The sequence below is a fragment of the Tamandua tetradactyla genome, chromosome 6, assembly GCF_023851605.1.
Source record: "Tamandua tetradactyla isolate mTamTet1 chromosome 6, mTamTet1.pri, whole genome shotgun sequence".
Lineage (NCBI taxonomy): Eukaryota > Metazoa > Chordata > Mammalia > Pilosa > Myrmecophagidae > Tamandua > Tamandua tetradactyla.
This window is the reverse complement of record NC_135332.1, coordinates 97,344,484-97,462,402: the sequence shown is the minus strand read 5'-3', so window position 1 is coordinate 97,462,402 and position 117,919 is coordinate 97,344,484. Positions and strand designations below refer to the sequence as shown.

The window sequence follows — 117,919 nt, the reverse complement described above, 5'->3', positions numbered from 1 at the left end:
GTTAGTTGTTCATGCCTTTCTAGGAAGTTGTTCATTTCATCTAAATTGTCTAGTTTAGTAGCATATAGTTGCTCATAGTATCCTCTCATTATCTCCTTTATTTCTGTGGGGTCGGAGGTTATGTCTGTCTTTAATTTCTGATTTTATTTATTTGCATCATCATCTCTCTCTCACATACACAGTCTTTTTTTTTCTGTCAGCCTAGCTAAGGGTCCATCAATTTTGTTGATTTTCTCTAAGAACCAACTTCTGGTTTTGTTGATTTTCTCTATTGTTTTCATATTCTCATTTATTTCTGCTCTAATCTTCATTATTTCTTTCCTTTTGTTTGCTTTGGGGCTTGTTTCCTATTTTTTCTCTAGTTCTTCTGGGTTAACTGTTAATTCGATTCTTGCTTTTTCTTCTTTTTTAATACAAGTATTTAAGGCAAAAAATTTCCCTCTCAGCACCACCTTTGCTGCATCCCATAATTTTTTTAATTGAATGATGTAACATATATATACATAGCAGAGAAAGGAAAAGCAATAGTTTTCAAAGCACTCTTCAACAAAATAGCTACAGGACAGATCCCAGAGTTTGCCATGGGCTACCATACCATCTTCTCAGATTTTTCATTCTAGCTGTTCTGTAATATAGGAGGCTGGAAAGAATAAATATGTATGTATTTTATCTTCGCAATCAATGTTTTTTTTTTCTTTTTGTGAAAAATAACATATATATATATAAGCAATAAATCTCAAAGCCCAGCACAACAATTAGGTGTAGAACAGATTTCAGAGTTTGGTATGGGTTACAACTCCACAATTTTACGTTTTTACTCCTAGCTGCTGTAAGATACTGGAGACTAAAACATCAATTTAATGATTCAGCAATCATTTCTCTTGTTAAACCCTACCTTCTCTGTATAACTCTACCATCACCTCTGATCTTTCTGTCCTAATCTTTAGGGGTATTTGGGCTATGGCCATTCTAACATTTTCATGTTGGAAGGGGCTGTTAATAATATGGGTTAGGGAGATGGAATTCTGGAGAGGCTGGGCCCTCTAGGTTTTAGGACTTAACTGGTCCAGGGACCCATCTGGAGGTTTTAGATTTCTGGAAAGTTGCCCTAGTGCATGGAACCTTTGTAGAATCTTATATATTGCCCTAGATGTTCTTTAGGATTGGCTGGAATAGTTTTGGTTGGGGCCTGGCAAGTTATGATAGGTAGCAATGTCTAACTGAAACTTGCGTAAGAGTGACCTCCAGAGTAGCCAGCCTCTTGAAACTATTTGAACTCTCTCTGCCACTGATACTTTATTAGTTACACTTCTCCCCCTTTTGGTCATGTTGGAATTGTTGACCCCACAGTGCCAGGGCCAGAGGAGTGAGGCCACATCTGAGCTACAAAAGTGGTCCTCCAGAAGTAACTCTTAGGCATACCTATAGGTAGGCTCAGCTTCTCTGCTATCTACATAAACTTCACAAGAGTAAGCCTCAAAATCAAGTCTTGGCCTATTGATTTGGATGTCCCTAATATCTGACACAGTATCTAGAGATTCCTTGATGGTAAAGTTTAATAGTTCCATATTTTTTCTCCCATCCCTCAAGGGACTTTGCCAATACTGTTTTTTTTTTTTGGGGGGGGGGGGGGTGCATGGTCCGGGAATTGAACCCAGGTCTCCTGCATGGAAGGTGAGCATTCTACCACTGAACCACCCGTGTACCCTGTCAGTACTTTTTTTTTTTTTAATTAAACATAACCACATACAAACATTGTCACCATATGATCATTCCATTCTTCTATACAATCAATAACTCACAATATCATTACATAATTGTATATTCATCATGATGAACATTAGAACATTTGCTTCAATCCAGAAAAAGAAAATAAAAGACAACAGAAAAAAATTCATACATACTGTTCTCCCCACCCCTCCCCTCCAACGATTACCAGCATTTCAATCCAGCAAATTTATTTTGGTATCTGTTCTCCCTACCATTTACTTATTTGTAATCTGCACGTTTTACTTGTCTGTTGATAAGGTAGATAAAAGGAGCATCAGACACAAGGTTCTCACAATCACACAGTCACATTGTGGAAGCTATATCCTTATACAATCATCTTCAAGAAACATGGCTACTGGAACACAGCTCTACATTTTCAGGCAGTTCCCTGTCAGCCTCTCCATTACACCTTAACTAAAAAGGTGATATCTATTTAATGCATAAGAATAACCTCCAGGATAACCTCTCAACTCTGTTTGGAATCTCTGAGCCATTGACAGTTTATTTTGCCTCATTTCACTCTTACGCCTTTTGGTCGAGAAGATTTTCTCAATCCCTTGATCCTGAGTTCCAGCTTATTCTAGGATTTCTGTCCCACGTTGCCAGGAAGATCGACACCCCTGGGAGTCATGTCCCACAAAGGAAGGGGGAGGGCAGTGCGTTTGCTTGTCATGTTGGCTGAGAGAGGCCACATCAGAGGAACAGAAGAGGTTCTCTTGGGGGTGACTCTTAGGCCTAAATTTAAGTAGGTTTAGCGTAGCCTTTGTGGGGTTAAGTTTCATCTGAACAAATCCCAAGATTGGGGCCTCAGCCTATTGCTTTGGTTGTCCCCACTGCTTGTGAGAATATGAAGAATTCTCCACTTGGAGAAGTTGAATTTTCCCCCTTTCTCACCATTCCCCCAATGGGACTTCGCAAATACTTTTTTATTCACTGTTCAAATCACTCTGGGCTTTATAGGGGCATCACTCTGGACAAACCTACCTACAAAATCTCATGCCCTACTCAAGGTTCCATGTACTATGGTGTTCAATTAAGCTGTCCACATAAGTTATATTAGGAAATTCATTAGTCAAAATATAAATTTTGCACCAAATATTGTTTTGCTTAAGTCTCACACATAACTTAAAGTTTTAAAATATTAATTATCATCTATTTTCAACACCCTGGAGTATTGACATTCCTTTGTTCTTCCTCATGCAAAAACATTTTTAAATTTGTGCAATTGGTCATTATCATTATACATTCTAGGCATTCCTAGATTATACCATCTCAGTCTTTATCATCTATCTTTCCTCCTGATTTTGTTTGTGCCCCCCAGGCCTCCTTCTATCATTCTCACATTCAGCTTCATTCAGTGTTCTAACATTATTGTATTACAGTTAGGTAGTATTGTGCTATCCATTTCTGAATTTTTATAATCAGTCCTATTGCACAATCTGTATCCCTTCAGCTCCAATTACTCAATATCTGCCCTTTTTCTATCTCCTGATGGTCTCTGTTGCCAACTGAAATTCTCCAAGTTCATTCACTAATGTCAGTTCATATCAGTGAGACATACAGTATTTGTCCTTTTGTTTCCAGCTAATCTCACTCAGCATAATGTCCTTAAGGTCCATGCATGTTGTTACATACTTTATATCTTTATTCAGTCTTACAACTGCATAATATTCCATCGTAGCACAGCTTGTTTAACCACTCGTCTGTTGGACATTTTGGCTGTTTCCATCTCTTCGCAATTGTAAATAATGCTGCTATAAACATCTGTGTGCAAATGTCCATTTGTGTCCTTGCCCTCTTGTCCTCCGAGTAGATACCTAGCAATGGTTTTGCTGCGTCATATGGCAATTCTATACTTAGCTTCCTGAGGAACTGCCAAACTGCCTTCCACAGTGGTTGTACCATTTGACATTCCCACCAGCACTGGATAAGTGTACCTCTTTCTCCACATCCTCTCTAGCACTTGTCGATTTCTGTTTTATTGATAATGGCCATTCTGGTGGATGTGAGATCTCATTGTGGTTTTGATTTGCATTTCCCTAATAGCCAGGGAAGTTGAACATTTTTTCATGTGCTTTTTGCCATTTGTATTTCCTCTTCTGAGAAGTGTCTGTTCAAGTCTTTTGCCCATAATTGGGTTGTCTGCCTTTTTGTTGTTGAGTTGAACAATCTCTTTATATATTCTGGATACTAGACCTTTATCTGATAGATCATTTCCAAATATTGTTGCCCATTGTGTGGGCTGCCTTTTTACTTTCTTGATGATGTTCTTCAATGCACAAAAGTGTTTAATTTTGAGGAGTTCCCATTTCTTTCTTTCTTCAATGCTCATGCTTTAGGTGTAAAGTCTAGGATACCGCCTCCTATTATAAGATTTATAAGATATTTCCCTAAATTTTCTTCTAAAAGTTTTATTGTCTTAGATCTAATGTTTAGGTCTTTTATCCATTTTGAGTTAATTTTTGTATAGGGTGTGAGATATGGATCCTCTTTCGTTCTTTTGCATTGGATATCCAGTTCTGTAGGCACCATTTATTGAAGAGACTGTTCTGTCCCAGGTGAGTTGGCTTAACTACCTTATCAAAGATCAATAGTCCTTAGATGAGAGGGTCTATATTTGAACACTCCATTCTATTCCACTGGTCAGTATGTCTATATTTATGCCAGTACTGTGCTGTTTTGATCATAATACATAAGGTGTAGCTTCATAATACACCTTAAAGTCAGGTAGCATGAGACCTCTGACTTCATTTTTTTTTTCCTCAGGATACTTTTTTAGCTATTCAGGGCACCCTCCCCTTCCAGATAAATTTGGTTATTGGTTTTTCTATTTCTGAAAAGTAAGTTTTTTGGATTTTAATTGGTATTGCATTGAATCTGTAAGTCAATTTAGGTAGGATTGGTATCTTAACTATATTTGGTCTTCTGATCCATGAACATGGTATGCCCTTCCATTTATTTAGGTCTTGTGTGATTTCTTTTGACAATTTCCTGTAGTTTTCTTTGTATAGGTCTTTTTTTTTTTATCTTTAGTTAAATTTATTCCTAAATATTTTTATTCTTTTGGTTGCAATTGTAAATGTAATTTTTTTCTTGATTTCCCCCTCAGACTGTTCATTACTAGTGTATAGAAACACTACAGATTTTTGAGTGTTGATCTTGTAACCTGCTGCTTTGCTGTACTCATTTATTAGCTCTAGTAGTTTTGCTGTGGATTTTTCGGGATTTTGACATGTAGTATCATATCATCTGCAAACAGTGAGAGTTTTACTTCTTCCTTTTCAATTTTGATGCCTTGTATTTCTTTTTCTTGTCTAATTGCTCTGGCTAGAACTTCCAACACAATGTTGAATAACAGTGGTGATAGTGGACGTCCTTGTCTTGTTCCTGAACTTAGGGGAAAGTTTTAAGTTTTTCCCCATTGAGGATGATGTTAGCTGTGGTTTTTTCATATATTCCTGTTATCATATTGAGGAAGTTTTCTTGTATTCCTATCCTTTGAACTATTTTCAACAGGAAAGGATGTTGAATGCCTTTTCTGCATCAATCGACATGCTCTTGTGGTTTTTCTACTTTAATTTGTGGATATGGTGTATTCCATTAATTGATTTTCTTATGTTGAACCATCCTTGCATACCTAGCATGAATCCAACTTGGTCATGGTATATAATTCTTTCAATGTGTGGCTGGTTTCGACTTGCAAGAATTTTGTTGAGGATTTTTGCATCTGTGTTCATTAGAGAGATTGGTTTGTAGTTTTCTTTTCTTGTAATATCTTTGTCTGGCTTGGTATAAGGGTGATATTGATTTCATAGAATGAGTTAGGTAGCTTTCCCTCCTCTTCAATTTTTTTGAAGAGTTTGAGCAGGGTTGGTACTAATTCTTTCTTGAATGTTTGGTAGAATTCACATGTGAAGCCATCTGGTCCTGGGCTTTTCTTTTTGGGGAGCTTCTTAATGACTGATTCAGCTTCTTCTGATTGATTTGTTTAGGTCATCTATTTCTTCTCAAGTCAGTGTTGGTTGTTCATGCCTTTCTAGGAAGTTGTCCGTTTCATCTACATTGTTGAGTTTATTAGCATAAAGTTGTTCATAGTATCCTCCCATTCCTTTAATTTTCTGCAGGGTCAGTGATTATGTATCTCTTCCATTTCTGATTTTATTTATCTGCATCCTTTCTCTTCTTCTTGTCAACCTTGCTAAGGGTCCATCAGTTGTATTGATTTTCTCATAGAACAAACTTTTGGTTTTGTTGATTTTCTTGATTGTTTTCAATTTCATTTATTTCTGCTCTAATCTTCATTATTTCTTTCCTTTTGCTTGCTTTGGGGTTAGCTCTTCCAAGTGGACAGTTAATTCCTTGATTTTTGCTCTTTCTTCTTTTTTGATATAGGCATTTAGGACAATAAATTTCCCTCTTAGCACTGCCTTTGCTGCATCGCATAGATTTAGATGTGTTGTCATTTTCATTTACCTCGAGATATTTACTGATTTCTCTTGTAATTTCTTCCTTGACCCACTGGTTGTTTAAGAATGTATTGTTGAGCCTCCATATATTTGTGAATTTTCTGGCACTCTGCCTATTATTAATTTCCAACTTCATCCCTTTATGATCTGAGAAAGTGTTTTGAATGATTTCAATCTTTTTAAATGTATTGAGACTTGCTTTGCGACCCAGCATATGGTCTGTCTTTGAGAATGATCCATGATCACTTGAGAAAAAGATGTATCCTGCTGTTGTGGGGTGTTATGTTCTATAAATGTCTGTTAAGTCTAGCTCATGTATTGTATTATTCAAATTCTCTGTTTCTTTATTGATCCTCTGTCTAGATGTTCTGTCCATTGATGAGAGTTGGGAATTGAAGTCTCCAACTGTTATGGTAGATGTGTCTATTTGTCTTTCAGTGTTTGCCTCTTGTAGTTTGGAGCATTCTGGCTCAGTGCTTAAATATTTATGATTGTTATGTCTTCTTGTTGAATTGTTCTTTTTATGAATAGTATCCTTCTTTGTCTCTTTTAACTGTTTTACATTTGATGCCTAATTTGGTGGATATTAGTGTATAGGTACTCCTGCTCTTTTCTGATTGTTATTTTCATGAAATATCTTTTCCCAACCTTTCACTTTCAACCTGTGTTTATCCTTGGGTCTAAGATGTGTTTCCTGAAGATAGCATGTAAATGGGTCTTGCTTTTTAATCCATTCTTCCAGTCTATGTCTTTTGATTGGGGAGTTTAATCCAATAACATTTAGTTTTATTACTGTACAGTAAGTACTTTCTTCTACCATTTTGCCTTTTGGATTTTATATGTCATATCTAATTTTTCCTCATTTTGCCTTTACTGATAGTCTTCATTTCTGCACTCTTCTCCACACCTGTCTCTCCTGTCTTTTCCTATCTGTTGCTAGTGCTCCCTTTAGTATTTCTTGCAGAGCTGGTCTCTTGATCAATTCTCTCAGTGATTTTTTATCTGAAAATGTTTTAATTTCCCCCTCATTTTTGAAGGACAGTTTTGCTGGATACAGAATTCTTGGTTGGCAGTTTTTCTCTTTTAGTAACTTAAATATATCATCCCACTGACTTCTTGCCTCCATGGTTTATGCTGAGAATTCTACGCATAGTCTTATTGGACTTCCCTTGTATGTGATGGCTTGCTTTTCTCTTGTTGCTTTCAAGATTCTCTCTTTTGGGTATGTGATGGATTGCTTTTCTCTTGTTGCTTTCAAGATTCTCTCTTTTGGGCAGGCTGCCGTGGCTCAGCAGGCAGAGGTCTCACCTGCCATGCTGGAGGTCTGAAGTTCGATTCCTGGTGCCTCCTGCCCACATGCAAATAAAAAAGAAAAAAAAATTTTAAAAAAGATTCTCTCTTTCTCTTTGACATCTGACATTCTGATTAGTAAGTGTACATCTATTTGGATCTGTTCTGTTTGGGGTACGCTGCACTTCTTGGATCTGTAATTTTAAGTCTTTCGTAAGAGTTGGAAAATTTTCAGTGATAATTTCCTCCATTAGTTTTTCCTCCTACTTTTCCCTTCTCTTCTCCTTCTGGGACACCCACAACACTTAATATTCATGTGCTTCATGTTGTCATTCAGTTCCCTGAGTGTGTGCACATATTTTTCCATTCTTTTCCCTATATTTTCTTTTACTTGTCAGATTTCAGATGTCCTGTCCTCCAGTTCACTAATCCTATCTTCTGCCTCTTGAAATCTAACATTGTACATTTCCATTGTTTTTTTTTCTCTTCTGCTGTGCCTTTCATTCCCATAAGTTCTGTGATTTGTTTTTTCAGACGTTCAACTTCTTTTTGTTCATTTCTTGCCTTCTTCATATCCTCCCTCAATTCATTGATTTGATTTTTGATGAGGTTTTCCATGTCTGCTCAAACATTCTGAATTAATTGTTTCAACTCCTGTATCTCATTTGAATTGTTTGTTTGTTTCTTTGACTGGGCCATATCTTCAGTTTTCCTAGCATTATTTGTTATTTTTGTTGGTGTCTAGCATTTATATACCTTAATTAGTTTATTCTGGAGATTGTTTTCACTTTTTTTTTCCCTAGGATTTTCTTCCTGGATGGACTTTGTTGTCTGTCTGTTCTTTGACATTCAGTTCTTCTTATTCTAGTCCTCTAGCTTAGGTTTTGTTCAATAGATAAGAATTTTTCAATTCTTGTTTTTTGTTTCTTGCCCTGCCTTTACAGTGCCTTCACCCCCACCACCGCCTCCCTTAGGAGGGTCTACTTAGGTATTATAGCCCCAGCCAGATTTCCCAGACCAGACTGGCCTCATCAGGAGGAAAGAGTCACCTGTGTCAGTTTTCCCTGAGGGTGAGACCCAACAGATTGAAAGGCTTTCCTACGAAGCCTCTGGACTCTGTGTTTTTTCTATCCTGCCTGTGTTAGTTAGATTCAGTTGTCAACTTGGCCAGGTGAGCATACCTAATCTTGTTGCCGCGGACATAAGCCAACGTACGTGAACCTCATCTGTTGCCAATTACATCTGCAGTCGGCTAGGAGGCGTGTCTGCTGCAATGAGTGACATTTGACTTAATTGGCTGGTGCTTAAATGAGAGAGCACAACGTAGCACAGCCTAAGCAGCTCGGCATTCCTCATCTCAGCACTTGCAGCTCAGCCCAGGCCTCTGGAGATGCAGAAAGAAGTCACCCCGGGGAAAGTTGTTGGAACCCAGGGGCCTGGAGAGAAGATCAGCAGAGACCATCCTGTGCCTTCCACGTAAGAAAGAACCTCAGTGGAAAGTTAGCTGCCTTTCCTCTGAAGAACCAACAAAATAAATCCCCTTTTATTAAAAGCCAATCCATCTCTGGTGTGTTGCATTCTGGCAGCTAGCAAACTAGAACACTGCCCAATGTGTCATGCCTGTCTGCTTCCAGGTCCCACCAGCATAAGGTGATGCAGTAACTTTAACTTCAGCAGACTCTGCCTGCTGAGGGCGTGGTTGAGACAGAGGAGAAGTTGCAGGCTGTCTTTAATCACTTCACTTTTCCAGACTCTGGGGTCAAAATTCCTTTAGGGAGAGATTCCACCTGACCTGGGCCCCAGTGCTCTCCTGGGGAAGGCAGAGCTGCCAGACAAACAAACAAACTCGATTCTGCCTATGCCTGGGACAGTTGCTGCTGCTGGTAAAGTCTCTTTCCTTTCCCCTCTGGGAAGCAGCCTGTGGGGGAGAGGTGCCAGCCACTGTGGCTTGGGGAGCTCACAGTTCTGGATGGGCTCACAGCCGGTCCAGCTTGTCCAGACTGGGGTACACTGTGTGTTCAGTCACTGACATGGCCCCAGCAGTTGTTCTGTATTGTTCCTGGCTATTTACTATCTGCTCTGGAGGACAAACTAAATCCCACACCTTGCTAAGCCACCATCTTGGCTCTGCCAATACTTTTTTTATTATCTGCTTAATATATTCTAGGATGTATCCAGGCATTACATTAAGCTATACAAAATTAAAGGCCCTCATTCTTATTCTGGGCTCACTGTCTTTCAGTTGTTCAAATGAGCTATCCAGACAGCTTGAGTTAGATTATGTGCTACAGAAAATTTAGGTTCCGGACAAAATAAACCTTTTTCCCTTTGGTCTCAAAAAAGTAGGTGTGGTTCTAAAATATAGTCAATGTCTTCCTTACCCTTGTGTTCTGAACTATCATAATCCTGACCTGATTGGCTTTGTTCTTATCTCTAAATATCAGGTTATAGATACATAAAACATCTGGGTGGTGGCAGTGGCTCAGTGGCAGAATTCTTACCTGCCGTGTTGGAGACTCGGGTTTAATTCCCAGCACCTGCCCATACCAAAGGAAAAAAAAAAAGGTATATAAAAAATCCTCTCAAAGTCCAAAAATAATAATTATTACAGACTAAATGTGTCTACTATGAGGGTTTACAATCTAGGCCCCTATTTTCTTAAAAGCCTTTTCTAAAGGAGACCATACACTAATTGTTCTTTCATTTCTAGCTTATTTTGCTGCACAAAATGTCCCACAAGTTCATTCATGTCATTGCATGCCTCATGACTTCGTACCTTTTGTGGCAGTACAATATTCAATCATATGTATATACCATCATTTGCCAATCTTCTTCTCAGTCGGTACATCCTTCAGCCACCTGCATTCATTAGGCATCATATATAATGCCCAAAGTCCACAGTCCATCAACACTCTCAATTTTAGATAATTTCATTGTTCCCATGAGAAAGATAACCAGTAAACACACCCTCACCAAATATGAATTCTAAACCTCCCCTTAACTCCTGTTCCTCCCCTCATTATTTACCCCTGTTGTTGTGGTAATGCTGATTTTTCCTGTTAAACATAGTCCATAGCATGCAATAGCAGTTTTCCCCCAGTACCCAGGACTTAAACACTCTTTGTACATGAATCATACCTTTGAAGTAGTTCTTGCAAGAACTTATTTATGTTTCTAGTGTTAATCAGTGCGATACAAGATCTATACAATCTCTTTCTATCATGTTCACTTGCAATATGGTAATATTACTTATAACCCACTAAAGAACTGCTTTCACTTTTATTTATTGTGGGGTAGCTGATGGCTGGTTAGCTGATGGCTGGGGGTAAGTGGCCGTACTGAGTCAGTCACATAGACACAGAGCACACAGCACACGACTCAGAAGACAATCCTCAGGAGTGAGTGGAAGGCGTTCTCTTTGAGGAATTGCACAGGCTTATATAGGCTGGGAACATGCAGGAACACGTGTTGGATGGGGATTGGTCACCGTTGTTGCTAGGGCGGAGGGCAGATTTCTGGGATTGGTCACCGTTGTTGCTAGGGCGGAGGGCAGATTTCAGGTCAGTCATTTTGTGTTGCCTTGCATCAACCACGGCAGCCATGTGAGTGATATTTTATGGCTTCTCCAACAATTTATTCCCTTACATTTGAGTTCAGCCTCATTAGCTAACTGTTCATACATCTCTAGTTTCTATGTATCACTAAGTCCCCTGTAATATGTATTATAAACCTCTGATTTTACCTTTACCCTGGCTGTAAAAGTGGAGTTATACAGTATCTACTTTTTTGTGTCTGGCTTATTTCATTCAACATTATGTCCCCAAGGTCATCCATCTTGTCATGTGGTTCAGGATGTCATCTTGTCTTACTGCTGCATAATATTCCATCATATGTATATACACATTTTCTTAATCCACTCATCTGTTGATGGACATTTGGATTGTTTCCATCTTTTGGTGATTGTGAATAATGCTGCTGTGAACATTGGTATGCAAATGTGTGCTTGTGTCACTGCTTTCAACTCTTCTAGGTATATATCAAGTAGTGCTATTGCTGGGCCATAGGGCAACTTGATATTTAGTTTTCTAAGGAACCACCATGGTGTCTTCCATAGCGCCGTAACATTATACATTCCCACCAGCAGTGCAAAAGTGTCCCAATTTCCCCACATCCTCTCCAACATTTGTAGCTTCCTGTTTGTTCTTCACACCCCTTGTACCCCCCTATTGTTGATATTTAACAGTGTCATGTGTATTAGTAAGCTGCCAGAATGTGATATACCAGAACTGGAATGGCTTTTAAAAGGGGGAAATTAATAAGTGTACTGGTTTGAAAGGATGTATGTCCCCTAGAAAAGCCATGTTTTAATCTAAATCCCATTTCATAAAGGCAAAATAATCTCTATTCAATACTGTATGTTTGAAACTGTAATCAGACCATCTCCCTGGAGATGTGATTAAATCAAGAATCGTTGTTAAGCTGGATTAGGTGATGACATGTCTCCACCCATTTGGGTGGGTCTTGATAAGTTTCTGGAGCCCTATAAAAGAGGAAACATTTTGGAGAATAAAAGATTCAGAGAGGAGAGCAGTACAGTGTAGACACAAGAAGCAGAGTCCACCAGCTAGCGATCTTTGGAGATAAAGAAGAAAAATGCCTCCCAAGGAGCTTCATGAAACAGGAAGCCAGGAGAAGAAGCTAGCAGATGAGGCCATGTTCACCATGTACCCTTTCAGATGAGAGGGAAACTCTGACCGTGTTCACCATGAGCCTTTCCAGATGAGAGAGAAGCCCTGACTGTGTTCACCATGTGCCTTCTCACTTGAGAGAGACACCTGAATTTCATAGGTCTTCTTGAACCAAGGTGTCTTTCCCTGGATGCCTTAGATTGGACATTTCTATAGACTTGTTGTAATTGGGACACTTTCTCAGCCTTGGAACTGTAAACTAGCATCTGATTAAATTCCCTTTTTTTAAAAGCCATTCTGTTTCTGGTATATTGCATTCTGGCAGCTAGCAAACTAGAACAATAAGTTACGAGTTTACAGTTCTAAGGAAGTGAAAGTGTCCAAATTAAGACACAACAGGTTACCTTCACTCAAGAAAGGTCAGTGGGTCAGGAATACCTCTGTAAACTGGGTAGTCAAGTGGCTGGCATCTGCTGGTCCCTAACTCCTGGGCTCCATTACCTCTGTTCCTGTGGGGGTTCCTCACTTTACTTCTCCAGGACTGGTTTTTATCTCTTGGCTTCCTTTGGCTCTCTCCAGGTTCTGTCTTGATTAACATCTCATGGCAATGTCTGCTGGACTCCAAGCATTTCCTAACATCCATGTCTCTGTTCTCTGAAGTAAGTATTTTCCAAGTGTCTACATCTGCTCTCTCTGTTATCTCTGAGGCTTCTGTCATCTCTGACCCTCTCCAAATTGTTTCTTCTTTTAAAGGAGTCCAGTAAACTAATCAAGACCTGCCTGGAGTGGGTGGAGTCACATCTAATCTAAGGTCACACCCACAATTGGGCCTGTCACATTTCTGTGGAGATAACTAATCAAAAGCTTCCAACCTACAGTATTGAATCAAGATAAAAAAAAAAGGCTGCCTCTACAAGATTGAATTAGGATAAAAACATGGCTTTTCTGGGGTTCATTATACTTTCAAACCAGCAAAGCATGGTACCCTTGTTATAAAATTGATGAAAAGATATTAAAACATTACTGTTAAGTACAGTCCATAGTTTGCATTTGGTGTATTTTTTCCCATGTACACTTTTACTAACACCTTGTAATATTGATGTACATTTGTTATAGTTCATGAAAGAACATTCTTATATTTGTACTATTAGCCAGTTGTACACATCAGGGTTCACTGTGTTATACAGTCCCATGTTTCCTTCCAGTTTCCCTTCCAGCAGCATATAAGACCCTAAATGTCCCCTTTCAACACATTCACATGCACAATATAGCACTGTATATTCTCACAATAATGTGCTACCATCAACTCTCTCCATTTCCAAACATCTACAATCAAACTAATTAGAAATTCTGTACAAATTAAGCATGAGTTCTTCATTCTCTACCCTCATTCTATCCCCTGGTAATTTATATTTTAGATTCTAACTAAGAATTTGTTTATTATAATTAGTTCATATTAGTGAGATCATACTATATTTGTCCTTTTGTGTCTGGCTTATTTCACTCAATATCATCAAGGTTCATCTATGTTGTTGCGTGCTTCAGGACTTCCTTTTTACAGCTGAATAATGTTCCATTGTGTGTATATACCACATTTTGTTTCCCATTCATCATTTGATGGACACTTGGGCTGCTTCTATCTTTTGGTTATTGTGAGTAATGTGCTGTGAACATCAATGTGGTCCTGCTTCCAGATCTGGTATATACCTGGTAGGGGGATTGCCAGATCATATGGCAATTCTAGTCTCAGCTTCCTGAGGAATACCCAAACTATCTTTATTAGTTAGGGTTCTCTAGAGAAACAGAATCAACAGGGAACACCCACAAATAAAATTTATAAAAGTGTCTCACATGACCATGGGAACACTGAGTTCAAAATCTGCAGGACAGGTTGTGAAGCCGAGGTTTCTGGTGGAGGGTCTGGATGAACTCCAAAGGAGAAGCTCACCAGCTGAAGCAAGAAGTGAGCCTGTCTCTTCTGAATCCTCCTTAAAAGGCTTCCAGTGATCAGATTAAGCATTACTCATTGCAGAAGACACTCCCCTTTGGCTGATTACAAATGGAATCAGCTGTGGATGCAGCTGACGTGATCATGATTTAATTCTATGAAATGTCCTCATCGCAACAGACAGGCCAGCACTTGCCCAACCAGACAAACAGGTACCACCACTTGGCCAAGTTGACATATGAATCTGACCATGACACTATCTTCTACAGTGGCTGCACCATTTTACATTCCCACCAGTAATGAATACATGTTCTTACTTCGCCACGTCCTTTCCAACACTTGTAGTTTTCTGTTTTGTTTTATTATTATTTTTTAATAGTGGCCATTGTACTGGGTGTGAAATGATATCTCATTGTCGTTTTGATTTTCATTTCCTTAATAGCTGGTGATGTTGAGCACCTTTTCATGTAGGGTTTGTTTCAGCCATTTGTATTTCCACTTTGGAAAAATATCCATTTACGTCTTTTGTCCAGTTTTTAGTTGGGTTGTTTGAAGACTCCTTTTTTTAAAATTTTTCTCTTTTTATTCAATTACTTTGGTATATAAAAGTAGCCAAAAATAGGGAAGAATATGGCTAAGCACAGCAATTGCAAAAAGATTTTGGTTCAAGGTCCAACTCTAATCAATGGCAAACAGCTGACTAGGGCAAAAATTGAGAGGTATGGAGGTAGATTTTATGTTCTGAAAAATGAGTATAATGATTTATTAGTACTTTCTGTCATGATTATACCTCATATTTGGACTCTCTCACTTAATTATATGTATTTAATTTAAGTATTTTTGAAGACCTCATTTTGTGTTTGAGTTGGTGTCTGCATTCAGGGAGTACATTCTTATTTGAAACTCCATGTTAAAAACTGCAAAGGACATTTCTATAAATGATGCTATAGAATTAATTGTTTTTTCTTTTTTGTGAAAAATAACAATACAAAAAAGTAATACATTTCAAAGTATTACAAAGTAATACATTTCAAAGTTCTACAATTAGTTGTAGAACAAATTTTAGAGCTTGGTATGGGTTACAAGTCCACAATTTTAAGTGTTTACTTACAGCTGCTCTAAAATACTGAAGACTAAAAGAAATATCAGTGTTTTAGCAATCATACTCATTTGTTAAACCCTACCTTCTCTATAACTCCACAATCACCTTTGATCCTTCTCCTACTCTTTAAGGGTATTTGGGCTCTGCCCATTCTAACTTTTTCATATTGGAAGGGATGTTGATAATATGGGATAGAGGGATGGAACTAGTTGATGTTCTGGAAAGACTGGCCACTCTGCATTTCAGGACTTAACTGGCCCAGGGACCCATCTGGAGGTTATAGCTAGCTTTCTGGGAAGTTATACCCTAGTGCATAGAACCTTTGTAGGATCTTATATAATGCTCTAGGGGTTTTAAAATTGACTGGAAGGGTTGTGGTTAGGGTTTGGCAAGCTATGATAGGTAGCATTGTCTAATTGAAGCTTGTGTAAGAGTGACCTCCTGAGAAGCCTCTTGACTCTATTTGAACTCTCTCAGCCACTGATACTGAAGGCTCCTTTTAAATAAGTATTTATTTTGTTATCTTATATTTTATGAGAAGAACAGTGACTTGCTGAGCCTTTACAAGTAGTGGGAGCAGAGAGGACTGGTTGAGGCTATCCTTATCATTACCTCCTGTTCTAGTTTGCTAGCTGCCAGAATGCAACACACCAGAGATGGATTGGCTTTTAATAAAAGGGGGTTTATTTTGTTGGTTCTTCAGAGGAAAGGCAGCTAACTTTCTACTGAGGTTCTTTCTTACGTGGAAGGCACAAGATGGTCTCTGCTGATCTTCTCTCCAGGCCCCTGGGTTCCAGCAACTTTCCCCAGGGTGACTTCTTTCTGCATCTTCAGAGGCCTGGGCTGAACTGCTAGTGCTGAGATGAGGAATGCCGAGTTGCTTAGCTGTGCTACGTTGTGCTCTCTCATTTAAGCACCAGCCAATTAAGTCAAATGTCACTCATTGCAGTAGACACGCCTCCTAGCTGACTGCAGATGTAATTAGCAGCAGATGAAGTTCACGTACCATTAGCTTATGTCCGCAGCAACAAGACTAGGTATGCTCACCTGGCCAACTTGACAACTAAATCTAACTAACACACCTCCCAAAATTGGTTTTATTACTTTCATCTTTTAGGGCATCATTATGAACTGAGAAATTATCTTACCATTTTCTCTGATTTTTTTTATTTTATACTTCTGTTTTGTCTACATGCTTATGCAGGATTATACCATCTTCCTGCCCTAGGAAATTAGTATAGCATAGTGGATAAGGCTTTGGCTTCTGCTCAGATTCAAGTGTAACTATATCTTATTAGCTTTGAAGCCATGAGCAGGACACTTCTCTCTGTGCCTCATCAGTACATAGGAATACCATCCTACTCTATAGGAGTATGGGTAAGGACTAAATAATAGCTTCAAAGTGCTTAGAACAGTACCCAACTCAGCCAGTGGGTAGGATTTTATTTGGAATAATCATTTACTAACATCCGTGGGAAGACATTATGCATATTTACAACTTGCTTTTTTCATGTAACGTTTATCTTAGAATTCTTTCTAATGCAATGCATATAGATGTCACTCATTCATTTTAGCCATAGATTAATTCCATTTGTATATATTTCTTCCTTTTAAAACCATTGTGCTGTGGATAATGGTTTGTTCATCTTTTTGATTAAACAATGGTGTAATGAAAACCTTATACATATATGTGTGCACATTTGATGTTTTGGTAGGATAGATTCTTAGAGGCGTAATTGCTCCATTAGTGGATATATATATACATTCAACATGATAGATAATAGCAAGATTGTTTTCTGAAAGCCATACTGATTTTCCCACCCATTAACTACACATAAATGTCCATTTCCCTACACCTTTGCAAATGATAGGCTTTATCAATCTTGATTTTTGCAAATCTAGGGGGAAATAATAACCACTATCATCTTTGTTTAGTTTGTATTGATATTATTGTCTTCTTGTATTTGTGATGCTCATCTTTTTTTTGTTTAATAGTCAATTAATTTCTTATGCTATGTTTCTATTCTGTTTTTTTTTAATTAAAAAATTTTTTTGGTCTTTAGGGTCCTTTGCCTTTCTTACTGATTTATAGGAGGTCCAGTTACATTCTACATAGTAATCTTTATAAAGGCTGTTATACAGCCTGAAATTGTATAATTTTCTTTTCATAGTGTCTTTAATGGTACAGAATTTCTTTAAAATTTTTTTTTTTTTTACATGGGCAGGCACTGGGAATCGAACCCAGGTCCTCAGGCATGGCAGGCAAGCATTCTTACCTGCTGAGCCACCGTGGCCCACCCTCTTTAAAATTTTTTATGTGCTCACATCAGTATTTTCTTTCATTGAAATACTGATAATAATTTAGGAAGATCTTTTCTACTTGAAATTATAAAAATATTTCCTCTTTTTTCTTCCAATATTTTAACTTAAGTTCTTTTAAAAAATGCAAGAAAAAAGCATAGATCTTTATATCATTCAGAATTAATGTTTAAATTATAAACAAAACAAAAAACAGTTGTGCTGGTTTGAAAGGACTATGTGTCCAATAAAAAGCAGGTATTAATCCAGATTATTTTGTGGAGGCAGCCATTTATTTTAATCCCTACTCAGCACTATAGGTTGGAAACTTGATTAGATTATCTCCACAGAGATGTGACACCCAATCGTGGATATTAACATTTTAATTAGTGTGAGTTGTGACTCCACCCATTCCAGGTGTTCTTCATTAGTTTACTGGAATCCTTTACAAGAGGAAACATTTTGGAAAAAACTTTAGTTATGAGAACCACGAGAGCCCATGCACCCAGAGAACTTTGGGGATGAAGAAGGAAAGTATCTCTAGGGAAATTTCATGAGACAAGAATCCTGTAGAGATAGGTAGCAGATTTTGCCATGTTTGCCATGTGCCTTTCCAATTGAGAGAGAAACCCTCAACGTCATCAGCCTTCTTGAACCAAGGTATCTTTCCCTGGATGCCTTTGATGGAACATTTCTACATCCTTGTTTTAATTTGTACATTTTCATGACTTTAGAACTATAAACTTGTAACTTAAGAAATTCCTCTTTATAAAAGCCATTCCATTTCTGATGTATTGCATTCCGGCATCTAGCAAACTAGAACAGATTTTGGCAACAGGAATGGGGTGCTGCTGTGGTTTGCAAATACCAAACATGTTGGAACAGCTTTTTAAATGAATAAGGGGAAGTTTTGGAAGAGTTGTGAGGAGTTTGATAGAGAAGGGCTAGAATGCTTTGAAGAGACTGTTAGTAGAAATGTGGACTCTAAAGATATCTCTGACGTGGCTCTAGACAGATATGAGGTATGTGTTATTGCAACCTGGAAGGAAGGTTATCCTTGCTTTAAAATGGAAGATAATCTGGCAAAATTGACTACTAGTTTTGGCTGTAAGGCAGATTTTAAAAGTCATGAATTTGGATATTTAGCAGAAGAGATTTCCAAATTAAATGTGGAAAGTGCAGCCTGGTTTCTCCTTGCAGCTTATGGTGAAATGTGGCAGCAAAGAGGTAGGCTGAGAACTGAACTCTTTGGTACAAAGACACCAGAAACTGATGTTCTAGTAAATTCTGGGATTCCAGGAAGGAAGACCCCATAGAATAGTGCCCTACATGAGGATTTAGCCAAGTGTAGAACCAGTCAGTCATTTCAAAAAAAGACAGGAATGAAGATGGATTTATCCAAGAAGGATTTGTGGAGATGCCTTTCCTCTGATGGGCATGATCCCTGCTTACTACCTAGAAAGCCAATACCAGTGCTGTGGAGCCTGTATAAACAGAACTGCTGCCGGTCTAGACTGAGGGGCTCAGAAGAGGGAAAAGGTGAAGGTAAAATGTCTTCAGAGGCAGAACTGTGGAGGCAACAGTCTGAAGTTAAGAAGCCTCGGTCCAAGAGAGCAGACCCACCCAAACATGTGGACAGGGTGTTTGCTCTGAAGGCAGAGGATGGGCCTTCCACCTTTTGCAGTGGAAGAGTTGTGCTGCTTCAGGCCTTAGAGAAGGTGGAGCACATTCCCTGGGAATTGGAGAGAGCCTGGCTGCCACCACATGGAAGGACTGAACATGTGCCCTGGAGATAACAGAGAGCCCATGTATGGCCCCGATGCTTGGAGAGGGTGAAACAAGAAAAAGGTGGTCTCCTCAATGTCCACCAAAGTTACATTCAGAGAGAAGCAGGCCACAGTGCTTTGGAAAGGTTAGGACTGTTACTTTCTAAAGCCCCTAATATAAATAACTCTCAGATTTTGAAATGTAATGGAGTTTTCCCAGCAGGTTTTGCGAATGCTTGGGTCCAGTGACCCCTGTGTTTTTTCAAATTTCTCCCTAAGGAAATGGAAATATGTATTCTATGACTGTCCCTTCTTTGTATGTTGGCAGCAAAAAACTTGTTCTGAGTTTTACAGGTTCAGAGCCAGAGGAGAATTTAGTGTTAGGACAGACCATACCTGTAGCTGACTTGGATGAGATTTGACTGTTTCTGATTAGTCTTGCATTTGTATTGTTACTGAAATGGTTTTAGGCTTTGTGACATTGTGAGAGAATGAGTATATTTTGTATATGGGAAAAACATGTCCTTTTTAGGGTCCAGAAGGTGGAATGTGATGGTTTGAAAGGATTATGTGCCCTAGAAAAGCCATGTTTTAGCCCTGACCCATCTTGTAGAGGCAGCCATTTCTTTTAATTCCTATTCAGCGCTGTAGGTTGGAGACTTAATTAGGTTATCTCCACGGAGATGTGACACCCAATTGTGGGTATTAACCTTTACTTAGAGGGAGATGTGACTCCACCCATTTCAGGTGGGCCTTGATTAGTTTACTAGAATCCTTTAAAAGAGGAAACATTTTGGAAAAAAGTTTTAGAGTCATGAGAACCACAAGAGCACACGTTGCCAGCGACATTTGGAGATGAAGAAAGAAAGTGCCCCTGGGGGAGCTTCAAAACAAGAAGCCTGGAGAAAAAGCTAGCAGATGTTGCCATGTTTGCCATGTGCCTTTCCAGTTTAGAGAGAAACACTGAACATCATTGGCCTTTTTGAACCAGGGTATCTTTCTATGGATTCTTCAGTTTGGACATTTCTATATCCTTGCTTTCATTTGGACATTTTTCACAACTTTAGAACTATAAACTTGCAACTTAATAAATTTCCCTTTTTAAAAGCTGTTCTGTTTCTGGTATATTGTGTTCCAGCAGCTAGTAAACTAGAACACCAGCTTATCAAGTTTTATGTAAAAAAAAAAAAAAAAACCAACCAACCACCTTGGAATTGCATTGAATTTCTAAGATACTTCTGGGGTATCTTCAGAATTTAAATGTGTTTCATTCATATGCAAAGATAGCAAGGAGGATTTACCCACCAGATTTGTCCATGTCTTAAGGAGTACTGCAGATGCATAAGTGACAATGGTACCTTTTTTTATATTAACACACAGTGAAACAATTTTGGAATGGAGTTTTCACTTTATAGACCTGGGCAGTTGAACAGTTCAGTTCTGTAAACATTTATTATATACTGCTCTAAGCTGGATAATGTATATAAAATGGTGGGTAAGCTGTATTTTCAATGCCCCTGGAGCTTACAGTTTAATGGAAAAGACAGATATGTAAATAGTTGATTTAAAATAACTTAGAGGATAAATGTTTGTACCCAGTATTCCAGGAACATGAAAGAAAGGCACCCAATACGCATGACTTAGGAGGTCAACTAAGGTATCTTGTAGGACTAAAGGACTGGTGGGTGCTAGCTAGGTGAATGGTGGTATTGTGGAGAGGGAATAAGGGGCAGCCGAAAGGGTGGACCAAGTTTACATGAGTAGCCACAGAAATATGAACTAGCATTTGTGCCTTTTCTACAGATATATATTGCTAGAGTAAAATATGTAAGTGGGCATGGCTAGTGAGTCAGCAACTACACTGCAGAGGCCCTGATATGCTATGCTGAGAAGCTTGGTGTGTATCCTTCTGGAAATAAAAAGCTACTGAAAGATCTTTTTATTTTTAATTTTAATTTTTTAAAAAGATTTTTTTTAATTTATTTTTTATTATCAAGCCAAAACAATATACAAACATGAACATTCTTAACATACAAACATTCCATGTATGGTGTACAATCAATGGCTCGCAATATCATCACATAGTATATTCATCACTTGAAAGATCTTTTTTTTTATTAATTAACAGAAAAAAAGAAATTAACCCAACATTTAGAAATCATACCATTCTACAAATGCAATCAGTAATTCTTAACATCATCATATAGATGCATGATCATCGTTTCTTAGTACATTTGCATCGGTTTAGAAGAACTAGCAACACAACCGAAAAAGATATAGAATGTTAATATAGAGAAAAAAATAAAAGTAATAATAGTAAAAACAAAACAAAACAAAACAAAACAAAACAAGAACCTATAGCTCGGATGCAGCTTCATTCAGTGTTTTAACATGATTACTTTACAATTAGGTATTATTGTGCTGTCCATTTTTGAGTTTTTGTATCTAGTCCTGTTGCACAGTCTGTATCCCATCAGCTCCAATTACCCTTTATCTTACCCTGTTTCTAACTCCTGCTGAACTCTGTTACCAGTGACATATTCCAAGTTTATTCTCGAATGTCGATTCACATCATTGGGACCATACAGTATTTGTCTTTTAGTTTTTGGCTAGACTCACTCAGCATAATGTTCTCTAGGTCCATCCATGTTATTACATGCTTCATAAGTTTATCCTGTCTTAAAGCTGCATAATATTCCATCGCATGTATATACCACAGTTTTTTTAGCCACCGGTCTGTTGATGGACATTTTGGCTGTTTCCAACTCTTTGCAATTGTAAATAATGCTGCTATAAACATTGGTGTGCAAATGTCCATTTGAGTTTTTGCCCTTAATTCCTTTGAGTAGATTCCCAGCAATGGTATTGCTGGGTCGTATGGCAATTCTATATCCAGCTTTTTGAGGAAATGCCAAACTGCCTTCCACAGTGGTTGCACCATTTGACATTCCCACCAACAGTGGATAAGTGTGCCTCTTTCACCGCATCCTCTCCAGCACTTGTCATTTTCTGTTTTGTTGATAATGGCCATTCTGGTGGGTGTGAGATGATATCTCATTGTGGTTTTGATTTGCATTTCTCTAATGGCCAGGGACATTGAGCATCTCTTCATGTGCCTTTTGGCCATTTGTATTTCCTCCTCTGAGAGGTGTCTATTGAAGTCTTTTTCCCATTTTGTAATTGGGTTGGCTGTCTTTTTGTTGTTGAGTTGAACAATCTCTTTATAAATTCTGGATACTAGACCTTTATCTGATATGTCATTTCGAAATATTGTCTCCCATTGTGTAGGCTGTCTTTCTACTTTCTTGATGAAGTTCTTTGATGCACAAAAGTGTTTAATTTTGAGGAGTTCCCATTTATTTATTTCCTTCTTCAGTGCTCTTGCTTTAGGTTTAAGGTCCATAAAACCACCTCCAATTGTAAGATTCATAAGATATCTCCCTACATTTTCCTCTAACTGTTTTATGGTCTTAGACCTAATGTTTAGATCTTTGATCCATTTTGAGTTAACTTTTGTGTAGGGTGTGAGATATGGGTCTTCTTTCATTCTTTTGCATATGGATATCCAGTTCTCTAGGCACCATTTATTGAAGAGACTGTTCTGTCCCAGGTGAGTTGGCTTGACTGCCGTATCAAAGATCAAATCTCCATAGATGAGAGGGTCTATATCTGAGCACTCTATTCGATTCCATTGGTCGATATATCTATCTTTATGCCAATACCATGCTGTTTTGACCACTGTGGCTTCATAATATGCCTTAAAGTCCGGCAGCGCGAGACCTCCAGCTTCGTTTTTTTTCATCAAGATGTTTTTTGCAATTCAGGGCACCCTGCCCTTCCAGATAAATTTGCTTATTGGTTTTTCTATTTCTGAAAAATAAGTTGTGGGATTTTGATTGGTATTGCATTGAATCTGTAAATCAATTTAGGTAGGATTGACATCTTAACTATATTTAGTCTTCCAATCCATGAACACGGTATGCCCTTCCATCTATTTAGGTCTTCTGTGATTTCTTTTAGCAGTTTTTTGTAGTTTTCTTTATATAGGTTTTTTGTCTCTTTAGTTAAATTTATTCCTAGGTATTTTATTCTTTTAGTTGCAATTGTAAATGGGATTCGTTTCTTGATTTCCCCCTCTGCTTGTTCATTGCTAGTGTATAGAAATGCTACAGATTTTTGAATGTTGATCTTGTAACCTGCTACTTTGCTGTACTCATTTATTAGCTCTAGTAGTTTTGTTGTGGATTTTTCCGGGTTTTCGACGTATAGTATCATATCATCTGCAAACCGTGATAGTTTTACTTCTTCCTTTCCTATTTTGATGCCTTGTATTTCTTTTTCTTGTCTAATTGCTCTGGCTAGAACCTCCAACACAATGTTGAATAATAGTGGTGATAGTGGACATCCTTGTCTTGTTCCTGATCTTAGGGGGAAAGTTTTCAATTTTTCCCCATTGAGGATGATATTAGCTGTGGGTTTTTCATATATTCCCTCTATCATTTTAAGGAAGTTCCCTTGTATTCCTATCTTTTGAAGTGTTTTCAACAGGAAAGGATGTTGAATCTTGTCAAATGCCTTCTCTACATCAATTGAGATGATCATGTGATTTTTCTGCTTTGATTTGTTGATATGGTGTATTACATTAATTGATTTTCTTATGTTGAACCATCCTTGCATACCTGGGATGAATCCTACTTGGTCATGATGAATAATTCTTTTAATGTGTTGTTGGATACGATTTGCTAGAATTTTAATGAGGATTTTTGCATCTATATTCATTAGAGAGATTGGTCTGTAGTTTTCTTTTTTTGTAATATCTTTGTCTGGTTTTGGTATGAGGGTGATGTTGGCTTTGTAAAATGAATTAGGTAGTTTTCCCTCCACTTCGATTTTTTTGAAGAGTTTGAGGAGAGTTGGTACTAATTCTTTCTGGAATGTTTGATAGAATTCAGATGTGAAGCCGTCTGGTCCTGGACTTTTCTTTTTAGGAAGCTTTTGAATGACTGATTCGATTTCTTTACTTGTGATTGGTTTGTTGAGGTCATCTATTTCTTCTTGAGTCAAAGTTGGTTGTTCATGTCTTTCCAGGAACCCGTCCATTTCCTCTAAATTGTTGTATTTATTAGCGTAATGTTGTTCATAGTATCCTGTTATTACCTCCTTTATTTCTGTGAGGTCAGTAGTTATGTCTCCTCTTCCATTTCTGATCTTATTTATTTGCATCCTCTCTCTTCTTCTTTTTGTCAATCTTGCTAAGGGCCCATCAATCTTATTGATTTTCTCATAGAACCAACTTCTGGCCTTATTGATTTTCTCTATTGTTTTCATGTTTTCAATTTCATTTATTTCTGCTCTAATCTTTGTTATTTCTTTCCTTTTGCTTGCTTTGGAGTTAGTTTGCTGTTCTTTCTCCAGTTCTTCCAAATGGATAGTTAATTCCTGAATTTTTGCCTTTTCTTCTTTTCTGATGTAGGCATTTAGGGCAATAAATTTCCCTCTTAGCATTGCCTTTGCTGTGTCCCATAAGTTTTGATATGTTGTGTTTTCATTTTCATTCGCCTTGAGGTATTTGCTAATTTCTCTAGCAATTTCTTCTTTGACCCACTCGTTGTTTAGGAGTGTGTTGTTTAGCCTCCATGTATTTGTGAATTTTCTGGCACTCTGCCTATTATTGATTTCCAACTTCATTCCTTTATGATCCGAGAAAGTGTTGTGTATGATTTCAATCTTTTTAAATTTGTTAAGACTTGCTTTGTGACCCAGCATATGGTCTATCTTTGAGAATGATCCATGAGCACTTGAGAAAAAGGTGTATCCTGCTGTTGTGGGATGTAATGTCCTATAAATGTCTGTTAAGTCTAGCTCATTTATAGTAATATTCAGATTCTCTATTTCTTTACTGATCCTCTGTCTAGATGTTCTGTCCATTGATGAGAGTGGTGAATTGAAGTCTCCAACTATTATGGTATATGAGTCTATTTCCCTTTTCAGTGTTTGCAGTGTATTCCTCATGTATTTTGGGGCATTTTGTTTCGGTGCGTAAATATTTATGATTGTTATGTCTTCTTGTTTAATTGTTCCTTTTATTAGTATATAGTGTCCTTCTTTGTCTCTTTTAACTGTTTTACATTTGAAGTCTAATTTGTTGGATATTAGTATAGCCACTCCTGCTCTTTTCTGGTTGTTATTTGCATGAAATATCTTTTCCCAACCTTTCACTTTCAACCTATGTTTATCTTTGGGTCTAAGATGTGTTTCCTGTAGACAGCATATAGAAGGATCCTGTTTTTTAATCCATTCTGCCAATCTATGTCTTTTGATTGGGAAATTCAGTTCATTGACATTTAGTGTTATTACTGTTTGGATAATATTTTCCTCTAACATTTTGCCTTTTGTATTATATATATCATATCTGACTTTCCTTCTTTCTACACTCTTCTCCATACCTCTCTCTTCTGTCTTTTTGTATCTGACTCTAGTGCTCCCTTTAGTACTTCTTGCAGAGCTGGTCTCTTGGTCACAAATTCTCTCAGTGACTTTTTGTCTGAGAATGTTTTAATTTCTCCCTCATTTTTGAAGGATAATTTTGCTGGATATAGGAGTCTTGGTTGGCAGTTTTTCTCTTTTAGTAATTTAAATATATCATCCCACTGTCTTCTAGCTTCCATGGTTTCTGCTGAGAAATCTACACATATTGGGTTTCCCTTGTATGTGATGGATTGTTTTTCTCTTGCTTCTTTCAAGATCCTCTCTTTCTCTTTGACCTCTGACATTCTAACTAGTAAGTGTCTTGGAGAACGCCTATTTGGGTCTAATCTCTTTGAGATGCGCTGCACTTCTTGGATCTGTAATTTTAGGTCTTTCATAAGAGTTGGGAAATTTTCAGTGATAATTTCTTCCATTAGTTTTTCTCCTCCTTTCCCTTCTCTTCTCCTTCTGGGACACCGACAACACGTATATTTGTTGGCTTCATATTGTCCTTGAGTTCCCTGATACCCTGTTCAAATTTTTCCATTCTTTTCCTGATAGTTTCTGTTTCTTTTTGGAATTCAGATGTTCCATCCTCCAAATTGCTAATTCTATCTTCTGTCTCTTTAAATCTATCATTGTAGGTATCCATTGTTTTTTCCATCTTTTCTAGTTTATCCTTCACTTCCATAAGTTCTGTGATTTGTTTTTTCAGTTTTTCTATTTCTTCTTTTTGTTCAGCCCATGTTTTCTTCATGTCCTCCCTCAATTTATTGATTTCATTTTTGAAGAGGTTTTCCATTTCTGTTCGTATATTCAGCATTAGTTGTCTCAGCTCTTGTATCTCATTTGAACTATTGGTTTGTTCCTTTGACTGAGCCATATTCTCAGTCTTCTGAGCGTGGACCATTATCTTCTGTTGCTGGCGTCTGGGCATTTAGTCAGATTTCCCTGGGTGTCGGACCCAACAAGGTTGTAAGATTTTTCTGTGAAATCTCTGGGTTCTGTTTTACTTATCCTGCCCAGTAGGTGGCACACATGGCACACGTTTGTCTCACGTCTTTGGAAGGGATCCCCCCGGTCACCGATCTCCGCAGCCTGGGGATTTCTGATTCAATTCTCTCAGTTGGTTCGGGGGGCCGCGTGTGGTGGGGGTGTCAGCCGCTGTGGCTTGAGGGGACCCCGTGGCTCCTTTTTTAATTCCCCTATTGGTGTTTGGTTGGACCCAGTCCCTGCCACTGTCGGAAATTCCCTCCTCTCCCTGGAGGGGTGTCAGTAGCCGGCCGCAGCGGGCCTGGGGAGTTCGCCACTGGACCAGGAAGTTGCCCGCGGGGGAGGGGCGTCGGTCACCGGCCGCCGCAGCCTGGGGAATTCGCCACCAGACAAGGAAGCCGCCCATGGGGGAGGGCCACCGCGGCTTGGGTAGCCCTCTGATCCGAGACTCGTAGCTGGTCAGGAAGCCGTCCGCAAAAGAGGGGCGCCGGCCGCCTCGGCTTTGGAAACTTGCCTCTCCGAGACTCTCAGCCGGCCCGGGAAGGAGGGAGGGAGGAGCTCCGGCCGCCACAGCTGCCGCTGCTCGGGAAATCGCGCGCCGCTCGGGGATCTCACCGCAGCCGAGTCTCGCAGTCAGACTAGCCAGTCCAGACTGGGGTACGCTGTGTGTCCATTCCCTGCCATGGTCCCGGGAACTGTTCTGCACTGTTTCTGTTCACCTAGTAGTTGCTCTGGAGGAGGAACTAAGACGCATGTACCTTACTAAGCCGCCATCTTGGCCCCACACTTGAAAGATCTTAAGAAGTGGATTGATAGTGACAAAAGTACACTTGTACCCAAGAAAGATGACCTGGCATTTTGAGAGATGGGTTTGAATGGGCTGCGACTGGACAGGAAGACTAGTTAGGAAGCCCTTTGGGCAGTGATTCAGGTAGAGATGATAAGGGTGAGAAGAAGGAGGACAGACAAGAAATGTTGGGAGATAAAATCAGTAAGACTTGGTGATTATGTTTTGGAGGGGAATGAAGAGTCAAAAGAAACATCCAGTTAAAGTTTAGGTGGCTGTCTGGGCCAGGTTTGGAGGATGGGGAAGTAGAGGGGTGAAAAGGCAAAGGGGAGACATGGGTCTCCACCATCACTGGGAAACACAAGTGGAGAGGGCCAGCTGGCAGGTGATTCTGAAGTTCAGGAGAGAGTCTAGGCTAGATACTGATTTGGTAGCCATGAGCATATTGAGAGTTACTTAAATGATGAGAAGGAGGTAGGAGAATCAAGGGAGAACATATAAATTAGTAAGAAAAGTAAGCACACATCTAAATCTTCAGGACCCTCACATTAATTGGCAGGTAGCAACGGCCATAACTAACTTAGTAAATGCTGACCATATTTACCTAGGTTACTTATAATCCTTACAATGCTAGGGATTATCCTTATTTTTATAGATGAGAAAACTGAGGCCCAGAAAGGCTAAGAACAAAGTATCACACAGTAAGTGGAGGAGTCCGAAAGGCTCCACTGCTGTTCTCCACTGCCTGGGAAGGAAACGGAAAAAATGATGAAAGAATATGGAACACTAGGAGAGCACCTTTGTTGACAAGGACTTTGCACTTCAAGAAAGGAATAAGCCATGATGTCATGAAGCTCAGCAGTCCACTAACATAAGGTAGGTAGAGGACACCTTTAGAGAAGTTTTGGTGAGCTGGAGTGGTTGGAGGAGTAACCTGGAAGACGAGAAAATAGAGATAGCAAATGTGGACTACTGTCAAGTCTGGAATGAGAAAGAGAAGAGGGGATGGAATGCAATGTAGATTTTTTAAAAATTTATTTTATTTATTAAACATACCAACATACAAACACAAACATTCTTACCATATGATCATTCCATTCTACATATATATTTAGTAATTCACAATGTCATCATATAGTTGTATATTCATCATCTTGATCATTTCTTAGAGCATTCACATCAATTCAGAAAAAGATATAAAAAGAAAACAAAAAAAATTCATACATACCATACCCATTACCCCTCCCTATCATTGATCACTAGCATTTTAATCTACTAAATTTATTTTAACATTTGTTCCCTATATTATTTACTTATTCTTAATCCATATGTTTTATTCATCTGTCCATACCATAGATAAAAGAAGTATCAGACACAGGTTTTCACAATCACACAGTCACATTGTGAAAGCTATATCATTATACAATCATCTTCAAGAACATGGCTACTGAAACACAGCTGTACATTTTCGGGCAGTTCCCTGCAGCCTCTCCATTACACCTTAACTAAAAAGGTGATATCTATTTAATGCATAAGAATAACCTGCAGGATAACCTCTCAACTCTGTTTGGAATCTCTCAGCCATTGGCACTTTATTTTGTCTCATTTCTTTCTTCCCCCTTTTGGTCAAGAAGGTTTTCTTAATCCCTTGGTGCTAAGTCCCAGCTCATTCTAGGATTTCTGTCCCACATTGCCAAAAACCACTATTTTTATTAAGAAATCTTCGTACACATACAGTCCATACATGGTAGACAATCCATGGCTCACAATATCATCACATAGTTGTGTATTCATCGCCATGATCATTTTTGAAACATTTGCATCACTCCAGAAAAAGAAATAAAAAGGAAAGAGAAAAAACCTCATACATCCCATACCCATTATCTGTCCCTCTCATTGACCAGTAGTATTTCAATCTACCCGTTTTTTTTTACCCTTTATCCACCCCCTATTATTTATTTATTTTTGTCCTTATTTTTTTACTTATCTGTCCATACCCTGGATAAAAGGAGAATCAGACACAAGGTTTTCACAATTAGATGGTCACATTGTAAAACCTATATCTTTATACAGTCTTCTTCAAGAATCAAGGCTACTGGAACACAACAGGTTCAGGTATTTCCTTCCAGCCACTCCTATACACCATAAACTAAAAAGGGATATCTATATAATGCATAAGAATAACTTTCAGGATAACCTCTTGACTCTGAAATCTCTTAGCCACTGACACTTTATTTTGTCTTTCTCTCTTCCCCTTTTTGGACAAGAAATCTTTCTCAATTCCATGGTGCCAGGTCCTGGCTCATCCTGGTAGTTCTGTCCCATGTTGCCAGGGAGGTTTACACTCCTGGGAGTCATGTCCCATGTTGGGGGGCAGGCAGTGAGTTCACCTGCCAAGTTAGCCTAGAGAGAGAGGTCACATCTAAGTAACAAAAGAGGTTCTCTGGGGGTCATTCGTAGGCACAGTGATAAGTAGACTTAGCTTCTCATTCGCAGGAATAAATTTCATAGGAGTGTACCCCAAGATCAAGGGCTCAGCCTATTGAATTTCTTGCCCCGACTGCTTCTGAGAATTTCAGGAATTCCCCAAATGGGAGAGTTTAATATTTCCTCTTCTCTCCCCAGTCCCCCCAGGGGACTCTGCAAATCCATTTTTAACTCTTTGCCAAAATTACTCTGGGATATATTGGGGCATCACACTATGCAGGGTTTTTTAAAAAACACTTTTAAAATTGTGTAACATATGTACCAAGCAAAGAGAAAAAATCAATAGTTTTCAAAACACTTTTCAACAAGTCGTTACAGGACAGATCCCAGAGCTTTTCATGGGCCACCATATCATCTTCTCAAATTTTTCCTTCTAGCTGCTCCAGAATATAGGAGGCTAGAAGGAATAAATATATTTTTTATCATCACCATCAACTTTTTTTTTCTTTTGTGAAAAATAACATATATAACAAAAAGCAACAAATTTCAAAGCACAGTACCACAATTCATTGTAGAACATATTTCAGAGTTTTGAATGGGTTACAATTCCACAATTTTAGGTTTTTATTTCTAGCTGCTCTGAGATACTGGAGATTAAAATAAATATCAATATAATGATTCAGCAATAATATTCATTTGTTAAACACTACCTTCTCTGTATAACTCCGCCATCATCTTTGATCTTTCTATCCCATTCCTTAGGGGTATTTGGGCTATGGCCATTCTAACTTTTTCATGTTGGAAGGGGCTGTCAATAATATGGGGCAAGGAGATGGAACTAGCTGATACTCTGGAGAGGCTGGGCCCTCCAGGTTTCAGGTCTTATCTAGTCCTGGGACCCATCTGGAGGTTGCAATTTCTGGAAAGTTACCCTAATGCACGGAAACTTTGTAGGATCTTTATTGCCCTAGGTGTTCTTTAGGATTGGCTGGAATGGTTTTGGTTGGGGTTTGTCAGCCATTGATACTTTATTAGTTACGTTATTAGTTACACATCTTTTCCCCCTTTTGGTCAGGATGGAATTGTTGATCCCACAGTGCCAGGGCCGGACTCACCCCTGGGAGACATCTCCCAGGCTGTCAGGAAGACTTTCACCCCTGGATGCCATGTCCCATGTAAGAGGGAGGGCAATGATTTCACTTGCATAGTTGGGCTATTCTGGGTATATACAAGTAGTGCTATTGTTGGGTCATAGGACAACTTGATATTTAGTTTCCTAAGGAACCACCAAACTGTCTTCCACAGCAGCTGTACCATTATACATTCCCATCATCAGTGCATAAATGTCCCAATTTCTCCACATTCTCTCCAGCATTTATAGTTTCCTGTTTGTTTAATAGCAGCCATTCTTATAGGCATGCGGTGGTATCTCATTGTAGTCTTGACCTGCATTTCCCATATAGCTAATGAAAATGAGCATCCCTCCATGTGCTTTTGAACCATCTGTATTCCCTTCTCAGAAAAATGCCTATTCATATTGTTAGCCTCTTTTATAATTGGGTTGTTCATTCTTTTGTTGTTGAGTTGTATGATTTCTTAATGTATACAGGATATCAAACCTTTGTCCAATGTGTGATTTCCAAATATTTTCTCCCATCAAGTTGGTTGTCTTTTCATCTTTTTGAAAAAGTCTTTTGAGGTGAAAAAGCATTTGATTTTGAGGAGTTCCCATTTATCTATTTTTTTCTTTTGTTGTTTGTGCTTTGGGTATAAAATTTAGGAAGCTACCTCCTATTACTAGGTCTTGAAGATGTTTCCCTACATTTTGTCCTAGAAGCTTTATGGTGCTAGTTCTTATATTTGGGTGTTTGATTCATTTTGAGTTAATTTTTGTGTAGGGTGTAAGGTAAGGGTCCTCTTTCATTCTTTTGGCTATTGATATCAAGTTCTCCCATGTCCACTTATTAAAAAGGCTATTTGTCCCAGTTCAGTGGATTTGGGGGCCTTGCCAAAAATTAGTTGACCATAGATTTGGTTGTCTATTTCTAGTGCTCTCAATTCAATTCCATTAGTCAATACTTCTATCTTTATGTCAGTACCATGCTGTTTTGACCACTGTGGCTTTATAATAAGGTTTAAAGTCATGAAGTGTTAATCCCCCACTTCATTCTTCTTTTTTAAGGATGTATTTAGCTATTTGGGGTCTCTTTCCTTTCCAAGAAATTTGGTAACTAGCTTTTCCAAGTCTTCAAAGTGGATTGTTGGTATTTTGATTGGTGTGTGCACAAGTCCTTTACGTCCCTAGTTAAGTTCATTCTGAAGTACTTGATTCTTTTAGTTGCTATTAAATGGAATTTTTTCCTTAACTGACCCCTCAGTTAGGTCATTGTTTGTGTATAGAAACATTATTGATTTTTTTACATTAATTTTTTATCCCATCACCTTGCTGAATTTGTTTATCAGTTCAAGTAACTTTATTGTAGATTTCTCAGCATTTTCCAAGTATAGTATCATGTCACCGGCAAATAATGAAAGTTTTACTTCTTCCTTTCCAATTTGGATACCTTTTATTTCTTCATCCTGCTTGATTACTGTAGCTAGAACTTTTAGTACAATGTTGAATAATAGTGGTGACTATTATTCCTGATCTTAGGGGGAAAACTTTCAGTCTCTCTTCATTGAGTATGATGCTGGCTGATAGGTTTTTCATATATGCTCTTTATCACATTGAGGAAGTTACCTTTGATTTCTATCTTTTGAAGTGTTTTTGTTAGAAAAGGATGGCGAATTTTGTAAAATGCTTTTTCAGTATTGATCGAGGTGATCGTGTGATTTTTCCCTTTTGATTTGTTAATGTGCTGTTTTACATGAATTGATTTTCTTGTGTTGAACCATCCTTGCATTCCTGTATAAATCCCACTTGGTCATGGTGTATAATTCATTTAATATGTTGTTGGATTTGATTTGCTAGTATTTTGTTGAGAATTTTTGCATCTATGTTCATTAGGGAGATTGGCCTGTAGTTTTCCTTTTTTATAGCATCTTTGCCTGATTTTTGGTATTAAAATGATATTAGCTTCATAAAATGAATTAGGTAGTATGCCTTTTTCTTCAATTTTTTGGAAAAGTTTAAGCGGGATTGGTGTTCATTCTTTTTGGAATGTTTGATACAATTCTGTAAAGGCATCTGGGCCTGGGCTTTTCTTTGTAGGAAGATTTCTGATGACTGATTGAATCTCTTTACTGGTGATTGATTTGTTGAGATCTTCTATTTATTCCCGAGTCAGTAGTGTAGCTTTTTTGTGTGTTTCCAGGAATTTTTCCATTTCATCTAAGTTGTTGGTGTTGGCATATAGTTGTTCATAATATCCTCTTATGATTTCTTTTATTTCTTCAGTGTCTGGTAATGCACCCCTTCTCATTTCTGATTTTATTTATATGCATCCTATGTCTTTTTTTTTTTTTTGTCAGTCTTGCTAGTTGCCAAACAATTTTATTGATTTTCTCAAAAAAACAACTTTTGGGGTTTTATTGATTCTTTCTATTGTTTTTGTTCGCCCATTCATTTAACTTGGCTTTAATCTTTGTTATTTCACTTCTTTTATTTGCTTTGGGGTTAGTTTGCTGTTCTTTCTCAAATTCCTCCAGGTGAGCAGTTAAGTCCTCGATTTTTGCTCTTTCTTATTTGTTAATATAGGCACTTAGGGCAATAAATTTCCCTCTCAGCACAGCCTTTCCGCATTCCATTAGCTCTGATATGTTGTATTCTTATTTACATTCATCTCCAGATAGCTACCGCTTTCTCTAGCACTTTCTTCTTTGACCCACTGGTTGTTTAAGAGTGTACTATTTAATCTCCATATGTTTGTGAAAGATCTCCTTCTTTGATGGTTATTGCTATCCAGCTTCATTCCATTGTGGTCAGAGAAAGTGCTTTGAATAATTTCAATGTTTCTAAATTTATAAATATCCATTTTGTGCCCCAGCATATGATCTATCCTGGAGAATGTTACATGAGGACTAGAGAAGAATATATATCCTGATGTTTTGGGTTGTAATGACCTATATATGTCTGTTAGGTCTAATTCATTTATCAAGCTGTTTCACTTCTTTTTCCTTGTTGATCTTCTGTCTGATGCTTCTATCTATGGAGGAGAGTGGTGTGTTGAAGTCTCCTACTATTATTGTTGAAACATCTGTTGCTCCCTTCAGTTTTGCCAATGTCTGTCTCATGTACTTTGGAGCTCCTTGATTGGGAGCATAAACATTTATGATTGTTAGCTCTTCTTGGGAAAGTATCCTGTTTATTAATGTATAGTGTTCTTCTTTGTCTCTTATCATGTCTTTACATTTAAAGTCTATTTTTTTCTGATGTTAGTACAGCTACTCCTGCTTTCTTTTGGTTACAATTTGTGCGGAACTTCTTTTTCCATCCTTTCACTTTCAATCTATTTGTATCCTGTGTCTAAGATGAGTCTCTTGTAAGCAGCATATAGCTGGATTATATTTCTTAATCCATTCTGCCAATCTGTATCTTTTAATTGGTATGTTTAGACCATTAACATTCAAAGTTATTACTGAAAAGGCATTTCTTGAATCCACAATCTTATCTGTTGGATTTTATTTGTGAGATCTATATATTCTTTTCCCTCCTTCTCTTTTTATCCTTTAAGTTACTTTACTGGTACTCTTTAATTTTGTGCCCTCCTCCAGACCTCCCTCATCTGTCTTTATTTTAACTGGCCAAACTCCCTTTAGTATTACTTGTAGGGCTTGTCTTTTGTTGATAAATTCTTTGAGAGTTTGTTCATCTGTGAAAATTTTAATCTCTCCCTCAGTTTTGAAGGACAGTGTGACTGGGCACAGAATTCTTGCCTGGATTCCTTTCTTTTTCAGGATCTTAAATATGTCCTACCACTGCCTTCTCACCTCCATTGTGCCAGTTGAGTAGTCTGAACTCAATCTTATGTGGCTATCCTTGTATGTAGTAGATTGTTTTTCTCTTGCTGCTTTTAGGATTTTCTGCTTCTTTTCCACATTTGGAATGTGGAAGTATGTGTCTTGGGGAAGGCCTATTTGGATTTATTATACTTGGAGATCATTGAGTGATTCTTATATTTGTGCACTTTGTTTTGTCCATCATTTCCCTGAGATCTAATTCAAATCTTTCCATCTTTTTTTCCATTTGCTGTTTTGAGTGTTCAAAATCATTTGTCTTGTTCTCTAGTTTGCTTATTCTTTCTTCTTCCTCTTCAGTTCTGCTGTTGTGTATCTCTAGTATGTTTTTTATTTGGTCTATAGCATCTTTAATCTCTGTGATATCTGCTACTTTTCTATTTATTCTTTCAGATTCCTCTATGCCCCTCTACTGTCTTCTTGATCTCCTTTATGTCATTAGTCAACCCATTTATTTTATTTAGTAGAGTTATATGAACATCTTTGATTAGTTATTCCAACATCTGTGTCTCCTCTGGTGTTTTAGTTTGGTCATTAGGCTGGGCTGTATCTGTGCATCATGATATGCTTAGTGATCTTATGCTGTCTTCATGGGATGTAAATATCTTGATTGGTTTACTTTGGAAGTTGATTTCCTTCAGGAGTCTAAAGCTTTGTATTTGCAGGATGTATGTGTAGCAGGATGTTGGTTGTGAGGTGGGACACAACAGTACAGTGATGCATTGCAGCAGAGGTGCAGGAATAGGTTGGGGATTCTACGCTGGTGCCTGTGAGCATGTGCTCCCAGGGCAGGGAAGTGCACGGTTCCTGGGATGGGGCCCTGGTGTGCACTGTTTTAGGGCTCATGGCCCCTTCTGCACATTAGCAGAGGTCAGGGTAACAGCTCAGCATTGCTCCTGCATGGGCTGGGGGCGGATGTGGCCTGGCTGCACTGGTCAGTGCTTGCCCACAGCTGGGGATGTGACTGGGGGCCATGTGCATGTGCAGCTCTGGGAGGGCTGTAAACTGAAATACTCAGGGGGGACAGAATGGGGATGCATGACTGTATGGGCTTGGAATTGGTGTTGCCTGGGTATGGAGGCAAGTACCACATCCTCTATGAGCTGCTGACTGCCTGCAGGGAGCAGGGACTGGGAACTAGGGCTCAGGAGGGGTAAGGTGAGACTGTGCTTGTGCATGAAGAGGTGTTTTGGTATTACTGTGTGTACCTTGGGTGGGATTGTGGTGTGGTGAGGGGTTGGCAGGGCAGAGGTGTTTGGAGCATGGGGAGTGGGCGTGGGTAAAGGGGTTCAGATGTGTGGGGTGTGGAGTGAGTTGGGGTCTCTGGGCTGTGCTGGTGAGGGGAGTGCGTTCAAGAAAGGTGGCTTGGCTTACTTCCTAGTCCCGTCTCCCCTTTGGTGCACTCCTGAGGGCTCTGAGCTTCTATGCAGGTTGTTTTTTAATTGGAGAAGCTTTCCCATCAAAGTGAAGTTGATAACGTATTCGGAAGTGGAGAAAGTCGATGGAGAAAATTTCCAGGTAGAAACCATTTAATTTAAAGCTGTCTTTGAAATGCTCCATCTGCTGCCTTATCACCATGCAGTCCTGGCTTTCTTCTTAACAGTATTGAGCAGTTGCATTCTAAATCTCTTTTGGTAGCTCTTGTTTCTCTGTCTGTCCTTGTAAGGATTTATCCTCACCTCTCTTGCTATTTCTCTCTCCAGGCATCTGATTCATCTACAGGCTGAAAAATCCCAGATCAATATCTCCAGCCTAGAATCTTGACCTCCCAGATCCACACACCTTGCTGATTTCTAGACATCTCATATATCCCATAGTTACCTCCTACTTGGCTTGCCCATAACTTAACAAATTTTTGATTGCTTCAATTACTGATACATTCCTCCATCAAACACTCTCCTTAGGTTTTAGCTTTGGCGTCACGCCTACAGAGCCTTTCCATAACCTGGCCCTAGCACCTTACACAAGGTATTGTCATTGTTGCAGGCAGGTCTACCCTCCCTCCTCGAATAGTAACTTCTAGGTCTGTATTTTCATCACAGTTATATGTATCCTCTTTGTTTAAGACAGTGTCTTCAGCATGAATGCTCCATATACTTTAATGAAATAATGAGATTTGAGGACAAGGACATGTAAGGGATTGGCACTTTTAAAAGAAGGAAGAAGCACACAATTCTCTGGCTGACCTTAAGGAAGCAAGAAAAGATGCTATTCTGCACTCATTTGGTTAGGTGAGAAGCTGAGAGGCTAGAGACAATTTTCATAGAACAGCAGGAGGTGAGGTGGTTTGCTTAGAGGGAGGGGGAAGAGCTTCAGAGACTGGAAAGATTCAGTAGGGCTACCCAAGGGGCCAGACAGTGAGATGATGCGAGAATGGAGAAGCATGGTGTATTAATGAATTTGCAAATTAATTTATAGTCCACTACTCAAATCATTCCAGATTTTGGTTCTTTCAGGCTATTTCTTTTGGGATGTTGTTCATCTTTTCATTTTGAATGTCTTTAATTCTCATTTCATTTTGAGGTCTTTCCCATTCACTTCAGTATTTTCTTCACTACAAATCAGTATTTTCACCTGTGAGTTATGGAGTCACTCCATTTGCAGATGATTAAAGTAGTGGGATCTAAAGGCAGAATCCTAGTCTTGCACTTAAAAGACAACTTGCATGTACTCCTACTTCCTTAACTTTCTATATCACAAATACTTGTGTATGAAAAAAAAGATTGAAATAAAATTCTCATGCTTTATTTTTTAAAAGAGTGAAAATGCCCATATTCTTTTCAATAACAAAAAAATGGAAATTCACTGATATGAAAACATTATTATAAAGGTGACCAAATTGTGAACATAAAAAGTCATTCTTTAGGTTGGCAAATTCAGATAAAATAATGGTAACTCTTTTCAACAAAAATTTCCTTGGCACTGCTCTCATCAATCATTTGAGACCAACCCATTCAGTGCAGTTTTACATTAATCATGTATAGACCATACACATATATGTATATATATACATATTTATTCTAAGATGAAGTGGACTACCTTTTCTAGGGGTAGTGTCACATCTTAACATAATGTGAACTTGGGAGTGGTAATGGCACTAATAAGTGACATATTCAAAACTGAGCTTCATGGAAGGAAGGAGTAGTAGAGAAACACTTAAAATATTCTTTCCTTTGGGGGAGAGTCGCTGAATTCATGCAAAACAAAAGTGGTCTCGTTTGGTCCAGTGTATATACATGCTCCAGGCAGGACGGAGTCATCTAGTGTTTCCTTTGCTGTGAGAACATGCTACTGTTATTGTAAGTGTAAATATACTATCTTTCTAAAACAACCATATTCCATTTTTTTTCTCAAAAACATCACTAATGAGGGCTGTGCTTAGGGGTGAATAGATGGCCCTCTGCAGAGGGATGCCTGTTACCACAATAGCCCAAGTATCGTTCCAGGACAAGAAATTCTGACCTCTAATTTCCTTGCACTAGATGTTGTCCACGAGGTCTTGTAGTACTTTATTAATGATAAATATATTTGAAAAATCCTACGCTTCGATGGGTTTCTCAGATAAAGACCGAAGCAAATCCTTGTAGAGAGCAGAGTTCATAAATCGAGGGTATGAGTCTCTGTGCATTAAGGTGTAAATCTGAAGTTGCGCGTCATCGAAAATGTGTTGGGAAGGTTCCAACATGTTTCTATTGATGACTTCTCGTACCCGGGAATCTAAGCTCACCTGTGGATAGAAACACACAGTACCAGAATTAGAGACTTCACTTTACAAATTCATTCCAAACTCTCTTGTTTCTTTAAAAATCCCACAACAAAAAAGTTCATCCAAAAAGCCCAAACTGCTGAAAAAGAAGCGCTAGGCATAATGAGCAAAGATTCTCAACCTTGGCATCAGAAGCCCCTGGAGGGTTTGTAAGAAACCGATCCCCCACCACTCCCATTCCTGACTCAGCAGGTCTGGGGAGGTGTCAAGTAATTTGTATTGCTAACAAGTTCTAGGTTATGCTGAAGCAATGTGTGAGGGTTAAAAATCATGGCCCCTGTAGTCAGATACCTGGGCTTAAATCCCAGTGCTGAAACTAACTAGTGGGAAACTAACTAGCACAAAGTAACTAAGGTGGACTCTGTGCTCTCCTGAACATGGGGATGAGGATGGCCATACCTCCTGTTTTTTGTTGGTGAGGATTTAATGAGAACTTATTTAAAGTGCTTGGAATCCATTAAACCCTGAGTAGATGTCAACTTTTATTACTCTGCTCTTCTACTCACTCTCCACCAGATGGTCTCACAAAACAGAGCAAGTTCCCAGGCTCAGACTTTCCCCCTAGGATACCAGAGAGATCCTAGCATGGCCTCAAACCTCTCGATGCTCCGGTGCCTGCTCCTTTTCTAAACCCTTCTCCTGCCTCTGGAGGAACCGGAAGCCAGCACTTTGGTTACACCCGCCCACACTCACACTTTCACTGTGTATACAGTTTTGGATCTTCATCCCAGGCCTCTCGGGTCCTTCCCCGCTCCACCCTGATGTCTTTGTCCTGTGGTGTTTGGGTGATTTACTTCCCAGCACCCTTGGTCTATAAACAGCCTTCCTCACACACTTTTTCCTGGTTCCTGCCCCACCTCCTGCTGATGACTGCTTCTCTATTCTATCCCTTACCCTGGTGTCACAGCCCCCACAAGAACACTTACAACACGGGGGCGGGGTGTCCAGGTCTGTCTCTCCCACCTGCTTGTGAGCTCCTCCACCAGAGAGGCCCAATTGTATGAACCTCATATTCTTGGCAGCACATGCTAGGACTTGACGGAATGACTTTATAATTAGAACTATAAGGCACTGAATTTTGAATACAGCCACGTGGATTTCAGATTTGAAGAAACTACAGATCTGTGAGGCTGGAACTTGCCCAACTTTCCTCATCTAATAATTTCTCTGAAATAAAAGAGGACACCTTAGGGAAAAGATTTGTGGCCTCAGTATCATATTAGTGGTGCTAATGAACAGTCCCCTTCTTGAGAATGTGGAGGTTATGGATACTAGTTTTCAGAAAAAGGCACAAAATTTTTGTCGGCACTCATGGTCAAAATCCCTACTGTGTATAGTGGGTAGAATGCTTTTCTATATTTTGGAGTAGCTGTAACTGCAAGTTGCACATGCACGGACACTTAAGTGCTTAATATTATCCAATGGCCTCCTTGGAGAAAACCTTTGGGGGTCACATACCTCTTTTGGAGAAAGAATAGAAATGTAGTCTTCATAGATTATCCTTGCTTTCTCTTCAATAATGCCTTTATTAGCTTCTTTTTTCAGTTCCTCACAGGCCATCCAGAAAAGCATATTTTCTTCACTGAATTCTGTTCGTAGGAACTCACGGAAAGCATTTCTCCCAGCTGGTGTGATCATGAGCTTGTCGAATGACTGGGCCCAGGCATTCACTTCTTCCAGAGTAGGAGTTGGGCTTATCGGAGAACAAAAGGGGTGGGGCAGGGGGCAGGGAGGAGGGAATGCTGTTATTGGTAGTAATGACTAGTAATGTCATTACTAGTAACAAATTTTTTTCCCCCTCTGAGAATGAAAATGTATGTACCTAGATCCCTTTAGGACTGGAAAGAGGTATTCTCACTTCCTTAAGCTTTGGATAAAAACACATGACTATGATGTTTTCAGATCATTTAGGAGGATTGCATGACTATTGTCAAAATATTTGCAAGTCCATTTGCTCGAATAATGGTGATGAACATACACGTTTACACCTATATATCCTGGCACTATATTAAATTATAGAAGTAAAGAAAAACCCTACAACTATCTGACCAACCCCCTCCCCCACCCCAACCACCTTAAAAAAATTTTATTAATAGAACCAATCAACATACACATGAACATTCTTAACGTATGAACATTCCATACTTGGTGTGCAATCAATGGCTCACAATATCTTCACATAGTTGTATATTCATCACCATGATCATTTCTCAGAACATTTACATCACTACAGAAAAAGAAATAAAAGAAAAAACTCATACATATCATACTTTACCCCTCCCTCTCTTTGACCACTAGTATTTCCCTCTACCCAATTTATTTTAACATTTATTCTTCCATTATTTATTTATTTTTCAATCCATATTTTTTACTCATCTGTCCATACCATAGATAAAAAGAGTATCAGAACAAGGTTTTCACAATCACGCAGTCACTTCGCGAAAGCTGTATCATTATATAATCATCTTAAAGAAACATGGCTACTGGAACACAGCTCTACAGTTTCAGGCACTTTCCTCTAGCCTCTCTAAAATACACCTTAAACTAAAAAGGGTTATCTATATAAGGCATAAGAATAACCTCCAGGATAACCTCCCGACTCTATTTGAAAACTTTCTGCCACTGACACTTTATTTTGTCTCATTTCTCTTTTCCCTCTTTCAGTTCAGAAGATTTTCTCAATCCCTTGATATGGAGTTCCAGCTCATTCTAGGATTTCTGTCCCATGTTGCCAGGGAGATTTACATCCCTGGGAATCATGTCCCACATAAAGAGGGGGAGGGCAGTGAGTTTGCCTGTCATGTTGGCTGAGAGAGGCCACATCTGAGCAACAAAAAAGGTTCTCTTGGGGGTGACTCTTAGGCCTAATTTTAAGTAGGCTTAGCCTATCCTTTGCAGGGATAAGTTTCATATGAACAACCCCAAGATTGAGGGTTCGGCCCACTGATTTTGTTGTCCTCACTGCTTGTGAGAATAGCAAGCCTTCTCCAGATGCAGAAGTTGAATTTTCCTTCTTTCTTACCATTCCCCCAGGGGGACATTGCAAACACTTCTTTATTCACTGTTCAAATCACTCTGGGCTTTATAGGGGCATCACTCTGGACAAACCTACAAAATCTCATGCCCTACCCAAGGTTCCATGTACTTATAGTGTTCAATTAAACTGTCCATATAAGTTATATTATGAGATGCATTAGTCAAAATATAAATTTTATACCAAATTTTGCTTTCATCTCACATATAAATTAAAGTTTTAAAATATGAATTACCATCTATTTTCAACACCCTGCAATATTGACATTCCTTTGCCTAACTACCTTTTGAGCCATTTCCCCTCCCTTGTTAGGTTCTAGCCAGGATCATGTATTACCTTTAATTGCCATTGTTTTCTTTAGCTGCTTTTTTTTTTTTTAATTGTGGGAACATATATCCAACATAAATTTTCCTTTCTCAGCCACTCCCAAATTCAATGCGATTAATAACATTCACTATGCTTGGCCCTCTCACCAACCCCATTACTAAAACTTGCCCATACTCCTGAACAGAAACCCTATACCCAATATGCATCGAGTCCACATTCTCCCTGCCCCTGTCCCTGGTAACCTGTACTCTAGTTTCTGTCTCTATCAGCTTGCACAATGATATTTTCATTGTGGCTATCATGGGGTTTAAATTGAATATCCTAACTCTCTAACAGTGTTGTTTTCTTCAATACCAACTAAACTTCAGTAGCATACACAAACTATGTTTTCGTTCTCCTCCATCCCCCACCTTTATGCAGTTCTTGCACAAATGTCATGTTTATGTATTAGGAGTCCCAAACCACTGATTTCTCATTACATTTTATGCATTTGTGGGCGTAATCCTGTAGGAAGAGGATTAAACTCTACTAAAAAAGTAGAGTTAACAAACCCAAAATTACAACAGTACAGGCATTTGTATTTACCCATGTAAATTTACTACAATAGGAGATGTATAAATTTCTTGCTCTAGCTCTAGCAATTTTTATCCTTTATATTTTAGGGTTACTTTATTAGGGACATACAATTTGTTAAGTGTTTCTGATAAACAAAATCCTTTACCATTTCCATAGTGACTCTCTCCCTCCCTAAAATGCTTTTTAAATTTTTAATGTCTATTTGGTCTGATTTTAATACAGGGAAGCAGTATAAAATAAAATAGAAAGTAAAAGCAGACTCTGGAATCAGATCATTGGAATTAAAATCTCAGCTCCATGATTTCTCCAAGACTACCACTTACCCCTCTGTATATATCAGAAAAAGGCACCCCTTTCCAGGTGGGACCCCACGCTGCATCAGGAGCACAGCCTGGCGAGTGGAACACAGTTTATATTTGAGCCTGCACTTGCCCGACTGCCAGCTGTGTATACAGAGAGGACTCTATACAGCACTGGGTGTTCTCCTGCACTAGCTCTGAGACTGTGGGATAATTGAATTACTTAATCCCTCTGGGGGAAGAATAGTACCAACTTTGACTTCATAAAGTTGTGAAGATTAAACAAATTCACATGTGTAAGGCACTTAGTTCTTGACATATGGGGCTGTGTGTAAATTATTATTATAATTATTTTAGCTACTCTAGCTATTTGTTTGGTAAATTCTTTTCTGCTTACTTATGTCCCTTTCATTTTCCATGGACTTACATTATTTGGACCTGACACTACCACCTTTTTTGCCTATTGTTCAGTGATTTAGTTCTTATTTTTAACTTCCATTTAATCATGGTGTTCAAATAAACTGATAATACAAATTAAATTAGATAATGTGCTACCCAAAATATAAATTTTGCACCAAGTGAACATCTCTTCCTTTGATCTCACACAGAAGTTGAAGTTTTATAATATGGACCATATCATCCTTTACCCTGTATTCCGATTTAACTTAGTCCTATCCAGATCAGCTTTCTTCATATCTCTCGACAAAGTCTGATCACTTTTTCACCTTTTAAACAGCTGTATGGAGTAATGCTGACTTTCATAGCTTCAGTGCTCTAACTCAAAGTGTCAGGTGTCACATACATGACGTTTCAGGGAATGACCAGGTTATACTCAAACAGCTCAATATCTCATAATCCAGAAATAACAGTTACAACTTCGGGTTCATTAATAATTCCTTTAGCAGTATATCATCTAGTATTTCAGTCATCGATTGAGTTTTTATTTTTTTTATTTCAAGAACCAGTTTTCATTCTTAAAAGTTTCAGTGTATTCTTTTTCAAATCCTTCTGGTTATTTTTTTAAAAAGCGTTAAAATGTTTAATCTCTTAGAGGTTGGATTATTTTCTTATATATTGTTTAATTTTTTCTTAAACGTTTTATCTTGAGATAATAATACGCTCACATGTCATTGTAAGAAATAGTAGAGAGCAATCCTTTGCCAAATTTTCTCCCCTGAAATCATCTTGCAAAACCATAGCACACTATCCCAATCCTTTTGGTCATTGTTGATAGTTGAATTTTGCTTACTCACTTTTGTGATTCCCACCTTTTTTTTCCCTAAAACATTTTACATTTTGCAGCAAATGATTCTCACATCTGAAGCCCTTCAGACTCTAAATCTACATTGTTTCTACTGACTCTCATTGGTGCTGGTTTGTTCCCTGTAGTTTGGTCATCTTTGACCAGGAGCCTATATTGATTGGTCTTCTCGGGGAACCTGGGACCAAATTCTTCCAGAGAGGATATATGTTTGCTTCTTCTAAGACCCAGGACTACTTCAACTACTAAAAAACATCCTGGCTTAACCTGGGAATCCCTACCCCATCTCTGCTTCTGCCTCTATCACTGACGTTCTCAGCATTTGCCCATCCCTATGCTTGGCAGACACTACTCAGGCATTAGCTTCCTTTTTTTTTTTTGCTTTGCTTTTTTGGCTACTTAGTGATTTTCCATATTTTCTAGGAGCTCAGCAATATAAAAAATGATATTTTATGCAAAATCTGTTATCTGCATCGGGACGGCCCTTGGACTATCTACTCTGCTATACTGCCAAAAGCTCCATTTTAGTTTTCAGCAGCAAAGGTTGTAATCCTAAGAATTTCATACATAGCTGACTTGTCCTAATCATGTGAAGGTTAATAGAAAAACTTTCTCATATAGACAAAGGGTCAAATGTAAAATGCACATCCTTTTCTTTCTTTTTTTTTTACATGGGCAGGCACTGGGAATCGAACCTGGGTCCTCTGGCATGGCAGGCAAGCATTCTTGCCTGCTGAGCCACTGTGGCCCACCCTGCACATTGTTTTCTTGAAAACATGTCTTAAAGATGGACTGCAACTGGCTTGGCAGTGAAATATACATGCAAAATTGAAGACTAGAAAAAGTTGGTTATAAAAACCAGAGTCATCAGTAGACGAAATAAACATAGAAATATCTAAATAATAGTTTCAAAATTAGACTCAGTATGTATAGATGGATCCCATGTGTATAAATGCATGAAAAAGTCCTTTGACAATATATAAAAAACTACTGATGGAAATTATACCTGGAGATTGGGATGAGATCTGATATAACTCAGTCAGTTAAAAACACTGTGTTCTGTTGAAACATATAATGCAAATAAAATCTATAAATAAAATTGGCATTTCCGTCAATTGGGTGAGCTTGATAAAATGAGGTTTCACCTTTCTTCACAGGTTGGAAGATCTTCAGTTCTGAGCTCATGGGACACCCCGTTGGGTCTCTGATCTTCTTGGTTTCTGACAGTGAGACTGCAAGAAACAGGACATTTGCACATCAACTGGGATCTGGCTGTACAAGGCAATATCTTTTACATAAATTTTCAAGATAACTTCATGTCCCCAAGGAGAATTTCATTCTTTTCTTAAAAAAAAAAAAAAGACATTGTTTGGTTTTCTTAAGAAAACCAAAAGTATGATGATAAGATAATATTAGTAAGGTAAATTGCATTTAAAACATTATGGTCTACACTAATTGAGAAATAGTTAGAAATTGTGCTCTATTACATTTAGAAGAGTAATTTTTTCCTCATAAAAAACATTTGTTAGAAGATAATGTTCTAGGCTTTTATTCCATTTCCTGGAACTTGAAAAAAGAGTATCCATTCTCCTAGTTTTGTTTCCAGTCAAAAATGGGAATTTTTATATACTTAAAGACATACAAACAAAAGTGTTAGAGAAAAAAGAGACCTGTTCACAATGAAAATTTATAATTTTGATTTTAAGAAAGTTTATTTCCTTATATACGTTTCATAAATATCTGTCAATTTATTACAAGTATTTCTGTTGTTACTGGAGGTGGTATTTTTACTTCTAACAGATTCTTGTTTGTACACATGAAGGCTATTAATTTTCTCTTTTTTTTTGCATGGGCAGGCACCAGGAATCAAATCCTGGTCTCCAGCACGGCAGGCAAGAACTCTACCTGTTGAGCCACTGTGGCCCACCCGAAGGCTATTAATTTTTAATAGATTTATTGAGTTACTGTTTATATACCATAAATTGTATCCATTTAAAGTATATAATTTAATGGTTTTTAGTATATTTATAGAATTGTGCAACCATAAAAATATTCTAATTTTTCAGCATTTTCATCACTATCACCCCAAGAGGAAACCTGGTACCTATATACCAGTCACTCCTTGCTCCCCCGAGATGTGCCCCCTCCACCAGTATGAGTCAAACTCTACTTTCTGTCTCTGTAGATTTGCCTATTGTGGATCATGCAATATGTGGTTTTGTGTCTGGCTTCTTTCACATCACACATTTTCAAAGTTCTTCCCTGTTGTAGCATCAGTCAGGACTTCATTGCTATTAGTGGCAAAAAGTATTGTACTGTATGACTACATATTTCACTCATTCATGCATCATTTGGGTTGCTTCCCCTTTTTGGCTGTTATAATAAGTGGCTATGAACATTTGTGTACAAGTTTTGCATGAACATCTGTTTTCATTTTTCTTGGGTATATTCCTAGGAATGGAATTGCTGGGTGTGATAGTTAGGTTTCGGTGTCAACTTGGTCAGGTGAAGGTACCTAGTTCTGTTGCTGTGGACATGAGCCATCGGCATTGAAACTCATCTATCACTGATTGCATCTGTGGTTGGCCGCGGGGAGGGCCTCCTGCAATGAGTAATGTTTAATTTAATAGGCTGGATGCTTCAATGAGAGAGCTCATTTAACACCACAGCCCAAGCAGCTCAGCATATCTTATCTCAGCACTCGCAGCTCAGCCCAGACCTTTGGAGATGTAGTAAGGAATCATCCCTAAGAAAGCTGTGGGAACCGGAAGTTGGGAGAGAAGACCAGCTGAAATTGCCCTGTGCTTTTCCATGTAAGAGAGAACCTCAGATGAAAGTTAGCTGCCTTTCCTCTGAAGAACTATAAATTTTTAACTAAATAAATCCTCTTTATTAAAAGCCAATCCATCTTGGCAGCCTTAGCAAACTAAAACACTGTCATGTGGCAATTCTATGTTTAACTTTTTGAGTAACCACCAAACTGTTTTCCAAAGTGGTTGTACCATTTTATGTTCCCACAGCATGTATGGGCATTCCAATTTCTCCACGTCCTTGTCAACACTATTTTTAATAATTTTTTTTTTCATGATGACAAGACTGATTCATTACTTTGGTATCAAAAGAACAACTACAGAGACCTAACTCCAATTGACTAAAATTTGTTTCTCCATTGTCTCTATTTTGATTCTGGTCTTTTTCTTCTAATTCTGCTTCTGGTTCTTATTTCTTGCTACGATTAGAATTTTACTAACTAAACCTAGCAAGGAAGGGCACTTTCTCAGGCCCACTGAGTAATGCTTTGAGGGGTTGACAGTTGGAGGTCTGGGGTCATAAACAACGCAGTTGGATGAATTTGTGATGTTTTCTATAGAGGTCTGGTATGCAGTGGAAAAGAGTCCTTTGTAGACTTGTAATTTATGCTGACGAAACAGGTAGTTTGATGGTTTAGTTTGAATGTCCTCACTTCATGCTATTGCCTGATGGAAGTCTCCTTTGCAAGGCTTTGCTTTAAGTGCCTTTCAGTCTTTCAGCTCTGCCTTCTAGGACAATACTTTGTAATTTTGATTGAGAAGGTTTTAACAGCCTGATAGCTATTCTTTCTGAAGACTACTGGTGAAGAAAGATACCTGCAGAACAATGCAGAACAACTGCATTGATGATTAAGTGGTAGAATTCTTGCTTCCCATGCAGGAGACCCAGGTTTGATTCCCGCTAATGCATGTGCCACTGGTGCTGTGCAGGACCTGGTGGTTTCCTAGTGGCTGCATGGTTTCCACGTCCTCTCCAAGGATTAGCAAGTGCAAGCTCGCTCATAATATTGGGCTTCTCCCTGCCAGGAGCAGCAGCCATGGGAAACCCAGGAAAAAGCCAATTCAAACCCACAGAACTCACTGGACAATCCTGACTTATTCCCTTCATCTTCTCCTTTGTCTCTTTTTTTTCTACTTTGGAAGCTGCTGCTTTCAAATTTAATTTCTGCTCCTATTTGCTTTTGCTGTAGGCAGTCTTTTTGCAACAAGTCTCTAATATTCACCTGGAAAGCTGTATATATTGTCCTCTAAGGACTGGCTAAGCTGCACTTTCTACAGTTTGTGAACTACTTTCATCTTAATTCAGTTCAGAATATTTTATAACTTCCATTTCAATCTCTGCTTTCATATAAGGATCCACAGATATGATTCTAAAATTCCAAATACATGGGATTTCCTTCTTATATTTTTGTAGCTGAATTCTAGATACTGGCTGATCCTCTTCAGATGTCTGATGAGGAACATATTCTCCTCCAGGCAGTCTCTGATATTGCTGCTGACAAGTGCTAATAAGCGCCTTAGTTGTAAATGTTTAAAAACTATGCATAAGTAGTAAACAGAGCCTAGGAGCCAGAGCTGACCACGTCCTTTCTGAGGCACAATTGACATCACTCCAATTCTGCCTCAGTTATTTAGAGATCAGATCAAGTGGCTCCCCTGGTGCTGCAATTGAAAAGTGCGCAGGCTCGAATATGGCCCAACAGGGATTTGAACCTCTGCATGGCTGTATAGACCTGGACAAGGTGCTCAGTAGCTTTGACACTTTTATTTATTTTAAATAGTCGACCTAGTGGGTGAGAAGTGATATCTCATTGTGGCTTTGATTTGCATTTCCCTATTGACTAATGATGTTGAACAGCTTTTCCTACTTGTTGGTCATGTGTATATCTTCATTAGAGAAATGTCTATATCTTTTGCCCATTTTTAAACAACAGGATTATCTTTTTATTATTGAGCTATGAGGGTTCTTTATATATTTTGGCTCAAGTCCTGAAGACAATTAATTATTTTTACTAATTTATATCCTTTTGTTTGCATCAGTTCTAGCAACAATTCTCTTAGGGTTTCCAGGTATACTTTCCTGCAAACATACAGTTTCATCTCTTTTTCTCCCCAATTTTTAGGCCTCAATTGTTTTTTCCTGCCCAATTGCATTAGACAGTTAAATTCAGTGCTAAATAGTAATGCTTTTAGTATTTCTAATTATTTTCAAAATGAATTTTTATCATTGATTATATTTGTGTTCACTCTGTCTTCTATTAGTACTGTATTATCTTTACCCTTTTTACCTTTTCATTTTATACTTTATATCATTCTTGAACAGTTTTTACTTCATTTATAAACATCTCCAGCCTATTTTCAGCATATCTGCTTTATAAATTTTACTCAGATAATACAAAAGGCAATATTTGTGTTTTGTGTGAGCTTGTATATATTTTCCTTTAAAAGCACAAATCATTAGAAATGCAGCACTTTCAACTTTCTGCTTTCATGAGACAAAGACTAAAAAGTTTTGGTAAATAAATGGTTTCTTAAACTACAGAAACTTGAATGACATCTCAGCATTCTCTCTACCTGGGCATTAAAATTGTATTACTTCCTAGGTTGCTTTTGTAAGCAAGGCCCATTACTGCACAGTGGGTATGAGAAAGTAAAAAGAAAAAGAAATGATGGATTTGATATAAAATTCCTAAGATAACCGGAAGCCTTTTATAAACTAAATAATGCAAAATTTATTTGAGCTTTGACATTTTTCTACATCTCATTTTGTTTTGTAAAGTAGGAATATTTTTAAAGGAGATGTGTCCTTGAAAAGAGTGAAGAATGTATTTTGTGTCAAGTGTACTTTTCCTCAATCTATCATGGTTGTTAGAAACAAGAAAATGTGTGTTGTTCACTACGTTTTAGAAATATTCAGTAAAAGGAGACTCATAGTTAGAAATATTTTGGTAAATGTTTGAGATATAAAGAGGAAAAAATTTCTTCAACCTTACAGGAAGAAAAAAAGTTATTTTCTTGGGAAGAAATCATGAATGTCTCCCTTTCTAGCCCTAAATGGCAGAAAGAATGAAGCAGAATTCTGAGAAAGATTAACACCAGGGCTTAAAAACTGGATTGCTATTTACCTTTCTCTCTATTATGTATATCAACATGGATAAATTTCAGAAGCATAAGTGAGAGAAAAAACTCAAGGAAATTAAATATTAAAATAGTTAAAACGTCCTGTGTACTTTTCCTCCTGTCTATCCCTCTCTCTTCTCAAGAGATAACCACTATTTGTCATTTAGTGCTCACATTCATGTTTAAATATGGAGTGTATTCATAAACATAGTTTCAAACTTTGTATAAAAGGTATTCTACAATGTCTACTGTTTTACAAGTTGCTTTTGTTTCTGCCAGCACATGAAATTATGGTTGGGGTGGTTTGGAGCTGTTCGTACCCCAGAAAAACACAATCTTAAATTTAATCAATTTCTGTGGGTGTGAACCCATTGTAAGTAGGCTCTTTCCATGAGGTTAATTGGGTATGGCCCAGGATGGGTCTTAATTCTATTACTGGGGTCCTTTATAAGCAGAATGAAACTCTGAAAGATAAAGAAAAACCAGAGAAGCAAGAAGCTGAAGGTCAATGAAACCTGGAGAGAAGGAAGAGACCAGGAGAGGCTGCCATGTGACAGTAGAGTCCAGGACCAAGGATCACAGTCAGCCAGCCCCAGGACATCAGTCCTTGGGAAGAAAGCACTGACTTTATAATGCCTTGATTTGGACTTTAGTCCAGGTTCTAAAACCGTGAGCTGATAAATTCCCATCATTTAAGACAACCCATTTCATGGTATTTGCTTGAGCAGCCGCAGAAATGAAAACAATGACATTACACTATACCACCACATATTTAGCAATCATATTAATAATGCAATGAGTCTGCCTGCACATCTCTGCTTTGCATGTGAGCTAGAATTTTTTTCTAGGGAAGGGTGTATACCTGGAAGTAAAATTGATACTCAAAAGCTGCACACATCTTCAGCCTTACCAAATGCCACAAAATTGTTTTCCTAATAGTTGTACCCTCATACCCCCTCTGACAGTGTCTGAGTGTTCCCATTTACTTTTGTCTCTAGCAAATGATATTAACAGATTTATAAACTTTTTGCTAACCTGATACGTATAGAATAGTATCTCATTTTTTTGACAGTGAGATGATTTATTTCTAGTGCATATTTGCTATTGTTTATTTATTGCTCTTTTCCAACTTTTTTTTTATTGTATAGTATAACATATATACAAAGCATAGAAATGAAAAAGCAATAGTTTTCAAAGCACTCTTCAACAAGTGGTGACCCGACAGATCCCAGAGTTTGTGATGGACTACCAGTAGAATTTCATTTTAATTTCCATTTATCTGATCCATGTTTAGGAAGAACACAAGTGGATTTTCTTTTCTATTTCGTTAGTTTACTATTCTTTCGACTGTTATTTTTCTAGTAACCTCCTATAGTTTTTTTAATATAGTCTGGATATGAATTCTTTTTTTGTTAAAAGTATTTTAACCATCTTCTCCTAATATATTTTATCTTTTGATTTTAATTTTTGTTATCTTCTATGAAACATTTTTAAAACAGCTTTTTGATATGAAATTCACATACCATACAATATACAAATTTAAATAGATAATCCAATGGTGTCTATATAATTACAGATTGGTGCAACCATCATCACCATCAATTTTAGAATATTTTCATCACCCCCAAAAGAAATTCTGTACACATCAGTAATCATTCCCCATTTTCCCCCAGTCCTAAGTGTCCTCTGTCTCTGTGGATTTGCCTAGTCTGGACATTTCCTATAATGGAATCATACAAAATGTAGTCTTTTGTGACTGGCTTGTTTTGCTTAGCATAATGTTTGCATGTTCATCCATGTTGTAATACATATCAGAACTTCATTTTTTTTTAATATGGATACTACTGTTGGATACTACTCTATTGTATGGATATTTCACATTTTGTTTATCCATTTGTTCACTGACAGGCATTCAGGTTGTTTCCAATTTTTAGTATTATGAATCATACTACAGTGAACATTCATGTACAATATTTTGTATCAACATATGTTTTCATTTCTCTTGTTAAGCACATTGTTACATGTTAATTAAGTCAAATTTATCGATTTTTTATGGATCTTGCTTTTTTTGTATAAAGTACTTCTTCCCAACACCAAAGTCATAAAGATATAACCCTATATTTTCTTCTTGGCTATTAACATTTAGGCCTTTAAGTCATCCGGAATTGTTTTGTTTTTTGCCCAGGGAAGGGGGGATTGATTTTTGTATACAGTGCAATATAGGAATATAAATCTAATTTTTTCCATATGGATGCAACATAGGACTTAGGGGTTTTGTGGGACATAGGACTTTTCAAAACTAAAATCTGGAATGTCCCAGGTCAATTGATATAATTTACCCTAGAAAAACCCTAATTCAAAATATCCTGGGATTTGCTGAATACTTCAAGCTCTCGTTCACTGATGCCACCTTTTTTTACGTGTTGATAAAGTTTTCTATATATTTTTTATTTGTCTTCTATTGATGTGAAAACTACACATGTCATTTCTGGGCTAATAATGCATATCATTAAATTTGAAAGAAAATTTTCTTATGAGCAAAGTCTGCAATGATTTGATTTGTGTATCACTGACATAAAACTATTTGTTGAGAACTCTGCTTTTACACTTTGAACACAAAACTAAAGGCTACATGTTATAGTTCCCTTTGACCCCTTTTGTGTCCATCAGGACACCTCACTCTTCAGGATTTCCTCTCCATTCCTTTTGTTTTCTGAAGCCCATCCTTTTTTAGTTCTTTTAGAGAGGGTTTATAGGTAGATAACTCTCTTGGCCTTGGTATGTGTAAAAATATCCTTATTTTACCCACGCAGTTCTTTTATAGTTTGAATTAGTTTCAGTTGCTTTTCTCTAGTATTTTGAAGATATTACTCTGTTGTCTTTTATATACACACACAATAAGTACTATTATTGTTGTTACTTCTAGAGGTTCATATTTTATTTGTCCTCCTTGGTATAACTGGAAAAGTCTCCTCTGGGATCTGCCACCTTCTGCTACTCTCACACCATCAGTACAAAATCAGGCCAAAATCCCAGCCTCCTGTCCCCTACCGAAGGCATCAGGGACAAGAGGAAGGGATGGGTTTCTGTGAACTGGAAATTGCACCAGCAGTGGTCAATCCTGAACATCTCTGGCAATCACCCGTATTCAGCACGAGATTTGTTAGCAACTGAAAAGAGGAGAGGAGGTGCCCAAACCCAGAGTCTCTCTACACTGGCCACCCACATGCTTTCTCAGCATACCATCTGAACTTCTTCAGTTTCCTAGCTAGTCATCTAGAGACTCCTACTTGGAGTCAAAGATTGCTTAGCTCTGGTCAAGTCTGCCACCTCCATATTCCCACTTGCTGTCTGGGGCCCTGCCCCAAATTCATAGACTTCGTTCCTTTTCATGGAAGAATTATATTCCATTGTGTATGTATACCATACACTTCCTCTCCAGAAACCAGGTCTATTAGTTCTATATCCCTCTTCTTGATTAGTCCCCAAACCGGTTTCTCTTCTTTTCCAAGAGATAGCGAGGTCTTGGTCTAAGTTATAGCCAAGCCTATGTAGATTTACAATAATTCAATTGCCTAACTTGTATGCAAATTTGGCTGACACTGAGCACCATACACATGTCCAAGATTTTTAGAGATGCAACCTAACATTCCTATGATTTTTACATGTAAATTGTTTACATTTCTTGAGAACTTTAACTGTATCACAAAAGGTCATGAATATTTTATGACATCATATACCTCTTTTATTTCAACAATGATTGTGTATCTTCCTCTACCCAGGAAGTTACCCTACATTTTTAGATTTTTCTCTCCATTTTAAGCATATATTTTGACATTTCTCTTTATTTTTATTAAAAAACAAAAGTAAATAAAATAGAATTAGCATAAGATGAAATCCAGGCCCTTTATACTTCATAACTCTAGCCTTAAAGTCCCATGTCACATCCTAACTCTTTCCTACAGCTGTTATCACCAATTACAGAGTGCCCTGAGCTTGCCCATTTCTAAGCATTCTGGCCCTGTTTCTGCTCAAATGCTACTATTAGATCACAGACTGTCCTATAGGACTCCTCTAGTTGTTTAACTTATGTAAAGCTGATTCCAGGGATTTGAATATGAATCTCTCAAATGCTAGAATGTATTCTTTCTCTCTCTTCCTTTTGTTGTTTTTTTGGGGGGGATGGGGTCTATATTAGCTTCCAGGGGTTGCTATAACAAAGTACCACAAATTGGGTGGGTGAAAACAACAGAAATATATTTTCCCACGGTTTTGAAGGCCAGAAGTCTAAAATTAAGGTGTTGGGTGGGCCATGTCGCCTTTGAAGGCTCCAGGGAAGACAGCCCTTCTTATCTCCTCCAAGCTTCTGGTGGTCCCCAGCATTCCTTAGCAGTGTCTAACTTGTAGTTGCATCCTTCCAATTGCTGTGTCTATCATCATATGGCCTTTTCCCCTGTGTATAGCTGTGTCTCTCTGTCTATATTCCCCTCTTCTTACAAGGACACCAGTCATACCAGACTTAAAGCCCACTCTAATTCAGTATGACCTCAACTTGATTGCATCGGCAGGGTCTTTCTCCAAGTAAGTTCACAGTCACCAGTATCAGGGGTTTAGAACTCCAACATCTCTCTTTGGGGACACAATTCACAACCCTTTCTGTGTCCTTCACAGAGGCCAAAGTAGTGTCTGGCATTTCGGTATTGCTTGCTTGTTATATTAATCACCAACTGGTACCATCCAGGGGTACCATATCCTAACAACAACAACAAAAAGCCCCAAACCTTACCAGGAACAGCTACAGCAGCAGCACCAGCAGAAGCAGCAAGCATTGGACCCCCGACTGCCCACTGCAGGCTGGGCTGGGGGACTGCCCAGCGTCTCTGGGGCCGCAGACATTTGCCGTTTTCGCATCTCCATCCTCTCTGATCCCATGCGCTGGAGTGATGGAGGTAAAAATGGGAATGGGGAAATAGAGTTATTGTGACAGTCATGACATGAGGAATTTCGGTACTTTGGATTATTTGGGAAGATGCCATACTGCCTGTATCCACATCAACTCCACTAATTCTGATAAAAATGGGTCCTTCAAGTCCTAGTCCATTAATTTAGCACATTTATTTAATGCCTAGCATCTGTCAAACACTGGTAAATTCCAAGAATGAAAAGACAAATGAGAACACTAGTGTCCATAGCAGCATTGTTCACTGTAGCCAAAAGGTGGCCATTATCCAAGATGAATAGGTAATGAAATGAGTTCTATCCATACAATGGGATATTATTCAGCTGCAAAGAGGAATGAAGTTTTGATACAGGCTACGACATGGATGAACCTTATGCCAAATGAGATAAACGCGGTGCAAAAGGACAAATATTGTGTGATTCTCACTCAGATGAAATATCTAGAATAAGCAAATTTATAGAGACAGAGTGTATATTAGGTTTGAGAGGAGCAGAGAATATGGGGTGTTATTGCTTAATGTGCGCAGAGTTTCTGTTTCAGGTGAAGATAAAGTTTTGATAAGGGGTGGTAGAAATGGTAGTCCAACACTGTGAATGTAATTAATAACACCAAACTGTACACATGAGTGTGGTTAAATGAGAAATTTTGTGTTGACTATGATACCACAATAAAAAGAAAATAATAATTTAAAAAAGGACAAATGAGAAGGTCCCTGCCCTTTCGGAGCTCACAGTTTGATGAAGGAGACAGACAAGGAGACACGTAAATCTAAGACACTGCAGTAAGTGCTGTGACAGGGGCCCTTCCCAGTACTGGAATTTCCTCTGGAATTGAATCACATGGGAATAAGGACAGGTGACAGGTTGATTATGGCCACACCCAAAGCCACTGCGTGGACATGGGAGGACATGTCTGAAGACAGGGGGACAGGTCCAGGGAGGCTACTGAGCACTGAGGCCCACCAACTAGACCCAGAGCTTTACTGGACATGGAAGTTGGAAGAAGTTACCCAGCTTGGGCTCAATGTCCATGTGAAGCATGGACAACATGGTCTGGTACCATGGGACTACTTGATTCTTCCCACGGAGAGAGGCAGGAACGTGAATTGTGGGCAGCCCAGCCCCAGCCTGCCATCTGGAGAAGACCATGCCATCAGAAACAAAAAGTTTATGTCCCTTCAACCCCTTCCCTGTTTTTTGAGGACTGCAGGAATGGGCAAAGGAGAGAATCATGAAAGTACTTTAAGAAACCAGATGAGCCCATTTTCACTTTGGATGCCATCATTGAATTACTGATAAGAGTAAAAGCAAGTAATATGAAAGACACCTTAAAAACCTTAGATAGGAGTTCCGGGAAGATGGAGGATAGGATAGATTGAGTTCAGCCCTGCTCCAAAGAATGGCTAGTGAAGGGACAGAAGGGTGACCGAGATGGTGATTCCAGGGTGTAGGTGACCTGGGAGAGTCTTCTGCATCACATTTCCTGGTTGGAAAACTTGAGGAACTGAGAAGCAGAGAACCAGAGACTGTCCCGCTGGTGCAAACTGCCTAACACAGACGCCCTGGCAGGGGAGACTGGGGACCAGGAAGTAAGCCAAGCCGTGTTCGTTGAATCTGCTACCCTCACCAGTGTAGTCCTGTGACCCGCGACTCACCCCACATCCCATGCACCTGAACCCCATCACCTGCCCCACTCCCGGCCTTCCAAGCACCCCTGCCCCACCAAACCCTCTCACATACCTGTGCCACAATCTGACCCCAGGCACGCACGCTACCCCAGACCAAGCCACCTCTCCTGCGCAAGCGCGGTCTTGCCCTGCCCCTCCCAAGCCCTACCTCCCAGTCCCTGCCCCCTCTAGGCAGTCAATTGTGCATAAAGGCTGCTGGGTGCTGACCTTCACAACCAGGCTATGCCTGCCCTCAGCCCATACAGTCATGCAAATCCACCCAGTCCCCTGTGAGCTCTGCGCATGTATATACCCTGAGCTCTGCACATGTGTATTTCAGTTTACAAAGCTCCAAGGTGTGCGCATGCTCACAGCCTCCAGTCATGACCCCTAGCTCTGGGCACACGCTGACCTGCGCAGACGCAACACTGATCTGCCACCCTGAGCTTTGCACATACACACAAAGGGCTGTGCCCTAAGCAAGCACAAAACAGGGCCCCACACCCCAGGCCCGTGCACCCGCACAGTCACATCCTCCCTGTTGCTCAGTGCCCACACTCACAGGCACCAGTATAGCATCCCCAACCTGTGCCTATATCTGCGCTGCAATATATCACTGCACTATTGGGCACTGCCCCTCACCTTGCATCTGGCTCCTCATCCATCCCACAAATAAAAGGCTTTAGAATACTGAAGGAAAAACTTCCAAAGTAAACCAATCAAGATAATTTATATCCCATGAAGACATCATAAGATCACTAAGCATATCATGATGCAGACAGATAAAGCCCAGCCTAATGACCAAACTAAAACACCAGAGGAGACACAGATTTTGGAACAACTAATCAAAGATGTTCATATAACTCTACTAGATAAAATAAGTGGGTTGACTAATGACATAAAGGGGATCAAGAAGACACTAGAAGAGCATAAAGAGGAATCTGAAAGAATAAATTAAAAAATAGCAGATATCACAGAAATTAAAGATGCTGTAGGCCAAATGAAAAACATATTAGAGACACACAATAGAAGATTTGAAGAGGCAGAAGAAAGAATAAGCAAACTAGAGGACAGGATAACCGATTTCAAACACTCAAAACAGCAAATGGCAAAAAAGATGGAAAAATTTTAATTGGCTTTTAGAGAAATGATGGCAAAACAAAGTGCACAAATATAAGAATCTTTGGGTTCCCAGAAGGAGAAGAGAATAGTAAAGGGCTAGGAAAATTAGTTGAGGATATAATGGGGGAAAACTTCCTAACACTTAAAAAGGACATAAATACACAAGTCAAAGAAGCTCAATGAACACCAAAGAGAATTAATCTAAATAAGTCTTTCCCAAGACACATACTAATCAGTCTGTCAAATGTTGAAGAGAAGCAGAAAATCTTGAAAGTGGCAAGAGAAAACAATCTACTACATACAAGGGAAACCACATAAGATTGAGTTCAGACTACTCAACTGGCACTATGGAGGCGAGAAGGTAGTGGTAGGATATATTTAAAATACTGAAAGAGAAACGCTTCCAGCCAACAATTCTGTACCCAGTCAAATCATCCTTCAAAACTGAGGGAGAGATTAAAATTTTCCCAGCAAACAAATCCTGAAAGAATTTGTCAACAAGCAACCAGCTCTACCAAAAATATTAAAGGGAGTTCTGCCAGTTGAAAGAAGAAAAAAAAGATAGGAGAAGGAGACTTGGAGGAGGGCACAGAATTGAAGAGTACCAGTAAGGGTAACTTAAAGGATAAAAAGAGAAAGAAGGAAAAGAATATATAGAGCTCACAAATAAAATCCAAAAGATAAGACGGTGGATTCAGGAAAAGCCTTTTCAGTAATAACTTTGAATGCTAATGGTCTAAACTTACCAATTAAAAGATGCAGACTGGCAGAATGGATTAAGAAGTGTAACCTAACTATATGCTGCTTACAAGAGACTCACCTTAGACACAAGGATACAAATAGACTGGAAGTGAAAGGATGGAAAAAGAGGTTCCATCCAAATTGCAACCAAAAGGAAGTGGGAGTAGCTGTACTAATATCAGAAAAAATAGACTTTAAATGTAAAGACATCATAAGAGACAAAGAAGGACACTATATATTATTAAAGGGACAATTCACAAGGAGGAAATAACAATCATAAATGTTTATGCTCCCAATCAAGGAGCTCCAAAAAATACATGAGACAGACATTGGCAAAACTGAAGGGAGCGATAGGTGTTTCAACAATAATAGTAGGAAAATTCAATACATCACTCTCCTCCATAGGTAGAACAACCAGATAGAAGATCAACAGGAAATAGAGAATTGAAACAGCTTGATAAATGAATTAGACCTAACAGGTATATATAGGTCATTACAACCCAAACCATCAGGATATATATTCTTCTCTAGTCCTCATGGAACATTCTCCAGGATAGAGCATATGCTGGGGCACAAAATGGATATTTATAAATTCAAAAATATTGAAATTATTCAAAGCGCTTTTTCTGATCACAATGGAATGAAGCTGGATATCAATAACTACCAAAGAATGAGAACTTTCACAAATATGTGGAGATTAAATAACACTCTTAAACAGCCAGTGGATCAAAGAAGAAATTACTAGAGAAATCATAGCTACTTGGAGATGAATGAAAATGAGAATACAACATATTAGAACTTATGGGGCACAGCAAAGGCTGTGCTGAGAGGGAAATGTATTGCCCTAAATGCCTATATTAACAAATAAGAGAGAGCAAAAATCAAGGACTTAACTGCTCACCTGGAGGAAAAAACTGAAAAATAACCCAAAAACAAATAGACAAAATGAAATAACAAAGATTAAAGCAGAGTTAAACAAATGGGAGAACAAAAGAACAATAGAAAGAATCAATAAAACCAAAAGTAGATTCTTTGAGAAAATCAATAAAATAGATGGGCCACTAGCAAAAATGACAAAGAAAGAAAGAGAGAGGATGCAAATAAACAAAATCAGAAATGAGGAGTGCATTACCACAGGCCCCGAAGAAATAAAAGAAATCATGTGAAGATACTATGAACAACTATATACCAACAAACTAGACAATTTAGATGAAATGGACAAATTCCTGGAGACACACAAACAAGCTATACTGACTCAGGAAGAAATAGAAGATTTCAATAAACCAATCACAAGTAAAGGAATTCAATCAGTCATCAAAAATCTTCCAACAAAGAAAAGCCCAGGGCCAGATGGCTTCACAGGGGGAATTATAGCAAACATTCCAAAAAGAACTAACACCAATACTGCTCAAACTTTTCAAAAAAACTGAGGAAAAAGGAACTCTACCTAACTAATTTTATGAAGATAATATCTTTTTTTTTCATGGACAGGCACTGGGAATAGAACTGGGTCTCTGGCATGGCAGGTGAGAACTCTGTTTATGGCCTGTTTTTTTTTTTTTTTAATTTTTAAAAAATTTTTTATTTTTTTTTTTAGCTAATATCATTTTAATACCAAAAACTGGGTAAAAATGCTGTATGAAAAAAGACCACAGGCCAATCTCCCTAATGAACATAGATGCAAAAATTCCCAACAAAAATGCTAGCAAATCAAATCTAATAAACGTTAAAAGAATTATACACCATAACCAAGTGGGGTTTAGACCAGGAATGCAAGGATGATTCAATATAAGAAAATCAATTAATTTAATACAGCACATTAACAAATCATAAGGGGAAAATCACATGACCGTGTTGATTGATAATGAAAAAGACTTTGACAAAATTCAAGATCTTTTTCTGATAAAAACAATTCAAAAGATAGGAATCAAAATAACTTCCTCAGTATGATAGAGGGTATATGAAAAGCTGATAGCCAGCATCATACTCAGTGGAGAAAGACTGAAAGCTTTCCCCTAAAATTGGGAACGAGACAAGGATGCCGTCTGTCACCACTATTATTCAAGACTGTACTAGAAGTTCTAGCTAGAACAATTTGGCAGGAGAAAGACATTAAAGGCATTCAAATTGGAAAGGAAGAAGTAAAACTTTCATTATTTGTAGATGACATGATACTATACTTGGAGATGCTGAGAAATCTACAACAAAGTTACTTGAGCTTGTAAACAAATTCATCAAGGTGGTGGGATATAAAGTTAATGTGCAAAAATCAATGACATTTCTATACAGAAGTGAAAAGAACCTCAGTGGAAAGTTAGCTGCCTTTCCTCTGAAGAACTAACAAAATAAATCCCCTTTTATTAAAAGCCAATCCATCTTGGTGTGTTGCATTCTGGCAACTAGCAAACTATAACAGATTTGGTACCGGAGAGTGGGGTGCTGCTGTGGTTTGCAAATACCAGATATGTTGGAATGTTTTTTTTTGATGGCTAAGGGGAAGATTTTGGAGGAACTGTGAAGAGAATGATAGAGAAGTCCTGGAGTACTTGAAGAGACTGTTGGTGTAAACAGAACTACTGCCAATCTGGACAAAGGGGGTCTCAAAGGGACAAATTAGAGTGTGTAGAGTGAGAACCATGGAAGCTCAGATCTGAAGCCAAGAAACCTCAGCCAGGAGAGTGGACCCACTCATATGCATGGAGAGAGTGAGTTTACCCTGAAGGGCAAGGATGAGCCTCCCACCTTGTTGCAGTGGAAGAGTTGTGCAGCCTCAGGCCTTGGAGAAGGTAGGGCATGCTCCTTGAGGGACTGGGGAGAGCCTGGCTGCCACCACATGAGGGGTTGAGCATGTGCCCTGAAAATGGCAGAGAGCCCAGGGGTGGCCCTGATGCCTGGAGAGAGTGGAGTCAAGAAAAATGTGGTCTCCTCAATGTTCCCTGAGGGTGATTTGGAAAGAGGTGGGCACTGCATAAGCCCTTGGAAAGGGTGGGGTTACCACTTTCTAAAGCCGAAGGAAAAATGACTTTCAAACTTTGAAATCCAATGGTGTTTGCCCTGCAGGTTTTCCTTCCAGTTTCTCCCTATGGATCCTGTGACTGTCCTCCTTTGCATATTGGCATCAGATAACTTGTTTTGAGATTCACAGGTCCACAGCCAGAAAAGAATTTTTTGCACCTGTTTAAGGTGATGCGAGTAGTTGCCAAGTTGACAAGAGGTGGACATGTAGTTAGAGTCAGTTGTCAACTTGGCCAGGTGAAGCCACCTACTTCTGTTGCTGTGGATATGAGCCAATGGTACCTGAACCTCATCTGTTGCTGATTACATCTGCAGTTGGCTAGGAGGTGTGCCTGCTGCAATGAATGATGTTTGACTTAATTGGCTGGTGCTTAAATGAGAGAGCGCAACATAGCTCAGCCCAAGCAGCTCAGCATACCTCATCTCAGCACTCGCAGCTCAGCCCAGGCCTTTGGAGATGCAGAAAGAAATTATCCCAGGGAAAGATGTTAGAACCCAGAGGCCTGGAGAGAAGACCAGCAGAGACCATCCTGTGCCTTCCCACATAAGAAAGAACCTCAGTGGAAAGTTGGCTGCCTTTCCTCTGGAGAACTAACAAAATAAATCCCCTTTTATTAAAAGCCAATCCATCTCTGGTGTGTTGCATTCTGGCAGCTAGAAAACTATAACAAGAAGCAATGACCTAACAGGAGTCAGTTAAGGAAAAATTTCCATTCAAAATAGCCACTAAAATAATCAAATACTTAGGAATGAACTTAACTAGGGGCATAAGGATTTGTACATAGAAAACTATATAACATTGCTAAAAGAAATCAAAGAAGATCTATAAATAGGTGGAAAGACATTTACTGCTCCTGGATAGTAAGGCTAAATATAGTTAAGATATCAGTTCTACACAAATTGATCTACAGATTCAATGCAGTACCAATTAAAATTCCAACAACCTTCTTTGAAGACTTGGAAAAGTTAGTTACCAAATTCATCTGGAAGGGAAAGAGACCCCGAATAGCTAAAAGCAGCCTAAAAAAAGATGAAGAAAGTGGGGGGATTAACATTTCCTGACTTTAAAACTTATTATAAAGCCACAGTGGTCAAAATATTTGGAAATCACATATCGGACAAAGGTTTGATATCCTGCATAGATAAAGAAATCATACAGCACAACAACAAAAGAACAGACAACCCAACTATAAAATGGGCTAAAGATATGAATAGTTATTTTTCTGAAAAGCAAATACAGATGGCTCAAAAGTACACAAATAGATGTTCATTTTTATTGACTATAAGGGAAATGCAGATCAAGACTACAATGAAATACCACCTCACACCTATAAGAATGGCTGCTATTAAGCAAACAGAAAGCTATAAATGTTGGAGAGGATGTGGAGAAATTGGGACAGTTTTACACTGCTGGCGGGAATGTATAATAGTACACCACTATGGAAGACACCTTAGCAGTTCCTTAGGAAACTACATATTGAGTTGCCCTAGGACCCAGCAATAGCACTACTTGGTATATACCTAGGACAGCTGAAAGCAGTGACACAAACAGACATTGACACGCTGATGTTCATATTCACAATCACTAAAAAATGGAAAGAATTCAAATGCCCATCAACAGATGAGTGGATTAACAAAATGTGGTATATACATTTGATGGAATATTATGCAGCAGTAAGATGAAACAACGTCCTAAAGCACATGAAAAGATGGATGAGTCTTGAGGACATATTGCTGAGTGAAATAACCTATACAAAAAAAAGATAATGTATGCGCTGGTTTGAAAGGATGTGTGTCCCCTAGAAAAGCCATGTTTTAATAAAAATCCCATTTCATAAAGATAGAATAATCCCTATTCAATACTGTATGTTTGAAACTGTAATCAGATCATCTCCCTGGAGATGTGATTTAATCAAGAGTGGTTGTTAAGCTGGATTAGGTGACGACATGTCTCCCCACCCATTTGGGTGGGTCTTGATAAGTTTCTGGAGTCCTATAAAAGAGGAAACATTTTGGAGAATGAAAGAGATTCAGAGAGAGCAGAGCAGAATGACATAACCACAAGAAGCAGAGTCCACCAGCCAGCAACCTTTGGAGATGAAGAAGGAAAATACCTCCCCGGGAGCTTCATGAAACAGGAAGCCAGGAGAAGAAGCTAGAAGATGATGCCATGTTCGCTATGTGCCCTTCCAGATGAGAGAGGAACACTGACCATGTTCACCACGTGCCTTTCCAGATGAGAGAGAAACTGTGACTGTGTGTGCCATGTGCCTTCTCACTAGAGAGAGAGACCCTGAACTTCATCGACCTTTTTGAACCAAGGTATCTTTCCCTAGATGCCTTTGATTGGACATTTCTATAGACTTGTTGTAATGGGGACATTTTCTTGGCCTTAGAACTGTAAACTAGCAACTGATTAAATTCCCCTTTTTAAAAGCCATTCCATTTCTAGTATATTGCATTCCAGCAGCTAGCAAACTAGAATAATGTATGACTCCACTTTTATGGCCATGGTAAAGGTAAAATGAGAGGCTTATTGTACAGAATATAGGGGACATAGAGATGCACAGAAGCTAGAGATGGGTGAATGGTTAGCTAACGAGACTGAATTCAAATGTAAGGGAATAGATAGAAGTGAAGGCTGTTCTCTGGTGGGTCTATAAGTAATATTACCATATTGAACATGAACAAGATTGAAAGTGGTTGTATAGACCTATGTGTCCCACTGATTAAACTAGAAATATAAATAAGTTCTTGGAAGATCTATTTCAAAGGTATGATTTATGTACAAAGACTACTTAAGTCCAGGATACAGGGAGAAAACTGCTATTGCATGCTGTGGGCTATGTTTAACAGGAAAACATCAGCAGAACCACAGCAAAAGCAGAGGTAAATAATGTAGGGAGGAACAAGAGTCAAGGGGAGGTTTAGATTCCCTATTTGGTGAAGATTTGTCTATTGGTTAACTTTCTCTTGGGAACAATGAAATTATCTAAACTTGAGAGTGTTGATGGACTGTGGACTTTGGGCACTATACATGATAGCTAGTGAATGCAGGTGGCTGAAGGATGCACTGACTGAGAAGTAGATTGGTTAACGATAATTGAATATCATGCTGCTACAAAAGGAATGAAGTCAGGAGGCATGCAACAATGTGAATGAACCTATGCGTCATTTAGTGAGGCAAAACAAGCCAGAAATGAAAGTACAATTGATTGTATGGTCTCCTTTAGAAAATGCTTATAAGAAAACAGGGGTCTAGATTGTAAGCTTTTATTGCAGACACATTTATTTCTGGATTTTGAGAAGTTGTTTTATATATCTATAACCTGGTATTTAGAGATACGAACAAAGCCGATCAGGTCAGTATTAAGGTAATTCAGAACACAGGAGTAAAGAAGACCTTGTCTGTATTTTAGAACCACACCTACTCTTTTTTTATTTTTTTAACATGGGCAGGCACCGGGAATCGAACCCAGGTCCTCGGGCATGGAAGGCAAGCACTCTTACCTGCTGAGCCACTGTGGCCCACTCCACCTACTCTTTGAGACCAAAGGAAGAAAGGTTTATTTTGTCTGAACCCGAAATTTTCTGTAGCACATAACCTAACTCAAACCATCTGGATAACTCATTTGAACAATTGAAACGCAGGGTGCCCAGAATAAAAATGAGGGCCTTTAATCCTGCATAGCTTAATGTAATGCCTGGATACATCCTAAACTATATTAAGCAGATAATCAAAAAGTATTGGCAAAGTCCCTTGAGGGATGGGAGAAAAAATATGGAACTATTAAACCTTACCATCAGGGAATCCCCTGATACTGTGTCAAACATTAGGGACACCCAAATCAATAGTCCAAGCCCTTGATCTTAAGGCTTACTCTTGTGAATCTTATGTAGGCAGTGGAGAAGCTTAGCCTACCTAAGGTGTGCCTAAGAGTTACTTCTGGAGGGCCTCTTTTGTTGCTCAGATGTGGCCTCACTCTCTCTAAACCCAACTGTGTAAGTGAAATCATTGCCCTCCTCCCTACATGGGACATAATATACAGTGGTGAAAGTCTCCCTGGCAGCATGGGATGACTCCCAGTTATGAATCTGGCCCTGGCACCATGGGATCAACAATTCCATCCTGACCAAAAGGGGGAAAAGAAATGTAACTATTAAAAGAAGTGTATCAATGGCTGAGAGAGCTCAAATAGAGTTGAGAGGCTACTCTGGAGGTCATCTTATGCAAGCTGAAGTTAGACATTGCTGCCTATCATATCTTGCCAACCTCCAGTCAAAACCATTCCAGTCAATCCTAAAGAACACCTAGGGCAATATATAAGATTCTACAAAGATTCCATGCACTAGGGTAATTTCCAGAAAACTACAACCTCCAGATGGGTCCCTGGACCAGATGAGTCCTGAAACTTAGAGGGTCCAGCCTCTCCCAAATCAGCTGGTTCCATCTTCCTATCCCATACTATTGACAGCCCCTTCCAGAATGAATAAGTTAGAATGAGAATAGTCCAAACATCCCTAAATAGTGGAATAGAAAGATTAAAGGCGATAGTGGAGTTATACATAGAAGATAGGACTTAACAAATGAATATGAATGCTGAACCATTAAATTGATATCTCTTTTAGTCTCCAGTATTTTAGAACAGCTAGAAGTAAAAACCTAAAGTTATGAAATTGTTACCCATGTCAAGGTCTGAAATATGTTCTACAACTAATTGTGGCACTGTGCTTTGAAATTTATAGCTTTTTTGTATATATGTTATTGTTCACAAAAAAGAAGAAAAAAAGTCATGTGATGATAGAAAAAGTATTTAAGCCCTCCAGCTGCCTATATTCTGAAGCAGTTAGAAGGAAAAATATGACAGGATCTTATGGTAGCCCACAACAGACTCTAGGACCTGTCCTGTAACCACTTGTTGAAGAGTTCCTTGAAAACTATTGCTTTTTCATTGCTTTGTTTTGTATAAATGTTATACTATACAATAAAAAAGTAAAAACAAACAAACAAACAAAAAAAAAACCTTAGGTAAGACTTTGGAATTGTGAATATCTTTCCTCCCCTTGGTCTTATTCATTGGTCAGGAACTTCATTAAAAAGGAGCCAGACTATTAAGCCTTCTTTAGGACTTTAGTGGGAAGACTCAGGATACTTTGCCCTCAAAAGTATGATGCTGTCGTTTCTTTTTGGGGAAGACAATTTTATGAAGTTAAGGAAGTTTTTTCTATTTATGTAATATATGATAAGCTTTGCTGGCCTATCTTATTTGTTAATATATTTTATTTTTATGTACCAATTTCTTTTTAGATACATGGAAGAATCTTGATGGTCCAGTGATCAAACTCTTAAGGTACATCCTAAATTTTCATAGGACTAAATACAATCTCCTGAAGTCAAAGGCAATGGGAAGCTAAGGTTTAAAATGCACAGAGTTTCTGTTTGGGGTGATGGAAAAACTATGGTTATGGATGGTAGTTGTGGTAGCACAGTATTGTGAATGGTTAAAAGGGGAAATGTTGGGTTGTATGTATGTTCCTATAATATATATTTTTTAATCCAACGCAAACAGTGAACCAACCCTAAGATGAATCATGGACTATAGTTACTAGTACCATTATGAAAATATTCTCTCATCAATAGCAACATATGTACCACACCAATACAAAATGTTAATAATAGGGTGGTATATGGGGAATCTGTATTTTATGCATGGATGTTCCATAAACCTACAACTTCTCAAAAAATTAATAAAAACCCAGAAATCAAAGGCAAATTCTGTCAAAGTCTCTCTTTATATACTATTTATACAGCTTTATTGAGGTACAATTGACATACAATAAAGCGCACATGTTTAATGTGTACAACTTGATAAGTCTCAACATGTATACACTTGTGAAACCATCACCACAATCAGGGGAGTGAATACATCCATCACCTCCCAAAGTTTCCTCGTGCCCCCTGGTACTCCTTCTCTTCCCCGTGGCAGGCAGTCACTGATTGGCTGTCACTATATATTAATTTGCATGTTCATGAGTTTTAAATAAATGGAATCATACAACATGTGCTCCTTTTTGCCTGGCTTATTTCCCCCAGCATAGTTATTTTGAAATTGTTATTTATATCAATAGTTCATTCCTTTTTATTGCTGAGTAGAATTCCGTTGGCTGGATACACTATTATTTGCTTATCCCTTCACCAGTCGATGGATGTATAACTTTTTAACGGATACTGAAAAGCTTAAATATATAAGACACTGTCAGATGAAACGAGAGGTATGAGTTGCTGAGACAGCATTCAAGTTCATGCACTGTGGACAGGTGTAACCCATTTCCAGTTTTGTCCTTCCACATTGAATAATTCTTGATGATTACATTTATTTAGCATTTATATCGGGTTAGTCCTGTGTTAACTATTTTTCTAATTGATAATTCCTCATTTCTTTTTTTTACTGTTTCCTGTCTCAATTCATCCTTATTGAGCTTTACCTTTTTCTCATAGTCTATTTTTTTCTGTATTGTTAGTATTTCTTACATGGTTTCTCATAATTCTTACACATGGTTCAATAATTTTGTCCTCTTAAAACATTTATGGTTTTGAATTAATGAGAAAATGTGCAGAAACATGGGCTATATCTATAAAAATGAACTAATTACCTATCACCTCTCATTTCCCAAAGCTGTAATTAATAGGTATGCTTTCACTCCATTGCTAGATTCTGGAGTCTTGATGGACAGGAGTGGTTGACTGTCTATCAATCTCTCTCTCTCTCTTTATCTAATATATCCATACCTATCTATCTGTTTATCTTTCTATCTATCTATTTAATCTTCAAAGGGAATTATTTTTCCCTATGATTTGGTAGAATTTGCCCTACTGGTCTGTGGAGAAATAGGAGAACCTGAAAGTCAGGTAGAAGTTTTACTATAACATGGATACTGAACGGTAGACAAAATGTTGATCATTGTTCAAGTTCTATGATTAACACATGGGCATTTGTCTACTATTCTCTCTACATTTATGTATCTTTGAAAATTTCTTTAATGAAAAGTTTTTAATGCTGAATTTTATCAGATTTTTAAAAATCTATTGACATGATCATATGAATTTTCTCAAAGAATTAATGAAGTAAATTATGTTAATGAATTTCTTAATTTTGAATCACTCTTACATTACCAAGGTAAACTATTTTGGGGCCTAATATATGATTATTCTTTTATACTGCTGACTTTGATTTGGTAACATGCTGTCAGGAATTTTCTTTACCTATCTATCTACCTACCTACCTATCATCAATCTTTATCATCTTTATTTCTATATTGATCAATCATCTTTCTCTAGCTATGTATCTGTTAATCATCTATCTCTTCTCATGAGGGAATTATTTAATTATTTTTAATTAAATTCATTAAAATTAAATTAATTTTAAAATTTAAATTAATTAATTAAAATTAAATTAATTAAATAATTATTTAATTATTTTAAGTGATTTGCCTAAAATTACTGGACCCTTTTAGGAGTGACTGCTTATTGACTATATTTTCAATTTCTTCTTTGATTTCTGTCTTCTCATACTTTTTTTCTCTTTCTGAGCCAATATAGTATTTGTCATTTCCTGAAAAAGAAACATCCACTTTATCTAGTTTTTAAATTACTGGAACTTATTATTATTAGCTATCTCATAATTAGCAGAGTGAGATACTTTCAATTACTCCACGCTTATTTAAAAGACAAATACATCTTTTGCCCATTTTGTAATTGGGTTGTCTGTCTTTTTGTTGTTGAGTTGAACAATCTCTTTATATATTCTGGATACTAGACCTTTATCTGATATATCATTTCTAAATATTGTTGCCCATTGTGTGAGCTGCCTTTTTACTTTCTTGATGAAGTTCTTTGATGCACAAAAGTGTTTAATTTTGAGGAGTTCCCATTTATTTCTTTCTTCAGTGTTCATGCTTTGGGTGTAAGGTCTAGGAAACTGCCTCCTATTTTAAGGTTTATAAGATATTTCCCTATATTTTCTTCTAGTAGTTTTATGGTCTTAGATCTAATGTTTAGGTCATTGATATATTTTGAGTTAATTTTTGTATAGGGTGTGAGATACGAATCCTCTTTCATTCTTTTGCATGTGGATATCCAGTTCTCTAGGCACCATTTATTGAAGAGACTGTTCTGTTCTAGGTGAGTTGGCTTGACTGCCATATCAAAGATCAACTGTCCATAGATGAGATGATCTATATCTGAACACTCCATTTGATTCCATTGGTCAGTATATCTATCTTTAGGCCTGTGCCATGCTGTTTTGACCACTGTAGCTTCATAATACACCTTAAAGTCAGGTAGTGTGAGACCTCCAACTTTATTTTTCTTTCTCAGGATATTTTTAGCTATTTGGGGTACCCTGCCCTTCCAGATAAATTTGGTTATTGGTTTTTCTATTTCTGAAAGGTAATTTTTTTGGATTTTAATTGATATTGCATTGAATCTGTAAATCAATTTAGGTAGAATTGACATCTTAATTATATTTAGTCTTCCAATCCATGAACATGGTATGCCCTTCTATTTATTTAGGTCTTCTGTGATTTCTTTTGACAATTTCATGTAGTTTTCTTCGTATAGGTCTTTTGTATCTTTAGTTAAATTTATTTCTAAATATTTTATGATTTTGGTTGCAATTATAAATGGAATTTTTTTTTAATTTCCCTCTCAGATTGTTCATTACTAGTATATAGAAACATTACAGATTTTTGAGTGCTAATCTTGTAAACTGCCACTTTGCTGTACTCACTTATTAGCTCTAATAGTTTTGCTGTGGATTTTTTGGGGTTTTCAAAATATAGTATAGCATCTGCAAACAGTGAGAGTTTTACTTCTGTCTTTCCAATTTTGATGCCTTAAAAGCACATGAAAAGATGCTCAACTTCCCTGGCAATTATGGAAATGCAAATCAAAACCACAATGAGATATCATCTCACACCCATCAGAATGGCCGTTATCAATAAAACAGAAAATGACAAATGCTGGAGAGGATGTGGAGAAAGAGGCACACTTATCCATGGTTGGTGGGAATGTCAAATGGTACAACCACTGTGGAAGGCAGTTTGGCAGTTCCTCAGGAAGCTAAGTATAGAATTGCCACATGACCCAGCAATACCATTGCTAGGTATCTACTCAGAGGACACGAGAGCAAGGACACAAATGGACATTTGCACACCAAAGTTTATAGCAGCATTATTTACAATTGCAAAGAGATGGAAACAGCCAAAATGTCCATCAACAGATGAGGGGCTAAACAAGCTGTGGTATACACATACGATGGAATATTATGCAGCTGTAAGGCAGAATAAAGTTATGAAGTATGTAACAACATGGATAGACCTTAAGGACATTATGCTGAGTGACATTAGCTAGAAACAAAGGACAAATACTGTATGGTCTCACTGATATGAACTGACATTAGTGAATGAACTTGGAGAATTTTAGTTGGTAACAGGGACCATCAGGAGATAGATATTAGGTAATTGGAGCTCAAGGGATACAGATTGTGCAACAGGACTGATTGTAAAAATTCAGAAACGGAAAGCACAATACTACCTAACTGTAAACAATAATGTTAGAACACTGAATGAAGCTGAATGTGAGAATGATAGAAGGAGGCCTGGGGGCACAAACAAAATCAGGAGGAAAGATAGATGATAAAGACTGAGATGGTATAATCTAGGAATGCCTAGAATATATAATGATAATGACCAGTTGCACAAATTTAAAAATGTTTTTGCATGGGGAAGAACAAAGGAATGTCAATACTGCATGTTGTAGAAAATAGATGGCAATTAATATTTTAAAACTTTAACTTATGTGTGAGACTAAAGAAAAAATGTTTATTTGGTACAAAATTTATATTTTGACTAGTGCATTTCCCAATAACTTATGTGGACAGCTTAATTTAACAACATAATAATTGGAACTTTGAGTGGAGATGAGATTTTGTGGGTTTGTCCAGAGTGATGCCTTGATAAATCCCAGAATGATTTGAACAGTGAGTAAAAAAGTATTTGCAAGTCCCCTTGGGGGAATGGTGAAAAAGGGGGAAAATTCAACTTCCCCAAGTGGAGAATTCATGATATTATCACAAGCAGTGGGGACAACCAAAGCAATAGGCTGAGACCCCAATCTTGGGGTTTGTTCATAAGAAACTTAACCCCCTAAAGGATAGGCTAAGCCACTTAAAATTAATCCTAACAGTCACCCCCAAGAGCACCTCATCTGTTGCTTAGATGTGGACTCTCTCTCTCTCAGCCAACAAGATGAGCAAACTCACTGCCCTCCCCCTCTCTATGTGGGACATGACTCCCAGGTGTGGACCTTTCTGGCAATGTGGGACAGAAATCCTAGAATGAGCTGGGACTCAGCATCAAGGGATTGAGAAAACCTTCTCAACCAAAAGGGGAAAGAGTGAAATGAGACAAAATAAAGTGTCAATGGCTGAGAGATTCCAAATAGAGTTGAGAGGTTATCCTGGATGTTATTCTTACCCATTAAATAGATACCACCTGTTTAGTTAAGGTGTAATGGAGAGGTTGGAGGGAACTGGCTGAAAATGTAGAGCTGTGTTCCAGTAGCCATGTTTCTGGAAGATGATTGTATAATGATAAACTTTTGCAATGTGACCGTGTGGTTGTGAAAACCTCGTGTCTGATGCCCCTTTTATCTATCTTAGTGATAGACGAGTAAAACATATGGATTAAAAATAAATAAATAATATAGGGAACAAAGGTTAAAATAAATTTAGTAGATTGAATTGCTAGTGATCAATGAAAGGGAGGGTTAAGGGGTATGGTTTGTATGAATTTTTTTCTGTTTTCTTTCAATTTCTTTTTCTGAATTGATGTACATGTTCTAAGAAATGATCATGATGATGCATTACAGTTATGTGATGATAAAAAATAAATAAATAAAATTTAAAAACCTAAAAAAAGGACAAATATGTGGCTGCATATGGAGAGTGCATATTTAGTGTCACAAGCATTTTGCAGAGTAAATAATTTTTTTCAGTAATGTCTAATTTAATACAAAGTCTAATAATATATAATAAGTGAATGTTAGTTGCTACCTATTTAGGTGATTGAAAAAATATCCCCCTGGTGTATATGCTGATGCAGCTAGTTCTTTTAGATATGATAAATTATCTGTTTGACCAAACTAGCGTCACACATCTCTTCTTTTCCTTAACTCTTTCTGTGGGAGAATGCAATACACATTTCATTTCCATTTGCTCTTTCTAAATAATGCAGAAGGAGTGTTTCTCTGGCACTGCCATTCTTCTCCTTTTCTTTTTTTCTGAGCGGGGTGAGGTGTGCACATTATCATCTCTGGCGTAGACTGCTGGGCAACGTTCCTTTTCGGTTGGGGTGACTGAAGCAGGCCATACACATCATCCTTCGGTAACCCCCAGGATCCCAAGGCTGAGAACTCAGATGACAGTAAAGCCTATGTAAACAATCTCAGACGCTTTATTCTAGAATTTATGGCAGTTCAAAAGCAGACTGTGATAATGGGAGTAGTACAGACTGGCTGCTTATTAGATATTTCAGATCTTCAGCAAGAGCTGCTCCTACTGAGGCATGGGGTTTCCAAATTCCTAGGAACCTGACATCTATGAGGGCTTGTTTTCAAAATTCAACTGAAAGCAAGGAAAACTCTTCATCTGAATCACCATCTGTTAGTAAGCTGGAGTCAAAAACAGTGATGTTAGAAAAATTTTTTAGCCTAACTGAAATGAGCTCAGAAAGGTTATTATCTTCTTGTAAACTTAAACTCGGTGGTTAGATTCTATCAATAGCTATTTTCATTATTGTTTCCAAGTTCTGACAATAGCCATGATTTTCAGAATTGTATATACTGGGAATACGAAGAAATGTCAAGTAATATGTGGGGAAAAAAATCTCCCATCTCTTGAGGCCCAAGACCTGAGTTCTGGCTCTACAAGTGTATAGGATAACAAATGAGACCACAGTGAAGGAGCATTGAAGACTCTAAAATGACAAATTCACAACCCTCAGAGACCCTCACAAACTTTATCCCACCATCTGGGCTACCCAAGGGCCTGAAGAAATTAGACTAGAATATAAGGAAATTGGAGAGGACAAATTCCCCTGGTAGAGATCCAAATCCACTTTTATAACCCCCAAGCCATTTTTGTTTTAACTGTCCCTTTGGACAGTACTGCGAGGAGAGGATGGCTGTTTCTGGAAGGAGAACCTCTGTTAATTGGCTTTTTTTCAGAGCAAAGTGGTTCTCCTCAGTGCTACCTCTGTTATCTGCTTTAGATGCCACTGAGAATTGAATCACCCCCCCCCCCCAAAAAAGGCAGGTTTGGGTCCTAATCCTTGATCCTGTGGGTGTGAACCCATTTATAAATAGGACCTTGAAGAAATTATTAGTTAAGGTGAGGCCCAAGCTGAAAGAGGGTCAACCTGAATCTAATATGGTTGGAGTCCTTATAAACAAAGTAAATTGTAAATGGAAAAGGACACAGAGAGAAGCTGGAAGTCAGCAGGAACTTGAAAGAGAAATGAGAAGACATAGCGTATAATGGGAAAGCCAAAGAATCCAAGATTGCCAGCCAGCCAAAACACTGCTGCCCTGAGAGAAAGCAAATCTCCTAGCCTCTGAAACTGTGAGAAAAATTCCCATTGTTTAAGCCAATGTACTATGGGGTATTTGTCATGGCAGCCTGACAACTAACACAGATGTTAATTTTAAACATCTTAAGAAGTTTTAGCTTCTTTGCTATGTATAAGCAAAATAATTTATTTTAAAAATGTTTAGGAATAAAAACAAAATACAAAATACACACAAAAATGTACACACAACGTGTGTGTGCACATGCAAAGAACACACACACACAAAATAGAATTCTCCCAGAAAGGGACGGGAGAGTGTACATTTACTGAACTTCAACGAAGCAAATTTACTAACATTAAATATACTTATTGAAATGACTGAACTCAATCCAGGTGGTTCAGGGCTTAGTCTAATCTAATCTAATCTAGTGGCCCATAGCGATATAGAGGCTGCTAAGTCAGTGGTTGAAGGTGGGTGCTCCAACTCTAAGTACTAAAAAGTTAACAGTCACACCCAGAACAGAAAAAGCCAACTCTTTAGACAGCAAAGGGTTAGGTCAACCATGATTTTTTTTCCCTCTTAAGACCAAGACAAATACTTGCTATTCTTAGTTGTATCTCTGGAATATGTGATAAATTATATTTAAAAAACCCTGACTATATAAAACTACATATTTGCAACTCTTACGATAGTCTAGTCCTTTCATAAAACTGACCTCGTGCTCTTTAAATATGTGCAATTTTGCCCAGAAAGAAAGCAGCCCCCATTTTTGCCTTTCTTCCCCATTCTTCAAGATTGGATGAAGGATCTCCACATTCCTTACTGGATTTCTGGTGTAAATTTTTATCTACCACTTGGAAAGAGGCTACTTACTTATCAGGCTGCTTTAAACATTTTGGCATAGTCAGTCTAGAATTTATACCTAGCAAAACTGACATGAGAGAGAGAGAGAAAGAGAGGGAGAGCATGCAAGTAAGAAAGAAAGAATGTTGTTTTCAGAAATACAAAGTTTAAGAGAGCGTATCACTCATATATCCTGCCAAATAAAGCTATTAAATAATTATTTTAGCAAGGAAATGAAATCTAAGAGGAGGTGTAGGATACAGGAAACAACAGTGAGTATAGAATTTGATAAAATGTGACACTAAATTTAAGTACTGACTGCAAAGATGGGTCTTGCATATTTGCTTAAATGTAGAAATCTTTTGAAGGTCCTTTAAAAAGTCAGGTGATCATCACGAACATGAAGGATATAGTGTTGTTACAACAGGGTACTAAATAAGATGTTTCCTATCATCTCAGGATTATCAAAGTCTCCTAAATTTCTAAAGGTAAGGCCAATGGGTGATACATGCCCACACATTCTAGACACATCTGGGTAAAGCTTATTAAGAGGATTAATATAAGCTACACATCTCTAATCTTGGGAATATTTTAGAGAAAAGGAGATTCCATTGGAGGTAGTTTGTAGGAGTAGAGGGCATAATGCCATTTTCCCTTCCTTCTCCCAAGCCAAATGATGGGACTAGCAACAGAACCACTCAGAGATATTGGAAGAATCTTGCCAAGAAAGAAGACTGGTATTTCAGTCTCTGGTTGGACATTTTCTGAACCTTAGAAACTCAGATGCCACCTTTATGCTGGTCCTCCCTGCAGAGGGAGAATATTTGGTAGAACCTTGCAGGGCCTGGCAGGTATAGAGATTGTACTTCACTCTGGTCTGGAAAAGACCTAATTCTAGAGGTTGGTTGGAACATGAGATCTAGGAGGAAGAGCAATAGTTAAGGTGCACTACTGGCATGGATGGGTGAGTATTTCCCTGAGCCAAGTGCATGACACAGAAGGTAGCCACGTTGAATCTTTTTGAAAGGATCCCATTCAAGAGGCTATCTACTGGGGCAAGAGGACCTCAAGGGGATACTATAGAGACAGCAACTAAGGGGGAGCTATTAAGAACTCAGTCAGAAAAAGGGGAATATCTATGGGGGAGGGAGCTGTGCCAGAACTCCACTGACGGAATTGAAAACACCACCTCTGCTCTTGATCTTGCTGGATCCAAATCAGCAAAGGGACTAATTGAGAGAGAGCGAGGAAGGAAGAGAAGATATCTTTCTATTCTCTCTCCATGGCTGGTCTGATGACTTTCTAAAGGCCTGAGCTAGGCGAGGATGAAATGGAATTGGATGAAGTTGAAATTGTGATTTAGATGGCACTAAATTTTGTAATGAGTTCTGTTTTAAAATGAGACTGTTCTTATACTGATATTGACCTGAAAAGCTATGTGTTCTGCTCAAGATAGAGTCAAGGAGGAGAGGAAGGAAGCTTCAGCAGTGTTGAAGTGGTGGTGGTAAAAGAGTAAATTCACTAATTGTTTGCATTCGATTGAATGTGTTTAGTTAGCGAAGAATATAAAGAAATAATATTATATCTAACATGCACTAATGAACAAGAGGCACAGGCGGCATATGTCTGGGGGCAGGGAAAAATAAGAGCTGAGACCAAAAGAAGAAGGAATTTTAGTGGAGAAAAAAGGACAGAATAGTCTAATCTGAGTAAGTTGGTCTAAAGTGCCAAGGTGAAGATCATAAAATTGGGTTGATAGCAATGAGCTAAAACAGGAGGTAGCAGAAACTAGGAAGTCATGGGACCAAAGGCTGGTTAGTGAGGAAAGTAGCTATATTCACACAGCCTTTATCTGAAACCAGAAGAATGGCCTTGATTTCCATGTAAAAATGAACCATAATGTGTAATGAGGAATAAGGAGCTTCTTGGAGGTGATTTTGATGCTTCTACCCAGAATGGTCATTGGCATTAGCCTCAGGATGATTGAGTACTTAATCTGGATCAGTTGACCAAGCAACTTGATAATTTATTTATGATATCATTTTAAAGGTTATCATAAAAAGATGAAAATAACCCATGCACATGGGAAGAAAAAGAATACAATTCTAAAGGATTCCCAACAAAAGTCGTTTGCTAGAGGAAACCATCATCTTCTACTTTTGTACATCCTTCCAGATATGCATATAAACATACACATTTTTTAAGAACTTGGAAGCACACTATTCAACTGTTCAGTTCTATTTTTTCACCAGACAAGGTATCTTGAAATTCTTTTCACATTAGAAAATGCAGGTCTAGTTCTCAGACCATCATGAGTTAGGTTTTCTCCAATTTAGAACAATCCCAAAAGCTTTGGGCCTCAGAAAAAACAGATACACAACCAAAATGCTTTTTTTCTAAAAGTATCATCAATATGTGGATTTGCTTATATAGTATTTGGGGCATATCAAGTTTATACATTCATTCGTTCATTCATTCATTCATTGAATGAGAACGTGTAGAAAAGCGGATGACCTGTGAAGAGTTGAAGAAGATCTCTCTAGTCCTTTTAGTGTACCATACGTAGAAAATATAGTTTCATTCATATCATAGCTGAAAGCTTCAAGTTGATAAGCAACCTTCAAGGCAGACTAAGAGAAATAACAGTTCATATTTTACTGGACTTTATAGATCACAAGAGATTTTATGTACATGACCTCATTTCATCCTTCCCATAACTGTGAGCAAGGCAAGGCAGAGGCCAGTTCTATTTTTTAGGTAAAGAAAACCCAGACTTACGGCAGCTTAACTCTTCTCCCTGAAGCCACACAATGACCTGTAACCCTGTCACCAAGCTCCTATTCCAACTCTTTCTTTCTCTTGTGTCTGTTGAAATATGATAATATTTCCAGTTATGATGTTCGCTTTTTCTTCAACATGACTTATTCTGTTTACTTTTTTGTCAGGCCACGGAAGTTAAGTGATTTGTCCCTACTCACATAACTATGTAACAGTCTATGGGGTACCACCAGAATGCCATAAACCACAAACTCCTAATCAAACACACCATTGTTATTCTTTCTTTCCAATATATCAGGCTGTCTCCCAGGAGCCTGCACATATTTTTTTTTTCTTTTAAGTTTGGACTGAAACATTTTAATCTAATAGCAGCGTACATAACACTTTTCAGGGAACAGTCACAGCTCAAAAAGAACTTCCCTGCAAATTTTAAAAAGTTCCTGGAAGTAACCAGATGTACTACAGGCTGGCCCCCCTACTGTGGGAAGGAGAGCAAGTGAGGTGGGAAAAGCTCCATGGTCTGCCTTTGGGTCACTCATAGATCCAGTCCTAAGCATGGCTCTTATAATCTACCAGTTTCTCAGGGTGAAACCACAAGCCAATCTCCTCTGCATTCTCCATGGAATCATGGCTATGAATGATATTCCTGCCAGCTTGGATGCAAAAGTCCCCACAGATGGTCCCAGGCCTGGAGTTGGCAGGGTTAGTCTCTCCAAGCATTACTCTGCCTATCTTCACCCCATTCAGACTCTCCCAGACCATGGCAACCACTGTCCCTGAGTGCACGTACTTCACCAGGCCAGCATAGAATGGAAAGTCCTTCAGGTCAATGCAGTGTTCCTTGAGGAGGTCTTCAGAAGCCTGCAAGAATTTCAGACCAACCAGGCAGAATCCCTTCTACTCAAAAAGCTTGATGCTCTCTCCCACAAAGCCCCATTGAACTCCATCAGGCTTGATGGCAATGAATGTGTGCTCGATGTTGGCCATGGTCCCCTCCAGTCGCCTGGGCTTCAACTCTGTCTGCTGCCGCCCTGCACATATCTTTTAAATAAACTTTAACATGCATGTTATGCATGCACATCCATCTGTAGACATTCCAATCGATTTTTAACATTTCCTTTGGCTTGAATGCAGAAGTCATTTGCAAATGAAATCAACAGATGTAGGACCTCACCAAAGGCAGGGCATTAACTTAAACTTCAGCTTGAAAATACAGTAACTAATTTTAAGCAAAAAGCAATACCCTAAGTCAAACAGGAATATAAACTGGCAAACATTCAGCTATGTTTCTATCCAGTACACAGGGATACGTTAGAAGTCAGTTTCCATACTTGTGGCAGTGAGCTCTTAATAAATGTTTGCTACATTATTCCTATTTTACAAGTAGGGATTTGAGTTTTGTGGTTTGCATTGATATTTATGAATGGGATGTTCATTCGCTTCAGGAGATTCTACCTTTCTTTTGTTTTTTCTTTTTTTGGGGGGAGGGGCCTTCCCTGCTCAGTTTGAATATTCTTGCTCTGCTTTCAGTTTAACTGATCTAGAAAGATTTTCACCTACTTTAATGCATGAAACATTGGAATCTCCTATCCTTTAGGTAAAACCCATGAAATAATGATCTAAGGTTTTTTGAGGGGATAAATCTTCCACTGACTTTTTATTATATATATATATATATATTTTTTCCAATTCAAATTTTTCTACTTCTTTATGCTTGATATTTTAAGTTTATATTTTCTCAGAGAAGTATCTGTTTTATCTAAGTTTTTCAAATATAGTCGCATAAATTTGTAATAGTATTTGCTTTTGATTTTAAAAACTTTCTGTCTGTGGTTATGTACCATGACTCATTTCTGATGATTTGGGGATTTCTGTCCTCTTACATTAGTCAGTTTTGCTGAAAGTTAGTCTATAGTTCTGTTTTCTAAAAAACTGCTTTGGATTTTATGGATCCATTTGTTGTTTTTGTTTGCTGTAAATTTCATTAATTTCTACTTTCATGTCCATTAATTCTTTATCTACTCTATTTAAAATTACTCTGTCTTTTCTCCTAGCCTCTTGTGCTAGATTCTTAATTTATCCTCAGCATCACTGTTTTCTAAAAAATGCATTTGGGGTTGTACATTTTTATTCAATTACTGCTTTAATCTAAACCTATGAGTTTTGATATGCAGCACTATCATTGTTATTCATTTCAAATAGTTCTAATTTCTGTTAAGATTCTTATTTTAGAACATTATTTTAAACTACTCAACTCTTCTGTCATTATTTTATCATGATTTTTTGCATTCTTATTAGAAAATGTGACTTGTATGATTTTAACATTTTTAGCATATTGAGATTCTCTTTGTAGCCTTATCATGGCTTTAAAAAAAAATACCTATAGCTACCTATACTTTTATTATTTCCAGAATGCCATATGTGGTAGATGGAATGATGTACTCCAATTTAGACAAGTTCTTAATCTTAATCTTCATTCCTGTGGGTGTGAAACCCATTCTCAATAGGGCCTCTTGAAGAAATTATTATTTTTAGTTAAGGTATGGCCCAACTGAATGAGGGTGGGTGTGAATCCATGTTACAGGAGGCCTTATAAAGAGAAGAAGCCAGAAGACAGAGTCAGAGAGGGCCACAGGAAAGGACAAGAAGTTGGAAGTAGCAGAAATCAGAAGAGCAGACACAGGGAGAGAGGATATTGTGTGTGTCCTCAATTAGTTTATAAGGACCTCTGTGAGAGAAGATCCATGCATGCACCATGGGCTGCAGAGATAGAAGCCAAGGAACCCTGAGAACTTTGGTGAGCCAGCACCGGAGGGCAGTAGAGTTTGGGGAGAAAGTGTGGCCTCACTGATGCCTTGATTCTGAATCTTTGAGCCAATAAATGCCTGTAGTAAAGCCAAACACAGTTTGTGAAATTTGTGAGTGCATCTCTGGCAAACTAAGACACCAAATAAACGAAATCATACAGTATGTAGTCCTTCAGGTCTGGCTTTCACTTTGCATAATGCTTTTGCAATTCATCCATGTTATTGCATGTATCAGTAGTTCTTTTTTAAATTGTAAATAGTACTCAATTGTATGACTATACCACAGTTTGCTTACCTGAGGCATATATTGATGGACATATAGGTTATTTCCAGTTTTTGGTGATTATGAACAAAGCTGCTGTAAACATTTGTGAAGAGGTTTTTGTGTAGACATATGTTTTCTTTTCTCCTGTGTAAATGTTTTCTTTTCTTCTGGTCCCCAGAAGGGGGACCACTGGTCATACAGTAAGTGTTCTGGTTTGGAGCTATTGTGTACCCCAGAAAAGCCATGTCCTTTAATCCTCATTCAATATAGCTGGGTGGGGTGCGGTCTTTTTTATTGTTTTCATGAAGATGTGTCCCACCCAATTGTGGATGGTAACTTTTGATTATATGGCTTCCATGGAGATGTGTTGCCATCCATTTAAAGTGAGATTGCTTACTGGAGCCCTTTAAGAGGAAAAAGTTCAGAGCCAACAGAGCCCATACAGCCAGAAGCCTCTGGAAATGCACAAGGGAAAATACCCCTGGGGAAGATTTTTGAAAGAAGAAGTCAGAGACCCCAGCAAATGCCAACCACATGTCTTCCAAGATGACAGAGGTATTCCTGACCTATTGGCCTTTCTTGAACAAGGTATATTTCTCTGGATGCCTTAGTTTGAACATTTTTCTAGGCTTAAAACTGTAAACTTGCAACTTAACAAAGTCCCTTTTATAAGCTGTTCCATTTCTGGCTTATTGCATTCTGGTAGCTTTTACAAACTAAAACAGATTTTGGCACCAGAAAAGTGGGGTGCTACAGTTTTCAAATACCAAACATGTTAGAATGGCTTTTTTTTTTTCTTTGAAAAGCCTTAGCATCTGAGTTGCTTTTTTTTAAAATATTTTTTATTGATAAAACAACATACAAACACATTCTTAACATACAAACATTCCATACATGGTGTACAATCAATGGCTTACAATATCATCACACAGTTGTGTATTCATCAGCATAATAATTTTTTAGAACAGTTGTATCACTCCAGAAAAAGAAATAAAAAGAAAAAATAAAAAAACTCATATATACCATACTCCTTGTCCCTCCCTCTCATTGACCACTGGTATTTCCATCTACCTAATTTATTTTAACCTTTGTTTCCCCTATTATTTTTTTAAATTTTTTATCCATAATTTTTTCTCATCTGTCCATACTCTAGACAAAAGGAGCATCAGACAGAAGGTTTTCACAATCACACAGTCACACAGTAAAAGCTATATCATTATACAATCATCTTCAAGAAGCAAGGCTACTGAAACACAGCTCTCCAGTTTCAGGTACTTCCCTTTAACCACTCAAATACACCATAAACTGAAAAGGGATATCTATATAACACGTAAGAATAATCTCCAGGCTAGCCTCTTGACTCTATTTGAAATTTCTCAGTCATTGACACTTTATTTTTTCTGGAACAGCTTTTTAAATGGATAAGGGGAGATTAGGGAAGAGTTGTAAGGAGGCTGATAGAGAAGGCCTAGAATACTTTGAAGAGACTGCTCGTAGAAATATGGACTCTAAAGATACTTCTGATAAGGCTTGGACAGAAATGGTGCATGTGCTATTGCAAACTGGAAGGAAGCAATTTTTTAAAAAGTGGCAAAAAATTTAGCAAAACTCACTGGTGGTTTTGGCTGGAAGGCAGATTTTAAAAGCCATGAACTTGGATATTTAGCAGAAGAGATTTCCAAATTAAATGTAGAAAGGGTGGCCTGGTTTCTCCTTGCAGCTCACAGTGAATATGACAGGAAAGAGATCACCTAAGAACTGAATTCTTGGGTACAGAGAAGCCAGATAGTGATAGTCTGGAAAATTCTAGGCTTCCAGGAATGGAGACTCCAGAGAATAGTGCCCAGGTGAGGATTTAACCAAACATAGAAATTGTCAGCCATTTTAGAAAAAGCCAGGATTTGAGATGCAATTATCCAGAAAGGATTTGTGAACAGTCCTTTTGTCTGATGGGCAGGATCCCAGTGTACAGCATAAAAAACCAACTAGAATGTTGCAGGATTTCTATAAACCGAACCACTGACTGTCTGGACTAAAAGGGACAGAAAAAGGATAAACTGAAGGAAAAGTAACTTCAGAGGCAGAACCATGGATGCTAAGGTCTGAAGTCAAGAAACCTTGGGCCAGGAGGGTGGACCCATCCAAGCAGATGGAGAGGGTGGGTTTGCCCTGAAGGCTACCTCCTTGTTCTGGAAGAGATGTGCCCTAGGCCTTAGAGATGGTGGAGCACATTCCTTGGGGACTGGGGAGAGCCTGGCTGCCACCCCTTTGTTCTGGAGGGGTTGAGTGTGTGCCCCAGAGATGGCAGAGAACCCGAGTATTGCCCTAATGTTTGGAGAGGGTGGAACTGAAGAAAAGGTGGTCTCCTCAATGTCCTCCAAATTTGCAAACACCATGCCAGCATTTAGAGAGGGGAGGCCACTGCATAGGCACTTGGAAAGGATGGGGCTGCTGCTTTCTGAAACCCTGAGGATAAATGATTCTCTGAGTTTGAAATTGAGTGGAGTTTGCCTTGCAGGTTTTCAAAAATGTTTGGATCTGATGACCCCTGTGCTCGTTCCAATTTCTCCCTATGGAAATGGGAATATGTATCCTATGACTGGCAGCAGATAACTGGCAGCAGATAACTTGTTCTGAGTTTTACAGATCCAGAGCCAGAGGAAAGTTTTGCTTTACGACAGACTATGCCTGTAACTGACTTTGTGGAAATTTTCTACTTTTTCTGAGTTTGCATATTTGTATTGTTACTGAAGTGGTTTAAGGCTTTGTGATACTGTGATGGAATGAGTATATTTTGCATTTGGAAAAAACAGTTATTTGGAGGTCCAAAGGGTGGAAACTGTCCACCTTTTTGAAACTGTCATGTATTCAGAAAAGTCATGTTCTTTAATTTTCATTCAGTATTGCTGGGTGGAATCTTTTTTATTGTTTCCATGGAGATGTAACCCACCCAATTGTGGATGCTAACTTTTGATTAGATAGTTTCCATGGAGATGTGTCTCCACCCATTCAGGGTGAGGATGCTTTCTAGATTCCTTTAAGAGGGAACATTTTGGAAGAAGCTTCAGAGCCAACAGAGCCCACACAGCCAGAGAGCTTTGGAGATGCAAAAGGAAAATGCCCCCAGGGAAGCCTTATGAAATGAGAAGAGAAAACTAGCAGAAGTTGCCATGTGCCTTCCCAGCTGACACAGTTGTTCTGGACAGATTGGCCTTTCTTGAATCAAGGTATCTTTCCCCGGATGCCTTAGTTTGGACATTTTCATGGCCTTAGAATTGTAAACTTGCAACTTAATATATTCTCCTTTTAAAAGCCATTCCTTTTCTGCTACATTGCATTCTGGCAACTTTAGCGAACTAAAACATCTTCCTTTCCTTTCTTTTCACACAAAAGATGGTTATGGTGTGTAGGAATCCGTTACAAGCGGGGCACACAGTACTCCATGATGCGTCATGGGTGGCAGCAGTTACAATATGTCATCGCCTGCATCTATGTCACCATTAACCACGGTTCTACATCACAGAGTGGACGTCAGTGGGGGTTTCCCTGCACTGAGGTACATAATACTGCGGGGTCGGTGAGACAAGACTGCCTGTGGCCAATGGACTCCCAAATTCCCCAAGGCCACCACCTTGGCAAGTGTTCTGAATCTCACACTTAGAAATGGTGGTACAGCCTGGTAGGGGGTATTCTGTGAGGTTCAATATAACACTACTTAATTTTGTCCCAAGGGGAAATCTTTCTATTTTTATTTTTATGATTGTTGTGCTTGTTAATTTCCATTTATTTAAGGGCAATAGTGTAAGGGTGCTGTTTAAAATTCAAGGGTATAAGCCACCCTCTCATTGTATTATCATCGGGACATAACGTAGAAATTACATAACCATGTATACTGATGTTTGGAGGAAAGGCCCCTAGAGAAAGCTAAAGTGGATGCAGAGTTTGCCAGCTGACTCCAGGAGCCCAAGGCTGCTGCAAGACATCCACGGGTAATCATCAGACACGCCAGGATGAGGTTTCTCCTTCACTCTGGGACATCTGCAGTTCTGATGGTAGTGTTTTAAGTAGTCCTACAGATTTCAAATGATATGTGATCATCTTTAGATATGTTCTGAATATTATAGGGCAAACAGTCTTTTGGATTCAGCTTTGTGAGCAAAACTAGAAATGGCTTCTAAAGATTCACCTAAATCTATTTTAAATGTCAGAAATGGTCCCTGATTTGACCAGTCTTCCTTGGAGTATGTGTGGGGCATTATGGTATTATTAGATAACTATTTTATATATTAAAAAAGGTTTAAATTGAAATAATTTCAAATAGTGGGATAGTTGTAAAAACAATACAAAACCCACACCTTAGAAAGAATTCCAACAAGGAACCCTCACCCAGACACCTAGATTCACCTACCCTTAGCTTGTTGCCACATTTGTCATAGCATTCCATCTATCCATCTATCAATCCTTCTATCTACCCACCCATCCGTCACTTTCTCATCTATTTTCTAAATATTTGAGTGTAGGTTGCATATATCATGCTCTGTGAATGTTTAATACTGGCATGTACATTTCCTGAGAACAAAGAGATTCATTTATGTCCCCATGTTAGCGACAGTTTAGATAACTACTTATAAGCCCAATCTGTATCCTGGGTAATTCTTTCAGCTTCTCCTTTTTCCCAATTCTGAAATGAAAGTCATAACACTTGCTGGTCATTTTCAGGGAGCCTAAGTCACTGGACAAAGGAGTCTACTAGTCTGGCCAGGTCCCCTCAGTCCTCAGTTAAGTCACCACCTCCCACTCACCACCAATGAGTGCATTTCTCATTCTTTAAATACTTTGTTAAGAGTCTTCAGGTCTTCATGGATCTAAGAAGGCTCTCAACACACCAAAAACAATAAATGACTCTCAAGAAAGGAGAGTAAGGAATTGTTAGGCTGTGCACTTATTGGAGGTAATGCATGGGAATCGTGAGATCATAGCATGTGGCATTCTTGTATGATCCCGATTGATTATTCATTCCTAGCAGACTTTTGGTCCAGTATATTGTGAAACTGAGTTGACTTTCCCTCCTTTTGTATTTCCACACTGAAGAAATTACTAACGTAGATAAAACAGGGTAGGGGAGTGAAGATGGAGAGCTATTTCTAGGTGTTTTGTAGCTTTAGTAATTCCAAATATACCAATTATACTAGATTAACTACAAACAAGGAGCACTTTCCTCTTAAAGAGTAAAAATAAGACTCTTCGTCCTCTTGTATTATATTGTCACTCTAATTTTACCTTATTTCCTCAGTGTTCCTATAAATAACTCTCCTACTATTTTTTTCAAACCTATTCAAATGATCAGATCTTTGGTGTTGTGCTGTATTAGGAACAAAGCTCTCTTCATCACAGACCATTTCTCCCATTCATTTCTCTTTTGTCGTTTTCTGAACTCCCACGGACTGCTGGTACTGAGTTGCATGAAAAGAAAGGCAGAATAATATTCCAGGAATATTCTCATCACCACAGCCCCCAGAGACACTCTCATTTCCTTGATCTCTGCAGTAGCATTTCTGTGGAGTTAGCACAGTGGGTTCCAATTTGCTCCCAAATTCTACCCTCGTCTTGGTCTTTCTGCCTTCTCTGTTTCTCTAACTAGGAAATCTAACATATTCCCCCAGGATACAGGATGACTTTTCACAGATACCCCCATGTTGTTACATATTCTATACCACAACCCCGCCCAGGGGAAGCATATCCAGGTTGGCTCAATAGCAACATGGTGAGGAGAATTGAGAGGGAGCCTCTAGATGTTTCCTCCATTTACCCTGGCTCTTAAAATTGGGTGCTCAGGGATAGCTACAGTTAAAAAAAAAAGGAAAATAACAAAAGTTGGAGAGGATACAGAGAAATAGGAACACTCATTCGTTGCTGGTGGAAAGGTACATTGGTGCAGCCACTGTGGAAGACAGTTTGGGGATTCTTCAGGAAGCTAAGTATAGAATTACCATATGACCCGGCAATCCCGCTACTCAGTATCTACCCCCAAGAACTGCAAACAAGGACTTGAACAGATATTTGCACAATGATGTGCATAGCAGTATTATTCACAATTGCCCCCAAATGGAAGCAACCCAAGTGCCCATCAACCAAAGAACAGGTAAACAAAATATGATATTTATGAATGATGGATTACTATTCAGCTGTAAAAAGGAATGAACCACATGATGCACCTGGAGGGCGTAATGTTGAGTGAAATAAACCAGATGAAAAAGGAAACCCTTATATGATCTCACTTATCTGAAATAATTAGAACATGCCAATTCAAGACATCAGAAAACTGGAATATAGGTGACCAGGGGCAGGGATGAGGGTTGGGGTAAGAAATGTAGAACTAATAGTCAATTGTTGCAGGGTTTCCACTCGGGGTGATGAAAAAGTGTTGGTAAAGGATGGTGGTGATGGGAGCATAACATTGTGAATGTGATTAACATCACTAAATTGTATACTTGAAAGGGGTTAAGATGGGAAATTTTATGGTTCGTGCATGTTACCAGAACAAAAAAATTTGAACTTTGCAACACAAAGAGTGAACCCTAACATAAGTTTCTGGACTGAAGCTAATAATATAATTATAATAATATTGGTTTATAAGTTGTAACAAAGGTATCATGCTAATGGAAAATGTTAATAATAAAACTGTGTGTGTTGGGGGTGGGGGAAACTCCCCCACATTTGGGAACTCTGTCCTTTCTACATGATTTCTCTGTAAACTTACAACTGCTCTAAGAAAAAATAAATTTAATACCACTACTTGGTATATACCCAGAAGAGCTGAAAGCAGTGACACAAACAGACATTTGCACACCAATGTTCATAGCAGCATTATTCACAGTCACCAAAAAATGGAAACAATCCAAGTGCCCATCAACAGACAAATGGATTAACAAAACGTGGTATATACATATGATGAAATATTATTCAGCAGTAAGATGAAATGACATCCTGAAGCACATGACAAGATGGATGAACCTTGAGGGCATAATGCTGAGTGAAATAAGCCAGACTCAAAAGGATAGATACTGTATGGTTTTGCTTTTATGGCTTTGGTAAAGGTAAACTCAGAGGCTTAGCATACAGAATATAGGGGGCCTAGAGATACTGGGAAGCTAGAGATGGGTGATTGGTTAGATAATGAGGTTGAACTTAAATGTAAGGGAGTGGCCAGAACTGGACACAGTTCATTAGTGGGTCTATAAGTAATATTGTTATATTGAAAGTGAATGTGATTGAAAGGGGTTGTATGGAGCCATGTGCCCACCAATTAACACTAGAAATATAAGTAAATTCTTGCATGAACTACTTCAAAGGTATGAATCTTGTACAAAGTGTATAATATCAGTCTATAGGGGGAACTACTATTGCATGCTATGGGCTATATTTAAGAAGACATTAATAGTACCACAGCAATACCAGGGGTAAATAATGAGGGGAGGGTCAAGAGTTAAAGGGAGGTCTGGATTTTCTATCTGGTGAGGGTGGGTTTATCAGTCATTTTTCTCTTGGGAGCATTGAAAATTGTCTAAAATTGATATTGTTGATGAGTATACAACTAAGTGAGTACAATGTGAGACATAGACTGTTGCTTTGAACATTGTATATGATGCCCAATGGATGGAGGTGGCTGAAGGATACACTGACTGAGAAGTTAAAAGGCAAACTGTGGTTTATACATAAGATCAAATATTGTGCTGCTACTAGAAAGGAATGAAGTCATGAGACATGCAATGTTGTGAATAAACCTGGGGAACATTATGTGATATAAAATAAGCCAGAAATAAAAAAGAAAATATTTGTATAGTTGCATTTAGAAAATACTTATAAGAAAATTACAGTCTAGATTGTAAGTTCTTATGGCAGTCACATTTAGTCCGGAGCAGTAATTGTGATTTCTAGATTTTGAAAGGCTGTGCTATATATGTATAGCCTGATATTTCCCTGGAACTTTGGGTACCTGTGTGACCCCTAAGACTCAGAATAGGAGTTCTGCAGTTCTGAAGGTCAGCATTGCCACATAAAGCAATTGTAAAAGAAACAGAAAAAGAGATCAAGAATGAAGCTGATCAGGTTGGGACTAAGGTAAATCAGAATACAGGGGTAAGGAAGACATTGTCCATATTTTAGAACTTCACCTATACTCTCTCCAAAGGGAGAAAGGTTTATTTTGTCTAGAACCTTAATTTTCTGTAGCACCTAATCTAACTCAACATGTCTGGATAGATCATTTAAACAATCCAAACGCTGGGAGCCCAGAATGGGAATGAGGGCTTGTAATTCTGTATAACTTTATGTAATGCCTGGATAAATCCCAAAGCATGTTGAGAAGATAATTAAAAAGTGTTGGCAAAGTCCCTTGAAGGATAGGGGGAAAAATATGGAAATATTAAACTTTGCCACCAGGGAACCCCTTGATACTGTCTCAAACATTAGGGATTGCCAAGTCAGTAGGCCAAGCCCTTCATCTTGAGGTTTGCTCTTGTTAAGCTTATTTATGTAGCAGAGAAGCTTAGCCTACCTGTGCTGGTTTGAAAGGATTATGTACCCTAGAAAAACCATGTTTTAATACTGATCTGTAATAAAAGATCTGTCTTGTGGATCTTTTAATCCCTATTCGGTACTGTAGATGGGAACTTGATTAGGTTATCTCCACAGAGATGTGACTCACTCAAATTGTGGGTATTAACATTTCATTAGAGAGAGATGTGACTCCACCCATTCCAGGTGGGCCTTGATTAGTTTATTGGAATCCTTTAAAAGATGAAGCATTTTGGAGAGAGTCCCTTTCGAGAGCTACCAGAGAGTGAAGAGAACCACGAGAGCCCACACAGTCAGAGACCTTTGGAGATGAAGGAAAATGCCCCCAGGAGAGCTTCATAAAACGAGAACCTGGAGAGAAAGCTAGCAGACATCACCATGTTCACCATGTGCCTTTCCAGTTGAGAGAGAAATCCTGAATTTCATTGGCCTTTCTTGAGTGAAGGTAGCATCTTGTTGGTGCCTTAATTTGGACATTTTTATAGATTTGCTTTAATTGGGAAAATTTTCATGGTCTTAGAAATGCAAACTAGCAACTTTTATTCCCCTTTTAAAAAGTCATTCCGTTTCTGATATATTGCAGTCTAGCAGCTAGCAGACTAGAACACTACCTATAGTTATGCCTAAGTGTTACTTCTAGAGGACCTATTTTGTTGCTCAGATGTGGCCTCTGTCTCTTTAATCCTAACTCTGCAAGTGAAGCAATTACCATCCCCCTACATGGGATATGTCTTCTAGGGTGTGTGTGTGTGTGTGAAAGTCTCACTGACAAAGTGGGATATGACTACCAGGGATGAGCTTGGCCCTGGCACCATGGGATCAACAATGTCTTCCTGTCTGAATGAGGGAAAAGAATTTTAACAAAATAAAGTATCAGTGGCTGAGAGAGATCAAATAGAGTTGAGAGGCTACTTTGGAGGCTAATCTTTTGCAAGCCTCAGCTAGACATCACTACTTATCAGGGTATTTCAAACCCCTACCAAAGCCATTCCTGCCAACCCTAAAGAATACCTAGGGCTCTATCTAAGATTCTACAAAGATTCCATGCATTATGATTACTTTCCAGAAATCTACAACCTCCAGATGGGTTCCTAGGCTAAATAAGTCCAGAAATGCCAGCCTCTCCAGAACAGGAACTAGTTCCATCCTCTTATCCCATATTATTGACAGCTCTTTCCAACATGAAGAAGTTAGAGTGGGCATAGCCCAAATAGCCTTAAAGAGTGGGAGAAAGATCAAAGGTGATGATGAAGTTATAACAGAGAAATAGGAATTAACAAATGAGTAAGAGTGGGAGAAAGGTCAACATTGATGGTGAAGTTATAAGAGAGAAGAAAGGATTAGGAAATGAATATGACTGCTGAATCATTATATTGATATTTCTTTTAGTCTCCAGTCTCTCGGAGTAGCTAGAAGGAAAAATCTAAAATTGTGGAACTATAACCTGTATCAAACTCTGAAATCTGTTTTACAACTAATTGTGTTGTTCTTTTAAATTTATTGATTTTTTCTATATATGTTATTTTTCACAATAAAAAATAAAAATAGAGTTAAATTTTTAAAATATTAGCTGCTCAACTGTGGATGGGTGTGTAGGCGGAGGAAACTACAATCTAGCCCATTTCTCAGGCTCCTGATAGAACTGGAAGAAATCAAATGAACTGGAGAAGGAAAGGAGTAGAAAGGCGAATGGGCTCAGGGAAGGGAACTGCATAAATCCTTATGCATGTTAGAGGACTCTGGGGTGACGCACTAAATAGGCATCTGACCCTGCAGGGAACTGCTTGTCAGGATGTTTGCCTTCGAGGTTGATTAAATCAACAGGAAGCCCTTTTTTGGCTGCTCATTCTCTCCCATTCAAGAATCTACACAATGAAGTTAGAAAAACAGACTCAGTGAAACCAGCAGGGCTGATTTCACAGCTAAACTCTCCCTGGGTTTAGCTGCCTACTCTGAAAATAGCAACAGGTAAATGCAGCTCTCCCTGAATCACAGACTCCAAGCATAATCATCGGATCACCTGATGCCAATTAAGTCACAAACAGGCCCAAGGCCTGTCCTATGCCTGCCCGAGGCTGCTGGGAAGTCAGCTCAGGGCTTAGCAGACAGCAAAGCTTCTATTCTGTTCAGCAGAATGCTGAAATAAGCCAATGTGTAGTTTGAGAGAATGCAGCCATGCCATCCTGTGGCATAGTCCCCAGCGGATAAAAGTCCACCTTGTTCTGACCTCGTGAAATATGAATGAAGGATAGGATGACTTCAGCACAGAACTTTCCATCAGAGAGACCAAAAATTAAATCAGAGCTGTCTTCCACTGCTTGTGACAGGAGACTAACATCTTTTGGTCATTGGTGGGAGTTTTAAACTATTACTTTGTGCAAACTTGTGAGTTTTTCAAAATTTTCTGTCTTTCAGTTTTATTGTCTGAATAATTTGGGGGTATTTGAAGAAAAAGGTGGTTAACCCTTATTATGGTTACGGAGAAAAACTGAAAGCTTAATAACAAAAGACTTTTCTTGCATTATAATTACTTCCAGATGGATGCTTACATATGCCCTCACCTTTTTAAAAACTACTTAAGCATGTTACCATCTGTTTTTCAGTGACTGTAATGGAAATCTTAACTCCCTAGTTTACATAGCTGTTGCCGAATTTGTCATTTAACCTGTTGAAGGTTTTAAGACCATAATAGCCACAGCTTTCTCTTTTCTTTGGCTGTTACTAGATGAATATGCTGTGGAACTCAACTTTTACAATTGCCATTGGGAAATATTAGAAATGATAAGAGACGATGGTCTGAAGGAAATTAATAATTTATGTATGCTTTGCTTGTTTTTTCTTAATGTCAACCAAAAATAAAGAGCATTTTTCCAGGTACTGCTGAATTCTTTATTATGGGCTTTCCTTATTCCAGGCAACCACGGGGCTTTCTCAAGGAGACGACAGATGGGTGTATTCTTGCTGATAACTTCACCAAAGGGCACCCCTGAAGATACTAAACACTTACTAAAAGCTTTGTCCATGGAGGTGCTTAGGGAAACCTTATATCAGTAAAGAATATGTTAGACAGTTGTTACCAGTTTGCATGAGAACACATGCCAGCTTTTTAGTGCTAATTTCCCAGCAAGGAATAGGTTCTCTAATAAGAATTTCTAAATGATCATTGCAAATTATAGAAAAAAAACAGGGCAAAAAAATATTTGTACTGGATGTATGGGAGAAAGAATATGGAATTATTAAACCTTCTGGAGGACCTCTTGTGTTACTCAGATGTGGCCTCACTCTCTCTAAGACCAACTTTACAAGCAAAATCATTGCCCTCCTCACTACGTGGGACATGACATCCAGGGGTAAAAGTCTCCTTGGCGACATGGGAGAGGACTCCCAGAGGACACCATGGGATCAACAATTCCATCTTGGACTAAAAGGGGGAAGAGAAATGTAACTAATAAAAAGTATCAGTGCTGAGAGTTCAAATAGAGTCGAGAGGCTACTCTGGAGGTTGCTCTTACACAAGCTTCAGTTAGACTTTAAACCTATCATAACATCCCAACCTCCAACCAGGACCATTCCAGCCAATCCTAAAGAACACTTAGGGCAATCCTAAAGAAGATTCCACAAGGGTTCCATGCCGTAGTGTAACTTTCCAGAAACCTACAATCTCCAGATGGGTCCCTGGTCCAGAGAAGTCCTGAAATCTAGAGCTCCCAGCCTCTGCAGAACATCAGATGGTTCCATCTCCCTCCCCCATATTAGGGAGACCCTTCCAATGTGAAAAATTTAGAATGGCCATAGCCCAAACACCTCTAAAGAAAGGGATGCAAAAATCAAAGGTGATGGTGGAGTTATACAGTGAAGATAGGTTTAACAAATGAATGTGAATGCTGAATCATTAAATTAATATCTCTTTTAGTCTCCAGTATCTTACAGTGGCTAGAAGTAAAAACCTAAAATTGTAGAGTTGTAACCCATTTCAAACTCTGAAATATGTCCTACAACTAATTGTGGTGCAGTGCTTTGAAATTTATTGATTTTTTGTATATATGCTATTGTTCACAAAAAAGAAGGAAAAAAAGTCAATTGTGATGATAAAAAAAATATTTAAGCCTTCTAGCCTCCTGTATTCTGGAGCAGCTAGAAGGAAAAATCTGAGCAGATTGTATGGTAGCCCATGACAAACTCTTGGATCTGTCCTGTAACTACTTGTTGAAGAATACTTTGAAAACTATTGCTCTTTATTTCTTTGCTTTGTATATGTGTTATACTAGACAATAAAAATGTTAAAACAAACAAACAACAAAAAAGAGGAAGATAAAAAATATTTGCAATATGGAAAAATCAAAGTTCAAGATCGGGCTTCTAATTTTCCTAGACAAATCTGCTCATTGTCTTGCTTTCCTATCTGGGTAAATGTCATTACTATCCGTCTAGTCATCTAAGAAAGCTGGTAGGTACCTTCAACTCCTCCCACTGACAGCTGATGACAAAACCAAATTAAATGTCTTCTGAAATGTCATACAGGTCTACCCCCAACCCTTGCTCCATGTGCCCGGCCCGGGCCACCACTCCAAAAGCTGGAATGACGACAAATATGTCTTTACTATAAGGACATGTGAGAGTCATACATGCTGCCCTTCCTCTGTGGACTTTCCTTTAAACTCCGTGGAAGCAGCATTTTGGGTGGTAAGCCTTGGCAGGGGTGGCTGGTTTTGGGGTGAGTTCGTTTTTCCTTGGGAAGTGTCTTACCTTCTGGAGCAGTGAGAAGGAAAGGCCAAGGGACAGAGGGGGAGGTGGGTACTTATCACTACTCTGGCTTAGGCTCTGGAGAATGAGGTGGGAAAGAAATGTGGAGGTTGCCAGGTTGTCTGCCTGGGGTGTCAGAGTCGGAGGGCAGCACCGCTCATGGCAGAAGCCAGTCAGGACCACATGTGGCTTTTCTGTGTGTCTCGGGTGTTTCCTTTCAGGGTCCCAACTGCTGTGGAAGGCAGCTGGCTGGGGCGCACATGCAGCCTAGGGAAGGTTAAAATGAATTCGGGGAATATGCCCTTAGCATTCCAGATGAGTCAAATTTGGTACATTTTTCTAAATTGATATCTCCTTTCCTGTAACAATTGCTGGAAGTTTCATTATTTGTTCACCATATTCAAAATATTAAAAATAGCTTACATTGGTTATTTGTAAATATCCTTCTTTTTAGGAAATGTACATGGAAGTGGCAAGTGTTCAAAGGCATGATGCAAACAACCTACCCTCAAATTCTTAGAAAATAGATGGATAAATCAATGATAGAATAGATAGTTAGCTTGCTAGATATGACAAGTGTGACAAAATTTTAAAAGTAGATGGATCTGGGTATCTGAGTGGGGGGTATGTTGAAGTTCTCTGTATTTTTTTTGGGGGGGGGGGAGGATTAGGCAGGCACCTGGAATTGAACCCGGGTCTTCAGCATGGCACATGAGAATTCTGCCACTGAGCCACCATCACACTGCCCTGTATTTTTTTTTTTTTTAAGTATTTTTATTGAGATATCTTTATGCACCATAGAGTCCATCCAAAGTATACAATCAGTGGCTCACAATGTCATCACAAAGTTGTGTATTCATCACCATGAACATTTTTAAAGCATTTGCATCACTCCAGATATGTATGGGCTTTGTATCATTTTTGTGACTGTCTTATAAGTTTGAAATTATTTCAAAATAAAAAGTTAAAAGAAAAAAGGAACCAAAGTTGAAACATTGGTGCAGTTTTTTTCCTATGCTAAAAGAACCATGCCTAGCATATAGTAGACTTTAGAAAAATTCTATGTGTGTTGAATGAAATATATATTTACATATATGTGTGTATATATAGATCTATATACACCTACATACATGTGGCCTGTGTGCACACACAGGCCATGTTGATAAGTCTGATTACTAAATTAATTGACCACTATGGAGCTGGAGGCAATCAATTAGCTGCCAATGTATAAACTGATCCACCTGATCCCACTATCAAAAATATAAAAATCGTGATTTTGTTGTTATGTGTAAAGATCCAGTGTGGATATAGCAGCTATTAAAATACAGAGAATGGCATGCATGCATCTCCTTACCACAGGAAAACATGAGAGTTATACATGCTGCCTTTCCCCTGTGGGCTTTCCTTTGAACTCCTCCTTGGAAGCAGCATTTTGGGTGGTAAGCCTCAGTAGGGGCAGCTGGCTTTGGAGGGAGTGGGTTTTTCCTTGGGAAGTGTTTTACATTCTGGAGTGCTGAGAAGGGAAGGCCAAGGGACACAGGGAGCGTTGGGTATTCCTCACCACTCCAGCTTAGGCTCTGGAGAACAGGGGCAGGAAAGAGACACGGAGATCGTGAGATTGTCTACCTGGGGTGTGCACACACACATACACACCCTGGAAGAGTTGAAATAAATAAGAAAATACCAAGTGATGGTGATGCACGGAGTTACCAGAGCTCTTGCACATTGCTGATGGGAGTGGAAACTGGTACAACCACTGTGGGATACTGACTGTCCCTGCTGCCCATCTGTATTCCCCACGACCCAGCCATTCCAGGTATATGTTCCTTAGAAAGGTTGCACCTAAAGCATGCATGAGGATGTTTCTAGATGTACCACATGGAATAGCCCCAAACTAGAAGCTACTTAAATATTCAGCAAAGTAGAATGGATAAATTCTTTCTGGCATATTCACCCAAGGGCATATCATTCAACAGTGAGGACAAAAGATTCTACAAAGAGATGGATGATTCTCTCCTACAATGTTGAGTGAAAGAAGCCAGATGCAAAACATATATATTGTATGACTGTATTTGAATAAAATACAAAACCTGGCAACACTGAACCATTGGTGAGGAGGCTTCTGGGCACTTGAAATGTGCCTGGACACTGTTTGGTTGCTGGTTATACAGATGTGTGCAGTTTGTGAAAATACATCCCACATACATGTGCTTTCTATCTGAATGCAACAATTTTAAAGAAAACTGAAAAACTGAAACATGGAAACAGAAAAGGCTAGAAGGAGACACAATAGTGGAAGAGGGATGGGAGGGAGATTTTACAATTCATCATGATAGTTGTCATCTGCTGGGTCCTTTGACCTCAGCAAGCCTCCCAAGGAAAATGAGGCAGTTCAGCAAGCTGGCCTAAAAGTCCTCCAGCTGCCTGCTTTTCTCCTCTCTCATGTGTTAAGTGCTCCATCAGTCCTTTCAGTGTGTTTTATCTCTGGGTCAAAGAATTGGAGAAGGCATTAAAAAAAATTAGAATAGTGATTGCGACAGTGTCTACTCCATGCAAAAATCCTACACAGTTCTTTGCATAAAGCTGGGATACAAATAAGCATAATCATGGCTTTGCAAAAGACTTTCAAATCTGAAACATCCTGGGACAATGTCCTTATTATGGGTTGAATTGTGCTCCCCAAAAAGATAAGCTGAAGTCTAACCACTGGCACTTGTGAACGTGCTCTCATTCGGAACAAGGGTCTCTGAAGATGTTGGGTGAGGTCATACAGAATTAGAGTGAGCCCTACTCTAATAGGACAGTATCCTTAGAAGAAGAGACTCAGACACAGAGACACTCAGGGAGAAGGTGGTCTCGTGAAGATAAGCAGAGGTTGGGGTGATGTGACCAGAAGCCAAGGGATGCCTAGGGCAGAGAGAAGCTGGAAGAGGCAAGAAAGCAACCTTCCCTCGAGGATCTGAAGGGAGCATGGCTCTACCTAAATCTTGTTTCCAGGATCTCAGCCTCCAGAACCTGAGAGCATATATTTCTGTCATTTCAAGTCCCCTGTTTTGTGGTACTTTTGTTTTGACTGCATTAGAAAACTAACACAACAGTCACTGAGACATGGTAAGAAACTGCAGAGGGGATTTATTCTCAAAATAATAAAGAGTTGTTATTCTCTTAAGCATAATAATATTTTATTATTTTCCTGGCTGCTTTGTATTACAGGTTTCCAAATGCTAAAAGTATTCTGAGTCTTTGTTTGATGACTGAGCACGAGCATGTTCACTCAGGTAAAAAATGACCTGATTATAGGTCGAGGGCAAAAAGGTTAAAGACGATGCTCTTGATTGTCTTTCCCGGCTCTTCCTGTGGAGTTGAGTGTGCCAGGCACGGAGCAGGAGGGGCTGAGCCAGGCCATCTCTGGCAAGGATCACAGTTTAGTGAGGGAAGTAGACAAAACCCATGAAAACCAATAAACAAGTCAACCTGGGTCTGGTAAGCATCATGCATATGGCACGGTGGATGAGCAGTGAGAAGATGACAGAAACAGGGAAGGCTCTGAGGAGGTGGCATGAGAGGCAAGTCCCAAAGATGAGGAGGAAGTGAGAATACACAAATGTGGGAGTGAGGCTTCAAAGAAAGAACTCAAATATAGTGGAAGGTGCTGAATGACAAATAGCCCGAATGCTCCAAGAACTGAGAACTTCTAGACTGAAAGGATGAGGGTGAGCAAGAGTGAAGAGAGGGAATTGAGGCCATGGATGGGCGCTGAGGCGATGACCCACTCTAGGGGTTGACTGTGTAGGGCAGGTGGAGATACAGTAGGGGATAAATTTCCAGAGCAGAGAAACCAAGGAACTGAGAGGCAATGATGTTGCATGGGTCACGGACAAGGATGCTGAAGAAATCAAGAATGCTGGAGAGCAAGTGGTGGGTCAGGTACCAGAATCTTCTATGATGAGGGGCAGGGATCAGAACGCAAGCAGTGTGACTGAACAAGGAAACAGTGGATGGCTAAATCTGGGAACAGGTAATGTTCTGGGGTTCTTGAGGCAGCATAGAGAAGATGTATTTTGGAAGTGCAATAGAGAGCCAAGAAGATACCTACCTTATTTCCAAGCCTTGAAGTAAGAGGTGGGACTTCAGCAGAAAATAGTTTCCAACTAACAGGGAGTCTTAGTTTCCAGGCTGTGAGGACAAATACCCCACAACACGTTGTTTCAAACAAAGGGAATTTATTGGTTCATAGTTGCAGAGGCCACAAGTCTAAATCAAGGTGTTGGTGAGAAGGCTGGCTTCCTCCAAGGTCAGTGGCACTCTGGCTACTGGAAATCTGTGGGTTTCTTGGCTTTCCTTTCACATGGCCAAATCCTCTCCTTTGTCTTCCAGGTTCTGCTCATTTCTGGCTGCTAACTCTTCCCTGTGGCTTCTCTCTCCACCTGTTTTTCACTCTGTCTATAAAGGACTCCAGTAATCCAGATTAAGACCCAAGATCATTCAGTTGGGTCACACCTTAACCAAAAATAACATTTTCAAGAAATTCTGTTTAAAGGTTCTTATACAAAGGCTGTGAACTGAGAAGATGTCTTGTTTTCTGGGGAACATAACTCCATCTACCACCCAGGGTCATGAAGGAAACAGTATTCTCAAAGAAGAGCCAGATTTCAGTTAAAGAAGAGAAGGAGGAGAATGTCAAAAGGCACCTGTGGAGGAACAGAGTGCATTCATTGCCAAGGCCCGCTAGAGTTCTAGAGAACAGCAGAAAGTTTTGACTTGTCAAAGCTAAGGAGTGTATCATGAGGTCAAGAGATGTGCTTACTGTGGTAACTGGGAAATGAGAGGCTTAGAAAAGGAAGCTGAGCAGTGGAAATGGAAGGTTTATCTGATGGAATACTGGATGTCTGTAGCTACCAGAGGAATCATGGAAAGTTAAGGAACAATTGATCAAGATTTTCACAAAGCCCAGTGAGGTGGTTTGTGCCCTATAGGGACAGATGGCAGGGGGATTTCAAGTCGGAGGTCCCCTTCATCCTGACCTTTGTCATGCCTGAGGCTTGGGTGAAATGACTTCACCTCTCTAAGACTCAACCTCCTCATTTGAAACATGGGGTGTTCTCTTAGCTAAATTGAGTCGTCACTAAAAGTATTTAATGAAAGATTGTACATGAAAAGCCTCTGAGAACGATAAAATGCTACTCAAATGCTATTGTATGACCATAAGTACTTATTGATATTTAATGTAAAAGACAAAATGAGTAATATGGAAAAATCTCAGATTGTGTTTTAAGACAGTAAATAAATTGATCCTTACACTTTTTTTATTAATTAAAGAAAAAAAGAAATTAACACAACATTTAGAAATCATTCCATTCTACATATGCAATCAGTAATTCTTAACATCATCACATAGATGCATGATCATCATTTCTTAGTACATTTGCATTGATTTAGGAAAAGAACTAGCAAAACAACAGAAAAAGATATAGAATGTTAAAATAGAGAAAAATAAAAATAATAATAATAGTAAAAAAAAAAGGAAAAAGAAAAAAAAAGACACAAACAAACAAACAAACAGACAAACAACAAAAAAAAAACCCTATAGCTCAGATGCAGCTTCATTCAGTGTTTTAACATGATTACTTTACAGTTAGGTATTATTGTGCTGTCCATTTTCGAGTTTTTGTATCTAGTCCTGTTGCACAGTCTGTATCCTTTCAGCTCCAATTACCCATTATCTTACCCTGTTTCTAACTTCTGCTGTTCTCCGTTACCGATGACATATTCCAAGTTTATTCTCGAATGTCGGTTCACATCAGTGGGACCATACAGTATTTGTCCTTTAGTTTTTGGCTAGACTCACTCAGCATAATGTTCTCTTGGTCCATCCATGTTATTACATGCTTCATAAGTTTATTCTGTCTTAAAGCTGCATAATATTCCATCGTATGTATACACCACAGTTTGTTTAGCCACTCGTCTGTTGATGGACATTTTGGCTGTTTCCATCTCTTTGCAATTGTAAGTAATGCTGCTATAAACATTGGTGTGCAAATGTCCGTTTGTGTCTTTGCCCTTAAGTCCTTTGAGTAGATACCTGCAATGATATTGCTGGGTCGTATGGCAATTCTATATTCAGTTTTTTGAGGAACCACCAAACTGCCTTTCACAGTGGTTGCACTATTTGACATTGCCACCAACAGTGGATAAGCGTGTCTCTTTCTCCACATCCTCTCCAGCACTTGTCATTTTCTGTTTTGTTGATAATGGCCATTCTGGTGGGTGTGAGATGATATCTCATTGTGGTTTTGATTTGCATTTCTCTAATGGCCAGGGACATTGAGCATCTCTTCATGTGCCTTTTGGCCATTTGTATTTCCTCTTCTGAGAGGTGTCTGTTCAAGTCTTTTTCCCATTTTGTAATTGGGTTGGCTGTCTTTTTGTTGTTGAGTTGAACAATCTCTTTATAAATTCTGGATACTAGACCTTTATCTGATGTGTCGTTTCCAAACATTGTCTCCCATTGTGTAGGCTGTCTTTCTACTTTCTTGATGAAGTTCTTTGATGCACAAAAGTGTTTAATTTTGAGGAGCTCCCATTTCTTTCTTTCTTTCTTCAGTGCTCTTGCTTTAGGTTTAAGGTCCATAAAACCGCCTCCAATTGCAAGTTTCATAAGATATCTCCCTACATTTTCCTCTAACTGTTTTATGGTCTTAGACCTAATGTTTAGAACTTTGATCCATTTTGAGTTAACTTTTGTATAGGGTGTGAGATACGGGTCTTCTTTCATTCTTTTGCATATGGATATCCAGTTCTCTAGGCACCATTTATTGAAGAGACTGTTCTGTCCCAGGTGAGTTGGCTTGACTGCCATATCAAAGATCAAATGTCCATAGATGAGAGGGTCTATATCTGAGCACTCTATTCGATTCCATTGGTCGATATATCTATCTTTATGCCAATACCATGCTGTTTTGACCACTGTGGCTTCATAATATGCCTTAAAGTCAGGCAGTGCAAGACCTCCAGCTTTGTTTTTTTCCCTCAAGATACTTTTAGCAATTCGGGGCACCCTGCCCTTCCAGATAAATTTGCTTATTGGTTTTTCTATTTCTGAAAAATAAGTTGTTGGGATTTTGATTGGTATTGCATTGAATCTGTAAATCAATTTAGGTAGGATTGACATCTTAACTATATTTAGTCTTCCAATCCGTGAACACGGTATGCCCTTCCATCTATTTAGGTCTTCTGTGATTTCTTTTAGCAGTTTTTTGTAGTTTTCTTTATATAGGTTTTTTGTCTCTTTAGTTAAATTTATTCCTAGGTATTTTATTCTTTTAGTTGCAATTGTAAATGGGATCGTTTCTTGATTTCCCCCTCCGCTTGTTCATTGCTAGTGTATAGAAATGCTACAGATTTTTGAATGTTGATCTTGTAACCTGCTACTTTGCTGTATTCATTTATTAGCTCTAGTAGTTTTGTTGTGGATTTTTCCGGGTTTTCGACGTATAATATCATATTGTCTGCAAACAGTGATAGTTTTACTGCTTCCTTTCCAATTTTGATGCCTTGTATTTCTTTTTCTTGTCTAATTGCTCTGACTAGAACCTCCAACATGATGTTGAATAATAGTGGTGATAGTGGACATCCTTGTCTTGTTCCTGATCTTAGGGGGAAAGTTTTCAATTTTTCCCCATTGAGGATGATATTAGCTGTGGGTTTTTCATATATTCCCTCTATCATTTTAAGGAAGTTCCCTTGTATTCCTATCTTTTGAAGTGTTTTCAACAGGAAAGGATGTTGAATCTTGTCAAATGCCTTCTCTGCATCAATTGAGATGATCATGTGATTTTTCTATTTGATTTGTTGATATGGTGTATTACATAATTGATTTTCTTATGTTGAACCATCCTTGCATACCTGGGAAGAATCCTACTTGGTCATGATGTATAATTCTTTTAATGTGTTGTTGGATACGATTTGCTAGAATTTTATTGAGGATTTTTGCATCTATATTCATTAGAGAGATTGGTCTGTAGTTTTCTTTTTTTGTAATATCTTTGCCTGGTTTTGGTATGAGGGTGATGTTGGCTTCATAGGATGAATTAGGTAGTTTTCCCTCAGCTTCGATTTTTTTGAAGAGTTTGAGGAGAGTTGGTACTAATTCTTTCTGGAATGTTTGATAGAATTCACATGTGAAGCCGTCTGGTCCTGGACACCTCTTTTTAGGAAGCTTTTGAATGACTAATTCAATTTCTTTACTTGTGATTGGTTTGTTGAGGTCATCTATTTCTTCTTGAGTCAAAGTTGGTTGTTCATGTCTTTCCAGGAACCCGTCCATTTCATCTAAATTGATGTATTTATTAGCGTAAAGTTGTTCATAGTATCCTGTTATTACCTCCTTTATTTCTGTGAGGTCAGTGGTTATGTCTCCTCTTCCATTTCTGATCTTATTTATTTGCATCCTCTCTCTTCTTCTTTTTATCAATCTTGCTAAGGGCCCATCAATTTTATTGATTTTCTCATAGAACCAACCTCTGGTCTTATTGATTTTCTCTATTGTTTTCAATTTCATTTATTTCTGCTCTAATTTTTGTTATTTCTTTCCTTTTGCTTGCTTTGGGATTAGTTTGCTGTTCTTTCTCCAGTTCTTCAAAGTGGACAGTTAATTCCTGAATTTTTGCCTTTTCTTCTTTTCTGATATAGGCATTTAGGGCAATAAATTTCCCTCTTAGCACTGCCTTTGCTGCGTCCCATAGGTTTTGATATATTGTGTTTTCGTTTTCATTTGCCTCAAGGTATTTACTAATTTCTCTTGCAATTTCTTCTTTGACCCACTGGTTGTTTAAGAGTGTGTTGTTGAGCCTCCACGTATTTGTGAATTTTCTGGCACTCCACCTATTATTGATTTCCAACTTCATTCCTTTATGATCCGAGAAAGTGTTGTGTATGATTTCAATCTTTTTAAATTTGTTAAGACTTGCTTTGTGACCCAGCATATGGTCTATCTTTGAGAATGATCCATGAGCACTTGAGAAAAAGGTGTATCCTGCTGTTGTGGGATGTAATGTCCTATAAATGTCTGTTAAGTCTAGCTCATTTATAGTAATATTCAGATTCTCTATTTCTTTATTGATCCTCTGTCTAGATGTTCTGTCCATTGATGAGAGTGGTGAATTGAAGTCTCCAACTATTATGGTATATGTGTCTATTTCCCTTTTCAGTGTTTGCAGTGTACTCCTCATGTATTTTTTGGCATTCTGGTTTGGTGCATAAATATTTATGATTGTTATGTCTTCTTGTTTAATTGTTCCTTTTATTAGTAGATAGTGTCCTTCTTTGACTCTATAACTGTTTTACATTTGAAGTCTAATTTGTTGGATATTAATATAGCCATTCCTGCTCTTTTCTGGTTGTTATTTGCATGAAATATCTTTTCCCAACCTTTCACTTTCAACCTATGTTTATCTTTGGGTCTAAGATGTGTTTCCTGTAGACAGCATATAGAAGGATCCTGTTATTTAATCCATTCTGCCAGTCTATGTCTTTTGATTGGGGAATTCAATCCATTAACATTTAGTGTTATTACTGTTTGGATAATATTTTCCTCTACCATTTTGCCTTTTGTATTATATATATCATATCTGACTTTCCTTCTTTCTACACTCTTCTCCATATCTCTCTCTTCTGTCTTTTCATATCTGACTCTAGTTCTCCCTTTAGTATTTCTTGCAGAGCTGGTCTCTTGGTCACAAATTCTCTCAGTGATTTTTTGTCTGAGAATGTTTTAATTTCTCCCTCATTTTTGAAGGACAATTTTGCTGGATATGGAAGTCTTGGTTGGCAGTTTTTCTCTTTTAGTAATTTAAATATATCGTCCCACTGTCTTCTAGCTTCCATGGTTTCTGCTGAGAAATCTACACATAGTCTTATTGGGTTTCCCTTGTATGTGACAGATTGTTTTTCTCTTGCTGCTTTCAAGGTCCTCTCTTTCTCTTTGACCTCTGACATTCTAACTAGTCAGTGTCTTGGAGAACGCCTATTTGGGTCTATTCTCTTTGGGGTGCACTGCACTTCTTGGATCTGTAATTTTAGGTCTTTCATAAGAGTTGGGAAATTTTCAGTGATAATTTCTTCCATTAGTTTTTCTCCTCCTTTTCCCTTCTCTTCTCCTTCTGGGACACCCACAACACGTATATTTGTGCGCTTCATATTGTCATTCAGTTCCCTGATCCCCTGTTCAAATTTTTCCATTCTTTTCCCTATAGTTTCTGTTTCTTTTTGGAATTCAGATGTTCCATCCTCCAATTCACTAATTCTAGCTTCTGTCTCTTTAAATCTACCATTGTAGGTGTCCATTGTTTTTTCCAGCTTGCTTTTCTACTTTGTCCTTCACTCCCATAAGTTCTGTGATTTGTTTTTTCAGTTTTTCTATTTCTTCTTTTTGTTCAGCCCATGTCTTCTTCATGTCCTCCCTCAATTTATCGATTTGGTTTTTGAAGAGGTTTTCCATTTCTGTTCGTATATTCAGCATTAGTTGTCTCAGCTCCTGTATCTCATTTGAACTATTGGTTTATTCCTTTGACTGGGCCATATCTTCAATTTTCTGAGTGTAATCTGTTATCTTCTGCTGGTGTCTGGGCATTTAATCAGATTTCCCTGGGTGTGAGACCCAGCAGGTTGAAAGATTTTCTGTGAAATCTCTGGGCTCTGTTTTTCTTATCCTGCCCAGTAGGTGGCGCTCGTGGCACTCATCTGTCTGCAGGTCCCACCAGCAAAAGATGCTGTGGCTCCTTTAACTTTGGAAAACTCTCGCTGTGGGGGGGGGGTCGCCAGCCAAAGCTGCTTGGGGAAGTGCCAATCTGAATCTCCCAGCCGGCCTGGGGATCTGCGCGCGGGGAGGGTCGCCGGCCTCCACAGCTTGGGGGAGCGCCTGTCCAAATTTCCCAGCTGGCCCGGGGCACCAAGCATGGCGGGGGGGTGCCAGCCGCCGTGGCTTGGGGGAGTGCCTATCCACCGTTCCCAGCCAGACCGGGAAGCCACGTGTTTGGAAGGGACCCCGATCGCCATTCTCCGCGGCTTGGGGATCTCTGATCCAATTCTCCCAGCCAGCCCGGTAAGGAAGGAGGGAGGGACTCCAGCCGCCTGCCGCCCTGGCCCGGGGAAGCCCGCGCTCCTCGGTGATCTCACCGGAGTGGGTTCTCCCAGCCAGTCAGCCGTTCTAGAATGGGGTACGCTGTCTTCTTGGTCTCTGTCGTGGCTCCGGGAGCTGTTCTGTATCGTTTGTACTTCCCTAGTAGCTGTTCTGGAGGAGGAACTAAGACCTGCGCGTCTTACTAAGCCGCCATCTTCTCCGGAAGTCCCCTCCTTACACTTTTGTGTCTACATTCCATAGAGGTAAAGAGCAAGCTCCTCACTTATCCAACTCAGACATCTGCACTCGCACCACTTACACGTCTAGAAGTCACTGTGAGTGCCTCTGAGGGCAAGCAGGCAGCGACTGCAAGAGCTGAGAAAAGCCAAGAATGAGTAGACCATGGAAGGGACATGTGCAGGTGTCTGTCTGCCAAGGAGAGTTATCATTTTGACTTGCTGGTCAAGCACCAAGGAAAGCCGACCGGGTGGACAGAGGCGTGAGAGAAGGCCAGTCCCTAGGCTTCTCCTGTCATTGTGTGAGTTACCTCAGCAGTGAGTTACCTTTCTGGGCTCTAGTTTCCTCATGGGCAAACTGCAGGAATATGGAAACACGATTGCTAAATCTCTCTCCTCATTCTAAAATGCTGGCAATGCTTGCTGTTCCATGGAAGAAACTTGAAAAAACATCATTCTAAGTGGAAGAAGCCAGACTTGAAGAGGCATGTATTACATGATTCATTTATATGAAATGTCCAGAACAGACAAATCTGTAGAAAAACAAGCACATGAGTGTGTGCCCAGAGTTGGGGAAAAAGGGGGCTTGCTGGTGATGGCTAAGGGGTATGTGGTTTCTTTTGGAGGTGATGGAAATGTTCTTTAATCAACTGTGGTGATGGCTGTACAGCTTTGTGAGTCTACAAAAAGCCACTGCATTATACACTTTCAGTGGGTGAATTGTGTGGCATGTATATTTTATCTAAAAAAAAACTGTTTTCAAGGGCTGTTATTTTAATTGACTTTCAAGGAGATGTGGCGGCATGGAAAGAGTGCTGAGAAGAAGGGGAGAACTGGCTGGTGGTCCAGTTTCCACACTAACTTTGTGACCTTATGCAAATTGTTTGCCTGCTTTGCACCTGCTCTGGCCATAGGCTTGTCAGCTTCTATTCTATAAAATTAGGATCTGATGACTCAAAGCTGAGATACATCAGAGAAGGAGAAAGTGTCCAAGGAAGATACACCTGCTCTAAGAAAAAGAAAAAAGAAAGGCAGTAAGAATAGCCAAGGTGGCACGTTAGCTATGCTACTGCTTATCTAGATATATTTCAGGTTTTATTTAATGGTGAAGACAATGAGTAAGTGCAATGAATGTCAGATACCTTTGCTGTGTTCACTCTCATACATATCTCCTCTCTCTGCTTTTGAAATCTAAATACTGAGAGCCAGAGGACATCGTGTATTATGCATGCTTTCAACAGAACCCTAAGAATGTGAATTGAAATTTGACATGACCTTAAATCTTCCACAAATCCACCTTTATTAAAATGCCTGGAGTATTGAGGGGGGTGACACAACATGGAGAATGGAGCTAGTTTCTTCCTTTATTCTGAGGGGGAGAAGAGGAATGTATCCACCCAAGGGATAAAACAAGAAAGCCCCTTCCAAACCGCACATAGTTTTAGGTATTTTCCGAGTACCCCCTCAGTATCAGACCAGAGTGGGCAACATCTGGTACCTTCAGGTGTATTCTCTGGGGGTGACTCAGTTACCCCACATGCCCTGGAGAAATGTACCATCATCATTGCTCCCCTGGCCAGCCTGAGAGGTTGCAGCTAGGGAGGGCCTAGCAGTGGCCCCTGCAAGGAAAAGCCAGTGAACCACTGAACCACTACAATTTTATTTATGGACATTGAAAATTTGAATTTCATAAAATTTTCATGTGTCATGAAATACTATTCTTAGAAAACCATTCTTCATGCACAGGTTGACTCAAATCAGGCAGTGGGCTGGATTTGGCCCATGAGACTTATTCTACCAAGCCCTGTTATAGATATATAGAAACTGTCAGTAAAGTGTTTTGCAGATAACTGAGAAAGTGAAATGTGAATTCTTGAGTAGTAATACCCTACCGATTTTGCAAAAGAATTTTCCACCATAACCTCATGGCAGTTTTGCATCCCACAGCCTCATGATCTACACATCAAAAATAGTCTACCAATTTCTTATTTCTGCCTCTAGCCTCGGTCATTCCCTACAAAACTCATAGATCCAACTGCCTACTTGAGCTCTCATGAACATGGCAGACTTTAGGTCAAAATGGACCCCTGACTCTTCCCTCCACTCCTAGCCTTCTCTGCCAGTCTTCTCCATGGCCATTCATAGCCCACCCATCCACCCACACCCTCCTCAGTATCACTCTGGATTCCTCCCTCTTCCTCGTCCTCACATCGAATTCATCAGCAAGCTTCCTGGGTCTCCAGGATGCAGCTCAGGTCTGCCCACGTGTATCCATCTCTGCCACCCCCTCCCCATCTCTTGCCTGGACTACTACAAGAAGCCCCCTGTTCACCCTCTCTCTTCTGCCTCACAGCAGTGAACTCATATTTTTAAAAGGAAATTCATATACATTTGTCCCCTCTTGTGGCCTTCAATGGCAATCCATGCTACAGAGAATGAAGCCAAAACTCTTTATTACAGCAAGCTTTCTCCATTAACTTTTCCAAACAAAACACTACTTCCTCCCTAGATCTGTATGAGTGGATATAGGAGTCCTCACACTATACTGACATTGAATTTTTAAAAAAATACTATGGAGTGAATTTCAAGATCCCCATTAATAAAATTCAGACTCAGAGAGGCTGTGTGACGAGCCTAAAGTCTCAGAGTCAGCCCAGACACAGAAGTCCATCCAGGTCTTCAGAGCCTGGCCTGGTCTCCATCCCACCGCTGCTCCACTGCAGCGACTCCCTCTTCATACCACAGCTGTGCTTGGGCTACCAGGACACAGACTTGGGTTATTTTGGGATGCCTACTAGCAAATGACTCAGGAGTCCTTTTTCCAGCAGGTCTGCTGTTGATTAGAACAGGCTAATAGAAACTCCTGTTTATTACCTTGTCCCAAACTGCCTTTGGTGTTTCCAGGACGGCTCCCTGTGGGCTGAGCTAATGGAATGTTTTTTTTTTCCTGCAGCTCCTGGGATTGTGTGAGAAAATCTCTGTTCCTCAGGGTTTGGGTTTTCCACAGTTCGCACTAAAATATCTTCTGAAGTTTAGGTCTTCATACCCCTTGCCTGAACTGTTGAACACACAGCTCTAAAACTAATAACATTTCAAAGACTTGAAAATGTTTAGTGGTTACACATTTTGAATTGTTTGTAGGGAACTGTAGCTATTTGACAAGATTTGACAATATTACACAAGGCATGACTAAAACTCCCATGCTACTGCATAGATAAATAGGCTCTTAGAGGACTAGTTTCAATAAAAAAAAATGAGTTATCTATATGTAGTTTCCTGATTCTCAGAACAGATGTGATACATTCGAACAAGTGAATTTTTGAACCCAAATCAGTATTTATAGTTTTCATATTGCCATGATTTTGAAAACAGATCATTGGAAAATAAGGTAAAGAATTAAGGACTTTTGTTCATTTTATTATTTATTTTCCAAATTGCCCTGGAAATAAATGATATAATAGAAAGGTCAAAAATATAATCCAAAAAAAAAAAGAAAAAGAAACTTGTTCAAGAAAAAAATCTCTTCAAGATAAATGGTGACATGTCAAGGCTAACCACTGTCCTAATGCAACAATAATCAAAGCCAGAAAAATAGCTAGAATCATATTTCTAAGGACATCAGAGGCTCATGAGCAGAAGGAAGATTAAATTAATAAAAATTTCTGAGAGGGAGGGATTTCCAAGGTGAGCAGTTGGCCCCCAGCTGTATTATTCCTTGAGGGCATCTGCTGATTCTGGACATAGGCTAAGGAAACAAAGGGACATGCAAGTCTCAAGTCGGAGAACAAGTCTACTTCAGTAAAAAGCCTCCCTCAAACATACAGCTGGTCTCCTCAGAGCATATACCAAATGTGGAAGTCACATTTGGGTAGGTTGGGCTAAGTGCAAAGCTCAGAATCTTCAAAGGGCAATGTGAGTCTTCCACAGTGTTTCAAGACTGGGGAGATGGAACCTAGCAGGCTCTCAATCCAAAGTCCAAGAGAGGCACGCTGAAAGAACAGTTAAGTCTTATTCAAACTGCAACCAGCCCCAGTGCAGTACAAACTCCCATAGGATTGACGTGATTAGCCCTTCACCTTCAAAGAGGAACGGGTGCTGGTGGAAGGTAGTGTCTGAATTTAGACTTGCTTTATATGCAATGTCTGGCATACAACAAAATTGTAAGATAAAGAGACAGAAATATGTGACCAATAAAAAAAAAAAAAGAAAAACCCAAAACAATTGATGTAGATCCACAGATAATCCTGATATTTGGATTTAGTAGATGAAGGTTAAGTGGTCCAAATTGAGAATTTCATCAGAGAATTTAAATCTATTAAAAAGAATCAAATGGACATACCAAATCTAGAAGAAAGCAATTTTTGAAATAACAACTCACAAGTCAATAAAACGGAGAGAAGAAAAGAGCAAGATGGTGGTGAGAATAAAGAGACATAGGGAAAGAAGGAAAAAAGGTCTAAAATACATATGTATGATTCGTGTCCCAGAAGCAGGAGAGAAAGAGAGAAACAGCTTTTGATCCAAAGCTGATAAAAGATATGAATCCAGAAAATCATGAAGCCCAGTGAATCCAAAGTAGGATAAATACAAAGAAGCCAACCTAGGCACATCATATTCAAACCGCGGGAAGCCAAAAACAGAAAAAAAATTTAATCAGTCAGTCAGAGTTAAAAACATTATCTTCAAAGAAGCAAGACTTTTCAAGAGAAACTATGGAAGCCAAGAGATTATGGAATGAGGGCATAAAGGCAAGTCAGAGACTGGGGAAAATATTTGTAATATACCCACACATGTGCACACATTTTTGACAAACAGCTTGTGCTCAGAAATGAGTAATACGTCATTTCACATGATCAATACGTTCCAAGAATCTTTGCATAAGCTGAAAATTGAACATAATAGTGAACATTACTAATTAATAAGTATTTTTATATGAACATACCTATCATACATTTTTATAAATAAGGCAAATATACATTCTAGTAATAATAAGCAAACAAAAAAAGAAATAATTTTTGAAAATTTTAATTTTTTCTCTTTCTTTGCTTTTAGTTTTTTTGATTGCCAATCATGTATATTTGAATTTGCCTGTGCTGAGTGTGTGTAAAACGAGCTCTTACTGTATCTGAAAAACTCCTACAAATCAAAAAGAAAAAGGCAGATTGCACAATAGAAAAATGGGCCAAAAACTTAAAGAAATCACATTACAATACAAAATATATACAAATGGCAAACACACACACACACACACACACACAACAAGAACAGATGAAAAGATGCCTATTATTAGCATTAGGGAAAAACAAATTAAAACCACTGTACTATAACACTACTTTGCCACCAGAAAGACTAAAATTAAATGGATGGACAATTCCAAGTGCTGGTGAGGATGTGACGTAATCCTTGATTATCCATTGCTGGGAGGAGTGTCTTGGAAGTGTAAAAACAGCCTGAGAAACTGATTGGCAGTATCGACTAAAGCTAAGCATATACTGAACCTATTACCCAGCAATTTCACTCCTGGGCAGATTCACATCAGGAATAAGAAAGTCTGCATTAGCATTATTCATAACAGCCCCACACTGGAAACTTCCTAAATGTACTTCTGTAGTGGAATGGATAAATAAACTGCCATGGATTCACACAAAGAGATGCCGCAGAGCATTCAAAAATAAAAATACATGCCACAACAATGGGTGAATGTCAAAATCCTAATGCTGAGCTTAAGAACCAAATGCAAAACCGACAGATGGTGAGAGAGGTTATAAAAGTAGTCACCTTTGTGGGAGAACCGAATGAAAGCAAGCAAGCTGGGATCTTGCAGAAGGTTGAAAAAATCCTATATCTTGACCTAGAACAGTGGTTCTAGATTTTTCTTTTGGTCCAGTCTTTTGACAAAGTCTGGAAACATTTTGGTTGTCACAAGTGGAAGAAGGATGCTAGTGGCATCTAGTGGGCAGAGACCAGGGATGCTGATAAACAACCCACAACACAAAGGACAGTTCCCCACAACAGAGAATTATTCAGACCAAAATCTCAATAGTGCGAGACCAAGAACCTGCTAGAGATGGCGGTTCCCAAGGAACAGGTTTATGTAAAGTTTACAGAGGTGTGAACACTTTTAGCTCTCATTCATGGAAACGAAGTCAAGCAATCATGAATCTCACAAAACTGCCTAAGAGCTCCTCACGGAAATCCAGGAAACATACGATGAAATTTTGCTTCAGTTTTATAGGTAGTCTGATTAAAAAGTGCTAATGGCCTGAGTTTGCGAGGGATTTCATTAAGTCCGGGAGGATTGAACTCTTCATGTATAATCCCCATTAAATGCAGAGTGGAACCTATACCCTACTATATAGCAGGAGATGTGTGAATTGCTATCCAGATAATCACTAGAAATGAATATTTGTGGAAACACAATAAAGGTATATGGTAAAGTACACAGTTCTGGGATTCTCTTGAAGCCATCAGAGAAAATACACATGCATTTCTTGACAGTTATCTAATCTTCATTCCAAGGATAATAACTTCTTGCTCCTAATTATCAACAAGGCTTTTATACAAACTAAGAAATCTACCAGTCCCTTAAATTTCATTATCATTCCACCCTGAGATGTGAAAATTATCTGCAAGGGTGGAATAAGGAGACACTTACATAATTCTTTCTACATCCTCTGCATAAATGGAACAGCAATATAAGTCTGTACTGATTTTAGCCATACAACCCTAGAAGGCTAGGCATGCTGGGTGCTACACCACAAACCACTGTTTAGTTAGCTTTGAGCGATGACAGGGTCACAGACAAAGTGAAACCAGAGCAGGGTGCCTCCTTTCCTCTACTGCTGGGCTGCTGAGCATGTTGTACAAGCCACGAAGTGAGGAGTGTTCAAACTATTCACATTAACTTTGCATGGTCTAAATTCAAATACTAATATGTACTTGAAAAGTACTTCACCATTTAAAGTAAAATTAATTAGTAACTAGAAATCGAGCACTCCCTAATTGGGAAGGTCAACTGGTTTTAATAACCGTGGCAATATAATTCCATTGAAATTTCACTGCTAGACAATGGAGCACATTACTCATATTTTGCAAATGATTCTCCAGGCAGACAGCTAGAATCAAATCAGTTAGATTAGAATCAAGGTAATTTATTCTACGAATTCATAATCATACATTATTACCTTGGCCTTGGTTCCACCAAACTTCACTGTGAATGTCCTCTAAGAAAGCCCATTCAATTGCACTTTGAGCTGACTCACATCAGGCTGTCTTGTCTAAACTCTTGAGCTAGCTGTTGAGGTAACATTAAGGGACCATCTTGAGGATGCTAGGTAGTCAGTGACTCACGCTTCTTGTATAAATGCTAAGCTCTGACTCAGAGTGAACCCTGTTCCTTGCTGACTGACACTGTGCTTATTTGAATATAAGCTCCCATTGTGACTCAGCTGGTGGCGCATTCAAAACCAATCCACAATGCTCCCAATTGGACAGTGATTCACATTATAATCACGTTGGGACTTAACACATGCGATTTCAAAACTCAGTTCTGCTGAACTGGCTTTGGAGTCTGCTGGAAAGTCATTCCCTGCTTGTTGCCCTGTATTTCTGTCTACAGAATGTGGTAGGCATCCAGGAGATGCAAAGCCAAGGGTAAGATATCCAGTTCATGCCCTTGAAAGAAGCATGCTTCTGTCTTCTAGAAGGCAGGCACAATTCTGAGAAGTGCCCTCCTTAGGCGACACGCCACTATAAGTAACTTTGCAAGGCCAGAAGCTCACTTGAAAGGCTCTGCCAGATGATTCCCTAACCATTCACGAGAGGGCTAAACCCTTAGGTCCCCCTCTGCATTGGTCATGGAAGGGGAAGGTCCTTAGACATGCAGAAACAAATCCAGAGACAGGCAGACAAGAAAGAATAGTAGGACTTTAGGAGTTGATATTTGAATACTCGGAATGAGACCAGTAACCAGGCTACTTCAATAAAATGAGAAGACTTCTTTCTCTCTCTCTTGCTAAAATCTCCTTCCATGTGACTCTGAAGGTCTTTTCTATACACCATCCAATAGGAAAGGCCTTCAAAGCCAGCAGGAAGGACATTTTAAGAATTTAAGAAAAACTCAGAAGTGATTTCTAATATAAAACTACTACAAGGGATTAACAGAATATGCAACAAAATGCATACTCCAGTGGAACTTTGAAATCTAACGCTGGCGGTGCCTTTAGCTTGACCTTACCTCTCACTTTAGGCAAGTTATGGTGGTCACGTCTTCCTGTGGAAGGGCCACCTCGAAGTTGCCCGACAGCAGCACCACTGCATGGTCTTTGCGTTATTAGAGATCACACGCACACCACACACACACACACACACACACACACACACATTTTCCTTATATAATACCTTCTGATATGCTGTTTATTTAAGGTGCATAGAGCTGTAATAAACAGGAGATCAGAGAACTGAATTCCAATCTTATTTCAGCCCCTAATTGTGGGAGATCTTTGTTTGGGGTCTTTATCTCTTTGGGTGTTTTCTCATCTGTAAAATGAAGGAGGATGAAGTCAGAAATATGGTTTTATCATTCCATATTTCCTGATATAAAGGGGTATTTTGGCTGAAATGTTTATAGTGATCTTAGAGAAGTTAATACTTCTAGCTCCTAAGACAAGTTCCCAGATTTTCTTAAATAAAATAAACTCAGTATGGCATTTCAGCAAAAACACTTCAATTGTTTGTATGTATCAAGTCCTAAGGTGCATTATCTATGCATACACATTTCACAAAGTGAAATCTTTGGGATTGAAATTTAGAGATAATTTCCTTAAATGTTGTTTGAAGCCTGCTTGTAAGTATTTCATAATTGTTTGAAATAAAGCGTCCAGATGATCTGTCTGCATTTAAATTTGGATCTTGATAGATTTACTGTTTTTTCAGTTTTGATCATGGACCTCTATCTCATCATGCAAACTGCTTATAGTATGTGCAAAGATGGATTTTTCTTCCTGATCTCTTTTATCTTTTGAAGTCTACTTGGTCAATTTAGCATCAATATAATAATAATAATGACAGTAATGATAGTGTTTGCCTGGTGTGGTGGTTTGAGTTATGTACCACAGTTTGGACATGTTTCTTAATCTTAATCCACAGGCCTGCGGATGTGAACTCATTGTAAACATCACCCTTGACGATGTTATTTTTAGTTAAGGTGAGGCCACCTGAAGCAGGGTGGGTCTTGATCTGGATTACCAGAGAAGAGCATAGGGAGAAGGAGGAAGTCAGCAGACCTGGAATGGAAAGGAGAGGACCTTGCCACATGACAGGAAAGCCAAGGAATCCCAAGGATTACTGCAAATCAGCTCTGGACTCATGCCCACCCTGGGAGAAAGCAAGCCTTCTGGCCTCCAAAACCATGAGACAATAAATTCCTGTTGTAGTCTTTGTGATAGCAGTCAGGCAAACTAGACCCCAGGTATGTGCCCCAAACAATTATAACAGCTCGACTACATTGATCTACTAAATGCTGGCTGCTGCCCTAGGCAGTAGGTACTTTCATGACTCCCATTTTACAGATGGTAAAGTTAAGGCACACAGAGATTAAGTAACTTGCCTAAGAGTCCAGGAATCCTAACCATCAGGCTGTCCTGGCTCTCAGGTTCTACTGGGACATCACACAAAAGAGGCCACTTAATGAACAGCAGGTGAACAGAATGAGGCCCAGTAGAAAATTAGGAGCAAAAAATATTTCAACAAAAAGTAAATTGCACATCTTTGTTGTGTCAAAGAACTTAAGGATAGAGTCATTTCACTACAAATGTCCTTGCTAAGTTTGGAGAGCAAGTCGGAACATTTCCTGAACTTAAACCCTTGTTTCAGTCAATTCCACAGTCCGGAACCATTAGAAATGAAGGAAGCCAAGTCACCTAGGGGCTGCATCCTGTGCCGCGGCCCGGATGGGGACCGGGGGGCACTGACCCAAGGAGGGTGGTTGGAGGTGGATGCAGAAGCTACCTGCTCCTCAGTGGGCAAAATAAGTCTTGCAGGCACCAAGGCAAAGCCTAGGATGATAACCAGTGAGCTCCAGCCACACAGGTTAGAGGGTGTGTGTGTCTGGTGGTGTTGGTGGTGGGGGTGTCGAGAGGGAACTGGCCTCGGCGATTCCGAAAGGAAAGGAGGCAAGAAGCGATTCCTCTTCTCCCTCGGGAAAGAAATCCTGCCTCCGCGTTCACTTTTCCACGCAGTCCACCGCCGAAAACGCGCTAGCATCCGCCGCTCTCCCTTGCTACCTGCTCGGTGCCGGGCGGGACGCTTCCCTGGGTGTTCCCCGACGCCGGCAAGTCCGGGCGGCTCGCGACCCACCTCGCATCCGGCGTGCAGCCTGTGCCACCGCTCCTCTCCTACCCGCACCTCCAGAAGCGGAGGGGTGAGCACACGGATCCCCCAGTGCACACCCCATTCCCAGTACACGGCTTCTGCCTCCGCCCCTTGCTCACCTACTTCGAGCGGCAACGCAAGGGACAGGCGCGCACAGACTTCCCCACAACGTCCACCCCCCTCCTTGACGCCTCACCTACCGCCCCTAGCCCACCACCACCGCAGAGGCAGGGGAAGGGGGAGGTGCGCAAACGGATTTTTGCCGTACGCCCACCCCTTCCCAGCGCGCCCCTCTCCCACCACCACTCCGCCTCCCAGTCCCCCGCAAGCTGGGGCGGGAGAGACCGGTAGCGTGCATCCAGCTCCCCCTCCCCCCAACGCCACCCCTCTCTCACGCCGCACCCCATCTCCCCCAGCCTCCAGGGTCCAGTGTCGCAGCCTGGCCACCCTGACTCTTTCCAGCTTCCCGAGCGCTGCTCCGAGGGTGTGGAAGAGCCAAGCTCCCCAGTCCTTACAAGCAAAGTCCCCGCGGCGCCGGCACCTTAACCGCTTCGGTGCGGGCAAAGAATCCGGGCCAGTTCTGTCCATTCGGTTTCCAAAGCATCCACAGAGGCTCACAGGAGTCCGATCCACAGAGACTCACAGGAGGAGAACGATCACGCAGCTGCTCCAGGGTCCAAGGGCGGGGCGCACACAATCTGGCCCCGCCGCCGTCTCGGACTTGAGCCCCTTAGTCCTGCACCCTCCGGGGTATACTTCTCCAGAAGGGGGGGAACTGGGATTCCGGGAGGCTTTTCCCCTGTGTCCCACCGCGTTCAAACTGCCCGCCTCCCGGCCCCCGCCCAGATCCTCGACCAGTGACAGCGCCGACATTTCCACCTGCCTAGACTTTCCGAAATAGACTCTTGATGCTTTTCGAGTTTAAAGGGTCAGGCTCCAGCGTCCCCCTCCCAGTCGCCGACCCGAGGCACAGAAGGTGAGTCTCGCGGAGCAAAACCCCCAAGCGGACTGGGTGGAAACTGGTCCTGATGGCTCTCCCCCGCCCCTTGCCACACCCTCAGTCCCCCTCCCCCCGCAAAAAATATAAACTCACTGACAAACGGAGCCAGGTTAGCACGCAGACGGGGCGATAGCCCCGCAACCCAGCACTAGTAGCGCGGCGGGACACGGAAGCAACTGGTAGCGTCGTGGAGCACAGGCCGGGGTACTCACAGCAAGTCCGACAAGGAAGGGGAATGGGGGTCGGGGGAAGCGAGGTACTCACGGTGCCACTGTTCGGCCCGCAAGCTCCGGCCGGGTCGCCTCCACTAGCGGCGCGCATGCGTCCCGCGTGCGCCTGATTTTTATTTTAATGCGCTCTCTACTCCGCAGGCCAGTCCTCTCCGGGCTCAACTCTCTCTTCCGCCTCCTCGTCGTCCTCCCGCTCGCCTCCCGGCGCTCCCTCTCGCTCCGCAGGCGCTGCCTCCTCCCGCCCTTCACTCCCCACCCCCACCCCGGGGCAATCCCAGGGCTCTCCCTCCGGCCGCGGCGCGCTCCGCGGAGACCCGGGCTGGGGAACAGGAGACACCCTCGAGGCCCCCTATCGGCCGCAGTCCCCCGCCTTAAGCCGGGGTTGGGAAGTAACCCAGAATGTCCACTCGAAACCCGGCGTCTGCTAAGCCCCCTCCGTCACTGCCACAGCCTGGCGCGCGGGGGCCGAGTGGGTGTGTGGGGATGCGCTCTGGGACCTGGTAAATGAAATGTGTACGTGTGTGTGTGTGTGTGTGTGTGTGTGTGTGTGTGTGTGTGTGTGTGTGTGTGTGTGTGGTGTGTGTGGTGGGGACGCGCAGGGAGGGGGTGGGACCGCGCGCGAAGGGGTTGCTCAGTCCCCCGCAGAGTCACGCCCCTGAACGGGTT

The 117,919-nt window shown here is 39.2% G+C and overlaps 1 protein-coding gene and 1 pseudogene across 1 annotated transcript; both read right to left on the bottom strand.

Annotated features, from left to right (window-relative positions):
• Nucleotides 1-37,532: 37,532 nt before the first annotated feature.
• RGS20 (regulator of G protein signaling 20) lies at nucleotides 37,533-117,427 on the bottom strand. The gene is made up of 5 exons (XM_077163197.1): nucleotides 117,288-117,427; nucleotides 54,939-55,087; nucleotides 45,368-45,454; nucleotides 40,184-40,418; nucleotides 37,533-38,686 (listed from the first exon to the last, which is right to left on the bottom strand). The coding sequence occupies exons 1-5, from the start codon at nucleotides 117,342-117,344 to the stop codon at nucleotides 38,498-38,500; spliced, it is 717 nt and encodes a 238-aa protein (XP_077019312.1). The 5' UTR covers nucleotides 117,345-117,427; the 3' UTR covers nucleotides 37,533-38,497.
• LOC143686239 (nucleoside diphosphate kinase A pseudogene) lies at nucleotides 78,437-78,893 on the bottom strand (annotated as a pseudogene).
• Nucleotides 117,428-117,919: the final 492 nt, after the last annotated feature.

Excerpts from the sequence above, each read along its gene's own strand:
- RGS20 (XM_077163197.1), bottom strand. The coding sequence starts at position 117,344 with ATGCGCGCCGCTAGTGGAGGCGACCCGGCCGGAGCTTGCGGGCCGAAC. Across the intron at positions 40,419-45,367 it reads CTTCCAACCTGTGAAGAAAG|CCCAACTCCTACTCTGGAAG; the intron begins GTGAAACCTCAT and ends TTCTCCGATAAG. Across the intron at positions 38,687-40,183 it reads CTATTCTTTCTCCAAAAGAG|GTGAGCTTAGATTCCCGGGT; the intron begins GTATGTGACCCC and ends TTCTATCCACAG.